Source organism: Taudactylus pleione, unplaced genomic scaffold (assembly GCF_031769625.1).
Source record: "Taudactylus pleione unplaced genomic scaffold, aTauple2 ptg000128l, whole genome shotgun sequence".
Taxonomy (NCBI): Eukaryota; Metazoa; Chordata; class Amphibia; order Anura; family Myobatrachidae; genus Taudactylus; species Taudactylus pleione.
In genome coordinates, this window is record NW_028284530.1 from 1,952,507 (window position 1) to 2,074,402 (window position 121,896).

At 45.4% G+C, this 121,896-nt stretch overlaps 1 protein-coding gene and 1 pseudogene across 2 annotated transcripts; both read left to right on the top strand.

Annotated features, from left to right (window-relative positions):
* The first annotated feature begins 48,511 nt into the window (after positions 1-48,511).
* CCDC66 (coiled-coil domain containing 66) lies at positions 48,512-114,479 on the top strand. Of its 2 annotated transcripts, none has more exons than XM_088472668.1 (19): positions 48,512-48,693; positions 54,205-54,269; positions 54,355-54,380; positions 54,485-54,908; positions 56,131-56,254; positions 57,044-57,135; positions 64,472-64,599; positions 64,889-65,044; positions 87,247-87,378; positions 87,939-88,165; positions 88,384-88,468; positions 89,239-89,400; positions 89,545-89,689; positions 90,653-90,787; positions 97,619-98,127; positions 100,723-100,760; positions 103,305-103,570; positions 107,124-107,251; positions 113,731-114,479. In XM_088472668.1, exons 1-19 carry the CDS (start codon positions 48,656-48,658, stop codon positions 113,782-113,784), a joined length of 2,934 nt encoding a protein of 977 aa, XP_088328794.1. In that variant the 5' UTR covers positions 48,512-48,655; the 3' UTR covers positions 113,785-114,479. The 2 variants fall into 2 exon arrangements, with proteins under 2 accessions (XP_088328794.1, XP_088328795.1); XM_088472669.1 differs by having other exon boundaries at positions 54,358-54,380.
* Positions 114,480-116,833: 2,354 nt separating this feature from the next.
* LOC148523728 (5S ribosomal RNA) lies at positions 116,834-116,951 on the top strand (annotated as a pseudogene).
* Positions 116,952-121,896: the final 4,945 nt, after the last annotated feature.

Sequence of the window (121,896 nt, forward strand, 5' to 3'; positions counted from 1 at the left end):
AGTTGGCAAGAGAGGCGGCATGCATTTGTTGAGCGAAGTGAACGGGCGGGAGTGTGAAGGGAGAGAAGGTCAGAAATGTATGTGGGGGAGGATTTGGTGAGGGCTTTGTAGGCGAGTGAAAGAACCTTGAATTGGTATCTGAAGGGGAAGGGGAGCCAGTGTAGGGCTTGAAGGAGAGGGGAAGCTGATGTAGAACGTCTGGAGAGGAAGATGAGCTGAGCAGCAGCATTGAGGACTGATTGTAGTGGAGAAATGTGGGAGACTGGGAGGCCAGCTAGGAGAAGGTTACAGTAGTCCAATCTGGAGATGACCAGTGAGTGGATGAGGGTTTTAGTGGCATTCTGGGTGAGGAAGGGTCTAATCCTGGAAATATTTTTTTAGGTGGAAGCGGCAGGACTGTGAGAGGTGCTGAATGTGTGGTTTAAAGGAGAGGGTGGAGTCTAGAATAACTCCAAGACAGCGCACTTTGGGGATAGAGGAGATAGTTGTGCCATCAATAGATAAAGAAATTGTGGGAAGTGAGGTAATGGAAGAGGGTGGGAAGATGATCATCTCAGTCTTAGACATGTTAAGTTTAAGAAAGCCCTGGGACATCCATGAAGAGATAGCAGAGAGACAGTAGGAGATACGGGTAAGAAGCAAGGGGGAGAGGTCGGGGTGGAAAGGTAAATTTGAGTATCATCAGCATAGAGATGATATTGGCGGTCAAAAGAGTTAATGAGTTCACCTAGAGAGGACGTATATAGGGAGAAAAGAAGAGGTCCAAGAACAGAACCTTGGGGAACTCCTACTGTTAGTGGAAGTGGGGGGAAAGAGGAGTCCTGAGAGGAGACAGAGAAGGAACGATCAGAGAGGTAGGAGGACAGCCAGGAGATGGCAATGCCACAGAAACTAAGAGAGTGAAGGATTTGCACAAGGACAGGGTGGTCTACAGTGTCCAATGCAGCAGAGAGGTCAAGGAGAATGAGCAGAGAGTAGTAGCCTCTGGATTTGGCAGCAAGGAGGTCATTGCTGACTTTCGTGAGGGCAGTTTCAGTGCAGTGGAGAGAACGGAAGCCTGATTTAAATGAGTCAAGGAGGGAGTGGAAAGAAAGAAAGGTGGTAAGGCGGTTGTAAACAATACGCTCAAGGAGTTTGGAAGCAAAAGGGAGGAGAGAGATGGGTCAGTAGTTGGAGAGTATGTTAGGATCCAGGGCAGGTTTTTTAAGAATGGGGGAGACAAGGGCATGTTTGAATGCAGAAGGGACAGTGCCAGATGATAGGAGAGATTGAGGAGGTGGGTAAGATGGGAACAGGCAGAGGGAGACAGGTAACAGAGGAGACGGGAAGGGATAGGGTCAAGGGGGGAGGTGGAAGGAGGGGAGGACCGGATGAGGGCCATGACTTCCTCTCCAGAAACAGGGGAGAAGGATGTCAGAGTTGGTGAGACAGAAGGGGAGGGGTGGTCAGGGAAGGGAAGGGTTCCAGTGAGATTAATGTCACAGCCTATTATATTTTACCTTTAGTCAATGATGGGTACTGTTAGTTACTCTGTGGATCTAACACTACAAGGTAAAACTCTTCTACGGTGCCTACACACTAGACAATATTTTGCATGATTTGCCCGATTTCAATGTATCGGAAAGACAAATCACGTAAAATATATCCAAATCGTGAGTGTCTACTCACGATAACGATGCGCGTCCCTGTGGGTCATACATCGCATTTTCAGATCTTGACTACATCAGGCAAGATTTACCAATGTCGTATACGATTTTGTGCAGATCGTTCATGTTTTGATACTAATGATCTATCGCATGATCTATCGTTCAATCCGCGTCACTTGACTGACATATTGCTGGACACAACCAGTTTCCATTTTGTGCATCATTGTGCTTTGGAAGCAGAAGGACGTGATTTGAGCAGCTGGCACACCCAATTGCGCGGTCCTTATTTTGGTAAGTATATAGATAGTGCACCAATGTATCCACTGACCACCAATGTGTTTTGTTAGTGCAAACCTGTCCACCAATGTGTATTAAATGCATGACCCACTGAGCGCCAATGTGTCCCCTCCCCTGTCCACCAATGTGTATTGAATGCAGGACCCACTGACTGCCAATGTTTTCCCTCCCCTGTCCGACCACTTTGTATTAAATGCATGCCCCACTGATCACCACTGTGTATTAAATGCATGCCCCACTGATCACCACTGTGTATTAAATGCATGCCCCACTGACCACCAATGTGTATTAAATGCATGCCCCACTGATCACCAATGTGTATTAAATGCATGCCCCACTGATCACCACTGTGTATTAAATGCATGCTCCACTGATCACCACTGTGTATTAAATGCATGCCCCACTGATCACCACTGTGTATTAAATGCATGCCCCACTGATCACCAATGTGTATTAAATGCATGCCCCACTGATCACCACTGTGTATTAAATGCATGCCCCACTGATCACCACTGTGTATTAAATGCATGCCCCACTGATCACCACTGTGTATTAAATGCATGCCCCACTGATCACCACTGTGTATTAAATGCATGCCCCACTGATCACCACTGTGTATTAAACGCATGCCCCACTGATCACGAATGTGTATTAAATGCATGACCCACTGACTGCCAATGTGTCTCCTACCCTGTCCGCCAATGTGTATTAAATGCATAATCCACTGACCACCAATGTGTATTAATTGCATAACCAACAGACCACCAATGTGTATTAATTGCATAACCCACAGACCACCAATGTGTGCCCAGCCCTATTGTGTATATTCCTTTTATTTTTATTTTTTAAAACAAACCCATTATAATGCATATTATGGACATAATAAAATAATGAAAGTATTCTAATTAAAACTTTATTTAAAAATAACTTCAACATTAAAATCACCTTGCTACCCACATACATAGCTAGATGAGGCAGATGAGGCCTGACATGCAGCTTGAATTTGAGCATCTGCTGTATGATTTAGTGATCAGGGCGAAAATAAATAATTTGTCTCCCCACACCTACATCGCTGACCCACATCCCTACCGACCTGTCCCTCCCGCCTCTGCGATGCCTTCCACCCAGTCAGTCTACTCCACTAACCCGTCTACCTCAGGGCAGGCTATTTATAGTGCCCTTTTGGAATCTGAGGAGATTCCTTTGTGTTACAACCTTTAACAGTTTAATTTTATGTTGTTATATAATTATGAACAAGTTTTATCTTTCCCAATAGCTACTCTATGGTATATGGTGGTGACTATGCTGATTGGACACAGGGCCTGATTCAGAGCCGCTCGTAAGCGGCCGCTCATACGTTCCGAGCGATGTTTGCCCAACTGCGCATGTGTACGGATCTAAATAGCGAATGCCTGCTATTTTGAGTGACAGGAGGAGGCGTATATGGGTGGTAACAGGGGAAGGTGCTTGAAAACGGGGAGTGGAGACCCGAACGCAGGCGTGCTTAAAGGTCAAAACGGGCGTTCTATGGGTGTGCATAATTAATACAGCAGCGTCATTGACCACGTCACTGGGTTATTTTATAGTCAGAACTGCTCGCAAGATTGCGGTAGGAAAAACCAACCACAAGAATAGCGAGCAGTTCATACGCTGGTCAATGTACTCGATTAATCTAATAAATAGCGGACATGACGTAGGATGCGAGCGGCCAGGGGGCGTAGTTATCCAAAAAACGGCTGCAAGTTTTGTTCACTCGTTCAGACCTAGAGGCGTGAACAGACCGCAAAGAGCGAATGGTTCATTTGAATAGCCACCCCTTTTTTCTGAACGAACGACTGCAAATAGCATCCGGCTCTGAATCAGGCCCACAGTCACTAAACACATTGCATAAGGACAGATTGTTGGAAGCTGGGGCCACAATCTGGACTTGTGCCATGTGTGTCTTGACCTATTCACATTGGCGTCAGACCCACCATATACCATAGAGCAGCCTAGCTATTGGGACTGATACAACTTGTTAATAATTGCCTTTTACATTATATATGCATAGAAATTAGGGGTGTGCACCGGCCACTTTTCGTGTTTTGTGTTTTGGTTTTGGATCTGGATCTTTCTTCGTGTTTTGGATCTGGATTGGTTTTGCCAAAACCACCCTTCCGTGTTTTGGGTTCTGGGTTTTGTGTTTTGGATCTGTATTTTTTTTTAAAAAAGCATAAAAACAGCTAAAATCACAGAATTTGTAGGTTTTTCTGCTCCTATGCCATTATTAACCTCAATAACCTTAATTTCCACTCATTTCCAGTCTATTCTGAACACCTCACACCTCACAATAGTGTTTTTATGTCCAAAACATTGCACCGAGGTAGCTGGATGACTATGCTAAGCGACACGAGTGGGCGGCACAAACACGTGACCCATCTAGGCGTGAAACTGCAGTGGCAGACAGGATGGCAGTTTGAAAAACTAGGCCCCAAACTGTACATAATGCAAAGAAAAAAAAGAGGTGCAAGATGGAATTGTCCTTGGGCCCTCCCACCCACCCTTATGTTGTATAAACAGGACATGCACACTTTAACAAACCAATCATTTCAGCGCCAGGGTCTGCCACACAACTGTGGCTGAAATGATTGGTTCGTTTGGGCCCCCACAAAACAAGCTGGCAATTAATGTGTCCCTGCACAAACTGGCTCTATGGAGGCAAGATGTCATCCTCATCCTCCTCATCCACCGATTCCTCACCCTCTTCAGTGTGTACATCCTCATCCTCACAAAGTATTAACTCGTCCCCACTTGAATCCACCACCACAGGTCCCTCTGTACCTTCTGGAGGCTGGTCTCCCTGGAAGAGCTGATAATTCATTTTGATGAACATCATCTTCTCCACATTCTGTGGAAGCAACCTCCTACGCCTTTCGCTGACAAGGTTCCCGGCTGCACTAAACACTCTTTCGGAGTACACACTGGAGGGGGGGCAACTCAGGTAAAATAGAGCCAGTTTGTACAGGGGCCTCCAAATTGCCTCTTTTTCCTGCCAGTACAGGTATGGACTGTCTGCCATGCCTACTTGGATGCTGTCACCGATGTAATCCTCCACCATTCTGTCAATGGTGACAGTATCATATGCAGTGACAGTAGACATGTCAGAAATTGTTGCCAGGTCCTTCAGTCCGGACCAGATGTCCAAACTTGGTCCTGCCTGCCCTGCATCACCGCCAGCGGGTTGCTTAGGATACCTAAGTTTATTCCTGGCAGCCCCAGTTGCAGGAGAAAATGAAGAAGGAGCCGTTGACGTGTCACGTTCCGCTTCAGCTGACAGTGTGTTCACCAGCAGGTCTTTGCACCTCTGCAGGCTTGTGTCGGCCGGAAAGAGAGACACCACATAGGCTTTAAACCTAGGATCGAGCACGGTGGCCAAAACGTAGTGGTCTGATTTCAACAGATTGACCACCCTGGAATCCTGGCAAAGCGAATGAAGGGCTTCATCCACAAGTCCCACATGCCGAGCGGAATCGCTCCGTCTTAGCTCCTCCTTCACTTTCTCCAGCTGCTTCTGCAAAAGCCTGATGAGGGGAATGACCTGACTCAAGCTGGCAGTGTCTGAACTGACTTCACGTGTGGCAAGTTCGAAGGGCTGGAGAACCTTGCACAACACGGAAATCATTCTCCACTGCGCTTGAGTCAGGTGCATACCCCCTCCTTTGCCTATGTCATAGGTGGATGTATAGGCTTGTATGGCCTTTTGCTGCTCCTCCATCCTCTGAAGCATATAGAGGGTTGAGTTCCACCGCGTCACAACCTCTTGCTTCAGGTGATGGCGGGGCAGGTTCAAGAGTGTTTGCTGGCGCTCCAGTCTTCGGCACGCAGTCGCTGAATGGCGAAAGTGGCCAGAAATTTTTCGGGCCACCCAAAGCGTCTCCTGCACGCCCCTGTCGCTTTTCAGAAAATTCTGCACCACCAAGTTTATTGTGTGAGCAAAACATGGGACGTGCTGGAATTTGCCCAGATGTAATGCCCGCACAATATTGGTGGCGTTGTCAGATATCACAAATCCCCAGGAGAGTCTAAGTGGGGTAAGCCACTGGGCGATGATTTCCCTCAGTTTCTCTAAGAGGTTGTCGGCGGTGTGCCTCTTACTGAAACCGGTGATACACAGCGTAGCCTGCCTTGTAACGAGCTGGCATTTCTGAGATGCTGCTACTGGTGACGCTGCTGCTGTTGCTGCGTAAGGTGATACATCTACCCAGTGGGCTGTCACAGTCATATAGTCCTTAGTCTGCCCTGTTCCACTTGTCCACATGTCCGTGGTTAAGTGGACATTGTGTACAACGGCATTTTTCAGGACACTGAGGACACTTTTTCTGACGTTTCTGTACAGTCTCGGTATCGCCTGCCTAGTGAAGTGGAATCTAGACGGGATTTGGAACCGGGGACACACTACCTCCATCAATTGTCTAAATCCCACTGCACTAATGGCGGATACCGGACGCACGTCTAACACCAACATAGCAGTCAAGGCCTCAGTTATACGTTTTGCTTCAGGATGACTGCTGTCGTACTTCATCCTCCTCGCTAAGGACTGTTGGAGGGTCAATTGTTTAGTAAAAGTAGTGGTGTTCCTACTTCCTCTCTGGGATGATGAACGACTCCCAGCAGCAGCAACAGCAGCAGCGGCAGCAGTAGGCGTAGCAATGCAGGATCCTCCAGAGGAATCCCGGATAGGAGAGTCAGTCATGCCAGTGACATGGCCTGCAGGACTACTTCCGATCCTGACTAAGGAGGAAATTGACGAGGAGGGAGTTGACGGTGTGGTTTGCAGGTGCTTGGATACAACAGGACAACGGGATTTAGGTGTCCCTGGACTGCTTACGGTCTTAGCCAAAGTTTCTGAACTTGACAGTAACTTTTTATGAACGCGCTGCAGGTGCCGTATAAGGGAGGATGTTCCTAGGTGGTTGACGTCCCTACCCCTACTTATTTCACCTTTACATATGGTACATATGGCAAGACAGTTGTTGTCCGGATTTGGATAGAAATATTGCCAGACCAAAGAGGTGGAATGTTTGGTCTTCTGCCCAGGCATGACCGTGATGGGCTTTTTCATCCCACGGACAACAACTGTCTCCCCCGGAGCCTGATTTAAACAAACCACATCACCATCAGAATCCTCCTCGCCAACTTCCTCCTCAGCGCCAGCTACACCAGTATCCTCATCCTGTTGTACTTCAACAGTGACATCTTCAATTTGCATATCAGCAAGTGGACTGTGGGTGCTCCTTTCAGCACTTGCAGGGGGCGTGCAAATGGTGGAAAGAGCCACCTCTTCCCGTCCAGTGCTGGGAAGGTCAGGCATCGCAACCACCACCACACTTGGACTCTCCTTGGGGATTTGTGATATCTTCTTAGAAAGCACAGTTCTTCGCTGTGCTTTTGCCAGCTTAACTCTTTTGATTTTTTTAGTGGGAGGAGGGCTTCCATCGTCATGTGAAGCTGAACCACTAGTCATGAACATACTAGGGATCGACCTTAGCCGTTCCTTGCCACTCCGTGTCGTAAATGGCATATTGGCAAGTTTACGTTTCTCTTCAGCTGATTTAAATGTCTTTTTCAAGGTCATTTTCCTGAACTTTGCCATTTGGGATTGTATGTGCCCTCTACTATGACATTGGGCATCGGCCTTGGCAGACGACGTTGATGGCATGTTATCGTCTATGTCATGACTAGTGGCAGCAGCTTCAGCACTAGGAGGAAGTGGTTCTTGATCTTTCTCTATTTTATTTTTATCGGAGAAAGTTTGGTCCTCCATTTATGTTATATCGATTTGATATATACGTGCGGCTAAACACAGAAAATAATTTTTTTTTTGGTTTGGACTGGAGTGTACTTTGTGGGTTACAGCACCCTTTAACGGTCAAGCCAGCCGGCCCTTTACTTATGACACAGGCGCACGCTTGGCACTACTTTGTTGATGCACGTGCGGCTACTGCGCACACAATTCACAAACACAGAAAATAATTTTTTTTTGGTTTGGACTGGAGTGTACTTTCGGGGGTTACAGCACCCTTTAACGGTCAAGCCAGCCGGCCCTTTACTTATGACACAGGCGCACGCTTGGCACTACTTTGTTGATGCACGTGCGGCTACTGCGCACACAATTCACAAACACAGAAAATAATTTTTTTTTGGTTTGGACTGGAGTGTACTTTCGGGGGTTACAGCACCCTTTAACGGTCAAGCCAGCCGGCCCTTTACTTATGACACAGGCGCACGCTTGGCACTACTTTGTTGATGCACGTGCGGCTACTGCGCACACAATTCACAAACACAGAAAATAATTTTTTTTTTGGTTTGGACTGGAGTGTACTTTCGGGGGTTACAGCACCCTTAACGGTCAAGCCAGCCGGCCCTTTACTTATGACACAGGTGCACGCTTGGCACTACTTTGTTGATGCACGTGCGGCTACTGCGCACACAATTCACAAACACAGAAAATAATTTTTTTTTGGTTTGGACTGGAGTGTACTTTCGGGGGTTACAGCACCCTTTAACGGTCAAGCCAGCCGGCCCTTTACTTATGACACAGGCGCACGCTTGGCACTACTTTGTTGATGCACGTGCGGCTACTGCGCACACAATTCACAAACACAGAAAATAATTTTTTTTGGGTTTGGACTGGAGTGTACTTTGGGGGTTACAGCACCCTTTAACGGTCAAGCCAGCCGGCCCTTTACTTATGACACAGGCGCACGCTTGGCACTACTTTGTTGATGCACGTGCGGCTACTGCGCACACCATTCACAAACACAGAAAATAATTTTTTTTTTGGTTTGGACTGGAGTGTACTTTCGGGGGTTACAGCACCCTTAACGGTCAAGCCAGCCGGCCCTTTACTTATGACACAGGCGCACGCTTGGCACTACTTTGTTGATGCACGTGCGGCTACTGCGCACACAATTCACAAACACAGAAAATAATTTTTTTTTCGGTTTGGACTGGAGTGTACTTTCGGGGGTTACAGCACCCTTTAACGGTCAAGCCAGCCGGCCCTTTACTTATGACACAGGCGCACGCTTGGCACTACTTTGTTGATGCACGTGCGGCTACTGCGCACACAATTCACAAACACAGAAAATAATTTTTTTTTTGGTTTGGACTGGAGTGTACTTTCGGGGGTTACAGCACCCTTAACGGTCAAGCCAGCCGGCCCTTTACTTATGACACAGGCGCACGCTTGGCACTACTTTGTTGATGCACGTGCGGCTACTGCGCACACAATTCACAAACACAGAAAATAAGTTTTTTTTGGTTTGGACTGGAGTGTACTTTCGGGGGTTACAGCACCCTTTAACGGTCAAGCCAGCCGGCCCTTTACTTATGACACAGGCGCACGCTTGGCACTACTTTGTTGATGCACGTGCGGCTACTGCGCACACAATTCACAAACACAGAAAATAAGTTTTTTTTGGTTTGGACTGGAGTGTACTTTCGGGGGTTACAGCACCCTTTAACGGTCAAGCCAGCCGGCCCTTTACTTATGACACAGGCGCACGCTTGGCACTACTTTGTTGATGCACGTGCGGCTACTGCGCACACAATTCACAAACACAGAAAATAATTTTTTTTTGGTTTGGACTGGAGTGTACTTTCGGGGGTTACAGCACCCTTTAACGGTCAAGCCAGCCGGCCCTTTACTTATGACACAGGCGCACGCTTGGCACTACTTTGTTGATGCACGTGCGGCTACTGCGCACACAATTCACAAACACAGAAAATAATTTTTTTTTTGGTTTGGACTGGAGTGTACTTTCGGGGGTTACAGCACCCTTAACGGTCAAGCCAGCCGGCCCTTTACTTATGACACAGGCGCACGCTTGGCACTACTTTGTTGATGCACGTGCGGCTACTGCGCACACAATTCACAAACACAGAAAATAATTTTTTTTTTGGTTTGGACTGGAGTGTACTTTCGGGGGTTACAGCACCCTTAACGGTCAAGCCAGCCGGCCCTTTACTTATGACACAGGCGCACGCTTGGCACTACTTTGTTGATGCACGTGCGGCTACTGCGCACACAATTCACAAACACAGAAAATAATTTTTTTTTTGGTTTGGACTGGAGTGTACTTTCGGGGGTTACAGCACCCTTAACGGTCAAGCCAGCCGGCCCTTTACTTATGACACAGGCGCACGCTTGGCACTACTTTGTTGATGCACGTGCGGCTACTGCGCACACAATTCACAAACACAGAAAATAATTTTTTTTTGGTTTGGACTGGAGTGTACTTTCGGGGGTTACAGCACCCTTTAACGGTCAAGCCAGCCGGCCCTTTACTTATGACACAGGCGCACGCTTGGCACTACTTTGTTGATGCACGTGCGGCTACTGCGCACACAATTCACAAACACAGAAAATATATTATTTTTTTAGCACTTGGGGGGAGCACCCCTGATGGATAGAGCACCCCCTGGACAACACTACAGCACTCCTTTAGGACTGGGACACTGCACAGGACTTTGGAGTGGACACAGCCCCTATGGAGAACTGACTGCACAACACAGTCCAGCCAGCCCCTATGGACTTTGAAGTAGTGGACACAGCCCCTATTAACAACAGCAGCACAGCACAACACAGCCAGCCCCTATGGACTTTGAAGTAGTGGACAACAGCAGCACTACACTACACTACACTACACAGCACTAACTCCCACCCTCCCTCTTCACTGTCCACAGCCGAGTGAGAAAATGGCGCCGACGCGGGTACCTTATATAGGATCCAAAACCCGCGAGACTCGGAAGGCGGGATGATGACGTTTTGCCTCGATGTCAGATCCGAGTCAGGCGGGAAAAGTCGAGCCTGACTCGGATCGGACTCGGATCGGGGGGGCTCGGGGGGGTTCGGATTTCAGAAATCCGAACCCGCTCACCCCTAATAGAAATGAAAATAAATATGCAATTTAAACATTGTTTGTTCCGCGTTTGGAATGTAAATTTTACATTATTGTCATAAAGACAATTTGTTTAAATGCAGCCATGTTGGCAGCAAATATTTAACTGTTCTAAAAATAGTTTTTAGACAACTATTCTCTACATTAAAAAAAAAAAGTTTATCAATACATTTTCTTTCTTTCACAAGAAATAAATGTGTAGTGTGTTATTCCTTACATTGCAAAACTGGTACTGCAGCACTTTCACAATAGCTTTGCAGGTCTCTGGGATGATGAGGCCCAAAGCTTGAGGGGAGATGAGGGAACCAAACTTTAGGTCAGCCAGGGACCGTCCTAAAGCCAGGAACCTCAGGGTAGCCACCAGCCTCAACTCAGCAGGGATTGCCCTCTGCAGCTTAGTATCCTGCCTCTGGATGTAGGGAATCACTCCTGAAAGGTGTCATCATCCATGCGCAGGAAGTTGCGGTAGTCATCCGGATTGTTCTCCCGAATCTCCATCAGCAGGGACATGTGAAAGCGGGTATCCCTCTGCAGCAGGTAGTCCTTCGTCCAGCATGCTCTCCTCATTTGCTGGGCCCTTCACGACCTTAGCCCCAGCATAGGATAGCATAATTCTATATGGATAGAGATTATATACCCCCTAGTTAGACCCGCCCATTATTTAAATTTTGCTGAAATCTTGAAGATCATCGTGAGGTGTTTTGTTAGCAAATGATCTATCGTGCACGATCTAACGATTTGCAAATCGTTAACGACAAACGATAGATTGTGAGATCATTGGTCAGATTATTTTGACTAAAATAATGTGAAAAAGGGTGTTTTCACACCCTTTTCACATTATTTTAGTATCACCTATAGTTATTACAGGGCACTTGGAGTAGAATTCATAAAATTCTACTCCAACCCCTAAGTATCACTTATTTTTAGTAATCAGATCGCATTTCCCATAATTGTAATGGGAAATGTGATCCGACCAGAGTTACTAAAAATAAATTGTAAAAAATATCGGGGAAAGCCCTGTGATAATGAAGCCACCTGGAGGTGGCGTTATCCAGGGTCTCCCCGGTTACCGGACTCCTGCACTGCTCTAATAGGGAGAGCAGAGCCGGGAGCCGGTCCCAGTAATCAGCTGTGTGGTCTAAACAGACCGCAAGTTGATTACTGTAAAAAAATTACAAAAAAAATTTACTTACCTGACTCCAGGGACCGGTGATCGGGCCTCCGATGATGTTCTCCCTCCGGTCAGCTGGTCTCCCATAGTGCACTGCTGCCCGCTCATCAGGTGATCGGGTCCCAGTGCAGTATGGGAGATCATCTGAACAGATGCATGGAGAACAACACCGGAGGCCCGGATCATGCAGATAAGTGTAATTAAGGGAGGGGGGGTCGCGGGGGGCGGGGCTTAGCATCGGGGTGGGGCTTAGTTTGGGGGGGTAGCAGCGGCGGCCGGTCGGCGCATGCGCGGGCACTTAGTCATGGTCATTTTTGCGAAAATACCATGATAAGGCTCCGAAGGGGATTCGCAGGGACAGAGCTTTATCGCAAGCTCTGTCCCTGCAAGGGATTTGTAGTAAATCCCTGTGATATTGCCTGAATTCGCAATGCGAATTCAGTCGATAATATCACACTACAATCTGCATTCAATATACAAATTGTAGTAAATAGAACCCTTAGTATTGATTGTTGTGTTTGTTTAGATTTTGCTGTGGTGGTTGGTACAAGTATGCAGTTGCAGTGGTACAGCACCTGGCACAAGTATAACAATTCTTTCTTTTATTTGCTATTTCAGAATCACTTTTATCGACATTATGTTGGTTTTTCTTCTGTACCAGTCTTGATTTTGATTTTTCTTGTCTCTGTTCTCAATGGAAGTTCTTGTTCTATGGGTAAATCATTTAAATCATGATGTAATACTCAGAATTGTTTTCCAACAATTTTATGATGAATTTTGTAAATGGATCCATCCATGATTCTTCAGTAACACAGTGTACTGTTTGTTCCTAATAGGCATGGTGTCACTCCTTTCACGCCCTTGCCATAGTATCTCTTCCCTCTAGCTGAATAGCCCTGACTAATTTTGGATTCTTCATGCATCAGGTCTGATGAGAACTTTCCTTCTCTATGACATCAAAACTGAATAACAAATCAATTGGAAGTTGTGGTGATCTACCGTCCAGAAGGAAAAAGGCGAATAAGGAGTTGCTTTCTGTCTTGTACAATTATATGCATGTACAATGCGGGCTAAGTGTAATGTTTCCATCCACTTCTTTTCTCTTTCTATAAGGTGTGTAACATCTCAGCAAGTGTCCTGTCACACATTCAAGTGGATTACCAGGAGGAGTGTACGAGAGTGTGCAAATATAGCTAACTGCTGAAGGCATAGAAAAGGTTGTTTTCAATTCATCTCCCTGGTTCATGATGGAGTTTCTCAGGGTACCTGAAACGGAAAACAAATACTGGTCAAATCTTCTCTACTGTAGTTTTCCCTAATTTGTTTCTAGTTGGGTAAGCTTGCGCAAGTTGAGTGTAAAAAATTCATAGCCAACCTTGCTGGCTTCAAGATGAATATCTAGAACTGTTAAGAATTCCAGGACCGGTTCAAGGCATGTTCGACCATTTGGTCAAACGGGCGCCACCCTATAGAGGGCACACCCCTCCCAACCATCCCGATTTCAGCGGGACAGTCTCATTTTTCGGGCACTGCCAAAGTGTCTCACTGGTGGTCGGGAGGTTGTGCACTCCCACCGCCAAAGTTGTGCGGTGGTGCCGGCCCTGGAGAAGAGGGACGTATGCCGCGGGCATGTGTGCAGAATCCATTCAGTGCAGGGAGAGAGCTGGGAGCAGCCCAGCTACTGAAGGAGTTCTGGGCTCGCCCCCTGCCTGAAGTTAAATGGGAGACGTGCCATACAGGCATGTCCCCAATTAGCATCATTAAGGAGGCGTGGCCTGTTATAATTATGCCACACACCCTTTAGGCAGGGTAAGGGGCCGATGGAGACCCTCTCTGCACAGGGCGCGGCTCCTCCTCAAGCCAACTGTTGAATCGTAAATAAACCTTTAGTACATTCCTGCCTATAAACCTCTAAGATTCACCTGCCTAGAACCTCTAAGACAAAACCTGCCTATACCTTCTAAAACCACAAGATGTCGCTAATTAGCTCTGTGTTTAATTATACCATTAATAAAACTCTAAGACAGTTGAATAGCGGTCCAACGCGCTAAAGATTATTATTCAGGTAAAAGTACAGATGTTACCACGCTATGATCTAACAATGAGTGCAAAATAACTTGTACAAACATCAGGTCATAAGGTACAATCAATACATACGCGTGTGCTCTGGGACCAGATACCGGCATCAATTATGAGCCCTCCGTCGAACAGCATAACAGGAACACCGCAGACTGGCATCTTGTTTCAGAGCACTCACATATATACCCATACTGGGATAAGCAATACAATAGAATACGTTGGCAGGTTCTCATTGGTTCCTCTTCTTGCTTTTTCCATTACGGTACAATTCATAGGTCAGTGCAAAGACACAACCCAGCCTCTAACAGCCTGATTGTGTTCACCTTCCCGCTGCATAATAAATCTAATCTAACTATGGCATACAACATTTCAAGAAGTTATTCTCTCTAACATTCATATTTCATGGCTGCATGTTCTGATCTTCTCACCGATGCCACCGGAATGCTGTGGGAACAGAATAGATCAGTACGGCACCAAACATGGTCCAATTGTCATTTACTAAGCCATAGTTACAGAAAACATTCATTTCTTTATATGCTGACATTGCGATTAAACCAAGTAATAATCATTCCTTTTGCGCTGCGGGATCATTGCTTTTAAATGTGTATGCGGGGAGAAATGACACTAAATTGCGTTGTGCGTTTGAGGGTCTGTGGGGCACTTAGCGACCAGCACTAAGTTGGAAGGGCTTCTGTGTATGTGTGTGAGCATGCCAGTATGGGTTTGGGAAAGGTCACTAAAAAGCTGGCTGTGCGTGTAAATCGCTATTTTGCATTGTCCTATGTTTAACATGAAGTGCAGGGAAAACACCACTAATTTGCTACTTTTTGCTACATCGCATATGTGTTAATGTGAATGCAGGGAAAAACACCACTACTTTGCTACTGCTCAAATATAAGTCTGTGGTGATTTTAATGTGTTGCAAAGTTACTTTATGTCTGCTAAACACCATCAGTAGGTGTTAGGGGAAGATTGTTAAAAAGCTGTTCGTGCTACTTTTTAGCAACTTTCCGTTGTGAGTAGCAAAATTGCTACTTTTATCAATTTTGCACTGTGGATTGTGTACTATGTATTTTTGACAAAATGGCGCTTGTGTAAGCTTTCTTTTCTAAAATGGAGTCTTGCTGCCATTCACAAGATGGCGTCGTGCAGGTTTTCCTGATTGCCAAACAGATTCTGTCTTACCCAATTATTCGGTTTCGACAGTCCACCCTTTGATAGCCAATCAAGCGCTATCACAACCTATTCTGAATCTGTTTAGCCATGCATGAGAATATATCGTTCAATGTTATTATGGTATGACACAGTGTGGTCATTTGAACCATTCAGATAATGTGTCTCCAGGAGGGACATAAAACTGCCCTTATACGCACACTGCGCATCCTTAAGGGATCATGGGAAAGATGTGGGGATGCACCTATCCAAAAAGGAGAGTCTTGAAGGGGAATTGAGACTTTACATTATCTGAGGTGTTCTATGAAAGACATTTCAATAATACATTCTATGCATGTCTAAATATAATACATCAAACTATTGTATTTCCTAGTTCAGGGTTGTAATGCAGTTCTATATTTACCTCAGTATACATATTGTCATTACTGACCACCATCATAGTTTCATTCTTTCGTTTCACTCTGTTTTTACATTTTCCACACTTCAACACAATAGGAACACACCGGACGCATATGCCAATTATTATGATGACAATCAGTATAAGGATTAAGAATTTGCCTATGCTAGTGATCCTGGACCCATTCCCCTAGACCTGAGAACCATTTTACTGGGTTCAGCTATGACACCCATCCTTCTATCTTTTCCCCTACTTCAGCCACTGAAGTGTTATGGTTCTAGCGAAATTCCCACTTTAGCTGCAGAATTTCATCCATCTTCCGGTCTATCACCTCCTTAGGGTCGCTGGTATCATTGGTGATATAGGTGCAACATTTTACTCCAAATTGGGTGGCCAATGTTACGCAATACCCTCCAGTAACAGCAGTTAAATAATTCAACAATAATTCTGTGTTGCACCAGTTCTTTCTTGTACGCTTGCAATTCTCTCTCTGTATACCTGAATGTGTCATCGTACATCTCGGTAATATTATCTATTAATTTAGCACGTTCCTGGATATATCTAAAATTTAATGTACCCCGAGCGATCCTGGTGGGGTCCAATGTGACCAGAACTTGAAAGCCAGTTGTCTCACTGATTAACTGAGTGGCTTTATGTATATCACCAAGTACCATATTTCTTTTGCCTCTGTGTTCGTATTGTGTGTGAAGATATGGTGACGGTGTGTTATTATGTATACCCAGCATTTCAACATGTGTGAGGGTCATAACTTCTGGGACTACTCTTCCCAGGTAACACAAACCTTCGGAACTCGGGGAGAGCCATTTATACGCTTTTCTTCCACAGATGAAATATACATTATCAGGGAGAACATAAGGAATGGTATGCATCATTATCATTAAGCACATTTCCCTTGCAAACAATCCTATTTCTGGTTCTTCCATCTGATACATGCAAGTTAACCATTTGGCACCTTACCAATAATTTCTTTGGTGGAACTCAATGTATACCGATACCTAAAATGTTTCCCATCTGACTTAATGGAGCGCAATAAATCATGGTTTATGGACTCATTATCAGCTCTTTGTGAGAAGGTCATCATCTGATTATTCCCCGTCACTTCCCAACTCCCGGGTTTATTGGGGTTGGTTATGTTTAAACACAAAAGTGATCTATCTACTTGGAATTGATAGAGTTTGAAATGAGGTGGTTTGGATGAGAGGAATTTTCCATCCAATGTTTTCCCTTTTTGTAATTCTAAAATTTCAGTGATATTCAGCGGAAATGGCACCAACCCTACGTTATGCTGCCCCTGGGGCACATGTGAACACACCCAGCAATCAGTTTGATTTAACACTTTTCCTACCATGCTATGATAATCCTCTAGAGGATTCCCACCCCAGTATGGATTATATTTAGGTTGGCACCATTGGATACAGTTCTCATCAACTAGGGACCCACAAAGCTCACAAATACAGGAATCTTCAGACGATAACCCTCCACACCTTCCCCGAGTATCCGGAATGACAGCTCTTTTAACAATAACAGTACTAAGATTGGAAAGACACTCTCCTGATTGGCATTGCACTCCTCCTGATTCCACTCCATCAGCACTGCCATCAGCTCCCGTTTCCTCAATCGGTCCCCCATCACAGACACTGGATATCCCCGGACTGAACAGGATGGTGAACACTCTAAAAGAGAATATGAAAATGAACACAGCAGGCCCATCCATTGTCACAACAAGACCTGTTCAGGTATCTTACTACGACCTTTTCAATCCTCCCGGAACAAGCTCACGAGCGACAGATCCACGCTATCAGCTTTGTCTCCGACTTGTTTCTCCACCGGTTGATTGACCTTTTTGCAGTAAGTGGAATGGACCCAGGTATCTCTCTCGGCCACCTTCAAAAATGTAGTACTCGTCAGCAGCACCTGGTACGGACCTTCCCACCGATTAGTCAAACAACCTGAACGCAAGAAATTTGTGATCATTACATATTCTCCTGGTTCAACATCATGACAGTTCGTTTCAGGCATATCATTAGACAAGAATTTCAGTTTCTGCTGCTGTTGCTTTAACTGCTTACTCATTGATATAAGATACTTCACAGTTACCTCGTTGTTACCCTTTAGATCTTCCCGTGGACTTATAATCAAATGAGGTTGTCTACCGAACAATATTTCAAATGGGGACAGATTCAGAGGAGGTCTAGGAGTGGTCCTTATGCTATGTAGGACCAAGGGTAACGCTTCTGGCCATCCTAGTCCAGTCTCTGCCATGATTTTAGTTAACTTATTTTTAATAGTCCCGTTCATCCTCTCTACCTTGGCACTGGCTTGCGGTCGGGAGGGGGTGTGAAGTTGGCTATTAATACCCATCAGCTTACACATATTTTGAAAAACATCACCTGTGAAATGGGTACCCCTATCACTGTCGATGATTCTAGGGATACCGTACCTGCATACAAATTCCTGAACTATTTTCTTGGCAGTAAACGCAGCAGTATTAGTGGCCGCTGGGTAGGCCTCAACCCAGTTAGAAAATACGTCTGTGCACACTAATACATACTTAAGGTTCCTGCAGGGTGGTAATTGGATGAAATCAATTTGTATCACCTGGAAAGGTCCATCAGTCGGTGGAATGTGGGTCGGTTCGGTAGGGATCGATTTCCCTATGTTCTTTCTCAAGCAGGTCAGACAGGACATTGCTATCTTCTCTGCTTGTGAAGAAAAACGTGGTGCGCACCAGTATGCCCTCACCAACTTGCACATACCCTGTTTTCCCAAGTGAGTCAGTCCGTGCACTGCCTCTGCCAGGCTTGGGTAATACATCATAGGTGCCACCGGCTTACCTTGTCCGTCCCTCCAGAGTCCAGAGGGCTCTTGCCCACATCCCTTAGACTTCCAGGTTGCTTTCTCTTGGGTAGAACACAAATTTTGCATCTCAGTTAATTTCTGCATGTCAACTGTTTGGAAAACCATTACTTGTTCTATGGGTACATTTGTTTTTAAACCTGCTGCCCACTTGGCAGCTTCATCCGCCCTTTTGTTGCCCAATGATACCGGGTCTTCCTCACATGTGTGGGCTTTACACTTTATTACTGCTACCATTTTGGGCAACTGAATTGCTTTTAATAATCCTTTTATGTGTCTGGAATGTGCGACTGGTGTGCCTGCTGCTGTCATAAAATTTCTCAGACGCCATAGAGCTCCGAAATTGTTAACCAACCTGAACGCATACCTAGAGTCAGTGTAAATGTTGGCAGATTTGCCTGCTGCCAATTCACACGCTCTTCTCAGTGCTACTAACTCCGCCACCTGGGCTGAGTGAGGAGGACCAAGAGGTTCAGCTTCTATGATGTCTGTGTCATCTACAACAGCATAACTCACCTGTGTCCGATTGTCTATGGCAACTCCCATCCATGTAAAATGTGACATCTGCATTCTCTAAAGGTATGTCACGTATGTCAGGTCTAGCGGTAAAGGTCTGGTTAAGATAATCCATACAATCATGCGTATCAATACCTTTGCAAAACTCACTTTCTACCAGAGACTCATCCTCCACCCTTTGTGCATTCTTATGCACATACGGTAAGTACGTTGCTGGATTTAATGTATTACACCGCTTTATAGTGATGTTTGAGGGTGCTATTAGAGCTAGTTCCCATTTGGTGAATGTAGCTGAGGATACGTGTCTGGTTTGGGCAGAGTTCAACAGGGCAGACACAGCATGTGGGGTATAGGCAATCATATCATGGCCCAATACCACATCCTCACTTTTGCTGACCAATAGAGCCGTTGCTGCTACACTTCTCAAACAGGTTGGGAGTGATCTCGCCACAGTGTCCAATTGTGCACTGTAATATGCTACGGACCTACTGGCATCCCCATGTTTTTGTGTAAGGACACCTGCAGCACAACCATCAGCTTCCGTACAATACAAATCAAAAGGTTTTTCATAATCGGGTATTCCCAATGCAGGAGCTTTTGTCAGACTATCCTTAAGATTAAGGAAAGCCTGCTCTGATTCCTCAGTGTGTATGACACGATCGGGCTTTGAGGAAGAGACTAATTCCTGTAAAGGTAAGGCCAAAATAGAAAAACCTGGGATCCACATTCTACAATATCCACACATTCTCAAGTAGGTACGGATTTGCTGTTGGTTACGTGGCAGTGTCATGTTTTGTATAGCCTGGATTCTATCTGTAGTGAGATGTCGCAGCCCCTGGGTTAGGCAGTGTCCCAAGTATTTAACTCTGGATTGGCACGGCTGTAGTTTGTCCTTAGCAACCTGTGTCCTGTTTGCGAGAGATGAAGCAACAAAAGTTTAGTATCATTCAAACATGACATAAACGAGTCAGAACATAGCAATAAATCATCTACATATTGAATTAGAACAGATCCATTGGTGGGTTGAAAAGACTGTAAACAATCATGTAATGCCTGGGAAAAGATACTGGGGCTGTCTATGAAACCCTGGGGTAATCGTGTCCATGTGTATTGTACACCCCTGTATGTGAATGCAAATAGGTACTGACAGTCAGGATGAAGAGGTACAGAGAAGAAAGCAGAACAAAGATCAATGACAGTGAAATGGTGTCACGACTGGGTCTGGGTTAGGAGCCGGTGTGGAGACAGAAGACGTCAGTGGAACGGTTTGCTGGTATTGAAAGGAAGCCGGTTTCAAGGGGGTGCGAATCATGAATGACGAGATGATAAGGAGATCTGGACAGGTACTGAAGAAGCGAAGGTACGTCAGACCCGGGCACTGGAGTGGAGAACTAGGACCAGAGTCTCGGGGATGGCAGGCCCTCCTGGGGAGCAGGAACAGAGAGCAACACACAGGAACTGGGGACAGCGGAAGGCAAGCTGGAGCTGTACTGCAAAATACAGACAGACTGTGACAACCTGCAGCGGACAGGAGCTCAGGAACTAACACACAGCTCACGCTGTGTACGACGTTGCACTGGCAAGGAAAGAGTGTGCAATACACCCTTAAGTACCATGGGATGTGCAGGGATTGGCTGGAGCTCACAGAGCAATGCAGGGATGGGATAGGCTTCCCCCAGGTCACATGTCTGCATCAAGATGGCGGCGCCCAGCAGCCGCCGGCGAACACAGAGGTCCACTGCCATCAGCCCCCCAGCACCCGGATCACTTCCAGGAGCCACCGCAGGAAGGGCCCTGCCAGAGCACTCGGACAGGTAAGGTCCGAGTGCTCCATGGCAGCGCAGCCCAGATCGTGACAGTACCCCCTCCTTTAGGGACGGCCTCCGGACGTTTCCTAGGCTTCTTAGGGTTCTTAGAATGAAAATTGAGGATTAAACGGGGAGCCTGGACATCTTCAGCTTTTTTCCATGACCTTTCTTCTGGACCGTAACCTTTCCAGTCCAACAAATATTGCAATTGACCGTAACGGAGTCTTGAATCCAAAATTTGTTTAACTTCGAATTCGTCCCCCCTCACAGTCTTGACTTTGGGAGTTGGAGGAAGAACCTTGAAGAACCGATTTAGGATTAGCGGTTTCAATAAGGAGACATGGAAGGAGTTCGAAATTCTGAGGTAATGAGGAAGCTTTAACTTGTAGGCCACGGGGTTGATGACCTCAATGACAGAAAAATGACCGATAAACCGAGGAGGGAATTTCATCGAAGGAACTCGGAGTCGTAAATTTCGGGTAGATAACCACACTTGATCTCTCACCTTCATACTAGGAATGGCCCTTCTTTTAGTATCAGCCTTTAGCTTGTATCGGTGGGACGTTTTTAGAAGGGAGGAGTGAACTTGAGTCCAAATTTTAGAGTAGTGTTGTATAGTGGAGGTCACAGCAGGCACATCGAAGGTTGGTAAGTCTGTAAACCTGGGCACTCGAGGATGGAGGCCATAAACAATCATAAAGGGAGTTTGTCCAGTCGAAGAGTGGTAGGAATTGTTGTGCGCAAATTCTGCCCATGGAAGAGAATCGGACTAATTATCCTGGGAAGACGACATATAGATCCTTAGAAAGGTTTCTAGGTCTTGGTTAACTCTTTCTGTAGATCCATTGGATTGAGGGTGATAGGCGGTAGAAAATTTCAATTTAACTTGGAACGTAGAACATAGGGCCCTCCAGAACTTGGCCACAAATTGAACCCCTTGATCCGAAACAATCTCCGATGGAAGACCATGTGGGCGGAATATGTGATGAATGAAGAGTCTAGCTAACTCAGAGACGGTGGGTAGCTTGGAGAGTGGGATAAAATGTACCATCTTAGAAAAACGGTCAATCACGACCTAAATGGTGGTAAATCCGTTGGAAGTAGGTAAGTCCATCACAAAATCCATAGATAAATGAGTCCAGGGTCGAGAAGGAATGGAGAGTGGCAAGAGGGCTCCTGCCGGAGGTAATCTGGATGATTTATGTTGGGCACACGCAGAGCAGGAGGCAATGAATTCGTCAATTTCAGACTTCATGGCGGGCCACCAATAGAAACGACGCAAGAATTCCAGTGTCTTGCGGATGCCAGTATGTCCGGAAAAACGAGACGTGTGTGCCCAAGTGAGGAGTCGTTTACGGAGGGCAGGAGCAACAAAAGTTTTCCCGGGAGGTGGCTGGATATGGATAGTAGCGAAAACCTTGGACTCTAGAACTGGGGTTTCCTTAGGAAGACTGGAGAGAGCTTCAGAGGAGAGCGAACGGGAGAGAGCGTCTGCTTTCTGATTCTGGGTTCCAGGACGAAAGGTCAAAATAAAATTAAACCTGGAGAAAAATATTGCCCATCTAGCTAAGCAAGAACTGAGGCACTGGACGTTCTTCAGGTACAGCAGATTCCGATGGTCGGTGTAAACCGTGATGGGAAACTGGGCTCCCTCGAGGAGATAACGCCACTCAGAAAAGGCCGCCTTGACTGCCAACAGTTCTTGTTCCCCAAGCGGATAATTTCTTTCTGCCGATAAAATTTTTTTTGAGAAATATCCACAGGGGTGGATTCTGTTATCTTCAAACTTCTGGGACAGTACCGCCCCCACCGCTTCGGAAGAGGCATCTACCTCCAAGAGAAAGGGTCTGGAAATGTCGGGCTGTCTCAGGATGGGTGCAGAGATGAACGCTTGTTTTAGCATTTGAAAGGCTGTCTCCGCTTCCGGGGACCACATAGAGGGGCTAGCTCCTTTGCGAGTTAGGGTGGAAATTGGCGCTGCTAGGGTTCAGAATCCTTTAATAAACTTCCTGTAGTAATTTGCGACCCCCAGAAACCTCTGGACTGCTTTCGAGGAATCCGGGCGGGACCAGTCCAGGATGGCCCGTACCTTCTTGGGGTCCATCTCTAACCCAGAGCCAGAGATAATATAACCTAGGAAAGGAATGGAAGGAACTTCGAACTCACACTTTTCCAGTTTGCAGTACAAATGATTTTATCTCAGGCGTGATAGGACCTCCCTCACATGAGAGCGATGTTTAGTAAGAGAGGAGGAGAAGATCAATATGTCATCCATATATACGACAACGGAAACATATAGCAAATCTCTGAATATTTCATTTACAAAGTTCTGAAATACAGCGGGGGCATTGCAGAGTCCAATGGTATTCAAAGTGACCATGTCTGGTGTTAAAAGCGGTTTTCCATTCATCGCCGACACGGATTCTAATGAGGTTATACGCCCCGCATAGGTCCAGTTTAGTGAATACTGTAGCTCCTCTGACACGGTCGAACAATTCAGTGATAAGGGGCAGAGGATATCGGTTCTTAATGGTAATGTTGTTCAAACCCCAATAATCGATACAGGGTCGAAGACCTCCATCCTTCTTGGATACAAAGAAGAACACAGCACCAGCGGGAGAAGTTGATGGACGAATAAAGCCCTTCTGGAGATTCTCTTGTATGTAGTCAGACATCGCTTGGGTCTCTGGCAACGATAAGGGATAAATGCGGCCCAAGGGGCGGATTCTTGCCGGGAACCAAATCAATCGGCCCTGGTCTTGCTGAAAACGGCGGAAAAGGTCCTATAATGAAGAGGCACGGACGAATCTCCTGGTATTTTAATTTCTTTAATAGGTTTTATACAAGGGAGGCAAGAAGCAAAGCAGGAGTTTCCCAAAGCCGTGACTTGCATGGAGCTCCAGTCGATACGCGGGTTATGTTTACATAGCCACGGATATCCCAGAATTATCCCGTGGGAGGCCTTGGGAATCACCAGGAAGCGAATGAGTTCTGTATGAAGGGCCCCCACACGAACTTGAACAGCCTGGGTTTGTAAGGAGACATTCCCATTGAATATTCGACTACCATCCACGGCTGATAAGGAGATGGCTTGGGTGAGAGGAGTGACAGGGATCTGAAATGAAATTTTCAGCGGCTCCTGAATCAAGAAGAGAAAAATTGTTTGAGGTCCTTGTTTTAAGTCTAATACAAGAGACATAACGGATTCGTTCAAAATTGGAGATGGGGACAAGACTCCTAACCTGGTGTCTCCAGTGCCAGTTAGGAGCGAGGGTTTCCCGGACGCCGGGAACAGGAGGCGACCAGATGTCCGGGCTCACCACAATATAAGCACAAATTCTCACGGCGGCGTTTTTGCCGTTCTTCAATAGAGAGCCGGGTCCGGTTAATTTGCATGGGTTCATCAGCCGGAGCTTCAGACAAAGGTGCCACAGGTGGACTCGTAACTCGGGACCTAAAACGATCTCCCTTGAATCTCTCTGCCTGTCTCTCGTGGTAACGTAGGTCTACTTTATTGCAGAAAGAAATCATATCGTTTAGTTTAGCAGGAACCTCCCGGGTGGCAAGGTCGTCGAGAGGCCATTCCAGAAGGCGGAGACTAAGGCTTCCTCATTCCACTTTAGCTCGGATGCCAAGGTTTGGAATTGTATAACATATTGGCTGACTGGTCGGGATCCTTGGCGGAGACGCATAATCTCAGTGGATGCGAAAGTAGTTCTCCCAGGTTCGTCGAATATTCTACGAAAAGAGGTCAGGAAATCGGTGTAGTTGTCCAGTAAGGGATCAGATCTTTCCCAAAGTGGAGATACCCAGTCAAGAGCTGAACCGGACAGCAGAGAGACGATGTAGGCTACCTTTGACTTGGCAGTGGGAAAATGTGATGGTTGGAGCGTAAAATGAACGTCACACTGGTTTAAAAAACCGCGGCACATTTTAGGAGTTCCATCAAACTTGCTAGGAGTGGGTAGGTGCAAATGCGATGAGGTAGTAGCAGGAGTAGCGACTGGAAGTGACGGTGGGTTGGTAGCAGCGGGCATGTTCACCGTAACTAGGGAGGCTTGTAAGGAGTCCTGCCAAAGAGACATATCTTGCAGGAATTGGGCTAACTGCCGCTGCGAGGCTTCCAGACATTCTAGCCGGTTGGCAATACCCTGTAAAAGGTCCACACTAGGACTCTGTCCACTAGCCGTATCCATAGGGCCAGTGCAAACTGTCACGACTGGGTCTGGGTTAGGAGCCAGTGTGGAGACAGAAGACGTCAGTGTCACGCTGTGTACGACGTTGCACTGGCAAGGAAAGAGTGTGCAATACACCCTTAAGTACCATGGGATGTGCAGGGATTGGCTGAAGCTCACAGAGCAATGCAGGGATGGGATAGGCTTCCCCCAGGTCACGTGTCTGCATCAAGATGGCGGCGCCCAGCAGCCGCCGGCGAACACAGAGGTCCGCTGCCATCAGTCCCCCAGTGCCCGGATCACCTCCAGGAGCCGCCGCAGGAAGGGCCCTGCCAGAGCGCCCGGACAGATAAGGTCCGAGTGCTCCGTGGCAGCACAGCCCGGATCGTGACAAATGGGTTGCATTTGGTGGAATTTGCATAAGGATGACAGCTGGATTCGGCACTATGGGAAATTGGCTCTCTACCACCTTATTAACCCCTCTAAGGTCTTGTACCAACCTATAACCCCTCCCACCAGCCTTCTTCACTGGAAAAATGGGACTGCTGACTACACTAGCTGTACGGACTAAAATTCCCTGCTGCAATAACCACTCAATTATGGGATATACCCCTAACTCTACCTCCTGTTTTACTGGGTATTGGGGAATTTTTGGGACTTGCCTTCCGCTTTTTAAATTTACCATTACAGAGCTTACCTTTTCCATTAATCCAGTGTCCTGTCCATCTTTAGTCCAAAGGGAATCTGGAATTAGGGACAACATTTCATCTACCTGTGATGGAGTTTCATTTAAAACTGTAGAGTGATACATTATCCTTTGAGGAGTGTCTAACATATCCTGCACCTCATATTCCATTCTCTCTGGGATATCTAAAAATACACCATCAGGGGTGCAATATATAACACATCCCATCTTACATAACAAGTCTCTGCCCAGTAAGTTAGTAGGAGCCGCAGCAGCCAGGAGAAAAGAATGCCTGGTATGCAACGGCCCAATAGTAACCTCTGTGGACTTTGTTAAAGGATAATGTTCCACTTTACCTGTTACACCCATTGTTGGTACTGTCTCGTTGGTCACCTGCAAATTAACGGGAGATTTTATCACCGACCTGGTCGCCCCTGTGTCTACAAGAAAAGGATATTCAGTACCAGCTACATCAACCATCATGACCGGTTCTTCCCTAGTACTTCCCGTTAACCTGACCAGGTTCGTGTTTCGGGTGAAGACATGTGGTGTTGAGGTTTGCGCAGAGGGTAAATGTGGTGGATATGGGTAAGGATAGGGAGGGTAAGGGTATTGTGGGGGATAAGAAGTTGGTGGATAGCCTGGGACCTGTGGTTGCATCGGGTTAGTGGGATAGAGTTGTGTTTGTTGTTGAGTGGGGTTAGTGAGAGCACATACTTGTTCAGAAGTGAGTGTGTGTGCAAGTGCAAGTGTGTCTGTTGGCTGTGATGTTACCGTCATTCCCTCCAGAGCTTGTATACTGACAGCCATTAGTTTCTCGCTCTGGGCTTCTCTCTTTTTGGAGATGTTCTTATCATGTTCAATCTTCAATGGCGGTTTCTATGAGGGTATCTATTGTAAGTCCCCGCCAGCCAGGCTGTGAGGTCTGAACCCGAGTTTTTAAACTCTCTTTCTGACCATCCACAAGTACCGTAACTATCATCCCCCTGTGGTGAGTGCTATCTTTAATATCCTCTATCCCAGTGTACTGGGTGATAGCCTGCAGAGCCCGATCGCAGTAATCTTCTGCAGTCTCACTCTCTTTCTGCTTAATGGTGAAAATTTTGTTCCAGTTAACTACTACTGGAAAATATATACCCAATTGAGTTACAATGCGGGAAATGTTACCTTGGTTTACTTGGTCTGTTAAGGGAACGTCATCATCCAATACACAATCCATGATAAATTTTGTCACATCGGCATTGCGTGGCAGACACACCCTTAACACCACACGCCAATCTATATTAGTGGGTTCATGTGAACTACCCAAATTCCTCAAAAATCTTTGACATTTGGCTATTTCCTTTTTGGTATCGGGGAAATCATTTATGATGGAATTTAGTTCTGCTCTTGTCCAAGGACAATGCATTACTACTTCCCTCGTGGGCACTATACCGTTTGCATCTGCATTTCCATTTGGAACAGTTATTGTCCGAATGGGATGCAGACCGGTAGCGCTGCTACTTTTGACCTGGTTACCTGGCTGGGGGTTTAGTCTGCTGCTGCTGCGTATGGTATGAACAACTTCCTCTACGGGTGCAGAGGGCATTAACACTTCCCGTGCTGTTACCGATGGAGATGGCGGCACCACTCGTGATTGTGGTGATGCAGCATCTATCATCTGCACAGCATGGGAAATGGCAGACATTACAATAGGCTCATCCTCCGCATCATGAACATTTTCTTTATAATTGCTTAAGAGAGGGTACAAGTTGCTTGTTACATTTTTATGGGTATTTTTGGTTACTGTAATTGCACCTCCATCCACATAAGGTGGGGGAGGTGAGCATGAACTGCTGGCAATACTCTCCACGATGCTACCTTGTCGCACGTGCGTGCCATTTTGTGGCTCGCCCGTATTGCAATTTAGCGTCGCGGATGTATTTTCTGACAATGTGCTCGCGACGCTAGTTTGCGTCGTTTGCACATTGTTAAGCCACGCATCCCCTTCTTGCTGCCACAGTTTTAAACATTCAAAATATTTAACCTTTTTCTCTCGGGAGCGCATCAAACTGATGTGATCCCGGACATTGTCAAACACATTTTTATCAAAACTACCAATTCTGGGAAACGGTCTAACACTCTTCCTCGTCATATTAAACCATAAATCACAATACCTTATTGCATAAGTACCATACTTGGTATGCATGATACGACGGGCCGATCTGATCGGCGCCTCCATTAGCAGCACATCATTGCCTAACATCTCTACTGTTTGCGTGGCTCCCATTCTGAGACAATTCCTACGCTTTTCAATAAAGATTTAAGCCGGTGAAGGACAATCAAGACACTTTCACTTACCTGTGGACGATTTAAGTCGGCGGCGCCCACACACCTGGATAAGATTTACTAAGGCAACTTCCACACCTGGATAAGATTTGAAAAAGGCAACTTCCACACCCGGATAAGATTTAGTAAGGCAACTTCCACACCTATGAGAGTTTGTATGTCGGCTACTCTCACGCACCTCTCTACAACAAAGACAACATGTACACCTGCTACTGTGTATAGAACGGTAAAGCTGCTTACTGAGCGGCTAGGCTAACCCTTGCACCTTGCACCTAGTCCTTAAGGATCATACGATACCCTTAACTTTGTTCAACAAAATACTTGTTACACACTTTTTTCCTGCGCAGAAAAATACACTTTTTTCCTGCGCAGAAAAATACACGTTAACCCAGATATTAGAAATAGAAAAAAATGAAAACCTCAATGGCTTTGTTCAAACACATGGCAGCACAACCAGAAGTACGTGTACGCAATTGTGCGACTAGTCGCATACACAGTGATGCGACCAGGCCCACATGTTATTACCTTAACGCTATTATGCGACTCCCTCTAAACTTTTATCAATGAGAGAAAACGACTTTTCTCTCCTTGTCCCTGGATTCTGATCAGCGCTTCCTCTACACAATAACCGGCAGTACGCTCTCAGCAACACTGTGGTAATGAAAGACTAATGCGTCTCTCAAAAGGCGCCTCCACCATTTTGCTGAGAGAGAACTGACCGAGTGTTACCGTGTATCAGATAACGTGATGTACCTATGAGCCCCCAACTGTTGAATCGTAAATAAACCTTTAGTACATTCCTGCCTATAAACCTCTTAGATTCACCTGCCTAGAACCTCTAAGACAATACCTTCTAAAACCACAAGATGTCGCTAATTAGCGCTGTGTTTAATTATACCATTAATAAAACTCTAAGACAGTTGAATAGCGGTCCAACGCGCTAAAGATTATTATTCAGGTAAAAGTACAGATGTCACCACGCTATGATCTAACAATGAGCGCAAAATAAATTGTACAAACATTAGGTCATAAGGTACAGTCAATACATACACGTGCGCTCTGGGACCAGATACCGGCATCAATAATGAGCCCTCCGTCGAACAGCATAACAGGAACAACGCAGACTGGCATCTTGTTTCAGAGCACTTACATATATACCCGTACTGGGATAAGCAATACAATAGAATACGTTGGCAGGTTCTCATTGATTCCTCTTCTTGCTTCTTCCGTTACGGTACAATTCATAGGTCAGTGCAAAGACACAACCCAGCCTCTAACAGCCTGATTGTGTTCACCTTCCCGCTGCATAATAAATCTAATCTAACTATGGCATACAACATTTCAAGAAGTTATTCTCTCTAACATTCCTATTTCATGGCTGCATGTTCTGATCTTCTCACCGATGCCACCGGAACGCTGTGGGAACAGAGTAGATCAGTACGGCACCAAACACGGTCCAATTGTCATTTACTAAGCCATAGTTACAGAAAACATTCATTTCTTTATATGCTGACATTGCGATTAAACCAAGTAATAATCATTCCTTTTGCACTGCAGGACCATTGCTTTTAAATGTGTATGCGGGGAGAAATGACACTAAATTGCGTTGTGCGTTTGAGGGTCTGTGGGGCACTTAGCGACCAGCACTAAGTTGGAAAGGCTTCTGTGTATGTTTGTGAGCATGCCAGTATGGGTTTGGGAAAGGTCACTAAAAAGCTGGCTGTGCGTCTAAATCGCTATTTTGCGTTGTCCTATGTTTAACATGAAGTGCAGGGAAAACACCACTAATTTGCTACTTTTGCTACATCGCGTATGTGTTAATGTGAATGCAGGGAAAAACACCACTACTTTGCTACTGCTCAAATATAAGTCTGTGGTGATTTTAATGTGTTGCAAAGTTATTTTATGTCTGCTAAACACCGTCGGTAGGTGTTAGAGGAAGATTGTTAAAAAGCTGTTCGTGCTACTTTTTCGCAACTTTGCGTTGTGAGTAGCAAAATTGCTACTTTTATCAATTTTGCACTGTGGATTGTGTACTATGTATTTTTGACAAAATGGCGCTTGTGTAAGCTTTCTTTTCTAAAATGGAGTCTTGCTGCCATTCACAAGATGGTGTTGTGCAGGTTTTCCTGATTGCCAAACAGATTCTGTCTTACCCAATTATTCAGTTTCGACACGACCCTGAAGAATTCCTTATGCTATCAGGAGTCTGCTCCACTCATGCAGCTTTTTCCTGGCTTTAATACTCATGGCCTTTTTATCTTGGGGCCTGATACAGAGTTGTACACAGACCCGACAGTTTACAACTCTGATGTTTGAAGATCTGCGCATGCTCAGGATCTGTACTGCATATGTGCATACTGTCTCACCTTCTGATTGCCAGGCTGTGGCAGTTAGGGGGTGGAGGCGGAGTCAGGCAGCATCCCAGAGATCAGGGTGGGGGCGGCGGGAGGTGTTGGTCCCATTTTCTGTTTGTGCTGAAGCCAGTGGCTGCGTCCTTGTACAGAGCTTCACTGGCTTTAGCTGTGTGAAATCACCAGCCATCCTGAGTAATCTGAAGGTTACCCAGATGACCAGTGGTCGCGCAGAGTGGTCTGATGCTGCGTCTTTGGACTCAGCAGTGGATCACAGAAGCCGGCAGGAGGTGTCGTACAAAGTTGCAGTGGCAGTGTAATAGCCTACAACTCTGAATCAGGCTCTTAGTCAGTAGGAGTTGTTCCCATAGACATTAGTATCACATAGATGGCCTGCTTATCTTTCTGAGGAGCCCTCAAATCTCTACTGGATAAAGGAAAAGGTATTTCTTTACTGTGACCACAGTCATCACTGGCATCTTCAGGACTGAGATTCATTGCAGCTACAGTCAGTGGCATAACTTCATCCCAGGTGCCCAGAGGCAAGATAAATGTTGGTGCCCCCCCAAATTAAAATGTACAACCCCCCAGCACCTATGCCAGCCCCAGCTGCTGCCCCCCTATGCAGTTTCCCCAGTAGTGGTCCCCCTGTGCAGTTGTGCAGTGCCCTCTGTAGAGGTCCCCCTATGCAGTGTTGCCTATGTAGTGCCCCCGAGTAACGGTCCCCTATGCAGTACCTCCACTAGTGGTCCCCCTTTGCAGTTCCCCAGTAGTAAGGGCCCCTCTAGTGCCCCCAGTAGTAAGCCCCCTGTAGTGCTCCCAGTAGTAAGCCCCCTGTAGTGCCCTGAGTAGTAAGCCCCCAGTAGTAAACTCCATGTAGTGCCCCCAGTAATGCCCCCTGTAGTAAGCCCCCGTAATACCCACTGTAGTAAGCCCCTTGTAGAAAGCCCCCAGTAATGCCCCCTGTAGTAAGCCCCCAGTAATGCCCCCTGTAGTAAGCCCCCTGTAGAAAGCCCCCTGTAGTATGCCCCCTGTAGTAAGCCCCTGTAATGCCCCCTGTATGAAGCCCCCAGTAATGCCTCCTGTAGTGAACTCCCAGTAGTGCCCCCTGTAGTAAGCCCCCATAATGCCCTCTGTAGTAAGCCCCCGTAATGCCCCCTGTAGTAAGCCCCCGTAATGCTCTCAGTAATGCCCCCTGTAGTAAGCCCCCAGTAATGCCCCCTGTAGTAAGCCCTCAGTAATGCCCCCTGTAGTGAGCCCCCAGTAATGCCCCCTGTAGTGAGCCACCAATAATGCCCCCTGTAGTGAGCCCCCCTGCGAGCGCACACATACAAAAAAAGACAACAAAACAATACGCTCCTGTGCTGCTGCCTTCAGTCCCCAGCGCCCGCTCCTCAGAACTATGGGAGTGACGTCATGACGTCACTCCCATAGTGCATTGCAGGACCCGGAAATGGAGCTCAGGAGTGAGCTCCGTTCCTCTGGCTACCACCGGGGGGGGAAAGAAGGTGCCGGGCGCCCGCTGATAACACACTCAGCGGGTGCCCGGCAAATAGGGGGTGCAACCGCACCCCCCGTAGTGACGCCGCTGGAGGTGGAGCGCCGATCAGCGGCGCTCCATTTCCATAGCAGTGCTTGGAACGACCCGGGGGACAATGGAGCCAGGTGCCCCCTTAAGGGCTGGAGCCCGGCGGCAAATGACTCCATTGTCTCCGGGAGTTCCACCACTGGCTACAGTGTACAGTGCATCATCTTCTACAAGAGTACAACTTCCATGACCAATAACCAATGCTACCTCTGGAGGCATTTCAGTACATTCCTGATATTAATGTTGCAGGTTTAGAGGCACCCTGGACAATTTATTGGCATTCACATTAACTTTGCCAGGACATCAATGTTCATCCCATCAATGTCCAACTGCATTCAATCTGGCTGTATTCAACACATATGTAAGGATTGTTATCTGCAAACACCATGAAGGTGATTGGAATTTGTGATAAATTTAGAGATTATCTATACTATGCAGTTTACCAGAACATAAGTGATACTTTGGGAGATGTTTTAGACCTTTTAAAGAGTGGAGGAGAGGACAAGTGGAGAAGTTGCCCATAGCAACCAATTAGCTGCTAGGTATAATTTTTTAGAATGTACTAGTTGAGCTCCAATTCACCACGTTTTTGGGAAATCCTCTTTTTATACCAGGACTTGATAACACCACATTTTTGCAATGGCATTCCAAAGGTTTTGCTGCTATTCGCACATTTTTGACCCAGGCAGTACTTTCCTTTCCTTTCAAGATCTCAAAGAGAAATATAATATTCCTAATGGACGGCTTTATATGTATTTACAAGCCTGATACTTTGCGTGCTCTCTCCCTCCTCCTCTGATTGGTGATAATGATAAAGACGACCTTGTTTCTTTACTTACCTCACTTGCTACTTTAAATTATAAAACTAGGTGGCTTATATCCCTTTTGCTACAACACAATTCGAATACTTTATGGTCATCTTCAGTAAATAGCTGGAAGAACTTAGGGTCTGATTCAGACCCGCTCATTAGGATGTGTTTGCACGTAGCCTGCCGATGTTTGTAATCTGCGCATGCGTATAAGACGCAGTGCGCGTGCGCGAACTAGTCCATGCAATCGTGAAGCGCTCACACCCTGTATACAGACGCCTTGCTAGAATGAGTGACAGGACGAGCCGTTTGTGGGTGGTGACAGGGAATGGTAGATGGAAACGGGGGTGTGGTGATGCGAACGCAGGCGTGTCTGTGCTTCTGAACGCCATTTCAGGGGCGTACACAATTAAGACGCATCGTCAGCATACACGTCACATTGCTGAATTACACACTGCAACACTCGCAGTGCTTGCGGTAGGGTATGTTCAGCCACAAGTGCTGCGTATGGGTCCGATGGTACTCGATGTTACCAATTGTTTAATACACTTCCTGGACATGACGTATGTTACTAAGGGAAAATGGGCGTCTTGTGACAGGCTGGTGGGCGTCTAAATGCATATCGCAATCGCATGGCAAGACATAGTGGGTGTGCTAATGTCTTGCTAGCGATCGCGGAATTTGCATACTTTGGCAGCTGACGGCTGTGTGCAAATTCATCCTAGCGAGCGGATCTGAATCAGGCCCTTAATTCCTTCTTTAGAAGACCAGGAATCTCTTCTTAAATATTATGTTTCCTTACAAGAGACCCACGTAAAGATTCTTCACCGAATACATACTTCACAGGTCCAGAGGAAACATATGGTTGCTGAGGAATCAGGTCAATGCCCCAAGTGTCATTATAATTCTACTACTATTTTTCATAATATATGGGAATGTGGGAAAATCCGTAAATTTTGGGGCAAGGTAATGTTCTTTATTAATGACCTCTTCTCTGCAACTACAGGCAGATCCATTGGCCTTACTATGCTCAAATTTTGACAATTGGTGTAAATTGACTAAGATTCGAGTTTGGTCGAGTTTTTTTGTTTTTAAACTCACTTTGCTTCACCAAAACTCGGGTGAGATTTCCCTTATCAAACTCACAAATTTACTAAGAAGTGAGTTTAGTTGAAAGTGAGTTTTTCAATGGTGAAGTAGATTGAGTTTTTTCTTCCAAATTGCGAGTTTAGAGGAGAGTTTAGAGGAGAGTTTAGAGGAGGGTTTAGAGGAGGGTTTAGAGGAGAGCTTAGAGGAGAGCTTAGAGGAGAGCTTAGAGGAGAGCTTAGAGGAGAGTTTAGAGGAGAGTTTAAAGGAGGGTTTAGAGGAGGGTTTAGAGGAGAGTTTAGAGGTGAGTTTAAGGAGAGTTTAGGTGAGACTACTCACCCGAGACTGCAGTGTTTTCTCTCTTAGAAACTCACCCGAGCAAGCAGCCTGCACATATCAGTGAGATATGTGTAAGCTGCTTGTGTTAAGACCTGTAAAAAATGGGTTAAATAATAAAAAAAAAATTATTACATAATGTCCCCCCCTAAAGCTTAACCAGCCTCGGACTTGCCAGCCTGTCCTGGTACCTAACATTACGGGGAACAAAATGAGTAGGGTTCCACCGTAAATTAGGTACCAGCACCAGGCTGCAGGGCCAGACCTGGTTTTCATTATAAGGGTAAAAATTTGCGTAGGGGTACCCCTAAAATTAAAAACCAGCTCCAAACCCTTTCTAGCGGGGGGCTGATGCCACAGCCAGGGGAGCCCATTCACCGGGCCCCCCAGCTGCAGCATCAGCCCTGACCACTAGTCAGCCCAGGCCAGGGATCCCTGGGGAGTTGGGGACCCCCTCCAATAAAGGGGTCCCCTCTCCAGGGCACCACTGGCCCAGGGGTGGTGGGTGGCGGGTTGATAATGTAGGTGTAGTGTTGGAAATATAATTAACAACATTGTCTTTACAGTAGACCTGCAGGTCCCAGCAAGCCTCCCCCGCATGCTGGTACTTGGAGAACCACAAGTACAAGCATGCAGGGCATTAAGGGACCACTGGTACTTGTAGTTCACCTGTAATGAAATGTGTTAAAAAAAAGACACACCGTGAAAATACATTTTTATTACATACATACATACACATACATACTTACCTGCTCCCAGATGTTCACGTCCCCTTCTCAACGTAAAGTATCCAATTGAAGTACCTGTAAAAAAAGATCCAATACTCACCTTTTGTCCCACGAGGTTCTCCGCAGTATTCCAAATAGGACCCCGGACACACTGTAACAAGACGCTACAGCTTACTGTTACAGTATCGCTAATGACAGCTCTGGGCTTGAGCTATCATTAGTGCCGGGAGGCCAGCCAATCAGCGGCGGCTTAATATTATTGGCCGATCATTGGCTGGGACCCACGTGAGCTTAGCCAATGAGCGGCTCCTCCACGTGGGTTCCAGCCAATGAGCGGCTACTAATGTTAAGCCGCCGCTGATTGGCTGGCCTCCCGGCACTAATGATAGCTCAAACCCTGAGCTGTCATTAGCGATACTGTAACAACATGCTGTAGCGTGTTGTTACACTGTGTCCGGGGCCCCCTTTGGAAAACTGCGGAGAACATTGTGGTACAAAAGTTGAGTATTGGATAATTTTTTCAGGTACAACCATTGGATACTTTACGTTGAGAAGGGGACGTGAACATTTGGGAGCAGGTGAGTATGTATGTGTACGTATGTAATAAATCTTTATTTTCACAGTGTGTGTTGTGTTTTTTTACACATTTCTGTACAGGTGAACTACATGTACCATTGAGTCCTTAATGCCCCGCATGCTGGTACTTGTGGTCTCCTAATACCAGCCTGTGGGGGAGGCTTGCTGGGACCTGTAGTTCCACTGTAAAGACAATGTGAATTATTCCATTTTTTACACACTACACCTACACTATTAACCCGCCACCCACCGCCCAGGGGTGGCGGTGATAGCACCAGGCTATCAGCCTAGGCCAGGGGTGCCCTGGAGAGGGGGTCCCCAACTCCCCAGGGATCCCTGGCCTGGGCTGACTAGTAGTCAGGGCTAATGCTGTGGCTGGGGGGCCCGGTGAAAGGGCTCCCCTGGCTGTGGCATCAGTCTCCCGCTAGAAAGGGTCTGGAGCTGGTTTTAAAAATAGGTGGAAACTCATACCATTTTTTTTCAACCTATTTTTCAAACCAGGTCTGGCCCTGCTGCCTGGTGCTGGTTCTTAAATTACGGTGGAACCCTATTCATTTTGTTCCCCATAATTTTAGGAACCAGGACTGGCTGGCAAGTCTGGGGCTGGTTATGCTTTTGTGGGGGGACCCTATGTCATTTTTTAAAAAATAAAAACACTTTATATTACATATACAGGCAGAAACAAACACAAATCACACTGATCTGTGTATGTTTTCTACAATCTCACACGAGATTGGAAACTCAATTCTTAGTAAATTTGCGAGTTGCTTCTTTTTCATCTAAAGTACTTCCTACTTTGGCCTATGGTGAGTTTGCAAACTCACATGAGTTTTAACAGTGAAAAAAGAAAACTCACTTCAAACTCACTCGAGTTTGTCTTTAGTAAATTTGCGAGATGAAAAAAATGCCTAAACTCACGTGAGTTTGCAAACTCACACAAACTCGAAACTTAGTAAATTTACCCCTCGGTCTCTAGGACCTCATAAGAAGGCACTGCTTCCTCTACTTACTACTATTGTAACCAGTGGCAGGCTGGGCCGGGGGACAGGGTGCCATCTGCTCCCCAGGCCGGTACAATTCTGCAGTGCTAGGGCCGTTAATGCATTTTTTTTTTTTTGCTGCCCATACTGCACAGGTGGCAGTACTGCAAGTGACCAGGAGCACAAGCAACTGCCCTGGCAGCAGGAACACCTTCAGCTCTGGGGAGGGGAGAATGAGGTGCCTCTTCTGGACCTGTGATGAGGTTGGAGACTGCTGCATTAGGGACAGTGGGCCTGATTCAGACCCGCTCGCAAGCGCTATGCGCTCGCAAGTGGGCTGATGGTGGCCCAGTGCGCACTGCGCGTGCGCGAGCCCTGGAGCGAGCGCAAAAAGCACTCGCTCCGGCGCTCGCATCCAAAAGGGGCAGCTGTCGATGTTGATTGACAGCTGCCCCATTTGGAAGGTGGGGAAGGGGGGTGGCTGAGCAAACGGAGGCGCTCCTACAGGAACGCATGCCATTTGTGGGCGGCCCTACTGACATCACTAGTGATGTCAGTAGGTGGACTTCCTGCTCTAATAGTGCACGAAGTCCACTGGGGCTTGCGGCAACGAGACCCTACCGCAAGGATCTCGTCGCAAGCCCGATGGTCGCGATGGTCTTGACCATCGCGACCATCATGAAAAAGTACTAAAGCACTCGCTCCAACACTCGCATCCAAAAGGGGCAGCTGTCGATGTTGATTGACAGCTGCCCCGTTTGGAAGGCGGGGAAGGGGGGTGGCTGAGCAAACGGAGGCGTTCCTGCAGGAACGCATGCCGTTTGTGGGCGGCCCTACTGACATCACTAGTGATGTCAGTAGGTGGACTTCCTGCTCTAATAGTGCACGAAGTCCACTGGGGCTTGCGGCAACGAGACCCTACCGCATCATCATGGCCGCTTGCATAAGCTGTGGGTGGTAACCCACAGCTATGCGAGCGGCCAAGAGGCCGCAACAAAAAAACCCCACACACCCTGATTCAGAGCGAGCGCATGCTTTTTGCAAGCGGCTCTGAATCAGGCCCAGTGTGGGCAGCAGGAGCCTAAGGGATAAAGAAGGCTCAACTTTTCCAGTTCCTGCCTAATAGTTTTCTTGCAGAGGGTGCACTCACTGTCCGAGTGCAGGAGGCCTGGCTGCAACCACCAGCAGAGATTAATACCACAGCCCTGGGCTGAGACCTGAGATGTGCTGTCAGGATTATGGGCCCCACAGGGCACTGAAAATACAGTATGCAAGAAGAAGATAGAATAGGGACAACCCCATAAATAACACTGGAGCCAGGTAATAAATGACTGCAGAGCACATGGCACAAAACTGCAGGCTTAGAGACTGCTGGCCCCAGTGCCCTGAAGGCTAGTGATGGCCCCAGTGCCCTGAAGACTAGTGCTGGGCTGGCCCCAGTGCCCTGAAGGCTAGTGCTGGCCCCGTGCCCTGAAGGCTAGTGCTGGCCCCTTTTTAAAGTGTAATAAATAGGAAAGTAGCTGTGGAAGCATGCAATGTAAGAGGTACCACTATGATGTGTAATGCTGGCAGGTCAGTGACCGACAGCTGATACATTGATGAAGTACTGTAAGTACCTGTGTCTAGACTTTACATTCACCTTGAATTTCCACTAGGAGACTTTTACCAGCTGTTTCCTGGATATAGCCCATTCCCTCCACCTAAATGTGTGTTTTCCCATTGTCGTCTGTCTCTTACCCTGTATTCAGTGGCTGTTCTAGGGGTGGGCAAGCAGGGCTATCACCTGGGGCGCCTTGGCCTGAGGGCGCAGCCGCAGTCACCCAGCCAGCACCCTAGAACCACCACTGATGCTGTCCTTGTCCCTTGTTGATTTCCCGCAACAGCGCCACCGCAAATATCCACCACCAGCCACACAGGCGACACCCAGAATTGGCCAGCATCAAAATCTGTGATTGTCTTTAATAAGACAGCCGCTCGTACCTTCAGAGGCTGAGCAGCACTGGGATGAGGGCAAGGCTGTCTAATGACTCCTCGGATCTTTCAGCCAGTGGTCCGAGGAGTCATCGTCAAGCAGCCCCGTCCCCAACCCAGTAGTCAGCCAAAGCTAGCCAAGGCACTTCCATCCCTCAAGGCTACTACCGGCCCAAAGGCCGCATCTCATCTTACTGGCCCTCAGGCCCCAGCCAGCCAAATCACTTCCAGCTCTCAAGGGTGCTGCACGGCCCAAAGGCCAACAACATCCTACAGGCTCATAGGCTTCAGCCACTATAGTCTTATCAGCTGTTTAAGCTGCTTCACGGCTGCATCTAGCCAAGGTAATACTAGCCCTCAAGGCATTTGCCGGACTTTACCCTATAAAGTCATACCAGAGGATTAACAGTAACACCTGCTTGACTAACTATGTGATGGCAATGTCTTGTACTGTATACGTAATACCCTTAGATCAACCATCCACCTGTAACTCAGTCATTTCTACATCAAGATTTTGTGCGTTAAAGTTTTTTAAAAATATGGAGGCTTGGTAACAGTAAGAAGAGTGTTGTGCACAGGGCTGCTGCTGGCCAGGGTGTTAGAGGAGGCATGGCCAAAGACAGAGGTTGGTGAAACTTTTACTTGAAATTCTATGCTTCATGGTAGCATGTCCCTAGAAGGGGGAAATCCACCTTCTCCATGGCTGGCCTGGGTCCCCTGCAGGTAATCACTCTCCTGCCCACTACCCTCTTGGCATCAGTGGTTGTGCTGATGTAGCAGGTGTAACAGAGCATGTTACCTTTGATGGAAGCAAAGGGCACCAAGTCATCTTAATGTGATAAATAAATGATAAAGACTTCATTATGACAATCTCTTACTTACAGTCTCTGAGCTCTTATTTTCTGAACACTTGACCGCACAAATCATGCTGTTACATAACATTATTTTGCAGTACAAATCATCTCAAAACTTGACAATGTGGTCTTATACTATAGCAGTAGTGTACTCCTTATCACATTAGTACTCAGCAACACTAAGATGAAGAGCTGACAATCATGATTTGTTTGACTGTCACTCTCACTCTACTTTGTTTTTTTTTCCACTGCAGCTTTCACATTAGTGTAGGCTCATGCTATCTTATTCCAAATATCCCTCTTTCTTAACTCGTTCTCTGCTGAGATCAGGAGTCTGTTTATTAATAAGTGGGGCTTTCGCAGCAATAAGACAAAATACCTATGGACACAATTTATGTGATATGCAACCCGTTTACATTTCTTCAGTCATTAATGTGTATGACTCTGCATCACCTACACTTGTGGGTGGATGAGCGGTACAAAAACATGTAAGCTATGCACTGCCAGAAGACAAACGTTAAACTATGTATCAGCCCCTTTGAGCTCCTTTTAGGAACTTGTCATAACCCCTTTAGAACTCGCTAGAGATGGTATCAGCAGTACAGTCCCCATTGCAGGCAATAGTCACCCTCTCCAGGGCACCCCAGGCCTAGGCTGATAGCCCGGGGCTATCCCCTGCACCCCTGGTCATTGGGTACCGGGTTGATAGTTTAAATGTGTTGTGTAAAATAGAAATGTTAATATTGTCTTTAGCTGTGGTACTACAAGTCCCAGCAAGCCTCCCCACATGCTGGTACTTGAAGAACCACAAGTACCAGCATGCAGGGCATTACGGGCCTGCTGGTACCTGTAGTTCCACAGCCCAAAAAATATAAAAAAAAGACAAAATACACCGTGAAAGTACAATTTTATTTAAACACACATGCACACTCACACTAACAGACACACATACTCACCTAGTATCCCTGATGACATCATGTCCCCTTGAACAGTAGGTTTCCATAGGTGTACCTATAATAAAAAATACTTACTCAGCTCTCCTATGCGATGTTCATGTCCTCTTCGGTCCCTGTAGGCATCCACGGGATTAAAAAAGAAAAAATGCAAAAATCCGAAACCATGCCGGGCAGGAGGAAAGGTATGTGTGACTGGGGCCCACGTGTGGCCAGTCATTGCAGGAGCCGCCAGCCAATCAGTGGGCGTCTCCGTCGGACCTGCTTGCTGATTGGCTGTATGCGGTCAGCCTGTCTCCTCCATAGACTTCAATGGAGAGAAATCTCCATTGAAGTCTATGGTAGGAACCGCAACATTGTATCCAATAATATAACCACAAGATTACTTGAGGTGAACCTTGTGGTCACATCATTGGATACAATGACTGGATGTGTAGTACCACAGCTAAAAACAATATTAACACTTCTATTTTACACAACACACTTACACTGTCAACCCGGCACCCACCGGCCAGAGGTGCAGGGGATTGCCCCGGACTATCAGCCTAGGCCTGGGCTGCCCTGGAGAGGAGGACCCCTTTATTGGGGGAAATCGGCGAAAGGTTTTCCTTTCACCGTGGCATTACGGTGGCATTACCCCCCGCTAGAAACAGTCCGGTGCTGGTTATGGAAATTACAGGGGACCCCTACTCGTTTTGTCCCTTTTTTCCACAACCAGGACCGGCTCAGAAAAGCCTTGTGCTGGTACTTAATATACAGGGGCCCCCTATGCATTTTGTCCCCTGTATTTTTGGAACCAGGACAGGCTGTACAGAGCCAGTTGCTGGTTATGCTTATGGGGAGGGGGTGCACGTCTTTTTTCTAAAACACATAGACAGAAGCCTTCACGGATCACACTTATCTGTGATGGCTTCTGTATAACTCGCACCTTTTAATACTAGTCGCATTAAAAGTTGTAAGTTTACATAGGGAAATACTCACACAGATTTGCATAGTGTAGTAGCCTTGAGCTGAAAAGTTCACAGGCTAATACATTTGCAAGTCCCAGCACCAACTCGCACCTTCAAAAAATGCCTGAAGGTGCGAGCTGGATTTTTACTTTAATTCGTGACCTATTACATTTGGCCCCATTTGTGTGTATGTGTTAGGAAACATAGCCTGTGCTGCCCTCTGCTGCAAATATAGAATATTTACAGGGCCAGCATTTACCAGACCAGAATCTGTTGTCACTGTAAATCTGTAGTAAATCTGACAGCTTCGCCACCGCCATAGATACCTACAGTATGGGAGTTGTGAATGCTGGTGGAAATTGAAGGACCACAGCAGATATCGGTGATTTGCAGTATATTATTGTTAGCTCCCATAGCAAAAGTCTTTCTGTTTTGCACAGATAATATATAACATATATATATATATATATATATATATATATATATATATATTTTACTTAAATTTAAATTAAGTTTATTCTTTTTATTTTGATACTTGTTAATTATATGAAAACCACTAAAGGGTAGATTTAATAAAGCTTCTAAAACAGACAAATGGTGATGTTGCCCCTAGCCAGGGCCGGATTACGGTCTGTGGGGGCCCCTGGGCAACAAACTTGTGGGGGCCCCTTATGCAATGTCCCCAGTAGCAGTGCCCCTTATGCAGTGCCCCCAGTAATGGTCCCCCCTATGCAGTGCACACTGTAGTAATGCCCCTTATATAATGCCCCCAGTAGTGCCCCCAGACCCAGTAGTGGTCCCCCCCTATGCAGTGCCCCAAGTAATGGTCCCCCATATGCAGTGCCCACTGTAGTAATGCCCTTATGCAGTTCCCCCAGAAGTGGTCCCCCTATGCAGTACCCCTTATATAATGCCCCCAGTAGTGGTGCCCCTATACAGTGCCCCTTATAAAGTGCCCCCAGACACAGTAGTGGTCCCCCCCTATTGCCCCCAGCAGTTGTCCCCACTATGCATTGACCCTAGAAAACGCCCCCCAGTGCCCCCATGAAGCGGCCCCCTATACAGTGCCTCCTTTAGCGGCCCCCCTATGCAGTGCCCTCTGTAGTGGCCTCCTCCCCTATGCAGTCCCCTGTAGCTGCCCCCCCCATGCAGTGACCTCTGTAGCAGCCCCTCCCCTATGCAGTGTCCCCTGTAGCTGCCCCCCCACCATGCAGTGACCTCTATAGCGGCCCCTTCCCCTATGCAGTGACCTCTGTAGCAGCCCCCTCCCCTATGCAGTGTCCCCTGTAGCTGTCCCCCCATGCAGTGACCGCTGTAGCGGCCCCCTCCCCTATAGCTGTCCCCCCATGCAGTGACCGCTGTAGCGGCCCCCTCCCCTATAGCTGTCCCCCCATGCAGTGACTGCTGTAGCGGCCCCCTCCCCTATGCAGGGACCTCTTTAGCGGCCCCCTCCCATATGCAGTGTCCCCTGTAGCTGCCCCCTCCCCTATGCAGTGTCCCTTGTAGCTGTCCCCCCATGCAGTGACCGCTGTAGCGGCCCCCTCCCCTATAGCTGTCCCCCCATGCAGTGACCGCTGTAGCGGCCCCCTCCCCTATAGCTGTCCCCCCATGCAGTGACTGCTGTAGCGGCCCCCTCCCCTATGCAGGGACCTCTTTAGCGGCCCCCTCCCATATGCAGTGTCCCCTGTAGCTGCCCCCTCCCCTATGCAGTGTCCCCTGTAGCTGCCCCCTCCCCTATGCACACACAATCAAAAAAAAAAAAATCACCACTTACCTGAATTCCCGCTCCTGACGCAGTCGGCGCTGCCCGCTCCGAAAGTCAGCTCTTCCACTGCACTATGGGAGAGACGTCAGCGTCATGACGTCTCTCCCATTATCAGCAGATGCGGGGGGGAGCCGGAAGTCGGAGCTCATGAGTGAGCTCCGGCTGGCTCCCTCCGTTGTGCAGCAGCCAATGAGAGTCTGACTCTCATCGGCTGCTGTAACATACACACAGCTGCCGTCGGCGGCTGTGTGTATGTCACTGTGTAGTGTAGACTGCGCTCACTGCACGGTCTACACTACACTAGCGGAGGGGTCACTAGCGGTGGGTGCAGACAGCGCACCGCTGATAGTGGGGGCCCCTCCGGGTGTGGGGGCCCAGGGACGACCGCCTCTGTCGCCCCTCCCTTAATCCGGCCCTGCCCCTAGCAACCAATCAAATGCTAGCTTTAATTTCTCTATTGCATTCTAGAAAGTGATACACAAAATCTGATTGGTTGCTATGGGCAACATCACCAATTGTCTGTTCTAGAAGCTTTAGTAAATCTACCCCTAAGCCACCAATGTTGTGCTGTTACGTCCACTTGAGCCACTGTTTTATTATTATTATTATTAATAATAAAATCCTTTATTTATATGGCACCACAAGTGTTACACAGCGCCTTACAAAGTACATAGACAAATAGGTGAACAAGAAACCAGTGACTTACAGTACAATACAATGCAGGACAAGGCCATGGTTTACACATTGCTGCATTAGCGATCATAACACTCAAATAAGCCGCAGGGAGTCAGCAACCAGGTGTTAGGTGCCCGAGTGAGGAGTAGATGACAGTAATAAGGAGAAGCATAAAGGCCCCCCTACATGGCACGATAAACGTTGCTATATAGGTGCTATATCGTGCGGTGTATGGGCACGATATTGTACCTGATATCATGCTGCGTGCTCCCGCGGGGTCGTACACCGCATCCCCAAATCTTCATGCAGAACCATCTGATCTGGGATGCGATGTACGATCCCATTCAAATGGAGGAGGGGGGAGCCAGCATATCGTGCGGTCTGTGGGGACTGCACGATTGACGGTGGTGCCAGCACAATCCGTCTGCCGACGGATCGGCAGTCGCCCTACACGGTACATCGCACTGTGCATGGGCACCTTAAGAGGGAAGAGGGCCCTACTTGTGGGAGCTTACATTCTAAACGGGAGAGGCAGACACACAGGCGTCATATAGATGGGGTAGACAGGGAGGAAGGAACGAGTAGCAGCAGGTTAGGATGAGAGTTGAAAGGCTTTGATGAAGTAGTGGGTCTTAAGAGCCTGTTTGAAAATATGTAGAGAGTTGGAGAGACTGATGGGGAGAGGGAGAAAGTTCTAGAAGTAGAGAGCAGCAAGGGCAAAATCTTGAAGGCAGGAGTGGGAGGAAGTAATCAGTTGGCAGGAGAGGAGGCATGCATTTGTTGAGCGATGAGGGCATATGTGAGTGTGAAGGGAGATGAGGTAAGAGATGTAAATGGGAGAGAACTTTGTAAGTGAGTGTAAAAACCTTGAATTGGGCTCTGAAGGGGAAGGGGAGCCAGTGTAGGGCTTGTAGGAGAAGGGAGGCAGATGTAGAACATTTTGAGAGGAAGATGAGCCGAGCAGCAGTATTGAGGACAGATTGGAGTGGAGAGAGGTAGGAGTCAGGGAGGCCAGATAGCAGGATGTTACAGTAGTTCAATCTGGAGATGAGCAGTGAGTGGAAGAGAGTCTTAGTAGCATCTAGCGTCAGAAAGGTTCTGATCTTGGAAATATTTTTGAGATGGAAACTACAGGACTGCGAAAGGTGCTGAATGTGTGATTTAAAGGAAAGAGAGGAGTTCAAGACATAAGTTTAAGAAAGCGCTGGGACATCTAGGAAGAGATAGCCGAGAGACAGTTGGAGATAAGAGTGAATAGAGGGGGTGGGGGGGGTGGCGGGTCAGGGGACGAAAGGTAGATCTGAGTATCAGCAGCATAGAAATGATATTGGAGGTCAAAAGAGCTAATGAGTTCACCTAGAGAGGAAATATAGAGGGAGAATAGGAGAGGTCAAAGAACAGAACCTTGGGGCACACCTACTGTGAGTGGAAATTGGGGGAAAGAGGAGGCATGAGAGGAGACAGAGAAGGAATGGTCAGAGAGGTAGGAGGACAGCCAGGAGAGGGCGGTGTCACATTTCAAACCTTCCACAGCCTGGCTGATGTGATGACTTATTCACTGTCGTGAGGACGGCAGTAGGGGACAGTGGGCCTGATTCAGAGCCGGACGCTCTGACCAGAGCGCTCGCTCTGAATCAGGGCCCTCCTACCTAAACTTGGAGCGGCCTCTTGGACGCTCGCATAGCTGTGGGTTACCACCCACAGCTTATGCGAGCGTCCATGATGATGGTCGCGATGGTCATGGGAACGCCTCCGTCTGGCAGCCACGCCCCCGGCACGCCCAGCAAAGGAGGCGTGCTGTCAATCAACATCGACAGCACGCCCCCTTTGGTGCGAGACCTAGAGCGACGGCTTCCCCGTCGCTCCCCGGGTCTCGCGCATGCGCACGACGGAGCTCCCTCCATCGTGCGCATGCGCACTAGGGCACCATCGACCCGCTTGCGCTCGCGAGCGGGTCTGAATCAGGCCCAGTGTTGGACTGGGTCATGAAAAGTCCACCGGGGGAATGCAGTAATAGGGGCCCATTCTTTGGGGTGTGGCCAGCCTCTAACCGAAAGAGAGTATATATATATATCTATAGTAATTACTGGTAGTGCATGCATGATAATGTACCAGATCAATAACAGCAATGCATTGTAGAAAATACACCATAGTCTTGTGCAGTATATTGTAACCCACTGGAGGTTTCCACTGTGCCCCTGTGGGCCAGTCCGACCCTGGTAGGGGATTTGAAAGAGTGGTTCCTAAAGAAAAAAATAAACTTTATTTTGTGGGCTGACTATACCCCGCCTCAAGGCTGGTCTTACTTGTCTGGTTGTTGTCCGCATGTCTTCATGGGCCCCTACTGCTGCTCCTCGGTGGGCCATTCATGACCCAGTCTGATACTGCCCAGGGCTCCCAAACAAGATGGTTTATGCAGCAAGTATGTATCATGGCCATAAAAAGGAATGAGCGACCCTTGCCGCTGCCCAAGGCGCAAGGACAAATGGCTATTATGGTTGCTGCACTGATGGCATCCATTTACAGCTTGTGGGGTGCCTGGGGAGGCACTGCGCTACATAGAAATTTCAGGGGCATGTCCTTAGAGTGGACCCGCTTGTTGTGTGATATCATGACGTCGCATGGGTCGAGGCAGGGTGTGCTGGCAGAGGGCCCTGCTATGTTGCTTATGTGTATTACATAAATGAGAGCTTGCCTATTCTTCTGGCACATCTGTGAGACTCATGAATTTCGGGGATACTGTCAGACTCCTGGGACCGTAGACCATCCGCCTGACCCTACCTCACCATCTCGTAAATAGTGTGTGATCTGTCCTTTATGACTGGCTTTGCATCACCATGTCCCACCAGCCAGGTTCTGATTACTTGATTTGCATAATAAACTTTTCTCCTGCAGCAAGATGAAACACGTCGAGTTACCTGCGCTTTCCTTTGGCCTCTCTTCTTGGATATCCCGGAGAAGGCAAGTTTGCTTTTGAATGACTGGTTCAATAACAATACCTCCTAACAAGGTCGTAACTACAGCTGTACAAACTGTGCCAATACCTAGGATGCAGGGTGGCACTTTTGATGCCCCAGGGCACCTCCATTTGGCATGCCGTATGCCTGGAACGTTACTCTGCAGACTGTAGCGCTCTGGACATGTCTGACACATTGGGCACGTACCCTGCAGCCTGTACAGCTGCCTGGAGGCGGCATAGCATTATGACGTGTTCAGGGGCTGGCTCAGGGCACAAAATCCCCCTTCTCCGGCATTGTCTCTTAACTTTCCCAAGTGTAAATAGAATGCTGGTGTGGTCATGTGATGCTAGGGTTGTGACTACATCACAGGGGGTATTACCCAATTTGGTGTGACCCTGTCCCTGAGCATTTTTACTAGAAAACCACAATTTTTTCTTCCCCAGTGAAGGCACAGCTTGTAACACAGGAGTAACACAACAACTGCCCACAGGATGATGGGACAAACCTTCTGAAATTAGGACCATGCCACCTTGGTATGCCACCTCATCCCTTTAAAACTGGACACACGTGAATTACACAGGTTCTGTAGCTGATTAAAACCAGGCATACTTACCTACTTTTGAAAAAGCATTTCAGGGAGATTGTAAAAACAACACCTATGAGCGTGGAAGTAAAGTGGGCGTGTACTCCTACATCTGAGAGGTGTACCATAAAGGTGACTTACATCCACATGTAAACAAGTACAAAAGCAGTTAGTAAGATCTACTTGTTGGTGAAAACACGCTGATACTTTTCAGAAAATGCATGCAGAGCAGCAGTTGTGCAGGTGGAGAACAGATGCCATGCGCATAGCATCTGTTCACCGCCATACGGAGAGCCTGGGGGCTGCCCAGCATCTCGGAGTGCTGGCCACACCCCCATAGTGATGTAAACAGGGGAAGTTGCAAGGCTCCGCCCTGTTTTCCAAAGGCTCCTCCCCTTTCCCCAGAGATCACGCCTCTTTTCGGACACGCACGCCTTCGGCGCGCAAAATGTCCCTCTCCGGGGAACCTAAGAGTTTGGAGGTATTAACCAGATTCTACTTAACATTTAACTAGCACCTTCTAGGAGCTAATAGCTACAATCTCCACTTCTAAGAACTCTCACTTTAGTAAATTTACCCCTTAAAGTCGGCCAGTCACAGAATCTTTGTAATTGATATGTGTCCAGTTTTAAAGGGAAGAGGTAGCAACCCTAATCAGAGCCGTAACTAGACTTTTTGGTGCCCTGTGCCAGAAAGAGCATTGGTGCCCCCCTCATTTTTCAAAGGGACATAATGCACCCAATAAAGGGCCATGGCTTGAAGGGGAAGGACCAGGGAAGAGATAGGAGAGGCCAGGAGATGCTGGGGATGAAATTAGAGGAAGCAACAAGCAAGAATGATAATAAACAGAAATTTGACATGCCCAAACAGCGCCCCCTGACCTGTGGTACCCTACGCGATGGCACCGGCCTCACTACCCTAGCTACGGCCCTGACCGTAATGCCACCAACATTTGGAAAGTTGGGAAGCATGTGTGACTGGCATTAGTGTGTAAGTCAACTTTGTTTACACTTATACTAAAAGCTTAATGCAGTAGGCATATGTGACTGAATTGATCTGTGACTTTAAAATAGTATAATGAATTCGCTTCCAATGCGTTACGTACAGGTCTGACGAATTTAACAGCCATATACACTGCAAAAAGAGTCTGCCCTGATTAAAAATGGCGTCAGTAACTTCACGCGCACCCTGCACCTATTCCTTCATCTGTCACCCGGCGAGTAACGCGCGTTGTGAATGGCCGAGATCTCGTCCAACAGCTAGGGATGTGATTGACCTGTGGCAGCAACCACCGTACACAGTAGGGAGTCCGGGAAGTGCTGGCAATAGGATGCCTGGCGGTTAGTAGGGAGGGGAGCCGGGCACAGTGCTGCAGTTGTGGTCCGGCCTCTGCATGCCTGGAAGGACGGGACCGGGGGCCATGAATCTGGGGTAGGTGCATCCCCTCCCCATAACTATTAATGTGCATCGCTGCAGTAAGACAGATCTGATGCTATATATATATATATTTCACATGTACAGCAGGTCACATACGCATTTTCCTTTTCTATGTGTATTGTGTATATTATATGATGCTGCTAATGTGACAGAATGGGTCACGTAGACTGGTGTGGTGACACACATGCATTTCAGAAGCAGTTTATCACTTCTGTTAACATACACTGAGAAAAATGTTACTGTTTTTATGTCTCCTATATTTGCTAGACGTAGCGCGGCTAGTTTATATGTGACAGGAGCCGCTAGAGCGCTCTCTCTCATATTTTGGGAGGCTGTTATTACTATCACTGTACAGTGGTTAATGTTCTCTGGGGTGATTCAGTGGGTACCCATATCTCCTGTCTAAACTGACCGGGAGCTATATAATTATCTGGATGATTATTTTGGATGCCCAGTCCTGAAGCTGCACTTATCGTTGATTTCTGCTGAGATGTAGGCAGAAATCTGGCTAAAGTAGTGCTTTGTGGCTGGTCACGCCTTAACGGTAGCGCACCTGGCGCTTAGCATGGGCGAAGCCATTTTACGTGGCTAATCCCATGCACTTGGGACAATTTAATAGCGCCTGTCAAGTTAGACAGGAGCCCAAAACAATTGAAACTCCCCCTCTGTGTCAACAATGCTCTGGAGTTTTTAAAGGGTTCTGCTAGAAAAAAAGGGCAGGTGTCACCTAAGGTGAGCATCATTGCTCATGTCGCCAGAGAAACTGTCAGCTGCTTATTTCCTGTAGGGTCGGATAATGATCAAGGTTTTGACTGCTCAGTTTGTACTAATACATAAATTAGATTTTACATCCTCATTGTGCAGTAACATTCACAACTTTAATGCTTATGAAATTAGTCATCGATAATAATGTACTTTCCTTCCACCCTGCAGTATCCACTTATTTTCATCTCTGGGCCTGTAGTGATCGATGGATGCCATAGTTGGGTATGATGACCCAAGAAAAACTCAGTCTCATCTGCGGCATGTCCCTTTCTTTCTGTGATCGCTACAGCCACTGTAAACAAAATCACACTTAGCCATTTATGTTCATACTTCACACTATCCCTTGTTGTGTATGATGCAGTAGGGGCTGAGAGAGAGTATGAGAATGCTCCATGCTATAGGAGGGCAGGCCAATAGAAGAAAACCTGGCCTAGTCTCTCCTTATAAGTCTATTGCTCCTCCTGCTCCTAGCCAATTTATTCCAATGTCTACTCCTCTAATTGTTTCTCCCTAACAATTTTCCTCTCTGCAGTTTCTAATTTATATGTCACTGCTTTCTTAAATTTCATGTCGTCTGGCATAGATTCGGACTATGTCATGTGTGAGGCACTTGGCTAAAGTAATGGTAGCTTATAGGCTCCACTGCATAAAAACGTCTTTATTATTTCAGCATAGAACCTAGCAGGCTGGGTTCCGTTGTATAGTGTTTTTTTTTCAAACTCATTTGGGGACAGCAGGCCTAGTATTTTTAAGAGACAGACAGGTATGTCAGGACAAACACTAGTCCACCAGTGTTGCCAAGATCTCCTGAACGATGGCTGTGCCTTATGAGCGGAGAGGCGGATCATGGCATTGGATAGCTTCCATTAGTGCTAGCCCCAAACTTATTTTGTTTCTGTCCCTAGTCCACATAACCCAGAAGCAGACAATACTGGAGATGGTGGTTATCTGTCTGGTCTCAGGACAGCAGAAGTTCAACTGTAACCATTTTCTGCTTACCAAGTTGGCTTGGCCTTTTTTGACCTTGGTAGAGCTAAAGTCCCTCAATAAGTTCTTTTCAGGAAATGTTTCAAATGTCAATCTGGATGGTAATTCTTGCAATGGGAGAAGAGGGAAATTGCCGTGACTTTCAATATCAAGGATGCACATCCTCAAAAAGCAAGACCACCAATAGTTCCTCAGGTTTGCCTTTGAGTATCAAGAGCTCAACTTTTTTTAACCAATGTTTTAGCCTCATGGCAATTCTTCACCGCCAGGGGTTACTGTTCAGGATGATGTTATGTTGAAAACTCGGTCCAGAAAAATGGCAGTCATTCCACTCGGAAAAGGCATACCTGGATTATATGTGAAGTTAATACCATATGTGTTGTTTCACATGAGCCTCTTGAAAAGCAATGTCCTGTGTTCCGGCTTATGTGTCATTCACATATCTTCAGAGATGATCCACTCTCTACGTTGCTGGATGGAGTTGGCCAACCTGAGAGTGAGGTGAGCCCTTTCAGTTGGACCTGGCAGATGATCACAACAGATGCCAGGCTTGTGTCTCTACAGGGGAAAATCCTCATCTCTCTCTGCACAGATATATTCTATTTCTGATCTCATTGTAGATACTATTTCATGAGAAGCAAATTTAGAAAACTAGGACATGTCTGTTTCCAGGCACTATGACATTAAGGGCGGAATTCAATTGTTTTCATCCCCTATCGCGCCCGACAGATCTATTCTATTCTTGCTCCTGTCGGGCGCGATCAGCTGCCAAGCGCTACATTTCAGCTCGCAGCCCCTGGGGGATGAGAGCTGAAATGTGCAAAAAGTGACATGTTTGGGCGCCCAAACATCACTTTTCGCGATGGCGCCCAGCACTTTGGTCGGGTTTAGCTGCTTTACGCGGCTAATTCTGACCCCTCTGGGCACGATCAGCGCAAAGAACGGCAGCAATTGAATGGCGGCCCGCGATCTCCTGTCACTTTAGACGGGAGTTCTTGACCGCGTAATCAATTGAATTCCGCCCTAAGCCAGAAGGTTTAATTAGTGTAATGGTTAGAAGCAAAACTGATGTTTCTCCAATCCTTATTAGGCATAATTTCCCATTTGCTTATTCTGTATTGACAAATGTCTGTTGTTAAAATTCAGTTTTCACCTTTTTATGTGTTGACGTTTTCCTAAAATCCCCAAAAGTAAAGTATTTAAGGCTTTTATAAGCTGAATAATAGTATGTGTTTTAAGCAAAAATCATTTTCCAATTGTTTCCAATCTTGAGACATATTTTAGGTTGTATACAGTAGATAGAGAACTATCGTATTTTTCCTTTCATTGAATGACAGATCAATTCTACTTAGAGAATCTCCCATACTTAATTTGGGGTTTGAGCTTTTAGCTCTGTAGCTCTGACTTTTTAACTCGCCCTCTAACACAGTTTGAGGACTTCTCTGTACACCTTCAAACACCGACACAAGTCTTCCCAGTTCACTCCAGCTTTTCATCAATATCCTTTTATTTAAAAAAAAAAAAAAAAAAACAAGAACTTGGCTCTTTTTGTATCATTTTTTTATTTTCTTCTCTGCAAATGTCTGTGTGTGTGTGTAATAAATATATATATTTGCCTCTTTCTCTCTTGATTGGAGCAGCTCTGGCAGGACAGAAATTTGTGTAAATGACTTCTTGGACAGGTTGCATCCCATGACGGTGCCACGTTGAAAGTCACTGATCTCTACTTACATTCTGTTGCTAATATTGGAAATGTAGATTGCATGGTTTTTTATTATTATTCTTTATATGGCACCTTACAAAGTACTTAAGCAGAAACGGTGCGAAAAAAAGTGCAAAAGACTTAAAGTAGAAAATATTGCGGAACATGGACTATATAAGCTATATAAACAATGCTGCATGTGCAGTCATACATAATACCCATTGTTGGCAGTGGGGGGGGGGGGGGGATGATAGTATAAGTGAGGGAAGGAAAAGCAAAATGAATGAGGAAGGCACTGCTTGTGAGAGATTTCAATATAAGGATGCTTGATTTCATGCTCTTGTCAGTAATGGCTGTGACTGAAGTGGTAAAACACACTACGAAGAAAGCGGTGTTCACAAACATTTGGCAATGTAGTGTACAAGCTATTGTGTGAGCTACAGGAGAGTTCTGGAAAGATATAACAGGATTATGAGAAATTGGCTCTCTACTAATGGTGAGCTCTGCAAGCAAACTTAGGGGGGAATTCTAATGTTATTTCGCGTCCGATCTCCCGTCTAAAGTGACGGTGATGTTCAATTGATTTGGGTGTCCATGACTTTTTGTGCATGTGCCACTCAAATAGACCGAGTTTAGCCTTCTAAAGCGGCTAAACCCATCTAAAGTTCTGATTAGCGCTCCCAAGCAGCTGTTTGGGCGCCCTAAACAAAGACTTTTAAGCTAATTTCTGCTTGCCACCTCAAGAGGCTTAGAGCAAAATCAGTGTAATTGCTCCTTTGGGCACCCATTACTAACAGCCATGGATGAAAAACACCCCCCCCCCCCTTACTAACCTAACTACCTTCACAAACTGTTCAATGGTAACTAAACCTGGTTATGATGTAGGAATCTCTGGTATTAAATGGCTGGCCCCACATTGACAAAATTACAGGATAATTTGGCTGAGATTTGGCCCTAGTGCTGCTTGCCTAGAACCTAATAATACCATTGGAAGGTGACCCAACTTGAGGTGTTAAATACTAACATTAAATTTACTAATTTCGTGGATAATGATCCATTCTATTTTAATAGTCATTATTAAATATTGCGTTAGTTTTAGTGCCACACACAATGCCAACATTGACCGATGCATGTGTGGCCAGCATTATGCAGGACATAAACTATTGAATCGGTATATATGAGGGTGGTTCAATAAATAAAGTAACAAGACCTCTCATTGCATAAATTTATATTACTCGTACATACAGTATATGTCTAATCAATTTTATGGCCTTGGTACAGATTATTTTTCCACAGTCCCCATACTTGTCTAAGGATTTGTCCCAAAGGTACACCATACTAGTCTAAGGATTTGTCCCAACGGTACACCGAGGTATCTGTCCCGGCATAGAAGAAACCGTGTAAAGCGCCTGATGCCAGGACATGATGTCTTGCTGAACTTCTCAGTTGGTTGCAAATTGCCTTCCAACCAGGTGCTTCTTCAATGGTCCGAAGAGATGGAAATCACTCTCGAATGTGTCTGTCCTCCTGAATCAGACTTTCAATGCAGCACAATTGCTCATTTGAATGTCTGATCTGCCGTTATCAAAGGCAGTGCACCAAACACAAACCTGTTTCCGTGACATGATGTTATCACCGTACACCTCAACAAGTTGGTGATGAATTTCAGCTGCTGATGTGCCCTTTAGACGCAGAAATCTGATCACATTATGCACTTCAATGGTTGACCATGTTTCCGCCAGGCCCCCCATCTTACAACTGATGTTGGGACAGTATGACTAATGACTAATGGCCGTGAGGGGAAGCTGTGGTCTACCTGCTCTGGCTTGGTGGGAAATTAGAATGAAATAGAGAACATTACACATGTAAGAGGTCTTGTTACCTTACTTATTGAACCACTCTCTTATTGTGATCCTTTTTCTGTGTAGGAAGAGCTTGTAAGTTTTCTAGGATACTCCCTTTTTTTTTTTTTTTTTTTTTTAGCAGTGTTATATTATGAATCTGCAGTCAGCAACATTATCTTTCTAAATCAAGGTGGTTTTATTTTGCAGAGATGGACTAAAACTTGAAACTCAAATTCTTAATGGCAAAACCAAGCTTATTTTGGCTCCTTATGGTAAGACAAATCATAATTCTTCAATTTATAATTTAAAGAATTTTTTTTTTAATTTGCTTTAAACTTTTATTGTTTTTTGTTTCAGCAGTCCAAGAAAAAGGCAGTAAGCAGGTAATGTATTTTAAATGCTATAGGTTTTTTATTTTAGATTTATTTTACGTGTTTGTTTGTTTTTTTCTTTATAACTGTGTCTAAAGGACTTTTTGCATTGGCAGGCAGGTAACAGGGGAAGGACACACAAATCTATGCTAAAAATAAAGAATCCTACTCAGGTCCTGCACTCTGTACAAAGCAACAACGCCAAACCAGAGCAGCCAGTACTGAAGCCCAGATCTGGAATTGGAGGAGTGGTGTCTAGGATATCTCCAGCTAATGTACTTAAGGAGCTGGAAAACAAACACCACAATCCGATCACCCAGCAAAATGTGCAGCAAACAAAGACGGATGCCGGGAAAGCAAAACCTATGCCCAAAAAAGCATCTAATGGGCCAAAGCAGAGACTCCAACAGAAACCAGCGATCTCTGCTGATGAACTTAGGGAGAGTCTTGTGTGTCTGACCCAGGAGCAGTTCCAGCAGATTTTAATGACCATCAATCAGGGAGGTAAACCAGTCGCACAGGACCAGACAAGTGATAAAGGTAGCTCGCGTGTGTCTGCCTAAATCTGAGTTTTTGTGAAGTTTAAGGGCAATCGCTTGCATTTCTTTTCACTACCTCCCTTCACCCATTCCTAATCCTATACCCATTGTTTTTCTACCCGACTCCCCCACCTACTGCGATATACAGTAACCTTACTCCCTAACTCCCCCTCCATACTCCTCCCTGCATGAAAGTTATTTGGTAAAACTTTTGAAACTTCAGGATGTCTATAAAGATATTTTGATAGGATCATTATTAGATATTGAAATAAAGTGTCTGACAGCATACTGTTATATGACCACTACATCATACTTTGTCTATTGGACCAACTTGTATAGTTTCCCTTTATTTGTTATAGGGATGGTATTGTAGTAAATATACATATATATAACAGTCTGACAATCATACATTACAAAGTACACTATTGTAATATAGCGTTATTTTAATTTTCCTGTTTCATTCATGACTCGTTATGTTTTGCTGTTGACATGCCTGTGGTATTGTGTTTGATTATTTGGTCTCCACAGTAACCGCACTACACATTAATGGATTATTAAACGCTGTCCTCCAGAAGCCGTTATGCTCTTTACACACAAGTAATACAAAGCCTGTTAAATAAAGACCACACCTTGTTCTTATAATATTCGTGTTCTGAAATCCTCCCTGCAGGATAGTGTACTAATTGCTGAGTGAGAGTCAATGTTGAAGTGGACACAAATAAATAGATGTCAATTGACCTATATAATTGTTTAGACTATCACTGTTAAGTCATTTAGCAGGCTTTATCATTTACGTGCCCACCTGTATGAGCCCTTGATGATGGTGATATATTAACTGCTCTCCATACATTGTCAGTGTAGAAATAAAATCTGTGTAGGCCATTTAATGTGAATAATTAAATCATTATGTTCCCAGCTGATAGAACCAGTAGCCATCTGACTGAACAGATACTCAAACTTAAGTTTTGCAGACAGATCGCTTTTGTAAATAATCATCAGCTTTCTTGAAAAAAAAAAAAATATATATATATAATTTTTTTTTTTTGTATGTGTGTGTATATATATATATATATTTTTTTTTAATCTTACAATGTGGGATACTTATGCTCCTTGCTTATAGATATTGTAGTGTTTGTTTCCATTCCTGCAATAGTATCAGGATCTCTTTTATAAGAGGAAGCTACATTTTGTCAGTGTAAATATTGATTGTTTGTTGTTTTAAGACCTGGATAAACAGGAGGTGGAGGCGATTGATACGCAGTCCCCGGTTACTAAGGAAGAGGATGCTAATTGTGCAATATCTGAGGAAGCAAATGATCTCCGCACTGCTGAGAAAGCCAAAGATGAGTAAGTAACGTTACTATACAATTACATTGCCTATACATTCATTAGAAGTCCTATCTGTTACTGCAAACCTGTAATGTCATCTTCACTGGTAGTACAAAGCATTTTGCATGTCAAAATGGTAGTGACTCTAGCAGATAGAGAAGAGGCGTGTTTGGGGGAGAGGGAGAACATTTTTTTTATTTTTATCTCGCTGCTTACGTGTGTGTGTGTGTGTAAATGCCTTTGTATTAATAACCTTAGTACTTAGTTTGCTAGTGCTTCCAATCAGTGTTAAATCTCTTGGCAGTGTTTCATTCCTGCCTCCTGTACTGCGCTTATGTGATGCTTCTCGGTTATAGGTTACAATCACCACTAATTTTCCTAGGGGAGCCCTGGATATGCAGATGAGGCCCCATTTTTCATCAAAACAAATCTACTTTAATACAAACTATTGCTGAGCAGTGACTGTGATAGATTACAGCCATGAAGAACATCTGATAGTGTTTCTGACATTATTATTTATTACTTTTATGTTTATGTTCTATAACTCAGTGTGTCACAATGACAGGATGTTAATGTAGTCACCTCAGTCCCTTCCCAGTGGATGCTTATAACCCACCCTGCTAAAGGTACATAACATGCTGACTAGGGCCAATCTACTCAGAAGCCAATTCATTTACATGTATCTTTTTGGAGCAGGGCAGGAAGCCCAAAAGAAACAAAGGGAGAAGGTACAAAAATGGTCAGATTTGAATATAAGGCCCCAGTCAACCTGTATTAAGTGAAATAAAACTGTTCTGACTTCTGTAGGCAAGCCGGCAGCTTGATTGGCACACTTGGAGAAAGGGAGAGAGACAAAAGCCTGCAGGAAGCAAAGAAGGTCCAGTGGAGGCGTGAGCTAGGTGCGTACCCGCTCTAATCTGCCATTTGCAATTGCTTTTTTAAAAATTATTATTATTTATATACTTTTTGTAAAATGAGAACCTCATATTTCAGTAACACAGCCATGTTGCTGTGTGCTATATTTTCTGATCCCCTCTGTTAGCTGGCTGGCTTATCACTTTTCCCAAAATGTTTAACTATCAATGAGACAAAATGGGCTATATAATGGTGGATATAATCTGTCATTGCTGAATTTACCATATATATAGATAGATAGAACCGGGTTGCCAGAGCGTTTGGAAAGGGGGCTTGGACTGCACACCCTAATTTTAAACATAATAAAAGGTGCTATCATGCTGAGACTTGTAGTACAATGCAGGGGATAAATATGCAGGTACCTAGTCTAAGAACAATGATGGTCAAAATAATCCTGATAAACACTACAATTAACATGAAGTATAAGTGAGGTTTTTAGTACATGTTTGGACAAAAATGTTTGCCCATCGACCACGTCATAGGGCACTCCATAAAATGGGTCCCTAACATCCCTAATACTAACACATTACGTCAATTTATCCAGGACTTATCTTTAATAGTGCCCATTGTAATATAATATGTAGACAGCAATGTAGGAACCTGTACTGATTAAAAATGCCTAAGAGCAGATGGGTGGGGTGCAAATACCAAGCAGAAGGAGTCTCTGCCTTCAAGTGTACAATATGTACCCCAATGTAGTGGATAGGGGGAGGGGGCTTGGACTGCACACCCTAATTTTAAACCTAATAAGAGGTGCTACCATGCTGAGACTTGTAGTACAATGCAGGGGATAAAAATGCAGGTGCACTCTAAGTACTAAGAACAATGATAGTCAAAATAATCCTGATAAACTCTACAATTAACATGGAGTATAAGTGAGGTTTTTAGTACGTTTTGGATAAAAATGTCAATTGTAGAATTTATCAGGATTATTTTAACTATCATTGCTCTTAGTACTAAGAGTGCACACCTGCATTCTTTGTCTCATGCATTGGCAGATTGTATAAAGAAAAAAACTATGGAAACTCGGCACTTCCTAATTACATCATTAGCACTCCAAGCTTTACTGCATATTTAAAACAGGGAATTTAGTTCCTTGTATTTCAATAACGCATAAGCTGATCGACTCACCCCAAGGGGTTATCTGTGTCTACCACTTTAAATTTCTTTAACTTTATAGCTCTGAGCATTTTACTGATTACACTTTCTGAGATCCCCTTTTTCTTAAGAAACATGGCTTCAACTGCTACATTGTTAAAGCTAATCACACTAAGCCCTGATGGCAAAATGGTCCCCAAGTTAAAACATGCTTACTTAGATGAAGGTGCAAAGACATACTTGCTGACAGGCTGAGAATTGTTGTTTGGCCAAAACGGTAATGGTGTACAAACCAGAGCCCTTCTCTCTTTGACTTTTTGAGAATTTGCATGAGCTAGGGAATGGGTAAATCAGATTGAAGTTCCACAGGACTGACATGGTGTCAACAAAACCTATGTCGGTCCCTGGTCCTGGAGAATAATTGGTCCATCTTGTGAGACAAATGAGATGTCCTCATGAACGATGTCCAGCTGATGAGCTTGCGTCCGTTTTCTATAATTTGTCAGGTGACATTATCCTGGCTATTGGATGTGCCTGATGGAGTGACTGCCTAGTTTTACACCGCTGAATGAACACCGATAAGATTGCTGTAAAAAAATATGTTCTACCTAGCACATGATGTTTCTGATTTCCTTGAGGACTTTCATAGTAGTCTGTGAATTAATCAACATCTTGATTGTGTATCTTGTTTCCTGAAAGAAACCTCTTGTGCTGTCAGGTATTGAACAGTTTAGTCAAAAAGACTTGCTTCTGGGAAGGGACCAAATTGGATTTCTTGTATTTTGGTAAGTCAGTCGTGTGACTCCAGTATCCCTGCCATCTCCAGGTAACGTGCCTGGAGTAAGGGCTTGATTAAAAGATTGTCCAGTTATGGGAATAATTATCAGTCCTTTGACCTCAGAATGGTTGCCATGACGGCATTCATTTTTGTGATCACTGAAAGAGCTGTCGCCAGACAAAATGGCAGAGCTCGCCGTTGCAAATCTGAGAAGATTAAAACATGTAAATACTCTTCCTTGATATTTATGGTTACCAGGAACTATGTCTGTTCCATGATGATGACTGATAACTCCATCGTAAATCTATTCACATCATATTTGAGCTTCTTGAGGTTCAAAATTGTTTAAAAGGAAGTATTGGATCTTTGAGCCAAGAACAAGTTTGAATAAAATCTAAATTCTTTATGACTTTCTTCCATTGGGATGATCACACACACAGTTAGTAATGTCTGGATGGCTTCCTGCAGGGCCAGGCACTTAACCTGGTCCATAGGAAGGCTAGTGGTGCAAAAATTACTGGGAAGATTCATGATATAACCCTGTTCTATAATACCTCTAACTGAGCAATCTGAAGAGCAACTGAACCACTGATCACGGTAGAGATGCTGATGGGCTCATGCTACAGCCCCCACCAGGCGGGCTAATTGTCCGTCATGTCGACAGATTTTCTGAGGGTTTGGTTGCAGGCTTCTTTAAAAGCATGCAAGACCTGTTTTACTTATATATTGTTCTCATGGAGTGACAGAGAACTACTTCTTGAAACATGAGTTTTAACGTGACCAATGAAATGAAGTAAAATGAGTGCCCTGCACTTTAGAAACTCTTCCTACCAGTTGCCTGGTTGTCATTCTTATCCAGCTCCAAGCCAAAAAGGGTTTCCACGGTTGTCCTAAACTCTAATGCTACGTACACACCTAAAGATTTACCTTTAAATCTTGGGAGCAAATAATAGAAATTTGCTCCCAAACCCTGGAGCAAATGGACCATATTTTCTTTCCCACCAGACAGATTGGACAGATGTATCTATAGGTGTGTACGCAGCCTAAAGGGGCCTATCCATTAGCAGATAAAATGAACAAGTTCACTCCCGCGGCCCATAAATCGCTTCTATCATCTCTCCAACATGTTGGTCATTTATCGCATATAGCTATACGATATTAGCAATATCGTGCAGTTAATATGCGGTAAACAACGATAGATATTAGCAGCAGCTACAGAGCGCTGCAGAGAAAAAAATCCACTCCCTGAATGATGTCATGCAACATCGTTCGCCATAATCTGTCATGTACATGACAGATATCGTTCAGCACAGCCACCAGAATTTTCAAGGGATATCTTTTGTCTTTCATCGCTCAGAAATACATCTGCCAATGGATTGGCCCCTTAAGGGGTTGATGCAGAGTTGAGAGCAGAGCTTAAAAAAGAATGGAGCAACTATGCACCAGATTAACCATGTTGCAATGCAAGTGGTGCAGATACATTGGGCACGATTCTATTCAATGCGATGTAAATAGTGCCGGGAGATAGCTCCCGGAGCTATTCAATTTATCGCGATGTTAGGTCGGGGAAGGCTCGTTCTCGCGCCTTAAACAGGGTGTTTAGGCGCGATAACGGCCATTCCGCGACCTAACTTCCCGGCGCGAGGCTGTTTTCCAGGCGTGAAGGGCAGAAAACAGCCTCGCGCCGGGACTTTTGTCGGATTTCTTCTCTCATCCCCGGAGGGATGAGAGAAGAAATCATTAGTCAGACTTGGCAGCGCGGTGTATTGAATAGCTCCGGGAGCTCACTCCCGGAGCTATTTACATCGCGTTGAATAGAATCGTGCCCTATGTTGTGTTTATGGGGTTAAATCACACATTTACTAATACTTAAAAAAACACATAAAAAACTGTGTTTTAATAAATGTGTGAAATAGCCCTAGAAACACAACATCGATGTTGATAACGTTTTATCGATTCTAAATTAATCATAATAGATTAAGATCAACCTTTAGTAAATATACCCACGAGTCTCTCTGCACATATAATATCTGCCCCATCTGCAGCGCAACAAGGTTTTACCATGGTGCAAATGTTCTTTTTTTGCTTTCAACCCTGAATCAGAGCCAACATCTGTTTCCGAAGCTTAGAGCTAGACAGTGCGGCAAGCAGAAACCACCAAACCTGAAATACTAGACTCATAAGACCAGCATCTACAGTACAATAATGAGTGTCTGCAGGCAACAGTGAATCATGGTTGAGGTTAATTGCAAGTTTGGGGCTGCATTTCAGCAAATGGAGTTGGGTATTTGGTCAGGATAAATGGTGTCCTCAATGCTGAGAAATACAGGCAGGTACTTCTCCATCATGCAATACCATAAGGGAGGCGTATGATTGGCTCGAAATTTATTCTGCAGCAAGGACAACGACCCCAAACATACCGCCAATGTCATTAAGAACTATCTTCAGCCTAAAGAAGAGCAAGGAGTCCTGGAAGTGATGATATGGCCCCTACAGAGCCCTGATCTCAACAACATCGAGTCTGTCTGGGATTACAAGTAGAGACAGAAGGATTTGAGCAAGCCTACATCCACAGACGATCTGTGGTTAGTTCTCCAAGATATTTGGAACAACCTCCCTGCCGAGTTCCTTCAAAAACTCTGTGCAAGTGTACCTAGAAGAATTGATGCTGTTTTGAAGGCAAAGAGTGGTCACACCAAATATTGCTTTGTTTTAGATTTCTCTTCTCTTCATTCACTTTGAATTTTGTTAATTGATTAAAATAAACTATTAACACTTCTGTTTTTGAAAGCATTCTTACTTTGCAGCATTTTTTCCACTACCTGCCTAAAACTTTTGCAGAGTACTGTATATTAGCCTCCCTCAGATTTTCTGATGTCTCACGGATGTGTTTAGCCAAAGACCTAACCCTGCCTGACTGTAAACCTTCCAAGATTTGCTCTGACCGCTTTTCTACAGCCTGTTGACCCAAACGGAAGCTAAAATGGGTCTCCAAGAAGCACCAGCTACACTAATAGACTTATGAATGGTCTCAATTTTCCTATCTGTACCATTCTTAAAAGAAGCACCACTTGGAATTGGAATAATGCTAGCCTTAGACACTCACACTAGAGAGAGATCCTCCTTGAGTGGATTCTCCCATATATCCATATTCTTCGGTAAAGCATAAAGGGTTGGTAGACTGAACATCATTAAACGTACATTTAGGTTTATTCCATGCCTTGACCAGTAAATGATTCAACTGCAGGGATGAAAGAAATTGCTGCTACTTCTTAGACAGCGTATTTTCAGATTCAGCTGAATCCTTGTTATATTACTGATATATACTGTAAGGGGTAAATTTACTAAAGTGAGAGTTTTTAGAAGTTGAGATGCTGCCCATAGCAACCAATCAGATTCTACTTAACATTTTAACTAGCATCTTCTAGAAGATAATAGCTAGAATCTGACTGGTTGCTATGGGCAACATCTCCACTTCTAAAAACTCTCTCTTTAGTAAATGTACCCCTAAGTGTCTATTGTAGTGCCTGCACAAGAAATCCTCAGTACCGGATCCTTCCACTACTTCTCCCTCTTCATGGGAGGAGCACTCAGAATCAACCTCTTCCCAGAATGCTACCAAAGGCAGAACTCCAGCGTATCTGCAACCACAGCTATCTGATGGTCACCAGAAACCCTAACAAGACCCTGCACCAACTGAGCCAGTACTTGTCTAATGGTGTCGCTGTGGAACCAAAGGGCCAGTGACTGAATGCCTGGAGTAATTTGCTGAAGCATCAGCAGAAGAGATGCCCATTGCCTACACCATAGTGGCATGTAGCAAGCTGTGCAAGTTCACAAGTGGGCTAAGCCAGGTATTTAGCCAAGGCCAGTATTGCCAAATCAGTGTCGAAAACTGCAGACATTAGCTACAATCAGCCATCAACATTACAAGCAGTGCATAAGGCTACCCTACCAGACTGCCCACTGTGTGACTTAGAGTGGCATTTCTTGCATGTATAAAAAGAAACTGCTCCAGTCTCTGGAATAATCCCTCATGAGACACTACAATTGAGAGAGAGAAGGCAGATGCCAGGTATTTTACGTACTGCTGAATCTGTAGTGGTATTGGATGTATTGTTTCCAGTGGTGATTGCACTCCTACCCCAGAGACTCCAGACTAAAGGAGGCAAAGAGTATGGGGGCTTCCTGCCCCCAGAGTCATAATATCAAGTACACACCAAGTATTCATTGCTTGGTGAGTAGGGTATGCTGCCGGACATCCTGTCTACTGAACTTGGCCTGCTATTTGGATTGCAACTGTTCGCACAGATATCTGTGTACTGAATGTTGCCTGTTACATGGACTTTTCAGTTGCTTAGCCCTTTTTGGATAGACACCTGTGTATTGAAATCTGCACCTTTCCTGGCCAGACATCTGTTTACTGAACTATGCCTGTTACCTGGACTCGCAACTGTCTCCTTTGAGAAATAAATCTTCTATACAGGTAGGAAGTTCACTGTAAACATTGCTCACTTACTGTAATTGTATTGTATTTCTCTGCACATTGGTTCCATGCTTGAGTTATCTCATAATATTCTATGCCAAGTTACACAATCTAAAAAGTGAACACTTCAATAGGACACTCTCTCGATCTCTCTCTCGATCGTTCACACACAAACACATTGACAAACTACCCAGCTCTAGAATGCTTTCCTGCAGCTGGATACTCAGTAGAGAAAGGGGCAGGAGCTGCTGATGAGATGACCTTTTGGAGCTGCTCATTCTATGGACTAAACCTTGCCAGGAGAAAGCGCTATGCTGCCATAGGGATGTAACTAAGCCCAATGGCCCAGCACAACATCAGTCACCATCCTGTTAATGAGCAGGCACCTTCTGACTGAACTGTGCCGCGTGTGGGGGAGCCTATGTTCTGGCTGCTCCCACCTAGCCCATTCCTTGCAAGGCTGCAGGGCAGGCCCAGATACCAGGAAACTGACTGTGGCTTGCATCAGCTCCCTCCTCACCAGAACAGTCGCTTAACTTGCCCCGCTTCCTCTGCACACGGTCTGATGCTGCTGTACCTATTTGATGGCCTGTTGGCAAAACAATGTTTCTTGTCACCTATTGTGTCAGTGGTGAAAGGGACCATATGGGGCGCAGTCCCACATTAGGACCAGGAGGTGAGGCTGTATCCAAGTGACTACCTCAGTAGTAATAAGAAACAAAATTCACAAACTATCAAAGTAGTACCTAAAAACGAGCAGGATGTGGGATATAGAAGAGGAAGGAGCTAGAACAAATTCACATATGCAATGTGTCAGAGTCCTAATGGAGGGTCTATATCAGATACCCCATCATTCCCTGTTCACTATTAGGTGAAATTATTTTATTTTTTAAATGGAGTTGTTTTTCTCAGTTTCACTTTTTAAAAAATCTTGTTTGTGTCTCTTTATCTGATACAGATGAACAAGTGGCTTTAAAGAAGAAACTGAAGGAGGCGGATAAGGATGGAATAAACCTCAGGCATCGTGAAGTACACAGCAGAGAGTCTTGCTCTTCAGAAAGGACACCATTTTCTGATTTGTCAAAAGTAAGGAGGGGCCAGATACATTTACCTGCTATAAGTCGGGATCTATCTATCGATAATATATATTATGTATGTTCTAATCTCTTCAAAATATGTTACTCTAAGAGTTGTCAGTCTTCAGCATTGCAGCTGATGGATAAATATCTTCCATGATGCTCTACAAACCATAGACTATTTACATTGCATGCTATTAGGAAGAGGAGCACATGGTATTTACATCCCAAATTTTTCTAGTGATTTGAAGCAAAGCACTAGCGTAAGAACTGGCAGTGATGAGTGTTTCTCTCTCCAGAATACACCTCTCAATTACGGTTCACCAGACCAAGATGGTTCCTTATTTAAGACCCCCACTGTCACAGAGACCACTGACTCTTCACCTGTTGAAGGAGCTTCAAGCTTCAGCTCTCCTGAGCTTCCTGCTGCTATCCGTAGTGCATTTGTTATTGGGGTAAGAACACTTTTTTATATATATACATACACAAATATTGTCTAAAATGTCCTCTTAATTGTGGCTTTATAATCAAAGGTCTATGGGCCATATATCAAGTATGCCCCAAATGTACCATGGAGAGACTGCAGCAGATATCTCCGATATCTGCTGCGGCCCCTCCATTTCCGACATCAGCCACAGCCCCCAATGTCAGTAGCCAATAAACTACTATAGGATAACACCATCTGGAGATAGTGTTATCCTATAGTAGTTTATTAGCTACTAATTTGCAAATATTACTGCAATGGCCTCCGCACATATGTGGTCAGCAGACCGCACATACGCAGTACAGCCCCGGCTCACGATGTAGAAGTGAAATGATTACTTTTGTAATCATTTCACTACTATACACATCGCAGGGATGAGCTGCTTTTGGAGCCCCTCTACCTGCATGGGATTTTCAGTACATTCGGGTGAATGTTAATTTCTCCTTCATCCACTAGGGGGGACACTGGAGCTCAAGACACTGGGTAGAGTAGAGCCTGGCACTTTAAATATTTTAGAAGTGTGATGGCTCCTCCCCTTTTATGCCCCATTAGCCCCAGTTTAGCAAATGCCCAAGAGAGCCGGTGCATGCTAGGCTGTCTCTAGCCTTTTCATAAATTTTACTTATATTCCTTTTTTCTTCTTTTTTTTTTTTTTTCTTTTCTTTTCCCCAGTTGCCAAGGGTTCGTTTTATTTTCCAGGCGAAGTGGATGCTGGTCTTCGCCTGGGCTTGCTGAAGGGTTCAGGTTGCTGTCTTTTCCATCTGATCCAGCATGGGTTGTCCGGCTATCCTCTGCGAGGTGTTGTAGTCTCAATCACTCTCGTTACCACCTCTGCCTTATGACCTGTGGGATCTCTACTTGTTCGTACTTCTACTGTCTAGCCCTTCCGCTGGTTGCAAACCTCCTAATTCATGGAGCTCATGTATGGACCTGGACAGCTGCTCTGGCCTGCCTAGAGAAGTCTGTAGACTCGATCAGCTTATACATATCTCTATATAAACTTTGATGGCCTGCAGTGCTGGGATTCTACTTGAAACAGCTGTTGCATCTTCCTTTTTTTTTAGAATCTGGTAGGGTTTTCTCGAGTTTTGTTCTTGTTTTGCTTCCCGTCTCCTAGGGATTCTTGTTGGTGTTCTCTGCTACCAATGGTCAAAGTTGGTCTGTTCAGCTGATCTTACGGGGTTCTGACAATCCTCGTCTTCTGTTGTCCACTAGGGTCGCCGTGCTCCTGTTCCATTGACTTACGCTGTATGTTCTGGAATTTTCTGTGGCTGTCCAGCGAGGAGTGTCTCCTGTGCTCTACGACACTTAGTCCTCAGTTCTTGATCTTCGATTGGTTCTTGGCGGTCCTGTTTCGGTTTGGCCGCAGGGTTGGCAAGTTCTCAGTGCTTCCCACCTGGGAGGTTAGCTTTGGGACATACCCAGTGTTTTGAGCTCCAGTGTTCCCTAGTGAATGAAGGCGAAAACAGGATTTTGGTACTTAATGGTAAATGCATTTCTTCGATTCCACAGGGGACACTGGATGCCTGCCCAGTGCTACTTCCCTGCAGTCTGGTTTGGTCTTGTTCCATTCTGTGGACGTCTCCTTCTACTAGTCTTCCTGTTGTCCTCCATCTCCTCTCGGGCTCAGTTTTCTTAACTGGGGCTGATGGGACATAGAGGTGGAGGAGCCAGTCACACGTCTAAATTATTTACAGTGCCAGGCTCTACCACCATCTATAAATGTTAGAATCTGGGATTTCGGCGCTGTTTATATACATACAGGAAGATCGATATGAATGAGACACAATACACACAGTATATAAAATGTAGAAATCCTTTACTAATATTTGTTTAGTTGACCGGTCAATATATATAAATGGTACACATAAAACAATCACAATCACAAAATGTAGAATTTGTTGAATACATTAAACCAATATGTTAAATAATAAATGCTGGATGAGGTGGATCCAGAAAAAAATCTTTTATAAGATATACATTTCATCCAATTGAAAACGTGGGTTATTCCTTATAAATCCACACCTGCAAATGTTATATAATAAATGATCTCACCTGGAGGAATATTGTCTTGTGCTCAATAGTATCGAACTCTGTGGAGCTTCATGTTCTAAATGACAGCATCATATGAAATTCAAATGTAGATTATAGGTCCGCATCCAAATGAATATAGAAAAGTGCATTTGTCGGAGGAGGCTGATGTGTCCGGAGAGACAGAGGTAGAGCGGCTACCTTGCAAAGAGGTGAAAGATGTTCCAGCCGCGGCTCGATCCTGGCCTTCACTCCGACTACCAGTGCCTGTCCCCCGGGATCGCAGGTCTCACGTCCTGCAGTATATTATTGTAGCACGTTCTCAGATAAATAAAAGTTCTCCCAATAGGTCCAAATGTTGTCCTCTGACGCGTTTCGCTCCACAAGTCTGGGGCTTTATCAAAGAGTGATTTAAAACTCCACAAGGACCTCTTTTTATATGCATCTAGCTCAATCACATTGGTCTATCAATCTTGTTAATTGTTAACACCTGTTTCGATCCACCTCCCCCAGCAAACATAGCAATCATATATATATACTCTCATAAAGAAGAAGAATAATCAATATATCAATATGGCGTATCATAAATAATTAATCTTTAGTATATATATATATATATATATATATATATATTATACCTATTTATAAACAATTTAATTATTGATAAATAGTATATTCATATAAAGAAAAGCTTTTTGAATCATATAGCATTCCATTATATTTAAAAAATGATTAAATCTTTGTGCTGAACTAACAGTGTCTAGAACCCATAACCTTCTGTATCCCAGCCGGTTGCTCTACCATTTCACCACGTCTCTCATTTTATTCCTTGATGTTAACTACCAAGATAACATCGTAAATGGGACTATATTATAGGCTTTGATAACTCCACTGCCAAGACCTATCATGTTGCTTCATGACAAACAAACTCTATAAAACTACTTTGTATATCAATAACCGAAATTATATGCAATAAGACTATACTATAATAATGTGCATCTTGCTATAGATAGTTCCAATCCTGGTTATAATGCTCTATAGTGTATTAACCTGAAAACCCCCCAATCTCATATTCCGCAAACTATCTACCTATCTCTATCTAGTTATTTTGGTCCAATTGATTACTCACCATGTTTTGACAATATGGTGAACTATTAAAAAATGAATTAGGTTGAGGAATTTGAGATTGGGGGGTTTTCAGGTTAATACACTATAGAGCATTATAACCAGGATTGGAACGATCTATAGCAAGATGCACATTATTATAGTATAGTCTTATTGCATATAATTTCAGTTATTGATATACAAAGTAGTTTTATAGAGTTTGTTTGTCATGAAGCAACATGATAGGTCTTGGCAGTGGAGTTATCAAAGCCTATAATATAGTCCCATTTATGATGTTATCTTGGTATTTAACATCAAGGGATAAAATGAGAGAGGTGATGAAATGGTAGAGCAACATGCTGGGATACAGAAGGTTATGGGTTCTAGACACTGTTAGTCCAGCACAAAGATTTAATAATTTTTTAAATAGAATGGAATGCTATATGATTCAAAAAGCCTTTCTTTATGTGAATATACTATTTATCAATAATTAAATTAATAGTTTATAAATATTTTATATATATATATATATATATATATATATCTGGATTAAAGATTATTTATGATACGCCATATTGATTATTATTCTTTATGAGAGTATATATGATTGCTATGTTTGCTGGGGGAGGTGGATCCAAACAGGTGTTAACAATATACAAGATTGATACACCAATGTGATTGAGCTAGATGCATATAAAAAGAGGTCCTTGTGGAGTTTTAAATCACTCTTTGATAAAGCCCCAGACTTGTGGAGTGAAACGCGTCAGCGGGCAACATTTGGACCTGTTGGGAGAACTTTTATTCATCTGAGCACGTGCTACAATAATATACTGCAGGACATGAGACCTGCAATCCCGGGGGACACGCGCTGGTAGTCGGAGTGAAGGCCAGGATCGAGCCGCGGCTGGAACATCTTTCTCCTCTCTGCAAGGTAGCCGCTCTACCCCTGTCTCTCCGGGCACATCAGCCTCCTCCGACACCTGCACTTTCTCCTTCATCCACTAGGGGACACTGGAGTTCAAGACAGTGGGGTATAGACGGTGGTAGAGCAGAGCCTGGCACTTTAAATAATTTAAAAGTGTGACTGGCTCCTCCCCCTCTATGCCCCATCAGCCCCAGTTTTTAGAATGTGCCCAAGAGAGCCGGTCGCACATCTGGCTGTCTCCAGCCTTTTTTATATTTTTTATTTAAACAAGCATTGAGGACAGGCAGACTGCTTGCTGTGACAGTCTGCCTGCTACGGGGGAGCCGCCGGGAGGGCACCACACGGCTACTACAGCCTGTGTCCGGTGACCCTGAGGAGGGGGCACCAGCAGATGGAGTCATCGGACCCTGCGAGGACCCGCCACTGCTGACACCGGCATGTGTCCGGGTTCCTCGCCGCCCCCTCAGCCCAGCATCCCGGCCGCAACAGCCCGTAAGTATATCCCACCACTCCTGACTAGCTGGAGTGGTGGGCGAAAATGCTGGGCTCAGGACAGCGCGCGCTGCGCGGCTGTTACACAGCCTCCTTCCCCCTGCCAGTAAACAGGCAGTGTCGGAGCTGCTGATGAGACACGCTGCTGCACTCGGCAGTCAGCGTCCGGGTCTCTGGCTTAGCCTAGCCACTGTTCCCCCTCTCCTATTTAAATGAGGGGATGGATAAAGCAAGAGGCCCCTCTACGTTGGTGACAGCGCGGTGCTAGCCGCAGCTGTCATTGAAGACGCCTGCTCCTCACTCCTATATGCAAGGAGGGAGACTGCTGCGTCCCACAGCTACATAACGGGAGTCTGCAGCCCCGCTATTATAGCCCTGCATAACGGGACTGGGGCGGGGCTTAAGGAGCCGATCAATGCGGCTCTAAGTTGCCGCGCTGGTGCTTGTATGAAAGCATCGGCGCTGGCTTATGCTCATTAGCCGCTGTAGAGCGCGGTACAGCGCTCTTAGCGGTTGGTTGCTGTGCCGGTGCTTATTTGAAGAAGCACCGACGCTGGCCCTCACAGCGCTATGCCTGCCTAGAAGAGAGGCTGGAAGATAACATAGCGCTAGCAGTGCACAGTCCCCGTTAGCAAGATGCAGCAGCATCCTTGAGGTTAGTAAGCGGCCCACTGTAATAATGCCGCTTCCCTGTACAACGCTCTGGAACATCCAGCCTGAGCAGTGCCAGCAGTCAGTTCCAACACAGGTGGGCAAGCGCTGAGCCCCCCCCCCCCCCCCCCCCTGCTCAGGAGAGAGGCTGGAAGACAGGACCCGCCATAGCTGAAATCGTCAGAGTCCGGTTCTCCTGCCCCTTCCCAAACATGGCTGTTAGTAGGGAAGCCTCTGTTGCTTAGTGGGTTAAAAGCTAATCTCCCTACTGGTTATGATGGTGGAGCCCCTGGTTCTAATTCCCATCTAGATCTCTATTCCTGACAGCGGTGAGGTCTCCGTTGCACCGCGCACCCTCCCGCCCTGTATGCTGCGTTCTCTTGCAGGGAGGTGCGGGCGCTGTTGCAGTGCTTGTACAGGGAGGAGGCTTTCCGGTGGCGCGCACTCCACGCGCTACAGACCTGGGCCCTCCATTTCAGTATTCGGGCTAGGCATAATGCAGCACTGCCTTAGCGATTAGCAGCTCTCATCTATTAACAGGAGGAGACGCTGCGTTACGCAGCTCCTGGCTGTGCTGAGCAACTTTACATGCCCGCTCCTCCAAATGATGATTAAGCCCCCCTCGCTTGTGTAGGAGCCATGATCGCTCCTCCCGTGTTATCGGCACCGGCTGGACCTTCAACTACTCCGCTTTTATGCGGTTCTACTGCGGGGGCAAGTAGCGCTGTGTTGACTGGAGTATATCAGTGGCTCACACAGCGTGGTAATTCAGGAATGCATACAGTCCAGCAACTACAACAACGCCCCTGCTTCCCTATTATGGGCAGCAGTATCTACCTGCACACAAGCAGTATAGCTCAGTGCACTACCTGCAGCAGGGAGTGCTTTAGCACTGGTCTCCTACGAGACCCCTCCCTTTTTGGGAGTGCTTCAGTAAATAATAGGGAATGTCCGTCACTGTATGACAGGAGTATTCCCAGCTAAATACGCTGTGCTGACGGGACACGGTCCCGCCATTTTGCCAGACAGTGTAGTGGTTAGCGTTGCTGCCTCGCAGCAGTGAGGTCGTGGGTTCTCTTCCCACCGTGGTCCTAGCTGTGTGGAGTTTGCAAGCAACGGGTGTTACCCCCTGTCATGGCTTCCCCTTGGTTCTATAACAAAGGGCACTTGGCTTAACCTAATTAAAGATATATAGTATGTATAGTACTTGTACTAGTCATTGTTCTGGTTGCTGGGGCCAAAACTTATGGTTATAGCTTACCCGTAACCAGGGTTAGCACATTATTGCGTCCCATCCCCAGGCTTATGCCTCATAACCCTGAACACGCTCTATCTCGTCTGATTTTGGAAGCTAAGCAGGGTCAGGCCTGGTTAGTACTTCGATGGGAGACCACCTGGGAATACCAGGTGCTATAGGCTTATATAGGTGCCAGCACATATACTACATTATAGGCTGGTTTTAAAACCTTCCAGTTCTGTATAGTGCTAGCTACTGTGCATAGCTAGTTGTTAGCAGAATGGGAACTAGCCTAAACCCCTGTTTGCACTATAACACCGCTTTATGCGGTTCTGAGAGGGGCCAGTTACTCAGCCGGTGCACATTCCCAGCTAGAGGCGCTGGGCTGACGGGACACAGTGCCGTCATTGCAGCGCAGGGTATTACCCACTGTCAGGCTTCCCCTTGGCTTTATAACAAAGGGTGTCTAGCTTAATCTAATGGCCTGATATCATAGCCTGTGAAGGTTACTCCATGGTGTACTAGCTACTCTGCCTAAACTGAGATCGTCTTTTTGATTCCCTCTTCGAAAAACGGGTTAATCTGGAGCTAAAATAGCTCACCTGAAGCACGCACGCTCATAATATATAGGGCGAGTACACCAGTAACAGCAGCGTGCTGTCCCAGACTGGTGTCGTTCCTGGGACTTCTAACACATCTTGCCTCTACGCCATAACAGAATGACGGCCACATGAGCAGCCTCCCGGCGTGGAGGTAAGCCACGGTATATATGTGTGTGTGTGTGTGTGTGTGTGTGTGTGTGTGTGTGTATATATATATATATATATATATATATATATATATATTTATTTATTTATATTAGTATATGTTGTATTTTATACCAGCCCTGCTTTAGAATATATACATGCTGGAGTGAATTTGTCCTTCCATGGCGCTAATTATGCTCAGGTTCTATTTTAAATATTATCGTTGCCTACTAAACTTGTATGTAGGTACACGTATGCATATGTGGATATCGCGTCTTATCCTTACCATAACATACTAGTATAATTAAAGATGCTACGATTGGAGGCTGGACGCTCCTGATGCGGTAGTTGGTACAATGACTCCGCTTTACACTATCTCTCCCTAGAAATTGGGTTGTGTGTGTGTATGAATATATAATGTTTATACTTCCACATTCATTAGGTTTACCTATTATTCCACGGATGCGTAGCCGTCTGGGTTTACCATAAGCTGTAGGCTATATCCATTCCTATTATATGGTGGTTCTATAAACTAGAGTCATGTTCTGCAGCTTACATAGTGATAGTCACAATTCCCTGGGCATTGCTTCCAGTATGGTCCCTATACATGTCCTGAGGCGCGCCCCATTCGGGGGATCTATTCTCATTCCAACTACAGTGGTGCACTTGTATTAATATTTCCGAACAGGTACCCTTCTCAGTATCTATTCCGGTACTCCATATTTTTGTCGCATATCTCAATAAAATGAGTCTCAAAAGGGCCCTTCGGTACAATTCATACCATGAGGCCTTGGGCCGCCCACAGAACAGGCTCAATTTAGAGTCCTGTTATACGACCACCTTGTCTCCACTAACATTTTATTAGTTTCCACAGTAATTTCTACTGCACTTCTCCAGACTAAGGTCCGTGCTGTGGAGCATTGGTCTTAGCCCACTGAAGCTACTCTTTATACCTAACATGGCGGGTTGCTGTGTGATAAAAGGTCAGTGACATTCTACATAGCGTCCAGAGTGCTTCTGGTCGCTCACAGGTAAGAGCTTACCTCACTAATGCCTAGGAAGATGCTCCTATTTCATGCAACCTGACATACATAACGTTAATCTCCCTTACGGAGCCTAGCGGCTGTCCTAACAGCCCTCTGCTCTTTTAATCAGTTGGCTCTACACTTTAGAGTTTCCCTGGTGTGTGGGTGCATAGTTTGTACATTGAGATTAGCGACACTATTCTACTAGAATCTGTTGGGGTTATGGACCAAAGCGCATCTCTGGGCTAGTGCACATCTTTACATAAGTGTGACAGTCACTATGTTCCACGCAGGGGGCCTGGTTGGGTTTTCCTGTTCAGTATCTGTTGATATTTTATCACACTAATAGGTACCTGACGGGTACTTGCATGGTTGTCCTGCTGCCCTGGCCTTGCTGTGTGGGATGTTTCCCTATATTGGTAGCTCTCCCTGGGTGGGGTTACATTCGTGCTCCTTTACTGCTAAGTTCCTGGTTGTTTTCACACTATGTTCGGGCCGGCAGTTGGTACTGACTACGCACTTCCATCAGGTTGGAAGTTGTCTTTTTATCACTGTTTTCAGTATGGGTTATACTGCTGTCTGACCCTCTGAAAGGAATTGTAGTCTCCATCCTCTCGTATTCGCCTCTGCCTCATGTCCCGTGGGATCTCCATACGTTGGAGACTTCTATGGTATAACCTTTCCGCTGGTTCACAACTTTGTTGTAGTGGGACCTCAGGGATCGTTCCAAGCGATTGTTCGGTCTTGTCTTTGACCTCGCAGCATACTATTTATTGGGAGTCTGTGGACAGGATCAACTTTGTATCTGTTGATTGGTATTGTCATACTTCTATCTATATGATTATGACCAGCGGTGCTGGGATTCTGCTGTTGCAGTTTCCTGTGCAGACTCTAGTACGATTCACGAGTTCTTCTCGTTTTCTGCCCTTCTCCTATGGATTCTTGTTGGGGCTCTCTGCTACCAGCTGTCTGGTTTGGTCTATTTTCAGCCGCTTCTCAACTGTGATTGTTTTCTCGCCAGCCGTTATGTTCATTTTGGCTTCCGCTGTGCGTACGTTGTGGAAGTTCTTCTGTGACTGTCTCCTGAGGAGTAGTGTTTGTCTACTGTGCTCTAAGACACTTGATCCTCTGCCTCTGCTGGGCCTATTGTTCTTGGCAGTCCCTATTTCGGTTTGGCCGAGGGGTCAGCAAGTTCTCCGCGCTTCCCACCCAGGAGGTTGGCTTTGGGACGTCCCCACTGTCTTGAACTCCAGTGTCCCCTAGTGGATGAAGGAGAAAACAGGATTTTGGTACTTACCGATAAATCCCTTTCTCCGATTCCACAGGGGACACTGGACGCCCGCCCAGCGCTGCGTACCTGACGTTTTGTTGGGTTCATTCTATGGTTGTGTGACTGCATGGTTCCCTGTTATGGGTTCCACTGTTCTCATTCAGTTGGTCTTGTTCCGTTCTGTGGTCTTCTCCTTCTCCTCATTTTCTTTTCTCTTGTCCTCCGTCTCCTCTCGGGCTCAGTTCTTAAACTGGGGCTGATGGGGCATAGAGGGGGAGGAGCCAGTCACACTTTTAAATTATTTAAAGTGCCAGGCTCTGCTCTACCACCGTCTATACCCCACTGTCTTGAACTCCAGTGTCCCCTGTGGAATCGGAGAAAGGGATTTATCGGTAAGTACCAAAATCCTGTTTTTCTACTTCAGGGTCCATAGGGTATCCACAGGATACCTTGGGGTATAGGTGTGACGTCAGTCGCAGGGCACCAAAGAGTTAAGCTTTCAGCCTCCCAGGATGCACTAGGTCCCCCTCCTATACCCCGCCCCCGGGCCAAGGCACCTCAGTTTAGTTTGGTGCCCGGCCGGAGTCGGGTGCACCTGTTGGAGTGGGGGCTAGAAGAGCCCCTGAAGCTTTTTCTTCATGCAGCTGTGGCTGCACATCTGGATGAACAGCATGGACAGTCAGTCCTGACGTCCATGCTGTCTTCCCTACACCCCGCCGGTACCAGAACGCCGGTACTGATCCGGGGATGCTGGTGGGCGTCTGGGGTCACAGCTAGCGGTGACCCCAGATGCTCCGGACCATGGCCGGATTCAAGGGGGACAGAGGTAAGCAGCGGGGTCCCGCGGTGGGTCCCCGCTGATCACATGGTCCTAAGTCCCCAGGCAGGGGGCTCCCTGGGGACTGGCTGCAGCGTGGAGCCAGGCGACCAACCTGCGCTTCCACTACCCCCTGGGACAGCGGACCGCAGCAGAGCGGTAGCGCTGCGGCGTCCCAGGGGTTAAATGCATGCCAGGGGAGCGCGCCTTCCCTGTCTCACAGCCGGCGCCTCCCCCGCTGCACACAGCCCTCTCTGCACTGTGCTGACTGGTCCTGTGTCAGCGCTCCTCCCCCAGGCCAGCTTCTCTCTGCTCCTCGGCGGCCATCTTCTCTGCAACGCATGGTGAACGCTGCTGGAAGTCTGGAAGGAAGCATCGTGGTCTGGGTCCCCCCGCATACCTCTCCTCCGCTGTGGCTCAGGTCTGTGTATGCAGCGCTGTGTCCTACCAGGCCCTGTGTCTGTGTAGTTGAGTGATCAGCGCTGTTAGTGCAGGAATTGTTATTTCTCTGCATTGTATGTGACTGTGCTAGCGCTGCCTGTAACTTTTCTTCTCTAAACTGTCAGCTTTATTACTGTCCCTGTTCTTTCTGCTAAAGCCCTTGCGGTGCGGTGCTGCAGGGTGGTCTCTCGCCTATTTAATACTTAATTGGTGAGAGAGGTCACATACGTGGTGCCATAATGTCTGAAAGTGATTTTCCCCTCCGGCTACAGTGTACCACGTGCAAAGTACCGTTAGCGGAGGGGGAGGGTAGCGCGGAGGGCCTTTGCCGGCAGTGTTTGTCCATGGCGCGGCCTATTACGGTTTCAGCACCGGTACAGGAGCCGCCCTGGGCTTGTTTCGCTCAGGCGTTAACAGCTTTAGTGGGCCAGTTAGCTCCGCAGCCCGCGTTTACTCCGATGGGTTTGTCCCAGCAGTCTGTGGTGTCGTCACCCATGCAGGGGTTCCCACGACAATTGGTGGTACCCCACAGTCTCCCTATTTCCCCGCTCCCGGGTTCTCAGGAGCCAGCGTGGGTTAACTCCCTGACGAGTTCTGTACAGCACTTGTCGGATGTGTTGCAAGGGGAGTCTGTGATGCGGCCTCATAAAAGGCCGGTGGCGTCTCTGTCCGCTCCTTATGAGGATGACGAAGGGACGTCTGATGATGGGGAGATTCTGGATCCTTACGATCAGGAACCTTTCCATACTAAGGACGCTGATGCTAAGTCCAAAGTATATATTCCTGTACTTATTCGGGCGGTCCGCACAGCCTTATTGATTGAGGACGAAGTTCCCCCAGCGGCTAAATCTAAGTATGCCTTTTTCAAAGATGTGAAGGGCGATGCCACAGTCTTTCCTCTTTCGGGTCAGTTGGTGGACCATTTAGAGGAGGCGTGGAAACAACCTGGCAAAAGATACCAGCCGCAGAGACGCCTGGCGGTGGCTTATCCGTTCGCGGATAATTATTTTGCTAAGTGTGAATCCCCTCCACAGGTGGATTCTCACGTGACCCGTCTTGTCCGTAGTGCCACATTGCCGATGCCATCCATGTCCTCCCTTAAGGATGCTACGGACCGCAAGGTAGAAATCTGCCTGAAGTCCGCTTATTCCCTTGCAGGGGGGGCAGCACGGCCGGCTATGGCCATTTGCTGGGTTGCCAGAGCGATGGAGCGCTGGGCGGATTCATTAGAGGCTTCTTTTGAATCCGACTGTCCGGCCGAACAGGCGGAGTTGATTGGCAATCTCCGTGATTCGGCCACCTACATCAACGAGGCGGCTCTAGACATTAGTACTCTGGTGTCTAGAATTTCTTCAGCAGCGGTAGCTGCTCGTCGCACCTTGTGGCTGCGATCCTGGAAGGCGGACGCAGATCCAAGAAAGGTCTGGAAGCGTTGCCGTTTACCGGAGAAGTTCTCTTCGGTCCGGATCTGGATAAGATTGTGGCCACGCTGGCGGCAGCCAATTCTGCTTGTCTCCCGTCGGCCGCTGCTCCTTCTGGTTCTGGACCATCGTCCTTTCGGTCATCTAGGGCCCAGGGCAGGCCCAAACCACAGTCGTTTCCTCGACAGGCTGGCCCTAAGAAATCGGTCAAGCCCCGGAAACAGGCATGGAGTACCAGACGTCCGGCCCCCAAGCCAGATGACAAGCCTGCGGCCTGACGGTCCGGGTCTCCCCTTGGGGGATCCCAGGGTGGGAGGCCGCCTGCTGCAGTTCTCCCGGTGTTGGTCGTTCACTACGACAGACACTTGGGTTCTGGAGGTGGTCTCTCACGGGTACGCCCTCTCCTTCCGGCACAGACCCCCGGCTCGATTCTTCACTACGGGTCTACCATCAGACCGGAACAAGGCTACGGAGCTGCGGAAGGTATTGCACACTATGCTCCAGGCTGGAGTTATAGTGCCTGTTCCATTCTCCCAGAGGGGCCAGGGTTTCTATTCAAATCTATTTTTGGTACAGAAACCCAATGGGTCATATCGTCCGATTCTCAACCTCAAAGCACTCAACAAGTCTTTGCGGGTCCCGAAGTTTCGGATGGAGACCCTACGGTCCATCATTCTGGCGCTGGAACCTGGGGACTACATGGTGTCATTGGACATACAGGACGCTATGGCGGTCATGGCGGCTTCTCTGCGGCTGCAAGGAGTCCGCATGTTGCCGTACTTGGACGACCTGTTATTGGTGGCAGGATCTCCAGAGCTCCTGTTACACCACTTGGACCTGACCATTGCACTGCTGCAACGGCACGGCTGGCTAATCAACTGGCAGAAGTCCACTCTAATCCCGTCTCGGAGGATTCTGCATCTTGGAGCCTTATTGGACTCGGGACAGCAAAGGATCTTCGTGACGGAGGACAAGATCTCTGCTTTACAGTCAAGGGTGCGCAGTTGTCTGCACAGCCGCCGGGTGTCCTTACACTCGGCGATGAGGTTACTGGGCTCCATGGTGTCGGTGTTCGACATGGTGGAATACGCCCAGTTTCACTCCAGACCTCTGCAGCACCTGATCCTGTCCAAGTGGAACGGGCTGCCTCAGTCTCTGAAGTTCCAGACGATTGTGCTCACCCCGGAGGTTCGCCTGTCCCTTGCGTGGTGGTTAAAGACGACCCACCTCAACAAGGGACGTCCGTTCTGGGTTCCAAATTGGGTCCTGTTGACAACGGACGCCAGTCTTCGGGGCTGGGGAGCAGTTTCGGGTCCACACTTGTTCCAGGGCAGGTGGACACCGACAGAAGCGGAGCTTCCAATAAATATCTTGGAACTCCGTGCGGTCTTCATTGCTCTCCTGCAGGCACAGCGGTTTCTCCAGGGTCACCCGGTGCAGGTCCAGTCGGACAATGCTACCACCGTGGCCTACATAAACAGGCAAGGAGGAACTCTCAGTCGGGCGGCTCTCGTAGAGGTCTCTCTGATCCTGGTTTGGGCGGAGCGCAATCTTCCGGCCATATCAGCGGTCTTCATCCCGGGAGTGCTAAATTGGGAGGCGGACTTTCTAAGTCGCCAGGACGTTCATCCAGGGGAATGGTCCCTGCACCCGGACGTTTTTCAACTACTGGTGGACAGGTGGGGTCTTCCAGAAATCGACCTCATGGCGTCCCGGCACAACAAGTTGCCGGTGTACGGGTCTCGCACAAGAGACGAAGGGGCGTCTCTGGTGGATGCTCTGTCCGTCCGGTGGACGTTCAGGTTCGCATACCTGTTCCCTCCGGTCTCCCTTCTTCCACGGGTAATCCGGAAATTCAAACAGGAAGGAGGGACGCTCCTGTTGATAGCTCCCGCGTGGCCCAGACGGCACTGGTTCTCAGACCTTCAGGGTCTGTCCGTGGACAGTCCTCTGCGGTTGCCGCTACGACCGGACCTTCTGTCTCAGGGTCCTTGTCTTCACCCGGACCTGACTCGGCTGTCTTTGGCGGCGTGGCTGTTGAGACGGCCATGCTGAGGTCCTGGGGGTTTTCCAGCTCTGTGGTGCGTACCATGTTACGAGCTCGGAAACCGTCTTCCGCGAGGATATACCATCGCGTGTGGCATACGTTCTTCCAGTGGTGTCGACCGAGAGGTTATGCACCGCGGGAGTTTCGTCTGTCTCGGATTCTCGCCTTCCTGCAAGCGGGACTAGATCATGGGCTTCGCCTTGCTTCTTTGAAGGTACAGGTTTCGGCCCTATCTGTCTGGTTTCACCGTAGGATTGCTACAATCCCGGATGTGCGCACCTTTATGCAAGGTGTTCTCCGTATTCAGCCGCCCTTTGTTCCACCTGTGGCGCCTTGGGATTTGGCTGTGGTCCTGAGGGCTCTCCAAGGACCGCCGTTTGAACCACTGGGCTCAGTGGATATTAAATGGCTAACAGCTAAGACTGTTTTCCTTCTGGCCGTTGCTTCAGCCAGATGTGTTTCTGAGTTAGGGACTCTTTCTTGTAGACCCCCTTTCTTGGTTTTTCATGGGAACAGGGCAGTGCTCCGCACTCGGCCCGAGTTTCTTCCCAAAGTTGTTTCCCAGTTTCATGTTAACGAGGAAATAGTTGTTCCGGCCTTTAACTCACCGGGTCTTTCCGTGGGTGAGGCCTCTTTGGATGTTGTGCGGGCCTTAAGGACTTATGTTGACCGCACTTCTTTGTTTAGGAAGTCGGACGCTTTGTTGTCCTCTATGGCTTCTGTAAAAAGGGTTGGCCTGCTTCAAAGCAAACTTTGGCAGCCTGGATCCGTATGGCTATTTCTGAAGCTTATCTTCATGAAGGCCTACCGGTCCCTCCTTCTCTGAAGGCTCATTCCACTAGGTCTGTGGGTCCTTCGTGGGCAGCTCGACGTGGTGCCTCGGCAGTTCAGATCTGCAAGGCTGCTACGTGGTCTTCTGTCCATACCTTCGTGAGGTATTACAGGTTTGACACCTTTGCCTCTCAGGATGCTTCCTTCGGGCGGCGGATTCTCCTTTCTGCACAGGAGCGTCCCCACCCTTAAAGGATACTGCTTTGGGACATCCCCAAGGTATCCTGTGGATACCCTATGGACCCTGAAGTAGAAAATATGAGATATGGTAAGAACTTACCCTTGTTATCTCTATTTCTACGAAGTCCATAGGGTTCCACAGGACTCCCGCCCTGTCGCACCTGTGCTGCAGATGGGCTTTGCTCTGGTCACCGGTTTTCCATCTCCCTCTGGTGAGAATGTGATTCTTGTATGTGTCCAGATCTTTGTTCTCTCTCTTCCTTCTCCTCCTCCGGCCTATGGCTTGGTAACTAACTGAGGTGCCTTGGCCCGGGGGCGGGGTATAGGAGGGGGACCTAGTGCATCCTGGGAGGCTGAAAGCTTAACTCTTTGGTGCCCTGCGACTGACGTCACACCTATACCCCAAGGTATCCTGTGGAACCCTATGGACTTCGTAGAAATAGAGATAACAAGGGTAAGTTCTTACCATATCTCATATTTTTTATATTCATTTGGATGCGGACCTATAATCTACATTTGAATTTCATATGATGCTGTCATTTAGGACATGAAACTCCACGGAGTTGGATACTATTGAGCACAAGACAATATTACTTTTGGTGAGATCATTTATTATATAACATTTGCAGGTGTGTATTTATAAGGAATAACCCACGTTTTCAATTGGATGAAATTCATATCTTATAAAAAAAAAAAATTCTGGATCCACCTCATCCAGCATTTCTTTTTAGCATATTGGTTTAATGTATTCAACAAATTCTACATTTTGTGATTGTTTTATGTGTACCATTTTTATATATATATATATATAATTTCTGAAAATCCGGCTCTGGTGCAACTGAGTGTGCTCGTGTGATAGTTAACATATGTTATAAGGGTCCCGAACAAAACAAGTCCCAACACGGCACTACTATTTCAAAGTTGTTGTATTAAAGGTAGTTAATACATATCAATACTTGCATCACATCTTCAGCATAATAAACGGTACATCCACAGCATAATGTGCAACGTGACGTTTCGGGATCAAAAGACCCCGTTCTCAAGCTGCTGTGTTCTGTAAGTGATCAAATGACAAACAAGAAGAAAAAGGTGTCTACTACACTTACCTATATCCTCTGAAGACCGGCCACGCTGCGTCGTCCGTCGGGTCTCACACCGATGACGTGAGCATGATGCGTCAGGTAGTAGCTAGGCAACCCTGACGCTGTCTCCGGCTCCGGGATATGGCTACTAAATAACAACAATAATGGAATGACAGGGTGTATGGATACGCTAGTAATTCCTAATGCCTTGTTTTATAATACTATATGTAAGGCAAGGTAACGGCATTATGCCGGGTTAATTGCAAGAGGAAAAATATTTGATAAATGCCGAATAAGAGCCAGATAGAAGCTACCACAATGCATGGGTCATAGTAAATTAATGTGCTAGTCGAGCAAGGGTGTAAAACTGGCAAAGCGGCATAAGTAAACCGAAAAGAGGTTAATTATAATACCTAACTAATCTGGCTGTGAAGTGTGTGTCTGACTGCTAGATGCTGCAATGGTGAAATCAACAATTAATAAAGAGACAATTGATGAAAAAAGAAAAACATACATATAAAGACAAGGGATTGCTGAAAAAACCTCAAAAAAGGTTCAAACTATGTCAAAAATGCTATTGTGCAAACGTCACTAAAAGGCATTCCAATTGATTTTTTCGTTCAGTCCCTCCGGTTGCAGAGTATTAAGTCTATATATCCACCGCGATTCCAATCTTAGGAGGATGGTGTTCCTGTCGCCTCCTCTCTTCAAAGGGGGTACTTGATCAATTATTTGATACCTAAGCGATGAGAGGGGGTGTTGTTTCTGTTGGAAATGTTTGGCCACCGGTTGGTCCATTTGTCCTCCCGTGATGGCTTTATTAATAGCTGAGCGATGGAGGGCCATGCGTTCTCTAAAAGTCCTGCTGGTCATGCCCACATAAAACAAGCCGCACGGGCACGTAATGTAATAGATGACATATCTGGATGTGCAATTGAGAACATATTTAATGTTGATGGAAACCCCCGTGTGTGGATGGTTAAAACTAGAACCGGTGATCAGATGGTTACATGTAACGCACGATGGACATCGGTAGCATCCCGGTTTCTTCACTTGGCCAAAGATGCCTGTAGGTTGGACATACTGTGTGACATCAGGTTTAACTAAAAAATCCCTTAGGTTTTTGCCCCTTTTATAGCAGGTCATAGGTCGAGTGTGCTGTAAGCTACTCAGTGAGGAATCCGTGTAAATAATGGGCCACAGTGCCTTAGTTGCCCGTGGAATAATTGGACTGGCTGTGGAAAACCGAGTGCTCCAGATAAATCTTTCCTGCTGCTGTGCTTGATTGGATTTTTGTAAGAGGCTATGCCTGTCCATCTGTAATACTTTGGCTTGATTTTCACGCAGTAAAGATAAACTGTATCCGCGTTGTAAAAATTTATTAACCACCACTTCTAGGGCCCCCGGTAATTCTTTGGGGTCGCTAGTTATTCTGGCCACTCGTAACATCTGTGACAATGGTAGTCCCTTTTTGAGCGCTTGGGGGTGATGGCTGCTTGCTTCCAAAAGGGAATTACGGTCAGTTGTTTTATAATGCACCTTCGTGGATAATTTGCCCCCATTTAACTGTACTGTCACATCCAAAAAATTTATAGATGTTTTACTGTATGTGTAAGTAAATTTTATAGGAGATGGTAATTTGTTGATACTTTCCATCATGAGTTGAAAGAGTTCCGGCCCTCCCTTCCATAAGATAAATAAGTCGTCTATGAAACGGGTGTACCAAACTATATGTTGTGAAAAATCCTGTCTCTCAAAAAAGAATTGTTGTTCTTGTTGGAACATGTATATGTTCGCGTAAGAAGGGGCCACGCTGGACCCCATTGCACATCCCGATTTTTGAAGATAGTATTGTCCATTGTACATGAAATAATTCCTCACCAAAATGAGACGTAGTAATTTTAGGAAGGTAACATGATCTAGACCTAATGGTGTATCCAATTGTGAAATAAAACATCGCATTGCCTGGAGACCATCTGTGTGAGGAATAGATGTGTAAAGCGAGGAAACATCCATCGTACACATAATCACTGTATTATCCAGGTTAGTAAAATCTTCCAGTTTTTTTAAGAATGTGGTAGTATCCTTCAAGTAGGTCCGTTGTTTAGTGACATGCGGCTGCAATAATGCGTCCAGATATTCCGCTGTTGGTTGAAACAGTGATCCCCTGGCAGAGATGATGGGTCTGCCAGGGGGGTTGGATAAGCTCTTGTGCACCTTGGGAACCGTGTATAAGATAGGCACCACAGGATGCTCTGGATGTAATGCTCTTTGTTCCTTCGCAGTTATGTGGTTGTTGTGATGGGCCTCCTCTAATATGTTGTGCAATTCCTTGGAAAACTTTGCTGTTGGATCACCTGGTAATAGTTCATATGTGTCCTTCTGTTTCAATTGTCTTTCTATTTCGGCCTTGTAGTCAGACATGTTTTGGATCACTATACTTCCTCCCTTATCGGCGGGACGTATGGTGATGGTGTTGTCATTTTTTAATGTAGTTAATGCCGCAAATTCCTGTTGGCTGAGATTCGGATATATCTGAATCTCAGCCAACAGGAATTTGCGGCATTAACTACATTAAAAAATGACAACACCATCACCATACGTCCCGCCGATAAGGGAGGAAGTATAGTGATCCAAAACATGTCTGACTACAAGGCCGAAATAGAAAGACAATTGAAACAGAAGGACACATATGAACTATTACCAGGTGATCCAACAGCAAAGTTTTCCAAGGAATTGCACAACATATTAGAGGAGGCCCATCACAACAACCACATAACTGCGAAGGAACAAAGAGCATTACATCCAGAGCATCCTGTGGTGCCTATCTTATACACGGTTCCCAAGGTGCACAAGAGCTTATCCAACCCCCCTGGCAGACCCATCATCTCTGCCAGGGGATCACTGTTTCAACCAACAGCGGAATATCTGGACGCATTATTGCAGCCGCATGTCACTAAACAACGGACCTACTTGAAGGATACTACCACATTCTTAAAAAAACTGGAAGATTTTACTAACCTGGATAATACAGTGATTATGTGTACGATGGATGTTTCCTCGCTTTACACATCTATTCCTCACACAGATGGTCTCCAGGCAATGCGATGTTTTATTTCACAATTGGATACACCATTAGGTCTAGATCATGTTACCTTCCTAAAATTACTACGTCTCATTTTGGTGAGGAATTATTTCATGTACAATGGACAATACTATCTTCAAAAATCGGGATGTGCAATGGGGTCCAGCGTGGCCCCTTCTTACGCGAACATATACATGTTCCAACAAGAACAACAATTCTTTTTTGAGAGACAGGATTTTTCACAACATATAGTTTGGTACACCCGTTTCATAGACGACTTATTTATCTTATGGAAGGGAGGGCCGGAACTCTTTCAACTCATGATGGAAAGTATCAACAAATTACCATCTCCTATAAAATTTACTTACACATACAGTAAAACATCTATAAATTTTTTGGATGTGACAGTACAGTTAAATGGGGGCAAATTATCCACGAAGGTGCATTATAAAACAACTGACCGTAATTCCCTTTTGGAAGCAAGCAGCCATCACCCCCAAGCGCTCAAAAAGGGACTACCATTGTCACAGATGTTACGAGTGGCCAGAATAACTAGCGACCCCAAAGAATTACCGGGGGCCCTAGAAGTGGTGGTTAATAAATTTTTACAACGCGGATACAGTTTATCTTTACTGCGTGAAAATCAAGCCAAAGTATTACAGATGGACAGGCATAGCCTCTTACAAAAATCCAATCAAGCACAGCAGCAGGAAAGATTTATCTGGAGCACTCGGTTTTCCACAGCCAGTCCAATTATTCCACGGGCAACTAAGGCACTGTGGCCCATTATTTACACGGATTCCTCACTGAGTAGCTTACAGCACACTCGACCTATGACCTGCTATAAAAGGGGCAAAAACCTAAGGGATTTTTTAGTTAAACCTGATGTCACACAGTATGTCCAACCTACAGGCATCTTTGGCCAAGTGAAGAAACCGGGATGCTACCGATGTCCATCGTGCGTTACATGTAACCATCTGATCACCGGTTCTAGTTTTAACCATCCACACACGGGGGTTTCCATCAACATTAAATATGTTCTCAATTGCACATCCAGATATGTCATCTATTACATTACGTGCCCGTGCGGCTTGTTTTATGTGGGCATGACCAGCAGGACTTTTAGAGAACGCATGGCCCTCCATCGCTCAGCTATTAATAAAGCCATCACGGGAGGACAAATGGACCAACCGGTGGCCAAACATTTCCAACAGAAACAACACCCCCTCTCATCGCTTAGGTATCAAATAATTGATCAAGTACCCCCTTTGAAGAGAGGAGGCGACAGGAACACCATCCTCCTAAGATTGGAATCGCGGTGGATATATAGACTTAATACTCTGCAACCGGAGGGACTGAACGAAAAAATCAATTGGAATGCCTTTTAGTGACGTTTGCACAATAGCATTTTTGACATAGTTTGAACCTTTTTTGAGGTTTTTTCAGCAATCCCTTGTCTTTATATGTATGTTTTTCTTTTTTCATCAATTGTCTCTTTATTAATTGTTGATTTCACCATTGCAGCATCTAGCAGTCAGACACACACTTCACAGCCAGATTAGTTAGGTATTATAATTAACCTCTTTTCGGTTTACTTATGCCGCTTTGCCAGTTTTACACCCTTGCTCGACTAGCACATTAATTTACTATGACCCATGCATTGTGGTAGCTTCTATCTGGCTCTTATTCGGCATTTATCAAATATTTTTCCTCTTGCAATTAACCCGGCATAATGCCGTTACCTTGCCTTACATATAGTATTATAAAACAAGGCATTAGGAATTACTAGCGTATCCATACACCCTGTCATTCCATTATTGTTGTTATTTAGTAGCCATATCCCGGAGCCGGAGACAGCGTCAGGGTTGCCTAGCAACTACCTGACGCATCATGCTCACGTCATCGGTGTGAGACCCGACGGACGACGCAGCGTGGCCGGTCTCCAGGTTTGGCACATACGCAGCTAGAAGAGGATATAGGTAAGTGTAGTAGACACCTTTTTCTTCTTGTTTGTCATTTGATCACTTACAGAACACAGCAGCTTGAGAACGGGGTCTTTTGATCCCGAAACGTCACGTTGCACATTATGCTGTGGATGTACCGTTTATTATGCTGAAGATGTGATGCAAGTATTGATATGTATTAACTACCTTTAATACAACAACTTTGAAATAGTAGTGCCGTGTTGGGACTTGTTTTGTTTGGGATATATATATATATCAACTAAACAAATATTAGTAAAGGATTTCTACATTTTATATAGTGTGTGTATTGTGTCTCATTCATATCGATCTTCCTGTATGTATATAAACAGCGCAGAAATCCCAGATTCTAACATTTATAGGTAAACAGGTTTCTTTATGTGCTGCCACAAGCACATTGATTTTTTTCTGCTGCTAAATTTACCGTGATCATTATAATTACCTACAATACTTTTATATTGGGATAAATATCCTATGTATTACTAAATTATAATAGCGCTGGGTTTTGTTTGTTTTCCACCACTATCTATTCCCCAATGTCTTGAGCTCCAGTATCCCTTGGGGAATCGGAGAAATGTATTTACCGGTAATTACCAAAATCCTGTTTTCTTATTGCCATGAATAGTGGCGGTAAGAAATTCTCATAATCAAGTCTAAAACCCAATATTTAGTAAATATGTCTCTGACAGATTAAAAGACCTCCATTTTGTTAAATCGATATTTACCACTGTAATCTGGAATGCGTAGAATACCGTACTCCCATTTAGTACCCTTACTATAAAATGGATATACTTTGGGTATTATAGGAAGCTGCGCCACTAGACCATCCGTTTAGTGCTGTCAAACGACAACAACAAAAGAAGTGGCTAGAGGAGCTGAACAAGCAAAGAGAGGAGACAGCCCAACGCAAAATGCAAGAGAAGCAGAAGTTCCAGGAGGTAGATGTGATTACAGTACGCTGGATCATGCAGCACGCAGCATACTCCTATGTATAGTAAAAGATCAACATGAACAACAGTTTTTGAGAGATATTAACTGTGGCCAATAGGCATTTTCATTCTAAATTCAAATTTACATTCTAATTTACTGCAAAACCTCTTTCTCTATGGGGTATATTTACTAAAGTGCGTGTTTTTAGAAATGGAGATGTTTCCCATAGCAACGAATCAGATTCTACTTCACATTTATCTAGCCCCTTCTATAAAATAATAGCTAGAATCTGGTTGCTAAGAGCAACATCTCCATTTCTAAAAACCCTCTCTTTAGTAAATATACCCCTATATCTCATTTGTGTGAGTACTACACCGTCCCCACGGAATGGAAAACCCCCAGTTTAGGATTATGTTCCACAATTTCCACTGGTTTTGAAAAAAAATTATAAAATTGACCGTAATATGATTTTTTATTTTTTTTTTGTCACATGGGGATTGTAATATAATGGTGGTGGTCGGTTTATCTTACATTGTTTTCATCTAATCTCTTCCTTTGGTTTATGCAGACTGTTAAACAGGACCATTGGGCGATGCACTTTGATTCATTTAAGAAACAAACAGATCATCAATCTCCTGTGTATCAGCATAGATTTCAGCAGTATGACAACACTGTTTCCACATCAGACCCAGCACCAGTGGAGCCAGCGACGTCTCCAGCCAGTAACTTTCATCAAGAGCGGCCAGAAACTTTGAAATCCACTGAGGAAGGACATTTTCAAAGTCAGAAATCTGGGTAAACCAGTTGTTTATCGGAACAATCGTTATATTGCTATGTGATGACACTTTCTTTTCTTTTTTTTCTTTTTTTTTATGTTCATGTGTTTTATGATAAACCATTTTTTGATACTTATCTAGGCAATGGATAGAAGCAGGTAGACTGAGTAATTCTTTTGAAAATCTTAAGTATATTTAGTAATCTTCTAATCAGGACTATAATTTCCCTTGTTTTAGGTTCCTGCGTACTATGACATCTTTGTTAGACCCTGTACAGATTGAAGAGAGGGACAAGAAGAGACTGAAGCAGTTGGAACATCAGGTATAAATGCTCAGTGTGGGGCTGATTCTGAGCAAGCTGCGGCGCCCATTTGCTGTGGCGCATCTTTAATCGCAACTACGGTAGGTGCAATTTCTCCGTCAGAACATGGTGCCCTGTGTCAGCGCTACTGGTTAGACCACGGTACTTCCTAGGAGTGCCCACTGAAATCGTTCTGTGCCTCCCTGCGGTAACCTTCAGGATGCATGCACAGACTTGCAACATCGGCCAACTGCTGCTGTGTCCACCTCTAACCCAGGCCCTTTATCTACTTATGGTTATTTGCAGTCATGATTTGCAGTTTTTTAATGTGATTAACAGATGTGTTTTAAGAACCATTGAAATTCGTATGAGCTAGTAACATACAGAGGGCAAAATGTACTAAGCGGCGGTTCTAAACCCCGGTGCTTTGGTGGCGGTTTGACGGCGGGTTCTAAACCCTGGGGGTTTGGCGGCGGTTTCTAAATGGCAGCCCTGTTTTATTCTGTTCTAAAATTTGTTTTGACTGTGGTTTTGCTATCCACAGATTTACTAAGGCCAAAACCACAGTCAAAACAAATGTTAGGATAGAATAGAACAGGGCTGCCATTTAGAAACCGCCCCCAAACCCCCGGGGTTTAGAACCCGCCGTCAAACCACCACCAAACCCCCGGGGTTTAGAACCCGCCGCTTAGTAAATTTTGCCCAGAGTGTGAACATACACAAAGCTATGGGATTATTTTGGGTTTATTTTATAGTGTACCTTTACCCAGTCTCTTCTCTCCGACCTGCAGAAAGCTATCGCAGCTCAAGTTGAACAAAAACGTCAGAGAAAGCAGCTGGAAGATGAACAAAGAAAACAGGAAGAGCAGGAGGAGGAGAGGCGACTGACGAGAGAGCGGGAGGAGATGCAGAAGCAGTATGAAGAGGACACATTTAGACAAAAACATAAAGAAGTATGAGACTATTCCAATGTATCTATGGCAAAGCCTGCCATGCGGGTGTCTCCAGCCTGTCGATTCATTACTTTTATAGTTCCAACTCTTCCTGCTGGTGTGCAGCACTCTCCTGAGTTATTTATCTTTCCTGTTGGCTGATAGGAGGTTCTTAATCTGAAGACTAGAGAACTGTACCAAAGTATGCAGAGGGCACAGGAGGAAGCGCAGAGGCTGAAGCAAGAGCAGCGGATGCGACACTTACTGCAGAAAGGACATGACATCTCTAATCTGCAGAGAAATTTAGCAGGTAATAGTAGTAGTTAGTATTTTTCTGCTTATGTATATTTTTCTGTCACTGGATGATTAGCAGTGTATATGTATTGGCTGGGCCTCTCTAATCCATCATTCTGCAAAACTCAAATCTGGATGTTGGCGAATGCAAGTGCCTACCATTTCTGTAGTTTGCGCAAACCTTTGTGGCTTGTCCTCTTCATTCCATTTTGGTATGTGGCTCTTTCATCCCGAAAAAAAATGTCTGATTGTTTAGTATTCTACCTTCACTGATGTATAAAAAAAAATCCTAATCTGGTTTCCCATTGCACCTTTAGCCAAAATCTTTGCCCATCTGGGGTTTAATTTAATGATGAAAGTTGTGTGATCTGGAAAGTTGTGTGATCAAGGACTTTACAAGTCCCAGGGGTGGCATATTTAATAGCCCCCATACACCTACACGATTTCTGGAGGATTACACGATTTTCAAGCAATCATAAAATGGATCTTATGAAAATCGTGTCTTTTTTTAGTAACTTACAATCCGAAGCGCGCTCCCGCTGTTCGTATAATTGTGTTTTCTGATCATATGTGCAGCACATCTTGCCCGTCGTATCCGTATGAGGATCGTGCCTTTTATTTTGTTCATGCAATCCATCGTGTGGCATTTCAAGTCATTTCAATGACTGTTTCCCTGATGAGCCTGTGAGACAAATGATCGATCTTACGACTGATCCTGTGCTAGCAGAACCACAAACATGCTGCCGGGACTGTCGGGGAGCTCCGGGAGAATCGTAGGGAAAACATATTATTCATCTGATCTTATGCTGGTCGTTTAGGTGTATGGGCCCTATTAGAGTCTTTAATCTGAAAAAGTCTTGGTAGATTTTAAGGTGACACAACCCAGATGGCAAGTGGTAAATCGCTGCATTTAGATTAGTACCTGCAGGACTTACTTTCCTCATATAACATGTACAAAATGTATCTCATCTTTGTTCAGGTGACGCAGTCAACCTGGTTTCTAGTCGTTCTGCTGGCATTGTATCGGATGAATATCAAAGTGCCACCAACAGTGTTATGCAACAGAGTGTTACAGCATTACCCTCACCAAGGAAAGACACCGCTGTTCAGACAGGTAACCATATTCCTTAATTCACGTGTTTTTAACTGTATTACAGATTTGGGGCCTCTATTAGTTTGTAATATAGTTGTTTTATATTTGTTATTACAGGTTTGAAACCTTATACTTCTATAATCTGAGTTTTATATGTGTGTGTATTTGTGTGTGTGTGTGTGTGTATGTATATATATATGTATGTATGTATATATATATATATATATATATATATATATATATATATATATATATATATATAATTTTCTATATGTGTTGTTTTTTTAATCAACTCTTGGCTATTGGCATGACGTGTGGCGTAATGGTGATTTCAAACAAAACTTTTGTGATCTTTTTCAAACATATGTTTTTGTAATATCTATAAATCAGTGCCCTGTACTAAATATAGGATTAGGTATTGCTTATCTATAAATTTGTCCCACTTTTCTTGTGTAAAATTCAATTGGTTTAGTGGCATGTGTATGCAGTTGGCTGTTACATAAAATAACACAGAAACTGCGGTTTCTGCATAATTTTATATAATGTTGCTATGTACTAATGGCAAAATGCAGGAGATTAGCACTTCAGATCGCAGTTCCCATAATTATCAATGGCCTCTACGTACTAAACTCCAAGAAGCAAAGCTTTAGGAGTTTAGCCTCTGTAATTTACACCATCTTCAGATGGTGTAAACTACTGTAAACCTATGGAGGCTCCAGGTGCAGGAGAGAGAGCTTTTCGGTCTGACTCTCGCAGCTTCCGGCTGGCTCCAGAAGCTGACAATGTGCGAATGAGCAGTGTCAGCTTCTCCAGGAGAAGTCTTTCACTTCTGTGAAAGACTTCTCTAATTTGTCAGGGATATAATTCACAGGGACAGAGCTTACCTGCGAGTTCCCCTTTGTACATAGCCGGGATATTTTCATTAACAATGAAAATATCCCCTGCGAGTTGGATACATTATAATCGCGGCAGTACTGAGATTATTAGTACATAGACCCTTTAGTGAGTACATTTGCGAAAATATGCACATGCATAACGATAGCTTATAGCTAAGTTTTATCCAATCTTTTTATTTGATGCTCAGTCTTGTTCTAGATGGTAATAGAGGTATCGGGATATTCCATAAGGTGGCATGAGAAAAGCGTAAATACACCAACACGTTTCATCTTTCTTAGCCCTCATCGGGGGGAAGTATCTAACAATTTTACATATAATCACCCTCTGGTGAAGACTAAGATAAAATGCATTGGTGCACTTACTACTTTTTATCAGGACAGTCTTTGGATGACCCTTAGTTATGTTTTCTTTATGCATGAACATTTGTAAATTTTGGATTATTAAAAGGCTTTTTAAAGAAGTATTACGCTATACAACTAAATATATTCATTTATATGGCTGTAGCCTCTAACCCTGTTGGTCTGGAGTTGAAAAATGCAGCAAAATGCGTTTGAAACCAAACATTTTTAGTGTTTTCCAAAGTATTACACCATGTATGTGTCATAATTTCCATGGTCCTATGTCCTGAAATTGAGTTACCATTTGTAGAAGGACGTAAAGACAAAAAAAATAATTGGAACAGCACAGTGACGTAGTGGTCAGCATTGATGCCTTACAGCACTGGGGTCATGAGTTAATTTCCCACTCATGGCCTATTTGAGTTGTTTGTATGTTTTTATCCATGTTGGTTTCCTACCACAATTTAAAAACATACTAATAAGTTAATTGGCTTCTGACAAAATGAACACTGTGTATGTGTGTGTGCATGATGGCATGATTCAGGAATTTAGACTGTAAGCTCCAATGGCGCAGGAGTTGAGGTGAATGACATACATAGTCTATACAGTGCTGCTTACATTGGTGGCGCTATATAAATAAGCTATAATAATGAGCCCATCTACATTTATGTTTTTGTACAAGGCTATTTTGTACAGCCGTGGCCAAAAGTTTTGAGAGTGATACAAGTGTTGGTTTTCACAAAGTTTGCTACTTGTGTCTTTAGACCTGTTTGTCAGATGTTACTATGGTATACTGAAGTAAAATTACAAGCATTTCATAAGTGTCAGAGGCTTTTATTGACAATTACATTAAGTTTATGCAAAGAGTCAATATTTGCGTTGTTGACCCTTCTTTTTCAAGACCTCTGCAAATCACCCTGGCATGCTGTCAATCAACTTCTGGACCACATACTGACTGATGGCCGCCCATTCTTGCCTAATCAATGCTTGGCGTTTGTCAGAATTTGTGGGTTTTTGTTTGTCCACCGGCCTCTTGAGGATTGACCACAAATTCTCAATGGGATTAAGGTCTGGGGAGTTTCCTGGCCATGGACCCAAAATGTTGATGTTTTGTTCCCGAGCCACTTAGTTATCATTTTGCCTTATGGCAAGGTGCTCCATCATGCTGGAAAAGGCATTGTTCATCACCAAACTGTTCTTGGATGGTTGGGAGAAGTTGCTCTTGGAGGATGTTTTGGTACCATTCTTTATTCATGGCTGTGTTCTTAGGCAAAATTGTGAGTGAGCCCACTCCCTTGGCTGAGAAGCAACCCACACATGAATGGTCTCAGGATGCTTTACTGTCGGCATGACAAAGGACGAAGACTTTTGGAGCAGTGATGGCAAAATACGCGCTATAGCGCGTTTTTACGCAGTGCAGGAAGCTGAGGACACAGTTTATAAAATTGATCGGGTCCCGCAGGATGTACTGTGTGCAGCGCTGCAGCTGCCAATCGCCACCAACGCCGTTTTCTCAACCAATCGGTGGCTTCTCCTTAACCAATAGCTGCCGGCAGCATCTGATCCAAATGTCTCCTGACAGTACTACCTTCCCTCCTCCATGCCTGCCAGTATGCTCAGTCTCCAGAGACTCTGCAGTGAACCGCTGGCGTCTCGATCCTGCTTGGACTGCCCCTGCTCTGATTGACATTAGTGGTCTCCTTCTGTGGCTGTGGTGGTTTCCCCTGCCGGGACCGGGAGGCTCCATGGCTGAAACGCCAGTGCACGCACACCCATCTCTGAACTTACCCAAATCTGCTGGGGTGCCTGAGGTCTTAGCTGCTGAGGTCGTCCCCACCTGTGATGTCTTTTCCCTGCATTGGATCTGTCTTCATGACCACCGGGCTCCTCGATTCTGTCCATGGATGTGCGCTCCGGAGCCTGCTCCTGCTCTCTCTTGCTGGTGTGGTAAGTCTGACTGCTACTCCCCTTTTCTACAGCCGCCGCAGGGTGGTGGACGTCCTCCCTCTTGCTTATCGACTTCTCTAGTATCGGGCATTATTGGACTGCTCTCTCCTCAGCTCATGGTTTTGGAAACTCATCTGCAGTCCCCACTGTTCTGATTTTTTCCTCTGCTAATTGTCCCCCTACCCTCTTTTATACCTACATGACCTTGCATTCTACATGTTGACAACGTTTTACCCAGAACCTCCAATGAGTCTGTTTTTTTTTTTTTTTTAATCACTGCTAGCTTGGCCTGCTCTCTGTCTGGACTCTCTGGACCATTTACAATTTACTACACTACTCTGCTGTTGGGTTGCTATTACTTGTGTAGGCATCACTCTCACTATACCACATTGGTTGTTCTCAACTGCTTCACCCTATGGGGTCAATCCAATTGGCCGCGAAGGGTGTTCGTTGCTGTTGCAACAGAGTTAAACCGCCGGCAATGGACCGGCACCTCGCTCTGAACCCGAATTCAAGGAATGAACAAAATTCTGCGAATCCAGGCTGCCGTAAAGTGCGGCCATTGCTGCGATGACAAGATCATCGCGGCTAATAGGATTGACCCCTATGGGTTTACTGATCATTTAATGCTGTTGTTTATATCCTGAGCCTGCTGTGTTTATTTTTGTTCCTATCAAGCCAACGTGTTTGTTTTTATTCCCTGTGGGGCCAGAGTGTGTGTGTGTGTGTGTGTGTGTGTGTGTGTGTGTGTGTGTATTTTAAAATAAATACAATAATACTAACCATAATAAAAGTATTCATTATGGCTATAGTTGAGGGAGGTGGGGGGGGGCTCCTCACAGGGTACTAGTATACCTAGAGCCGGCCCTGAGATGGACACTGCGTGGGACAGGAGGGAGCTGCAGGCGGACAACAGTGATCCGGCCGGAGGCTCCCAGCAGGAGGAAGGAGGTAACCACTGCCCCAACTTCTATCTACCCTTGCCCTCTCCCTACCCCCAGCACTGCCTGCCCTTAGCCCCCTCCTTGCCCCCCAGCACTGTCGCAGCACTTACCCCTCCCTACCCCCAGCTCTGATTTATCTTATTCCTCTCTAGCCCTAGCTCTACCCCAACTGCTGCTTGCCCCATCTACCCCAACTGCTCTGCCTCCAGCACTGTCCCAGCTGCTAGCTGCCGTCACACCCCATAATGTTTGATGGGACCCAGAAACAGTGGTGTAGGACCCCAATTTTTTATAGTGAGGGGTTCCTGGGACCCACAATTTTTTTTTGCTCAGCGCGATCACTGTGGATGACCTGGTGTCAAGAAGGGCAGCAAAGAAGCCACTTCTCTCCAGGAAAAACATCAGGGACAGACTGATATTCTGCAAAAGGTAAAGGGGTTGGACTGCTGAGGACTGGGGTAATTATTTTCTCTGATGAATCCCCTTTCAAATTGTTTGGGGCATCTGGAAAAACGCTTGTCCGGAGAAGGAAAGGTGAGCGTTACCATCAGTCCTGTGTCTTGCCAATGGTAAAGCATTCTGAGACCATTCTTGTGTGCGGTTGCTTCTCAGCCAAGGTAGTGGGCCCACTCACAATTTTGCCTAAGGACAACAAATTCAAAATAGAGGAATGTCTATTTTCAACATAACAATTTATTACTAAACATGTATACGGTCAAAAATAACACTCACAATAATGATAGCATAGGATATTGTACAAGATGAATGAAAAATATATATAAAAAGCCACAAAAATAGTGGAAAGAAAGTCTTTTGACTAATCACGTGTAGGGTAGTAAAAAATCGGGGACTCCTGTAAATAGTATATAACAATTCATAGATAATCATGTCTCAGATAATTATTCATATATAATCATGTCTCGTTAGGGTATTAATGCAGTTGAAGAGAGTCTTGGATATACTGTAGATGCACATGTAATTGTTTTAAGGGTTTGTCACAATGTACCCAGTACTTAAACACTAACTGTTCATTTATACTGAGCAGATTTTTGTATCCAATATTCACCAGCCGCTGCACTGATCCTGTGTGCAGTGGGAGCGGCGATGGATGGTAAGAGACAGCCGCCTTCCAACTTGGACAGGATGCACACCTTTAATAATTGTTTGCCGGCAAAATTGAGAGAGAGCGCCGGGCGGTCGTGGGAGCACTAGCGGCAGTCCAAAGCTTGCACGCTGTTCTCTCTCTGTGTGGAGAATCGGCTAGTTGAAGCACAATGGTGTTAGGCTCTCATACTTACGGGCTTGTTTGTCTGTGGTAGAAGCGGCTTTATATACTCAGGTGTGCCTCTATTCGTATGTGTTCATTGTATTGATTACTCATTTTTTTTGAATTGTTGAGGAAAACTGTTCACTATTGACTGTGAACTGGAATCTGAGTGTTTCATACCTGTTTAACAGTTAGCGCCAAGGATCAGAGTGTTTTCACTCATGTATATAAGAACACAGCCATGAATAAAGATACCAAACAAAAACATCCTCCAAGACCAACTTCTCCCAACCATCCAAGAACAGTTTGGTTATGAATAAAGAATTTTCCAGCATGATGGAGCACCTTGCCATAAGGCAAAAGTGATTTTGGGTCCATGGCCAAGAAACTCACCAGACCTTAATCCCATTGAGAACTTTTGGTCAATCCTCAAGAGGCGGGTGGACAAACAAAAACCCACAAATTCTGACAAACTCCAAGCTTTGATCAATCAGTATGTGGCCCAGAATTTGATTGACAGCATGCCAGGGTGAATTGCAGGTCTTGAAAAAGAAGGGTCAGCACTGCAAATATTGACTCTTTGCATAAACTTAAAGGCTTTTATTGACAATTACATTGACACTTCTGAAATGCTTGTAATTTTACGACAGTATACCATAGTAACATCTGACAAAAAGGTCTAAAATCACTGAAGCAGCAAACTTTGTGAAAACAAATACTTGTGTCATTCTCAACTTTTGGCCATGGCTGTATATACAAATACTACACCAGAGGGCGCTATCTCCACACTCTCTAACCTCTTAGTTCAAAGATTTTTAGTAAAAATTTTTTTTTTTTACTAACAATGTTATACACAAACTTTAGATTTGTTTTATGTCTTGTGGTTCTGTGCCTTTCTATTGAATATCTGAACTAAAGTAAAAAAGGAAGAGTACAAGGTGCATTAATGAAAGCACCCCAATACATGGTCACTGGGCTAAACAAAAATAAAAAGTTAATGTTTTTTTTCTCAGTTTAATTGATTTAATTGAATTATTGATGTATAGATAAGTCCACAATATCTGTACTTGAGCCTTACACAGAAGCACTGAAATCTCTCCAGTGACTTGATTTAGCCTGGCTAATTAGATTTGATCATCTATTTTTCTCTGTTTAACTAGAAAATATAAACTTTTTTTTGTCATGGAATGTTTGAGAGACAGGGAAATTTCAGGGTGCTCTCCCAGGATCCTGGGAGAGTTGACAACCTTCCTACATCCTGTCCTCATCTGCAGTAGGTGGGGTTGGGACAACCAGATTCACTGTGTATGACCCCACCTGCAGTTGTCCCTGGGACTTTTTCGCCAGGATTTAACACCAGGATTTTCCAGAGGGGAGTCCTACAAAGTTGTCAACTATGCTTCAGGGTTAAATCTGTCCCTTTTCTAATGATGACTTTTACTTGTTTGTACTTTTATAGATGACTTGGATGTTTTAAGGAAGTCAGATTTTATATCAAATGCCAAGGGGACAACATGGAGACATGAGCAGAATGCCTCTCCTGATATACCCATAGAGTTCCATGACCAGCAGCCAACAGCTGAACTACAAACTAAAAAGACAAAGTCTCTGAGAGACCGAAACGATTCTAGCAAGGAAAACACAAATATCTACAATAGTGTTTACGATCAGTTTGCAAAAACAGAAAAGCAGGTTAGAGAACGTGGTCGAAAGCCAGACTGGAATAAAAACAAACCTCACAGGAAATATGTCCCAGCTTCTGAGAGATACCCCAAAGGGCTCCAGAAACAGAGAGCGGAGAGCAAAGTGCGGAGACAGATGGAGCTGCTTTATTTAGTGGAAAAAAACTCTTCTAATACCCTACAGGTTAGAAAAGGGAACTCTCCAGAAAAGTCTCCAATTCCTCAAGATGACGTCAAGATCTCCCGACCTCATGAGGATGTAAAAATTGTGCAAGAGTCTAAGAAGGTACTGACCATAGATATTCATCCTACGTGTACATGTGGATAGTTATTTCAAGAAGATTAAACCGGAACTACTTCTGGATTGATCACAGGTGGCAGGTTTAGGAGGCTTCCTTCACCTTCAGAGTCTCGGACGTAATTGACAAGACTCTGCATACCAGTATTTTAGAGGAGGAGTTATTCAAATCCACAGCTATACAACTTTCAAGACTATAGGGTATATTTACTAAAGTGAGAGTTTTGAGAAGTGGAAATGTTGCCCATAGCAACCAATCGGGTGCTACTTAACATTTATCTAGCACCTTCTAGAAGATAATCGCTAGAATCTGATTGGTTGCTAATGGCAACATCTCCATTTCTAAAAACCTGCACTTTAGTAAATATATACGCCTGAGAGTTACCCATTTTGTCTCCTCTCAGTAGAGTAGATATAAAAGTCTACACGCCCTCATTTAAAATGCTGTTTTTTTTTATAATTTTAATGTGACCTTGCAGCCAACAAAATGCAAGTGAAAAACAAATCAACAATTTGTCAGAAAAAAAGTAAAAATAAAAAAATTTACAATCTCATGGTTGCATATTTGTGCCCAACTCTAAACTAATACTTTGTAGATGCACCTTTTGATTTTATTATGGTAGTGAGTCTTTTTGAGTAAGTCGCTATCCACTTCGCAAACTGGGATTTCGCAGTTTTATCTTCCCTTCAAAAATAAGTTCAGGTCCATCTGATAATGAGGGGATCTCCTGGGCTCAGCCCTCTAGGTCATTCCGCAGAGTTCCAATGGGTCTGAGGTCCGGGCTGTGACTGGCACTAATGCAGTACTTTGAAGTTCCTTTGACTTGGGTGTGTTCTTTGGATAGATATCATGTTGGTGAAATTCATTTTCAGCTTGTCTGCCAGAGGTTAGCAGATTTCGTGCCAAAATATTATTATTATTTTTGGAGCAATTATTTATGTCATCTATCCTGACTTTAGCACCTGTTCCAGCTGAAGATAAGCAGCCACCTAAGTATGATACTGCCACCACCATAAGTCACAGTGGACTTGCTGTACTTGGGTGCTGAAATGTTTTCTGTGACAAACCTCTTTATAATTAAGGCCAAAAAGTTCAACAATAGCCTCATCAGACAATAAGACCTTATGGTTTAGGGGTGATTTTTTTTTATCATATTTGGGGATGGATGTCCTGGTCTTGGCAATGTCCTTGGTGTGCCACATTTTCTCCACTTAATGAATGGTCTTCACAATGTTCCATGATACATGTACATTGCTTTTGAAATTATTTTATACCCCTCCTTATTGATTTCTTTCTACGATGAGACCCTGTATATGTTGGAAAGATGATGGCCATCCCAGTAGGATGCAACTAAGAAAACTGTAAGGAAATCCTACAGGAACAGCTGATCTTTATATAGGTTGAGTCTCCCATATATGAAATGCAGGGGAGTTTGGTGGGTGTTGCAGTGGGGTCCGGAGGTGGGGGGTGTCTGCCGGCTCTCACACGAGCGAGGTTCAGATGGTGTTGTCCGGCGTGTTCTATGGAGGTAGGTGGTAAGGCGTATGCTGTGGAGATCTGGCGGGTATTGTAGGGGGGATGGGAGAGGGAGAGGACAGAGAATCAGTTCACGGTGAGTGTATGGCTGCGAAGCTACACCTACGCCACTAGTCATTGGCCATTGACACTAGTGACGTCATGGCTGCCCCAAAATATTCAGTTTTTTAGAACATACAGTTATGGCAGACTCTACCTCTATAGGGTTAGGATTAATCACTATCACTTCATTACAATCCGCTATATGCTAATTACTTTCGAACATGGTTTTGAATGTGATTGGTTAACTGAGCACTGCTTCAGCACTATTATGAAAGGGTGTGCACACTTATGCAAAAATTCTATAAGTTTTGGCTTTTACTTTTTTCCTAATTGTTTGTTTTCCACTTGCATTTTGTTTGCAAAGTAACATCACTGACCTGATTTATCTTGATTTCAGGCTTTTCAAAAAAAAAATTTGCACAGTGAATAAGACTTCTTATATCCACTCTATTTCTGCACACTGCTAACAGCCGCAGATATAGTGCGCATTGGAAAACAGATGTGCATGTAGTCATTTGCAAAGGCTCAGACAGAGCAGGGGGTCTGTGGATAGCAACGTCGCTGCCACGTGCCGTTGCTTCTGCCTACAGGGTGCCTTGGGCAGCACCCTACAGCCAGTTTCACTGCGGCAATGCCAAACAGAGCGTCTGAGCATACCATGCTCAAAGGCTCATCATACTCAGCGTCCTAAGGATAATTAGGGTAGTGCTGCACTGCTAGCGGTCTCGCCCCCTCTGTGTGGTGTCATGAAATCATGTGCGCAGGGGGTGGGGCCGGCATAGGGCGCTCGGAAGCCTTGTTATGATACTGTCGGTCATTACACTGAGTTTACATTACCGAAAAATTTTGTTTCGCATTTTCCTGGAGAAAAGTAGGCAGCAATCTGTGTACAATTCTGTGCAGCAAAAGCAAAAATATTCTCGTTTTGTGGAGTTTTTTTTTTTTTTTTGCTTATTGGATATTCTAATAAAAAATGTATTTTGTTTTTAAATTTTTTTTTTAAGGAGGAAAAATTTCAGAGAGTTGACTCAGGTTTCAACAGGTAAGTGTAGTTTATAACCAATTAGCATTATTTCTCCCATTGCCTATTACAGTGCAGATGCTGCAGTGCAGTCAATGTATTGCTCAGTTTGGTGTATCTGTTCCTGTGCTCCTGACAGCATGAAGTAGTTGTTTTGTAGTGGTTTCCTGTGTGCCTGGCAGTGCCTGTAATGTAGGTAAGCGGGTGCAGTGTATTCAGCTCTACATCTACCAATAAAAAGATTGCATACATGCATATTGGGTATCTCCATATTTGGGGAGCCCACACATTGTCAGCTGGAATGTTTGATTCCTCATACAACACATGTGTACTTTGGCACATTGATATGACCCTAAATTTAAGCAGTATACTTTAGTTATGAATTTTGTCTTCACCCATATGCAATATTACACTGTACCCATGCACACAAATTCTTAAGTTGGTGAGTCAAATATTGGGGAGCAGGTGTAATTTTGAGACTTATATGACAGTCTATATGTGAGGCTACATATACATATCAGTATAATAAGAGAGTGTGTATTAGGGGAGGAAGATTTTCTTTCTTTTGATTTTTTTTTTTTTTTTTGTTTGTTCAATTTGTTAAAAAAAAAAGTATTACACCTTGGAGAGTCTAGTGTCATTTTGGATCTAATAGTTATTTATGTCAGCTACTATTAGATTCCGGGAACACCAGGGTGTAATAAATTTAGTGTCCGGAGAACATATGATATGTACTGCCCCTACACTGCAATTGAGGTCCCACCACACAAATGGAGAGATGTCACCAAGTCATCTGGCACTCATTCAGCACCCAGGTTCACTATGAATGCACATGGGATAGAAATGGAATGCTCAGTTCTTGCCACTTCATTGGACACTCAGGGTGCCAGCAACGGTGAATTGTGCAAAAAAAGATAATATATATTAGGCTGGAAGCTCTAACTGTAAATGTACTGTGGCCAGGCAGAAGCAGGTTAAAGATCATTGGGACTCTTAAACTCCACTGTATATTATTTTGTCTACCCCTACTTTAACATATGTAAATTCGAACTTTAACCCGGGGAGCCTGTTCTGAGCCTTCCACTGGATGGATTTGGACAAACTTAAGAGCGGTAACATTGGATTCCAGAAGACCTACTAGGGGGTTGAGGTCCCGGTCGGACTCTGGACAGAACTTTGACCCGGGGAGCCTGTTCTGGGCCTTCCACTGGATGGATTTGGATGAAAACTTCAGAGGGGTGGCAATTGGTCTGGGATGCCTAATGGAGTGGTTGGGGTACTGGTTGGACCTCACGGTGGAGTGCGCCTGGCACAACTTTGACCCAGGGAGCCTGTTCTGAGCCTTCTACTGGATGGACTTGGATGACATCACATAACTTCAATTAGATTACAGGTTGAGTCTCCCATATCCAAAATGCTTGGGACCAGGGGTGTTTTGGATAACGGAATATTCCGTATTTTGGAATAATTGCATACCATAATGAAATATCTTGGGAATAGGACCCCAATATACACACAGAATGCATTTATGTGTTCTATACACCTTATACACACAGCCTGCAGGTCATTTTATACAATATTTTCAATAATTTTGTGGCGCAAACAAAGTTTGTGTACAGAAATGAAATTCATTTATGTTTCATATACACCTTATACACACAGCCTGCAGGTCATTTTATACAATATTTTCAATAATTTTGTGGCGCAAACAAAGTTTGTGTACAGAAATGAAATTCATTTATGTTTCATATACACCTTATACACACAGCCTGAAGGTGATTTTATACAATATTTTTTATAATTTGTGCCTTAGACAAAGTTTGTGTACATTGAACCATCAAAAATCAAAGGTTTCATTATCTGAGTCATGCCAAAAAAATTCTGTGTTTCGGAATATTCCGTATTTCGGAATATTTGGATTTGGGCGACTCAACCTGTATTATAAATTCATATTTGTTTCATCGTGTTTTGTCCAGCTTAGTGTTGAGTCTGCTTTAGGCCTTGTGTTTTTAACACTAGTAAAACCGAATTACACATATGTTTGTTAATAGGGGCTTTACTGACGTTTAGGAGCTCATTGTAGGTTCTTCTCGTACATGCAAAAAATTCAATGCATTCCGAAAGATAGAACATCATCACAATGCTCACAATAGCGTTAATTGGGAATAGTGAGACTTGAACAATGGTTTCTAGTGCCATACCTATTCACGTGCATTTTACTAGTGCTAAAGCTACTAGCAAACGGGTGTATTAAATGCAAATGCTATGAGCCCTTAGTATGCTCTGCTCTGACACTAGTGCTGAAGGGCTACATAGTGCCACTAATTTAATGAAGGTTGTTTATGGTCTTAGTAACCAAATACAGCATTTATCAGTCTATTGTAATCCGTGCCCAAAGTAAGAGCAGTCTGATCATTGATTTTATATATTATTCATCATATTTATTGAACCTTGGGTGGTTGCACTGTTTGATGGTTCTTTAGCCAGCCAATTCCAAAAACAACAAAGTAGATTGCGTAAGAGGGTAATTTATGTAGTGAAACTTGTTTGATTCTGTTTGTACAGGTCAGACTCTCCGCCAGTTCCTGCTGTGAAAAACAGATTACATCAGGCTCAGAAAAGAACGAATGTGGCTCCTATTCCCCCAGTTTACAATGGGAATATCTTGTCCGCCCAAAACAATGTCTCTCCAGAACTTGACAAACAGGAATCTGAGCGACCACCTTCCTCACAATATATACCATATGTACGGACAAAAGAGATATATTATCTGGATCCTGATGCCCCTATGTCAAGGCCTTCAACACATGACCCACAGTACAAACGGACTGGTAAGACTGGTATTGATCTTACAGAATAAGGGAACATGTCAGATTTTGGTAAAACATCTTTATACACAGTGCCTTGTGCACAATATGCTTTCTCCTGGGCAATGGAGTACATAAAAACATTACATGCTGTACACTTGGCTTCATACTCTTGCCACATACTGATTTGTACTGTATCTCATGCAACACCCATCCTTTGTCTCAGCAAACAAGGAGAAGATGATAGCTGTCATGGGGGAGGGCAGGGCGTTAATAAGTTGGCAACATGTCTGACCTGGAAATACACACGAAATGAGCTCTAACAGTGAGATACTGGACAAGAGCTCTCAGAACCTATAAGAGTGCCCCAGAGTCAAATTGGTGTTATCCAAAATAGGGGAAATAGGGGATATGGTGATCAAGAGATGATATTTAGATGAGCATACAGCACTCACTTTTGTAGCAAAGGTAGGTAGTATAGCAAGGCTAATATGTTTGCATGGTCTGGGAAGTGAGAACTTTAGTTTCAGTATCTACCCAAGCGATTGTACCTAGAGGAGCAAAAGTCACTGCAATTTGTGTTAAATAAGAAGCCAAGTTGTAAAGTCTGGAGTCTGTAAACCACCTACCTCCAGCTGGTATAGGTTTTTTTTTTCTTTTTTTTAAGGATTGATTGCTTGATTTTTGGATGCTTCCCATGCCAAACAAATTTATAGAATGATTATTGTAAATCGGGGAACACAGTGTGGGACTGCAATTGGGGGGAGTCTGGAATTGGTATAATAATTTTGGAAATTATTAATTTTAAGGGCTATTATCCTAGCCAGCCATAACAGGGGTTTCCAGGATTATATGTCCTTAGCAATTCTAAGGAGGAGTTGTAGAAAATGTTATCTCTAAAGGAAAGCATGGGACATTATAAAAAGTCCTAGATAATTATTTAGCTGCCATTTCTGTGTAATTGATGAGACTAGGAGGGATTTGTCCTGTGAGGGAACATGGAGTGTCAAGGCTTTGGACAGGTTTATTTTATAACCAAAGACTCCCCAAGCCTTATTTATTAACTAATATTTATATATCCCACACACATATTTCAGAGCTTTACACACAGTATTTGGCCATTCGCATCCAAATAACCTACCAGTATGTTTTTGGATTGTGAGAGCAAACTGGAGTACCTGGGGAGAACATACAAACTTCACATAGTCCCTTGGTGGGAATCAAACCAAAGACATCAGTGCTGTGAGGCAGTAATACTACACCATGGCACCAACCGTGCAGCCTTATCTAATTGCCCCTATTACCCATCATCCTTTTACCTCCTGGGCATTTTTGTACAAGTCCATCTGCAACAAACTCTCCTTCATCCATGACCTTTTCTTCTCTCACTCCTTGCTGTAACCTGTATTCCTCCCTCTGCTTCCCTTGCTGCTCTCTACACTGGAGGGAGTCACCATCCCCTCCTTGGCCATGTATCTCAATTCCTGGTCAGCTTTCCTACTTATTTTTAATAAAATATGTAGTTGTCTTCTCGACAATCTGAATGTCAACAATCAGTGTGTAGACCCTGGAACGCAGGCACTGTACCACATGCGCCAGCTGTACCACCTTAAACATGATTGTTTACCATCATGGTTACTGCTGGGGCTTAAAATGCTTTAAGTAGCATTCACACTAGTCGACCTCACTGTGCCTGTATTCCGGGGTTCACATAGTGCTTATTGACAAGATGTATGTATCCCTTACTTTCTAATAACCTACCCACTGTTATTCTAGGGAATGTCAACATGCCAGTTAGGGATGACCATCCAACGCCATCTCAACAGGCCTTGTGATGGCGTGCAGCCATCGCAAAGTAACCATCTATGGCAATCAATGTTGGAAATTTGCGTAACAGTTGTCAACATCTGCACTGAAGTTGGATGAGCATCTGAAAGGGGCATGCAGTGATTAGCCATCTTAATCCTGGCATCGAATGGAAAAACAATTTCCATTTTGCCGAGAACATCAATGGTTGACATTGGCTTCCGATGTCTATCCCTAATCCAAATCAACATCCCTACTGGCTCACTTCCTCTTATGATCTCTTCCTTTGGACTTCATCTCCTAAAGAACATGATGGTCGCTTTCCTCCCATCCCTGTGAATTCTCCAACAATCTCCTTTCAGTTTACCTCACCTGTCGTCCTGCTCACTAACCTGCACCCAAAACGTGCAAACATCTAAATGTCACTGTCCTCATGTCCTCAGCCTCTTTTGAACTACTCCATCATATTTCTACCCAGTCCAATGCTAATGCTGCAGTCTTCATCATCCCTTGGCGTAGGAGTCCCTCCCACCACACATCGCTTCTCGCAATACAAACCTGATAGCAGGAAATAATAACTTACCCATCGCCTACAATAGTACATTGAGGAAATCTCCCTCAGACAGTGACTTCATCACTTCATCTTCATCCCTGTGTTATTATACCAACCTCTCTTGCTAAGCTTTTCTAATTTTGGATCCCTTATTGCTATTCATTACAACAACCCTTGTCACTTCTTTGCCAGTCAACTCGCTACTCTTCCCTGCCCATCACCAGCCCTTTCGTCCGTCACTGCTCATAAGTTTGGAACCTACTTTTAAAGGCACAATTTACATCATACTGATACCATTTCTAAACCTATCCAACAAGCCCCACCTTTCCTCTCCTGCACTCGCATAGCCACCCTCAGCTCTTTCTCTCCTGTCCTCCCTCAACCTGTTCCCTCCCACTTCCCTCACTTCCCTTCCCTACTGCTTGCTTTTGGGTAGAGGATCTAATCTGGATACATAAAAATGAATGCACATATCTGCATTTAGGAATTCCAGGTTAGACTTCTTTTTGGGAACAGAAGAAACATGAATCGGCATATGATGTTCTTTTGTGTGGTCTGTCAGGCTTTCCAGTAAAGTTAGTGTAACAAAGTGAGGGCTAAAGCATCTACTTTTACTGTGCAGAACAAAGTCCTCAGTATCTTGATGTCCTTTCAGACATTCTAAATTGCCTCCTAAACATGCAACGAATTCTTTGACTTAACAAAAGGACCATCATCGTCTTTGTATAGAACTGCATAAAATCAGAAAGTAATCACAACAAGTTAGTTGACACTCCCTCCCTTATAAACAGGACATACAGTAGCCTTTTGAAATAGTGTACTTTTGGGCTCATTATCCCAAAAATAACATTGTAAAACCAGATGTTTTGGATAAGGTGAGTGATTAAAACTATTGGCCTCCCACAACTCATCCTGAATGTCATCCCAACGAGAATAAAAATAGCAATGCGCAGTCATGACCTTGTGGGTAAATCGCACAAATGTAGAATTATTATCCATACTTTTCCGTCCACCCCAAGCAAGCCCAGATGTCCCAGACCACAGCATATAAATTACTTATATGCCAGAAGGTGAATGATTGATTGAATTCTTGGGTATCTACAAATAAAAATAAAATCACTCACTGCCTAGAGCACGTATCTTAAATTGAAAATGTTTACATAGATGTATTTCTCCAATTTTAGTATCAATTGAGACCAAAATGCATCTTCTCTTTAGGTACTGATCAAGAGTCTCGACAAATATTCAGCTCTGATCATGCCAGTGATCCTTTACTGAATCCCAATATAGTCAGAAATAAGGACCGACAGCAAGCAATACTAAGAGGATTATCAGAATTACGGAAGGTTAGTAATCGACTAGGCTTAGTAATGATAGTTATAACCTTGTTTGAAACTACTGTAGATTTAGCATTCAGACCAATTATTTAGTTGGTACATATAAGAACTCAGTACATATACACTGAAGTGCCAAAAGTCATGGCATAGATGCCAAGTATCATGTAAAACCTCCTCTAGCCCGACAAAGTGCAGCAACTCGATGTGGCATCGATTCCACAAGTGGACGGAAGACCTCTGGAGGGATGTTGACCCATGCATTCTGGATCACTAACCACAGCTCCCTGATATTTGTAGGTGTGAGTTTCTTGGGTGCAAATGGACCTCACCACCACGTCCCATAAATGCTCTGTTTGATTCATGTCGGGCGAACGTGGTGGCCAAAGCAACCAATTCTGGACAACTTTGGACCAATGACACAGTGTATTTCCCTGTTGGAATAGTCCATCGTTGTCAGGGTACATAAAGTCCATGACCTATTCAGGCGGTCCCAACCCATGCCACATGAACAAACCTCATACCATTATGGAACCACCACCAGCCTGCAATGGTGCCTTGTTGCCAACTGGCCTCATGAAGTCTGCACCATACTCGAACCCTACCATCAGCCCGAAACAACTGGAACCGTGACTCATCGAACCATGCTACATGTTGCCAGTCCAATTAGCGACGCCACAAGCCCAGGTGAGGCGCTGTGGAATGTTGAATGCACATCCTCGGAAATGGAATGTCCCAATCTGTCAGGCACCCACTCTCCTGTCCCATTCGAGCTCCGATAATTCACATCACCTTGCCATGAGCAGCCTACACGGTGTTCATACTGACTCGCAAGATGTCAGATTACAACTGATGCACTTCCATGACATCACAGTACGGTGAAACCATCTACCATTACCTTTACATACTGCTATCACATGACTTTTGTCCCTTCAGTGTATAATTGGCAACAGGGGATATGTATTAAAAAATATTTCTTAAGAAGTGTAAGTAACCAGTGTAACCTTTATTTTGAGTAAAGATAATTATTCTTTACCCTTATTTAAGAACTCCTCTTAAACAATAGTGACACACACTCTGCCGAACGGGATCATAATGCTGACAATGGGTAGGGACAGTTTACAAAAGCATTAACACTAACCCCTATACCTAAAGTTTACATTTTTACTATGTTCACTTGTCATATGTTGACTTTATGTCCATATCAACAGGGGTGTATTTATAATGGGTGCAGGGTTGTGCGGTGCACACGGGCCCCTGGGCCCAGGGGATGCCCGCATCGCACACCTTGCACCAATATTATACGTGCCTCTCCGGAGTCCCACGACAGCGCCGGTATCAGTGCTGTAAAAACGCCTGGAAAGTGGCTACCCGCAGCCATTTTCTCGTAGTTTTGCGCAGTACAGGGAATATGGCCGCCGCGGTCATTTTCCCGGTGATCTGCACATGCGCTATAGACTCTGGGTACACTCTAGTTTCCAGAGTCTTATCGCTGCGCCCAGTGTGCTGCCGGACTGAGAGGAGGGGGCCCGTGATGGAGACTGAGCCCCCTCCTCTTTTGAAACGCCTCGGACCTCTTTCCTTTCGGCCCCAAGGTAAGCCTAAGGGTCAGTCCTTTCCTAGGCAGTCAGCCCTCAAAAAGACTACCAAGCCCAAGCAGCAGGCCTTGGAGTACCAGACGTCCGGCGGCCAAGCCTGATGACAAGTCCTCAGCCTGACTGGGACAGGCCCCAGGGTGGGAGGCTGAATTCTTTAGTTTGCCCAGTGCTGGGGTCAGACCATCACAGACACTTGGGTAAGAGAAGTGGTCTCTCACGGCTACGCCCTCTCCTTCCGCAGAAGGCCTCCCCATCAGTTTTTCTGTGCAGGCCATCTGTTAGATAAGGCATTACAAATCCAGAAGGCCATGCAATCCTTACTTCAAGCAGGAGTTGTAGTCCTTTTCCCGTTGCCTCAGAGACGAATGGGTTATTACTCCAATCTCTTTCTGGTTCAGAAACTGAACAGATGGGCCTATCCTCCATCACAAGTCCCTGAACAAATTCCTCAGGGTACCTCGGTTCAGGATGGAAACCCTATGCTCAATTATACTGGCTATAGAACCTGGGGATTGTATGGTGTCGCTGGATATTCAGGATGCATACCTGCATATTCCGATTTGCTTCATCTCACCAGCGTTTTCTCTGGTTTGCTGTACAGCAGCAACATTTCCAGTTTCGGACTCTACCTTATGGCCTATCCACTGCACCACGGGTGTTTACCAAGGTTATGGCTATCATGGCGGTCCGACTGCTACCATATCTGGACGACCTCCTGTTAGCAGGGTCTCCAGAAGTACTCCACCAACATCTGCAGCTTACAATATCTGTTCTACAGACTCACGGGTGGTTAATCAATTGGAAGAAGTCATCACTGATTCCATCACAGAGGATGCTCCAGCAGCAGAGGAGTTTTCTGACACCAGAAAAGATCTCCAATATGCAGATGCGGGTACGCAGATGTCTCCACAGTCGTTGGGCGTCAATCCACTCAGCAATGCAGGTGCTGGGATCCATGGTGTCGACATTCAACATGGTGGTGTATGCTCAGTTCCATTCCAGGCCTCTGCAGAAATTGATCCTATCCAGGTACAACGGGTTACCCCATCGGATAAAAGCGCAGACAGTGGTGCTATCTCCGGAGGTACGTCTATCTTTATTTTGGATTCTGGACTGGATAATTCTGACAGATGCCAGTCTTAGAGGTAGGGGCACAGTGACCGGTCCACACTCTCTTTTCAGGGTTATTGGACAGCAGAGGAATCTGCCCTGCCAATCAACATATTGGAGCTTTGGGCGGTCTTCAGGGCCCTCCAGCTAGCCAGACTCACACTTCACGGAAAACTTGTGCAGGTTCAGTCAGACAGCGCCATGACGGTGGCTTACATCAACCATCAAGGAGGAACTCGAACTCAGGCGGCAATGACAGAGGTGTCCCGCATTCTGACATGGGTGGAAGGCCATCTCACAGCCTTATCTGCAGTGTTCATTTCGGGAGTTCTCAATTGGGAAGCAGACTTCCTCAGCCGGGAATGGTCTCTTCACCAAGAGGTGTTTCAACTGCTAGTGGACAAGTGGGGCCTTCCAGAAGTGGAAGTGGACCTCATGGCCTCCAGACTCAATCACAAGCTGCCAAGATATGCGTCCAGGACAAGAGATGCCGGAGCACTCCTGGTCGACGCTCTGTCAGTAAATTAGACCTTCCAGTTTGTGTATCTTTCCTCCAGTCTCCCTTCTTCCTCGAGTCATTCAGAAGTTCAAACAAGAGGGAGGAACGGTTCTGCTGGTGGCTCCAGCGTGGCGCAGACGGCATTGGTACTCAGATCTTCAGAGTCTCTCCATCGACACTCCATTGCTGTTGCCTCAACATCCGGAATTGTTGTCTCAAGGTCCTTGCCTTTACCCGGACCTGGGTCATCTGTCTTTAATGGCGTGGTTCTTGAGACTTCGCTCTTAAGGTCCAAAGGTTTCTCCAGCTCTGTCTTTCTGTACCATGCTCCGAGCACGTATACCAGCCTCTGCTCATATATATCACAGAGTGTGGCATACCTATTTTCATTGGTGTCATCCCAGAGGTTATGACCCTCTGGTATTTAAGATACCTAGGCTTTTGGCTTTCCTTCAAATGGGTTTGGGCCTTGGTCTCCGCTTAGCCTCACTGAAGGTGGATATTTCGGCTCTCTGGTTTCAACGTAGGATTGCTCAGTTACCAGACATTTGTACTTTCCTGCAGGGTGTCCTGCGGATTCAGAGCCTGATTCAGACCCGCTCGCAAGCGGGTCAATGGTGCCCTAGTGCGCATGCGCACGACGGAGGGAGCTCCGTCGTGCGCATGTGCGAGACCCGAATAGCGATGGCCAAGCCGTCACTATGGGTCTCGCACCAAAGGGGGCGTGCTGTCGATGGTGAGTGACAGCACGCCCCCTTTGGTGGGCGTGCCAGGGGCGTTGCTGCCCAGACGGAGGCGTTCCCGGCCCCACTGACATCACTAGTGATGTCAGTGGGAGTGCTTTTGGCCCTGATAGAGCCAAAAGCACTCCTGGGCTTGCGGCAGCGAGACCCTACCGCAGGGTCTCGTCGCAAGCCCGATGGTCGCGATGGTCTTGACCATTGCGACCATCATTTTGGCCGCTCGCATAAGCTGTGGGTGGCCAGGAGGCCGCTCCAATAATAGGTAGGAGGGCCCTGATTCAGAGCGAGCGCTCTTGTCAGAGCGTCCGGCTCTGAATCAGGCCCTCAGTCTCCCTTTGTCCCTCCTGTGGCTTCTTGGGATTTGGCTATTGTCCTTAAGGCTCTCCAGAGCCCTCCATTTGAACCGCTGGCCTCAGTGGATCTCAAATGGTTGACAGCTAAGACCCTTTGTTTTTCTTTTGGCCATTTCTTCGGCCAGAAGGGTGTCAGACTTAGGGGCGCTCTCCTGTCGTTCCCCATTTCTGATCTTTCACCAAGAAAGGGCGGTGCTTCGGACTCGCCCTGGGCTCCTTCCTAAGGTGGTCTCTGCTTTCCACATTAATGAGGACATTATTGTTTCGGCCTTTCACTTCCCAGACCTCTCGGCAGGTGAGGCCTCATTGGATGTGGTACATGCTGTAAGGATTATGTGGACCGTACCAGTTCCCTTCGGAAATCAGACTACTTGTATGTCCTCTACGGTTTTCACAAGAAGGGATGGCCAGCCAATAAACAGACATTGGCCAGGTGGATTCGTATGATGATATCTGAGGCTTACACGCAAGAGGGCCTTCCTGTACTGCCTTCTGTTACTGCTCATTCTACTCGTTCTGTGGGTCCATCGTGGGCAGCTTGCCATGGCGCCTCGGCTATTCAGCTTTGTAAGGCGACTTTTTAAGGTTCTATGCATTTGATACATTTGCTTCTCAGGATGCTTCCTTTGGGCGCCGTATTCTCCTGTCAGATCAGGAGCGTCCCCACCCTTTGAAGGACTGCTTTGGGACATCCCCAAGTTCTCCCCTGTGGAGCCTAGGTACCCTGAAGAAGAAAATGAGCGATATCGTAAGAACTTATTTTTGTTATCTCTTTCTTCGAAGTCCATAGGGCACCCACCCTGACGCTCCTTGCTTCAGATGGGCTTCGCTCTGGTCACCGTTTGTTCTGTCTTCTTCTATGGTGGGGTATTCAATTTGGGTGCGAAAAGTCTGTTCTGGACTTTTCGCTCCACATCGCAGGTTTTCCGGGGATAAAGTATCGGGCGCGTGCCCACTTTAACCCCGTATTCAATTAGAAATCAATGAAAACAGGAGCCGGTGGAAAGGTAAGTATCGGCAAAAAAACGGGAATTTTCAGGGGAAAAAAAAAATCTATCAAGTTTGGGGTACATGAAAATGGGGGTCAGCATTTTTTTAAGTCCCTAAAATGATTTTTAAAAATTCAGCAAAAATGCGCCTGCCGCTACTCCCACAATGAAGAAAACACCTGCCGCATACTTGGGAAGCACTCTGAATTTATTTTGGCTATTTTAGAAGTGTGTTCCCTAATATTTTTTTTTTTTTACCCCCAAAATAAAAGTGAATTTTTTGGGGTGTCCCGATTTTTATTTTATTTTTTTTATTATTTTTTGACAGTTTATTCTTAAATGACACTCCCAGGGCTGCAGGCTATTTTTTTTTTAAAGCCTGTACCCCTAAACCTCAATTCTGCACATTTTTTCACCATGTAAAACATGGTGAAAACTTATCCCCGTTTTTTTTTTACAAAGACTATCTAAAAGTCTTTGAAATTGAATACGGGGATAATGAAAACATGCGAAAATGACATCAATTTATCGCCGATTTCGACTTTTCGCTGCCTAACTGAATACTGATGTATGTGAGAATGTGATTCCTGTGTGTTCCAGACTTCCTTCTCTCTTTTATCCTCCTCCGGCCTTTGGCTTATTACGAACTGAGGTGCATCTGGCTTGGGGTGTAGGGAGATTGGCCTGGTGCATCCTGGGAGAAAAAATTAACTGCGTGGTGCCCGGATGTCCAAGCCATCACCAACACCCCAAGGTCTCCCTGTGGACCCTATGGACTTCGAAGAAAGAGAGATAACAAAGGTAAGTTATTACCATATCTCTCATTTTTGTCGATATCAACATAGTAAATGTCACTTACTAGGCACTAAACAATTCCTGATAATCCTTTTGGGTCTGGAGATTATTAAGTGATCTGGCTTTCAGCTGGCTATGTCATTTGAAATCTGATACAGCTTTCTAAATAGTTTCAACCACACCAACTTGTAATATTTTAGTTTCAGAATCCAGTATACTAAGTGGTGGTAGTAATGCCAGGTTAAACATTGGCCAAACTGTGGTGGATGCCAAGGAGGTTCCCCCCCCAATTGAGACACAAGTTCTTCCAGAGTTTTGAATCACTAAATAGCTTTTATAATGTGTTTTTTGATTGGTCTGTAAAGTCCCTTTCTCTATCACATATCATTTGTTTTTCTTTTCAGGGCTTGCTTCAGAAACAAAGGGAACTTGAAACCGGGTTAATGCCAGACATTTGAGGAAAAGAAATGGACAGTTACGTGTGATAATGGACTATGGGCCTGATTCAGGTTAGTTGGCAAGGCTGCATTCGCACGCAGCCGGCCAATGTTTGCATTCTGCACATGCGTATAAGACGCATGGCGCATGCGCGAAATGGCCACAGCAATCGGGAAGTGATCGCAGTGATTACGCAGTGTCTTCACACAGTGATTGACATGAAGTGACCGTTTGAGGGTGGTGACCGGGGGTGTTGAGAAACGCAGGTGTGCATAGGCGTTTAAATGCCGTTACAGGGGCGTGCATAATTAAGCCCCTGCGATAGCATACGCTGGCAGAAGTCTAGATGGCAACAAGAAGTTTAGCTGTTTCTGCGGTAGGGTCAGGTCAACCACAACTGTGCGGATGGTTCCGATGTTACTCGATGGTATCTATGTTTTCGCTGACTTGCGGATGCGTGTCATGGGAAGTGGGCGGCTTTATGCAGTGATGGGCGTCTTGGTATAGTGCTGCGGGTGCTGTGCGATTGCATTCATTAGCATATTTTCGCAGCGAGCGGAGTGTGTGCGAACGTTGCCTTGCGAACCAACCTGAATCAGGCCCTGTGTTTGGGAATATCTGTACTAGGTTAACAATATGCACTGTAATGTGAATTTCTGTGTTTGCTGCTGTTTCATGTGTATTTATTAGACTTCTTAATGAGTGTGTCAATTTTGTAGAGTTTTTGTTTTCGATAAATAAATATTTTTATAAGTATACAATTGTTTATCCCCTTCGACACTGAGGTTTTTCCTCATCCATGTGCTGCACATATTTTAGTACATTCTAACGCAAGTATCAGTAATTTGTTATGAATTAGCCACACAAATTATTATTTATTTTTTCAGAAGATACGATTTATATACCCCTTTCAAATATACTGAGAAACCCGTGAATATGACTGGGCATAGCTTAACAACCTGTGTCTGGCTTATGTCTGAAAAGTACCGACCCGGCTTGACAGTCCTGAGTTTGCGCCCCGTCAATCGACCAGGGTTTTTCCCGGGTTGATGACCCTGGTATTTAGAATGAGCTGGTTGGCCATTCGGGGCTGAATGAGGCGGATTCTGATGTCTCCCATCTGCCGCTGATGAGGTCAACGCAGATTGGATTGTGGCTGTCGGAGGCATGCTGAGGCAGATGTAATTGTGGCTGTTGGAGGCATGCTGAGGCAGATTGGATTGTGGCTGTCGGAGGCATGCTGAGGCAGATTGGATTGTGGCTGTCGGGAGGCACACTGAGGCAGATGTAATTGTGGCTGTTAGAGGCACTTCCCTTTCAATAACAAAACACTGAAAAACCAGGGCAGACCTGGCTTATGTCTGAAGGGGGTCAAACCCAGGAATTTCCCGTGTCCGAGGTGTAGTATGAAAGGGTGCCTGCGAGCAAAAACCCATGTTGCACCCGGGTTGAAGCCATGTATTTCCTGCAGCGTATGGCAGAAAGGGAGTATAAGTTTGCTTATACCTCCTGACATGGCAAAGAAAATCTACCCAAAAAGGTCAAAAAAGAAATAATAAAAATAAAAAAAAAAGGTATGGTGTTAAAATGTACTCTGGTGAGAGGGTGATGAGGCTGCAACCTGCAGATTTCCTGAAATGTATTATCAAGTTTATTCCATATTTCTCCTTCATCCACTAGGGGACACTGGAGTTCAAGACAGTGGGGTATAGACGGTGGTAGAGGAGAGCCTGGCACTTTAAATAATCTAGAAGTGTGACTGGCTCCTCCCCCTCTATGCCCCATCAGCCCCAGTTTTTAGAATGTGCCCGAGAGAGCCGGTCGCACATCAGGCTGTCTCCAGCTTTCTCATTTAATTATATTTAAGCTTTTATTACAAGCACTGAGGACAGGCAGGCTGCTTACTGTGGCAGTCTGCTGGCTACTGCAGCCTGTGTCCGGTGACCCTAAGGAGGGGGCACACATAATGGAGTCATCCGACCCTGCGAGGACCCGCCACTGCTCACACCGGCATGTGTCCGGGTTCCACGCCGCCCCCTCAGCCCAGCATCCCGGCCGCAGCAGTCCGTAAGTATGACCACTGCTCCTGATTAGCAGGAGCAGTGGAAGTTAGCTGGGCTCAGTGACATGCCGCTAGCGGTCACTGTTAATGCCCGCCATTTCAGCGGTGCCATTTGTTACTGAGCTCTGTGGCTCAGTGTTGAGGCGGGCTCTCCCCCCTGCAAGGCAGTGCAGCGCCGACAGTCCGCAGTCCGGGTCCTCCTCCCCAGATGGGGAACAGGAGTTGTAGGCGCGCTAAACGCCCGCCATTAGCGGAGCAGGCAAGCTAATGATTGAGCCGCGCCGGGGCTTGTAATGTAGAAGCTCCGGCGACTGATTTGACGGGGGCACTTGGAGCCGCTTAGCGGCTGTCTGTAATACACGCGCTAGTGCTCACAAATAACAACGGCGCCGAGTTGATCTCCCGCGCGCCCGTTAGACGCCGCTACTGTGGGCCTGTCTGTACCTGCACTCTCCTCTTGTTACAGGAGGAGACGCTGCACCGCTGAGAAGTGGTGCGATGATAGTGGGAGAGTCTCCGTTGCACCGCGCACCCTCTTGCCTGTATTAGTACAGCCTATGTGCCCCAGGCAGCAAGTGCTAAGAATGCGCGGAGGACCGCCATTCTCCATAACAGGAGCGCTGCGTCTTCCCTTTTCAGAAGGCGAGCTAGTGTACGCAGCTGAGGCACAGTCAAGCTACAACAGACGTGCTGGACATAGAGCAGCGCGGTTCTGCTATCATTGCGCTATAACATGGCTGCCTTTCAGCGCTGACGACGTGGGCTCGGATCCCACCGCGGCCCTTGCTGTGTGGAGTTTGTGTGTACTCTCTGTGCTTGCAGCACTGCCTTAGCTATTAGCAGCTCTCATCTAAACTCAGGAGGAGACGCTTCATCCCGCAGCTCCTGGCGGGGCTGAGCAGGCTTCCCTTTTGGCTAGTCTGTAGCATAGGGCTAATAGCCTTAACGTTATACCAAATGCAGCTCCTCAATGTAGCGCTGTATGACCGTCACGCCCTGCCATAGCAGCTTACGGCCACATCACCCTGAACACGCCCGATCTTGTCTGATCTCGGAAGCTAAGCAGGGTCAGGCCTGGTTAGTACTTGGATAGAGACCGCCTGGGAATACCGGGAGCTGTAGGCCTAGAACAACATCAGTGCTCCCATGAATCCTCTCCGGCCTAGCAGGAGAGATGTTTAGTTAATGAGGGGTTTTGCATCAGGAGCCTTGAATGCTCCCCCGTTTTCCTGGCACAAACTGGATTTACAACTACTCCGCTTTATGCAGTTCTATTAACGGGGCTAGCAGTGCTGGCTGGAGTGTAACACTTTGCACACTCAGAGCGGTATTCCAGCGCCCCCTGCTTCCCTTCTAAGGACAGTAATTATAGAACATACATTTCATAGCTCCTAATTATTGCTCATGTTCTTTTTTAGAAAATGTTACTGTCATCTCCTGCACGCAGGTAGTATAGTTTAGTGCACTACCTGCAGCAGGGAGTGCTTTAGCGTGGGTCTCCTATGCCCTCCCCCTCCCACGCTGGGAGTGCTTCAGCGCAAACGGTAGGGATGCCTGTCACTGGGTGACAGGAGTATAGTGATGGCTGGTTTGCTAGCAGAATGGGAACTAGCCCAATCCCCTTTTAATTTTGAACTATAACACCGCGTTATGAGGTTCTGAGAGGGGCCAGTTATTCAGTTGGTGCACATCCCGGCTAGTAGCGCTGTGCTGACGAGACACAGTCCCGCCAATTGCAGCGCCTGCTATTACCCCCTGTCAGACTTCCCCTTGGAACTGCCTCACCGCATCTATCACAAAGGGTGCCTTGCTTCATCTAAAGTCTGAGCTACCTCATGGTATACTAACTACCTTGCCTAAATGTATAGTATTAGCCGCTGTTCTGGCGTCGCGGTTAGCACTTATGGTTATAGCATACCCTTCACTCAGGGTTAGCTCTTTTTTGCGTCCCTTCCCCAGGCTTATGCCTCACATTGGCTCGCCTTTGAGAGGGGCAGTACGCTTCCCATGTATATATGTGGAAACCCATATACTACATTTAAGGCTGATCTTAAAACCTTTTTCACCAGCTTTCTCTGCTTACCTTAGAGGGTATTGCATCTATATAGATTTATATCTTCTGTGCTCCATTCGGTGGCACATACAAGAAGAAGTTAGTGATGCACGGCTAGTGCGGTGGCATTACTGCCTCACAGCATTGAGGTCGTCTTTTTGATTCCCACTTCAAAAACGGGTTCATCTGGAGATAAAATGGCCCACCTGATAAGGCGAGTACACCAGTAACAGAAGGGTCCCAGGATCGAAAAACCAGTCTGGGACAGCACACTGCTAAAATATCCTGCCCCTACGCAGTAGCAGAATGACGGCCACACGCGGCACATGAGCAGTCTCTCTGAGTGGAGGCAAGCCGCGTGCGTGTATGTGTATGTATATATGTGTATAATATATGATTGTATGAGGTACGCGTATCCATATGTAGATATCGCTTCTTAACCTTACCATAAGAGCAGAGGTAAGATCTGTTCTTATCTGTTTTGTCTGATACCTAGCATATTGATAGAAGGAGGCTGCGATTGGAGGCTGACTCTCTTGATGCGGTTGTTGGTACAATAACTCCGCTTTACACACACTCTTCCTGGGGTTTGAGTTGTGTGTGTGTGTACATATTTATATATATATATATGTATGTATGTGTGTAGATATGCCTATAATTCCACAATCATTCGGTTTACCTATAATTACACGCATGCGAATGCCGCCTGGGCTTCCCAGAAGCTGTAGGCTAGATCCATACGTATTATATGGTGCTCTATAAACTAGTCATGTGATGCGGCTTACATAGTGATAGTCTTAGGCATTGCTTCCAGTATGGACCCTATACATGTCCTGGGGCCTTCGTGTATGCCCACACATGTATATAAAGATACGTACTTACACCCTCCTGGGGTTATAGTTCGGTTCCCGTTAGTCTATATCTACAGCGCCCCGTTCGGAGGACCCATTATTATTTACAATGAGGCACTTGGTAGAAGACTTATTAGACACCCATTCCTTGTATGAATACTTGGGATGACAAATGCGTTCCTTGTATGAATACTTGGGATGACAAACGCGTTCTATGTCTAAGTACAGGTACCCTTAAGTACAGGTACACTTCTCAATATCAATTCTGGTACTCCATATTATTGTCACATATCTCAATAAAATTAGACTCTAAGGGGCCCTTGTGTACACTTCATATCATGAAGGCCTAGAGCCACCTGCCGATATAAGAGTGTCATGCCTGGGTGGTATTAGATTGGTGGGAATAATACGCACTTCACCATTTTAAATATTTATGTAAGGGTACTTACACTAGCATACCGTTTTAGGGGTATATGTATAGTCTAAACACGACTATACAGATACACATCTCTTATGGAACAGGCTCAAGTATAGAGTCCTGTTCTACGATCTTCTTGTCTCCACTAACATTTTGCTAGTTTCCACAGTATTTTATACTGCACATCTCCAGATGGATGTCCGTGCTGTAGAGCATTGGTCTTGGCCCACTGAAGCTACTCTCTCTTCCTAACGTGGCAGGTTGCTGTGTGATGGTAAAGGTCAGTGACATTCTACATAGCGTCCAGAGGGTTTTTGGTCGCTCACAGGTAAGAGCATACCACACTAAGGCCTAGGAAGATGCTTCTATTTCATGCAACCTGACATACATAGTGTTATTCACCCTTATGCACCCTAGCTGCTGTCCTAGCAGCCATCCACTCTTTTAATCAGTTGGCTCTACACTTTAGAGTTTTCCTGGTGTGTGGGTGCATCGTTACAACATTGGATTAGTGACACTATCTACTAGAATCTGTTGGGGTTATGGACCGAAGCGCACCTATGGGCTAGTGCACGTCTTTACATAGATGTGTAACAGTCACTATGTTCCACGCAGGGGGCCTGGTTGGGTTTTCTGTTCTATAGCTGTTGATATTTGATCACACTGACATGTACCTGATGGGTACCTTCATGGTTGTCCTAGTGCTCTAGCCTTGCTGACTGGATGCTTCCCTATATTGGTAGCTCTTCCTGGTTGACTGTTGCATTCGTGCTCTTTTACTGGTAGGGTTTGGGCCAGCAGTTGATACTGACTAGGCACTTCCATCATGCTGGAAGTTGTTTTTCTTTTTAGCGGCAGCGTTTCAGTTGCTGTTTTATCCCTGTTTTCAGAATGGGATGTACTGCTGTCTGACCCTCTGAAGGGTCTTGTGGTCTCAATCCTCTCTATTTCGCCTAGGGCTCATGCCCAGTGGGATCTCCTCTCTTTGGAGACTCCTATGGCCTAACCTTTCCACTGGTTAACAACTTTGTTGTAGTTGGACCTCAAGGATGGTTCAGGGCGACTGTTCGGTCTAGTCTTTTGACTCCCTGCATACTCTGTTAGGAGTCTGTGGACAAGTTTAGCTCTGTATATTGATATTGTTATACTTCTGTATATACGATTATGTCCAGCTGTGCTGGGATTCTGCTGTCTGCACCTGTTGCAGCTTACTGTTTAGCCTCTAATACGGTTCTCGAGTTTGTTCTCGTTTACGGCCCTTCTATGGATTCTTGTTGGTGCTCTCAGCTACCAACGGCCCGGTTTGGTCTATTTCAGTTGAGATAACTGGTTCTGACGTTTCTCAACTGTCTTTGTTCTCTCGCCAGCCGTTCTGTTCCTTTTGACTTAACCTGTACGTTATGGAAGTTTCTATGACTGTTTAGCGAGGAGTGGTATTTATCTCCTGTGCTCTACGACACTTAATCCTCAGCTTCCGCTGGGCCTATGGTTCTTGGCGGTCCCTGTTTTGGTTTGGCCGAGGGGTCAGCAAGTTCTCTGCGCTTCCCACCCGGGAGGTTGGCTTTGGGACGTCCCCACTGTCTTGAACTCCAGTGTCCCCTAGTGGATGAAGGAGAAAACAGGATTTTGGTACTTACCGATAAATCCCTTTCTCCGATTCCACAGCGTACACTGGACGCCCGCCCAGCGCTGCGTACCTGCCGTTTTGGTTGGTTTCTATAGTTGTGTGACTGCATGGGTTCCCTGCAATGGGTTCCTTTGTTCTCCTTCAGTCGGTCTTGTTCCGTTCTGTGGTCTTCTCCTTTTCCTAATTTTTCTGTTGTCCTCCGTCTCCTCTCGGGCTCAGTTCTTAAACTGGGGCTGATGGGGCATAGAGGGGGAGGAGCCAGTCACACTTCTAGATTATTTAAAGTGCCAGGCTCTGCTCTACCACCGTCTATACCCCACTGTCTTGAACTCCAGTGTCTCCTGTGGAATCGGAGAAAGGGATTTATCGGTAAGTACCAAAATCCTGTTTTTAATTAACAGATTCTGCAACTAATTATGTTTGTTTTTTTTCTTCTTCATAAATAGCGAGCTATCATGAATGTCTAATTATCCACGGTTCGGAATATATAGGGAAAAAATCATTAAAGGTCAATGGCGATTTTTGCAAATCAGAGATTTACTGACGTCAAATCGACTTAAAAATAGACTTAACAACAAGTTAAAACATCAACCCAACCATCAACATTTTTACATAGACGACTATAGAAATCAGGGATTTACAAACAATCGATTTGGAAATCGACCAAAAATTGGCATCAAAATAGACTTTTAACTGCCAGGTGTGCTTGACTTCTAAACCAGCTTCTATAAAAAGAGACACAAGGATGTGGTGCAATGTTGCTGTAGGACAGGGCTTGACAAATTTTTCTAAAACTTAGGAGCCAGGATGAAAGTGTAGGAGCCAGACCCCCCTTTAAGGGGCGGTGGGGTTGGTGGCGTTCCCAGATATGGGGGCATGTCTGCCCCATATTCCAAGAGTGGCAAGGCCAGGGGCTACGCCCATGGACACAGTTTCCTGGCCTTGGTAAGCTGAGGCTTACTCGGCTGGCTGGTAGCCTGGCGCTGTCCACCACCGCAACTGTAATCCCAGCTTGCGACCTCTCTTTTTTGTTTGGCTTGCCAGGCTGGAAAAGATGTCACCTCCCTCCAGTATACTCTACCTCTCTGTGCCTAATTATCCATTGTGGTTCAGCAGAGGCT

Bases quoted from the DNA above. Each gene is read 5' to 3' on its own strand.
- CCDC66 (XM_088472668.1), top strand. From the start codon at position 48,656: ATGCCTGGAAGGACGGGACCGGGGGCCATGAATCTGGG. The intron at 54,270-54,354 runs GTAAGACAAATC...TTTTTGTTTCAG, and splicing joins GCTTATTTTGGCTCCTTATG to CAGTCCAAGAAAAAGGCAGT. The intron at 65,045-87,246 runs GTAAGAACACTT...TGGGTATTATAG, and splicing joins GTAGTGCATTTGTTATTGGG to GAAGCTGCGCCACTAGACCA.